The following is a 144,179-nucleotide window of genomic DNA, read 5'->3' on the forward strand; positions in this document are numbered from 1 at the left end:
TATTTTTTTTATTTTAAACTTGTTAATAGTGATAGATGCAAAATGGAAAAAATGCACCTTTATTTCCAAATAAAATATTGTCGCCATACATTGTGATAGGGACATAATTTTAACGGTGTAATAACCAAGACATATGGGCAAATACAATACGTGAGTTTTAATTATGGAGGCATGTATTATTTTAAAACTATAATGGCTGAAAACTGAGAAATAATGAATTTTTCCATTTTTTTCTTCTTCTTCCTGTTAAAATGCATTTACAGTAAAGTGGCTCTTAGCAAAATGTACCCCCCAAAGAAAGCCTAATTGGTGGCGGAAAAAACAAGATATAGATCAGTTCATTGTGATAAGTAGTGATAAAGTTATAGGCTAATGAATGGGAGGTGAACATTTCTCTCGTGAAAACCACGGAACCTGAATGGGTTAAACAGCCAAGAAACTGTGATAAACAGCTTGAGATAAGGTTTTACAGCTGGAAAGTTCAAAGGGTAATTTCTGCTTTGTTACATAGCTTAAAAGACAGTGTGGGCAACTGTGACAGTAAGATGCAATGTTATAAATAAAGCTTTATAAATGAAAATAAAAATGAGACTATCTTCTTTGCTACTAATATTCTATTTGCACTACACATTCAATTCATATCATCATACATGTTTTTCCATTCAGGTTTGCTTAAAGGAGCTCTAAACCAGGCAAAATCCCCCAAAATGTTTTGTCTGTATATAATAGGTTTGTAATGGAGTTCAGGAAATCCAAGTTGAATGTAAGCATAGCATATTGGAGGAGCCAGTGCCTACAGCTGTGCATGATGGGCAGCATAGGTTGCTAACTGGCTAACACATTCTCCTTGTAGCACTAGACTCTTAAGTTTCAATTCTGACCAGGGCATTCACTATCTGTGTGGAGTTTGTATATTCCTCCTTTGCTTGCATGGGTTTGCTCTAGGTACTCCTTGTTCCCACCAGCTCCCATATGCTGATCTGTCTTCTCCCACTTCACAGACTGTGAGAGAACTCCTGAAGATACAGATTTATCTGTTATTGGTGACAATGGGCAACATCTCTCCACTTCTTGTTACCCTACTACCATGCTGCTGGGGTACAAGCACACAGACATGAACTTCAGTATGGAGCAAGCAGGCGTGTGAGCAAAGGTATGCTATTCCGAAATTCTGTTGCTGCAGCCATTAGATTTTAGTATATCCTATCTGATATTCCCAATATTGTAACTGCTCCAAGCTACTGTGCAGGCGCATGCTGCTGCGCTCATTCTTGTACAGAATCGCGGCATCAAGCTTTGAGGGCTGGAACGGGGGGAGGAGCTTCTGGTGGATCCAAAGGCTTTCCTCTACCCAGGTAAGTATCTGATTGTTTTGTGTTTGATTTTTTCCTCATGGATTTTTTCTTTCAATAGGTTTTGCTCTTTCATTGGATGTGTGCACAGCTTTCTGTGTGCTCATATCCCCTTTACTTCCTGTTCCTCCTGCTGAAGAGGAAATGGTTACTCAGTGCTGCTTGTGGGGTTCATGGCATTACCCAGTTAGTAGTTGTGAGCAGTTCTAACTTGTGTATTATGAAATATATTGTGCTTTGTGTGTGTTTGCTGTGTTCAGTTGCTAGCACACATTGCTCAATGCTTTCTCTGTAAAACACTGTGAACCCTGCAAGCAAAACCAGAAACCAGCCAAGTTCCGCTCCTCCAGCAGAAACTCTGAGTGGCATTAAATGAGCACTGTGTACATGCAGTTCCATTAATGCTTCTTTTTGTAAAGGAAGTTCCTTTTTAATAAGAAAGTAGTTGAAAATCTTACTAAATAAGATATGGGTAGAGCTATGTGTCCCCCATCTCCAGTGAGAATAGCATACGTGATCCAACACATATGGGCTTATTAAAGTTGTGGTTAGAATGTAACACCCTTACCTGGGTCATATCGGATCACAGGGTCGCTGAGAGATTTGTGAATTGGCACACTAATAAGTTTAAATTTATGTTCTAAGGTGTGTTCTGAAAATCGGCCACATACAAGCTCAGTAGTCCCAGTAATTGAAAAACTGCCTCAAGATGCTGCACAAAATTAAAGTGAGACCGGGGTGAAAATAAACTGATGAAGTAAACAGTTTTATCTATCCTTCTATACTTTTTTTTTTCTGTCAGACATCCCATAGCTTTATTTCATTTACAAAGTAGATTTAATGTTTTATTGTTTTATTGTCTCTGCTCAATCGCAGTGTCTAAAGAGTCCCAGAGTTAAAATATATGAACAATATATTTTATATATTTTATCAATCCCCTGCTTTCAGAAGCTCTTCTTGGCCAGCAATAGTTTTATGGCTAGAATTCCTTCCTTAAAAGAGAAGCTGTCATTTGCATGCCTTATGGTTAACTCTTTCAGGCAATAAATGAAAAAAGCATGGCCTGGTAAATAAAGGTTGCCACTGTACATCCACATGTTTATCTCATCATGTCACATGCAGGGATGTGCTCACGCGTAATTATGAGTAGCTAACTACTCGAATGAGGCTTAAAGGGAACCAAAGATGAACGTTTCACACAAAATAAACATATCAGTCGATAGCTTGTTAAGAATAAATGCTCTACCTGATAATTTCGCTGCTCTGGTGTGCCTTTTTTAGTGTTTTTTATCCATTATTGCTCCAGGAAAAATCAAATATGGCCGCCGGCTCATATCTCTTCTGCTTCCGGGTTATGAGTGGTTCTGGATGTGCTGTCTAAGCTATATGAGAAAGGCTGCTGCAGCCTTTCATCTGTGTGCTTTCATTTTGGTATGATGTGCAGCTGCCTGTAGGAAGTGTCTCTCATAGGAATGAAACTGCAGTCATCATCATTATCTAGTGCACACAGAGCACACAGGGATCATATTGCAGCCACAGAGCTTCTCTCTCAGCAGGAGCAGCCCTTCCCATGTCATCACAGCTCTCAGTATGCAAAGCAGGAAATCTGAGCCAGGAGGTGGCAGGCTTGAAAAGACTCCACAGAAGAGTGACTCAGCTATAATGATTCCAGGTCAAACCTAGACTGAGCCAGTCGGGGATTCTTATCACAGCTGCTAATAGACTAATTAAACAGATAAGAATGAAACTAAAAGCAGAGTAGGTGTTTACTGTCATGTTCCCACTGATAAATGTAATAAAATACATAAGGGTGCTTCGTCTCTGGTTCTCTTTAATTGCCTCAGGTGAGCGGCTGGGAGAGAGGGGGTTAATTACCCAGCATTACCGCTTCTATGTCTATTAAAGCCCCGCACTCACAGCCTCACACTCCTTCTGGTCGAAGGAGGAAGTACGCAGTACTGAGTCGTGGAACGCGTCCCATTGGACGCGTCTGAGTCTGTAATACGCATAGAAGCGTTGGGCAGCTGGGCAATTAACCCCCTTTCTCCCAGCCGCACACCTGAGGCAATTAAGCCTCATTAGAATCACAAATTCGAGTAGCTAGCTGCTCATAATTACTCGCGAGCACATCCCTGGTCACATGTTGCCCGGGTACACTTTAGATCTCGTCCGCTCTGACAGCTTATAAAGGGAGTTCTACATGTCTACAGGGGGGTACACATAAACTCCACCTCTTATCAGACACCGAATGGGAGTCACAGCCTCTCGCCTATGTCCAACCATGAGGTCTTCCACATGACTGGTTGTCAAGTAGATAAACAGTCATAAAGGTGGCCACACACCATACAGTTCTTTAAATATCTTTTTAATGCAAGAATTGCAATCAATTTTTCTGACTGTAACATTTCAAACATCTGACCAATGTACCAATCACATGTTCAATGTTTCCCCAGTTATGAAAAAAAAGATTGAAATCTGAAAAAATTGCTAAGGGCTGTACATCAAGTAATTGACAATCTACCACACACCATACCATTTTGATAACAATTGATCGAATAAAAACAGGAAATTTGATCAGATTTCTCGATCAAATGAAAGAAAAGAAGCTTTCGATTTTTCGGAACTACCGATCGAAATTATTGAATTGGTGTAAAATTGGATCTTTTAATTGTATGGTGTGTGTGCTACCTTAAGAAGGATTGTTCTGCAAGCTCAGCACAGTATAAACTGCTAGTACCAAACTTAAAGTAAACTTTGAATGAATCCCTTTAGGCTGGATTCAGTGGCCTATTGCATGACACGCATTGTGCATGTGAGCTGCAGCGAAGACTGGACAAAGCGTTTAATACAAAGCCTGCAAGTTAGAATTATGCGATCAGTTACAACACAGTACTGTGAACAGCCCCATAGAATTGTATGGGCAGTGAGTTGACATGCAAAATTCTTCGGCAACTCAATTGATCACTGTGAACTATAGCCTAAGTCTTCTTTCTGAAATATCTTGAACATATGTTGTAGATGTGTGTGTGACTGCATGATACAGTTTTATAATGTAACTGGCATCTCTGTATATTGTACTTACATGTTCATTTTCCTCTATTACAGGTTGCTGTCAAGAATTTGAGGGTCCCATCTTTTGAACACCAACAGTATCTGCAGCTTTAGCGCCAAATTTCATTTGTATTCTTTCCCTGAACTAACTCGCCGTACCCCATCCCATCACAGACTGATTCTGGGATTGCCCTTTACTGTTTATTTTGCTTTACTTTATGTATTTGTTTAACCCATCCTCCGTTTAGGAGAATGCGGAATCATGACTAAAGGCAGGGATTAGTTGTGTGGGGATATGACGCCCACTCTTTCATCAGAGAGAAATCTGTGACCTTGCCACACTCGTAGGTATTGGCGGGAAAAGGAAGAGTGATGTTCTTTAAAAGCGCCGGGGGAGGGTGGGAAGTTTGGCCGCTGAAATAAGAAACACCAGCACGGAATTCTGCATAGACATCTGGCACCTGTTGTGGCAAGAAAGAGACTGCATCCTAACTGCTAAAAGCAGCTGGTTCCTGAGCAAGGACACAGGACAAGTACTGTAGCTCGTAGGTAACCAGTTGGCGAGACTGGTGTCCGAGGGTGGTATGGCAGGATTGGCTGGTGCCTAGGGTGTCGTTTTTAGACTGAAAAAGAGCACCTATTTTACCATTCACACTAGTTTTTGTGCATCCTGTCTCCATGTTTACTGGGTCGATTTATCATTCACTGGGTCAGGAATCTAACTTATCAAACTCAGTTTTTCATTAATTGCACTATTTTATTTTAATCAGTATAGCTGAGAACCTTTTAGTTTTCTGTATCCTTTCTGGGGTGTGAAAAAAAAAAAAAAGCCAAAGAAAAGTAAAACGGCCTATCCTTTCACTGGATAGGATGTATGTGCCATTTTATATCTTTTATTTTTTATATTTTTAAAGCTTTATGTAGACAGTTCTGTATGCAAAGCAGATTCCACTCCACGTTGTAAGATAATTTCATTCCTATTAACCAGAAGATTGAATATTTAATATCAAAGCATATCTAGCTGACTCACATGATATATTTTTTAACAAAACAAAACTATATTGCTTAGGGCATTAAAGCAGAGCTCCAGGCTGAGGTAATATAACATTGTAAAGCAATTCTGTCTTCAACATTAGGAAAAGGACAATGATGAAGCAAGTTTTTGAGCACAATTGCCATTATTAACTACAGGTAGGACAACATATACTCACCTCTTCTTTATAGCTCCCGATGGCCCTTGATGCTCCTCTTCTATAACTGTTATCCCCTGGTGTTAAAGTGAAAGTAAATTAGTGACATAGCCATGCAATGCCTTTTCAGTAAGCCAATTGCACAGTCTCTTCCAGCCATTGGCGATGTGTGTGGAGAGCAGGTCGGCACCAAATGCAATAGTCAGCAGATTCCAGCCTTTGGAATTGTGGGAAATGTACGAGGCTATTACCCCTGTCAAATGAAGCCGATTTCATTATCTACCCATAATTCCTGTTTTCAGAAGTAATGAAATACAATCGTCTTTTATTGCTTGTTGAAAGAGGAACTTTAACTAAAAGGGGGAAAAATACTTTGCAAAGTGAGAAGTTAAAAACATCGAAGAGAGATCAAGAAATGATTGATATTTGCCATGTAATTTTGTTCATATTGTTTGATCCCCATTCAGCCTGCATGTAATCATCTTTACTACTGACAGACATGGGAGAGAAAAAAAATAAAAAAACAAACAGCACCAACTGCCATTATCTATAACCACACCCCCTAACAATGTGATAGGCTAAACGTTTTTTTGTTGTTTTTTTTTATAGCTATACATATGCACAGAGGGAGATACTGGTTGCCTAGCAGTTGGAAGTAGCTGTTATTTCCCACAATGCAACAAGGCTACCACAGTATGATGTAAGGACCTAGGTCCTGACATCACACTGTGGGAGGGGTTTCACCACAAGATCAGTCACTCTGATGATGTATTGGAGACAAGTTAAAGATTTACTTGTAGGAAAGTTGGCATCCACTACTGATTGGGGTGAAGTTCAATCCTTGGTTACAGTTCCTCTTTAAGGCTTCTTTAGTGGACTCACTGTGGCGCTTGGGGAGAAGAGCACTTTAGATGGCAGACGGGGAGCATCAGGGATCATTAGTGGACCTATACTGTACCAAATAGTCTTAGTCACAATTGTTACAGACCCACTTGAAGGGCTTCTTACTACAAAAAGTAACCTTAATGAAGCCAGCACCAAAATAAATGGCTTACTTTTGTGCCAATAACTTGATGGGGCTGCCATATCGGTATTGTTACTAGAGCTTGGGCTAGCCTCATTCTTCTGCCTTATTATGGCCCCATGCATGTGCCTGTGGTCCCGCCCTCTGAATGCATACTTGATATGCTGAAAATGTAGAAAGTTTTCACTGAATGTAACTTGTTACTATCTAGTTTATTACCCCGTGCAACGTCTATATTTCCCAAATATACTTTAGTGCAAATTAGTGTGGGAAATGTAATATTTTCTCCCTACGTATACATTTCAGCATTTTTCCCGTTAATTCTGAATCCTTTTATGATAATCTGTCTTTATGCAAACATCTTCGTAACTGACTGGCTCCATATTTAAACAGAGCTGAGAGTGCAAATGTTATCACTGTGCAGCAGATAATCTACACTGCGTTGTTCAACAGATTTAAATAATCTGGAAAAGTTATTACGTAAGTGGCATAAGGGAAGCCTAGAGGAGAGGGTAGACTGTACCAATGCAGTGATGTTCTTTTGTAGTTCAAAGGCCAACTATCAAAAATAAACCCCAAAACTCTAAACGCTAATTCTCTTTGGGGGTATTGTGTAACTGGTTTTATGCTAGGTACACACCATACAATTTTCTGGCAGATTTACCTGCCTGATCGATTTTTTTCCAACATGTCCGATCTGAATTTCGATCGATGTTCCTACTGATTTCCGTTCACTTCTATGGAAATCGATCGAAATTTTGATCGGACATGTTGGGAAAAAAAATCAATCTGGCAGGTAAATCTGCCAGATTGATTTTTTTTTTCCCACAAACCTTTCCTCTTTATTATCTGTTTCAGTGCAGCCCTTGACAAGATATGAGGGTAGAGTAGACAGGGTGGCTTGCTTAAAGGGTAACAGTAAAAAAGGGCGCAGGAGGCTAGTGGACAAATCGGGCGCCGCCATTCACTCCCATAATAAATATCGTTTAATGGGCGCCCGATAGGAAAAAAGGGCGCCGGAGAAAAATAACGTTTTAAAAGCGGCGCCCGGAGACTTAATGTTTTATTACTGCTTCTCATGATTACACATTATTTAATGATTTATACATTTTTAAATATTATTTTTAAACGAAAAACAGTACAATATTTTTTTCCAAACATTATTTTTAAACGAAAAACAGTACAATTTTTTTTTACATTATTTTTAAACGAAAAAAACAGGGGGGTCTTAGGTTTAGGCACCAACAGGGGGTCTTAGGTTTAGGCACCAACAGAGGGGTCTTAGGTTTAGGCACCAACAGGGGGGTCTTAGGTTTAGGCACCAACAGGGGGGTCTTAGGTTTAGGCACCAACAGGGGGGTCTTAGGTTTAGGCACCAACAGGGGGTCTTAGGTTTAGGCACCAACAGGGGGTCTTAGGTTTAGGCACTAACAGGGGGGTCTAGGGGTTAGGGGTAGGTACAGGGAGGGTTACTTAGGCACCAACAGGGGGGGTCTTAGGTTTAGGCATCAACAGGGGGGTCTAGGGGTTAGGGGTAGGTACAGGGAGGGTTACTTAGTAATTTTTTTTTTTAAACGTTATTATACGTTTCACTATTTAAACGAAAGATTAACGTTTTTACAATTGCCGATTTAATGCACATTATTTAATGATTTATAACTTTATAAAACATTAATTTTAAACGAAATACAGTACAATACATTTTTAAACGTTATCCATGCTTATCGTTTAAAACCCTGCGCCCTTTTTTCCCAGCGCCCCTTTTTAACGTACGCTGCTTAAAGGACCTCTGTCGACAAAATCTTGAAATTTGATATATATGTAAACTCCTACAATTAAGAAGTACGTTTCTTCCAGAGTAAAATGAGCCATACATTATTTTTCTCCTATGTTGCTGTCCCTTACAGTAGGTAATAGAAATCTGACAAAACCGACAGGTTTTGGACTAGCCCATCTCCTCATGGGGGGGTTCACAGAGATTTATTTTCAAAATGCACTTAGTGAATGGCAATTGCTCCATCCAACTGCCAAAAAAGTGTGCAGCGAACAGAGAGGCTGGCCAGCATCTTTGTATAAATCTTTTTCAGGGAGTGTCTTTATAAAGAATATAGGCCATGCTGAAAATCCCCTATGGAAAGATCGACTAGCCCAAAACCTGTCAGTAATGTCAGATTTCTACTATTTACTGTAAATGCCAGCAACATACACTGTCTGCGGGGAGTGGACCGTTTAGTGTCTCCTCTAATGGTTTGCTTGGAGCCCGGGGCTTATGCGCTTCCCCACAGGCTATATAGGGGAAGGTTTCCCCCTGCCCAGGATTATCGAGGACTGCACAGAAGTGCGGTATGCTTACTGCAACAATCCCGCAGATCCATTGCAGAGGGACAATGTGAACTGCTCATATTTATAAAAATAGGAGCCTTTCAGAAGCTTTCTACACATACTGCTCAGCCGAGGCAGCTAATAAGGAACGCCTTGGGCCAGAACCTTGTGTGTGTAGTGTTGTTTCCTAAAGATCTGGCATACCCAACCGATCCCCAAGTGCAATGTTCTCCTACTTGCCCCACCTGCAAGAAGCCACGCTGCCCCACCTGCCTGCGAATTGTAACATATGGTAGCAATGCATTTGTGCAGAACTCTGCCCAGAACTATTGCCTGAAGGATCAAATCCTGACTCTTGCAGGTGACATTCCTTACATGTGTGTACGAGGCTCAAGAGCTGGTAGTATTTTTTACATTGATTTCTGCCAGCCTTATCTGATACACATATATATATACACACACACACGGCAAATATTGTCAGAGTCTATTGTTTGCTAGATCAAGAATATAGCTTGTTTACAGGTGTCCCATGATGATTAGTCATTCATACATTACCTGATCCGGCCGGCACGAGTCCCGCCGGACTCCGCTGTCTTCTTCTCCGCGGTCGGCTCCAGCTTCACTGAACTTCCTGCCGGGACAGGAAGTGAAGCCAGCCGGAACCCGGAGCCCAGCAGAGAAGAAGACAGCTGAGACCAGGGGACTCGCGCGGGCGGATCAGGTAATGTATTGCTGCTAGCATCGGTCGTCGGGCATTTGAACGCCGCTATCGACGCACTCCCAACCCGCCGGTGATCGAGCAAAATCTTCCACACAGATAGCTCGACGGGAACGATTGATTTCGGACGGAAATCAATCGTTCTGTCAGCGTTTACGCAACCATTTCACAGCAGATTCGGTCCCAGTAATCGAATCTGCTGCATTTTGGCGGGAAAATCGTTAGATGTATGGGCCCCTTAACTGTAAATAGAACATTGGCAAAATAGAACAGGGTCTTGAATTTTTTTAATTTAAGGGTTTCATTTTTAACATTTACTTCAAAGCTGTAGCCAAGACAGTCTGATATAAAATCTGCTTCATCAATTTGCAGAAAAAGCTCGTTTGCATAGATAACTGTAGTTTAAAAAAACAAAACACTAAACAGAAAGGGACTTCAGACAATTTCTTAGTAGGGCAAGTACTATATTTTCCTATGCTTATCTCATTGTCACATCCCTTCAGGTACACTTTAAAGAGAACTTGAACTGAAAATAAAAAGTCAAACTAACCATACACAGGTCATAGTTTCCTCCTATGGAGTCTACTTCTCAATCTCTTTCTTCTCTCCTGCCTTCCATTTGTCCACTGTGATCAATGTAATTCTCCGTCCTCCATTTTTAAAATGGCCATTACCCAATAACGGGTTCCTGGTCAGCACACTGTTAAACTGTAATATCACCCACTTGAGCCATAGGGAAACATGAACATTACCTTGCACATTCAGTTATAACTGACAGCAACTGCTATATTTCATTTCTGACAAAATATTGTCAGAACTGGAAGGGATCACTGTAAGAAAAAAATGGTGAGATTCTGAGAGAAAAGTATGAGGTAAGTATGTAATATTAATTCGCAGCTATGTCATGTGTTTATTTTAAATAATTGTACTCACTTCAGGTTCCCTTTAAGGGCAACACAGTTTAAGTATCTGTATGTACTCTTTACTCTAATTTTACAAAACAGAGGCACACAGTGCAGGCATTTCCAGAGTTCATAAATACACCAACCTTGTGTCAGATTGCAATATAGGAGACTTACTGTATATAAAATGCAAACAAACCTAAATTCTATTGGAAAGACCTGGCACTTTAATTGATGTAAGCGGATAGAAGATTTTCAGTTCATCCCCATCACTGTAGAACAGTCCTGATCTTCAGAGTACACATTTAACATTGAAAACTTTAATTTCATTGTGATAAACTAGACAAATATGTAAGAAAAAGGCTTCCATATGACTGGTTACATAATACACCCACAAATAACGTGAATTTAGGTATTTTCTTGATAGTTGTGCGGAAGGTATAATGCACTTGAGCCAAAGAAATTTGTCAGTGCTGTGTCAGGAATATTTTGGCATAGTGTCATTTTCTAATGTTATTTCACTGTTCAGGCTGGAGCTCTGCTTTAATATTGAATACTTGTAGAATGTTACGCAAGTTGGAAACTACACTTGCAGAAATTCTCAGACATAAGCACAATATGGTTAATACATTGGTTGGATTATTATATATTATGACTCGCAGAAGTCAAACGCTGGCAAAACACCATATTGATTCTTGCTTTCAGAGTGAGTTGCACACTAATTTAGTGTAATAACTAGTGTTCTGACATGGCAGTGTCCAGGCCTGTCACTATAATTGTCTTGCTCTGCTTGGAGAATATAGGTTTTAGGCAAGGGTTGTCACCTAGTAGGTGGAGCAGGTGCTTAATCTGAGCGCAAGCGTCTTCAAAGGTGCACAATAGTGACATAGTAGAGAACCTTTGCACCAGTTTAGGAACAATTTGATTCTAAAGCCTGCATATTCTGCTGCCAGTAGGAGCATTTTTAATAATAAATAGTAGGTCTAAATGAACTCCTTAGGAGTTATTAACCCACCAGGCAGTGTGGATCAGGCTGACATACAAATGTTTTTTTCACCCAAAAATCGACCAAAATCTGCCGCAAATCCAGTTTTGGGTGGAGGCATCCAGTCACAACACTAGTAATTACAAACAAAGCTGCTATCTTTGGAGGAAGATCAGTATGTGAAATAGTGCTAAGATTTGCCTTGCAAACTGCCAGCTCCCAGTTATGATAGTCGTACAATTTTGTATATAGGAGTATTGTTCAGAGACAGCCGATGCCATAATTACCTCTGTATATAAATGTATTCATAAACCACGCCCAAGGTGTCAACTCTTCCTGCCCACCCACCCTGAGAGACTCGGCTCTCCCACACAGTGCTTGTGAGGCCCTTGGGAGATTAGGCCTGGTGCAATATGCTACTTATTTTACATACAATTATTTTTATCATTTTTATGTTTTGTCTGTCATTCATCATGATCAGAATTAACCTTTAGAGTGCCAGGAGAATGTCCTCTCAATGTGGCATTACGTGGGTTAATGCGAGATCTTAAAGTGTTCTATGTGGAGTGTGTGTGTGTGGGGACTATGTACATATGTATGTGTATGTAAATATGTCTGTGGATGTGTATATATTGAATGTGAGTTGGCGTATCATAAAGGAAGTTGCTCCTAGAGATTAATCATTGTTACAGGTGGGCACATTAATCACAACAGTTTGTCTCCACCTTTAATTCCTGTAAGGAACACATTAATAAATGAGTGAGCTTTCTGCCCAAGTGGCCTGTTACAAGCTCGCCCAAATCCTGATTTCTCCCTCCTCTGCTGATCTCTGACTATTGGTTATTTGTCTCGTTCTCTACAGCTCACCATTATGAAAGAGTTAAAGAAAGCTGCTTTTTGTATATTTATCTGATTAGGCGTTGTAGTTGAGTTTCCTGCTGGCTTGAGATCCACCACAGCAAAAGTTTGAAAAGCAATTCAGATTTTACTGAATGCAAACAAGACCTTGTCCTGCCCTATAACCTTACACAGTCTATATCTCTGCTTATTTATCACATGCACAAAGGTTCCTCATCCTTGTCTCTGCTGACTTTCGTGTCTGATTAGACCATGGCTCTGATCTGATTGCTAGCACTTTGCACTGCTGAAATCCCCACATATCCTCAGAGCCGTTAATATCAGTTATACATCCCCTTTTCATGTTAGAACCGCTTGCTTAGTCATTCCTTCCTTGCTTTGTCTGCTGTTCTTTAACAGTTAAAGAAAATCTGTAACGAATAAAATCTCACCTAGGGGGTACTCCCCTCGGGTGGGGGAAGCCTCCGGATCCTATTTATTCTTCCCCCATCATCCTCGGTCCCACGGTGGCGGCGAAAATCCTCCCGGAGCGGCGGTGATGTAAATATTTACCTTTTGGCTCCAGTGCAGGCGCAGTATCCTCTCCTTCCCACGAAGATAGGCGGAAATAGCCGATCTCCGTCGGGCCGCTCGACTGCACAGGCGCAAGTCACCTGCTCAGTAGAGCGGACCCGACGGAGATCGGCTATTTCCGCCTATCTCTGTCAGAAGAGCTGCAACAGTGCCCCCGCTGGAGCCTGGAAAGGTAAATATTCAACAGTCTGTCGGGCCGCTGTTCGGAGGGCTGCAGCGAGACCCCTGTGGGACAGAGGACGACGGGGGAAGCCTCATTAGGATCTGGAGGCTTCCCCCTCCCGAGGTGAGTACCCCACAGGGGACGTTTTTTCCTTTTTACAGTGTCTCTTTAAGGCTGGTGCCAACTTCTGTGATTTTCAGCACAGATTCGCACAGCAATGAATTCCCACGTGCCTGTTGCCATTAAATGTGAAATTTGCATCCAGAAAAAAAAAAGTATGGTTACTTTTTTTCAGATACTGCATGCTGTACAGTGTATATGTTTTTGCGTGCATTTTCGCATGTGAAATCAATAAGATTTTCTTCTACAAAAAAAAATAATCAAGGAGAAAATTTTAGGAATTCACATGTAAAAATCGCATGCAATTTTTGCATCCAAAAATTCACATGCGATTTGCATGCATCTAGTGGAAACACAGCCTAACACAAGTGAGTTTTCATTTGTGCCCATTTCAGCCCCATGAAAAACATCTGTCAATAGTTTGGAACTATTGCATAAAGCTTTTTTTGGTGCTGGTTTATAAAAATTGGAGGAAAATAAAATTTTCCTGTTGCCCATGCTGTTTTCCAGAGTTGGCCAAAGATTGAATTAAATTTTGTTGTGTGAATTTTAAAAGTCCTGTTCTTTAGATTTCTCTGTCCCGGCCCCATAGTTGGTCACACGAATGGGAACAAGAGAGAGGTCTGGGAGAAAGATGTGGAGTGGAGCAACTTGTCTTTATAATACGCAAGCGTGTGTGGTGTCCCTATACCCCTCACCAGTTCATTTCAATTGTGGCCCAAAGAGCCTTTCTTTTCTCTTATAAACACAAATATCTAAAGAAAGAAAAAAAACTACAAACCAAGGAAAAAAAAGTGATTATATATATATATATATATATATATATATATATATATATATATATATTTCACACCCCTGCTGGACTGAGCAGGCTCCCACCGTACATCTTTTATTTGACTCAAGAAATGTTCCTTTTTCATAGTTTATTTTTCTTGTTTCCCTAAATGTTGTTATATAATTATTGTTATTGATAATAAAAAAAAAGAAAAAAAACAACTGGTTTGTGTTTTAAGAGGGCAGAATACACAGGTTTGCATGGGGGTCCTCACTCACTTGTGACCATTTCCTTGTTTGTTTCGCATTTGCTGTTTGTTTCAAGTTTATTATTTTTCTGCATAGGAAATCTGTTGCTTGCACACAGCAAAGTTTACCTTATAGGTCAGAGTCAAATCTGTCCATTGAGAGAAGATTGGAGTGAAATGTAACATGAATGTGCAAAGTAACCCATTTTGTTCCTTTTATTTTATTGCAGAGTAAGAATATTTGCATAACCTTATGGTAACCCACCAGATTTGGGTGGAGGGGTGGCTGGGAGACAGTGTTATGGTAGAGCTCTTGTTTCCTTAATGATGACTGTTTCTCCATGTTGAATGTGCTTTGCCTGTTGGAATACTGCATGGCTTACCATTATCTCAATTAGAGCCAAAACATTATCCACTTGCAGAGTGAGCAGCAGTGGGAAGTCATCAGGGTCACAGAGATGTATTCAAATTGTCCAATCACACTTCTCCCAAAGCCAAGCCATTGGTCTTGATTGGTTTCCGACTTAAAACTTATCCCCTAATGGGTGTACACAAGTCTTTGTTTGCCTGACGAGGGAGTTCTAGTCCTGTATACTTTTCCTCGATATGGACTAATACACTGGGCAGCACACTTGTTGCAGTTACAGCTTTTTTTTTTTTTTTTTTAAATTACAGTGGAATCTCGTTATAGTAAACTCTGATATAATAAACTTCTGGATATAGTAAACTCAGTCCTCAGGTTCCAGCAAATGTGTCTTTATGAATAAACAATACATGACAAATTCTGATATAGAAAACTGCTTTTCCTGGTCCCTTGGAGTTCACTATAAATGGATTCTACTGTATTGTTGTTGATGACATACTGTTTCTAGCAATCACAATGCTGATAGAAATGGATTTTATTTTTAAGAGCAACTTATTTTCCCATTTTAGTTATCATATAACCGAACTTCATCCATGAAATATGTATGGTTTTGTGTGCTTCCTTTTGTGACATAAGATCTCATGGCATTCACTGATCTGATCACACTTATACCTGCTGCTCGCAATGCAACTTCCTGTTAGATCAGTGGACAACTGGAATAATTTTTAGATCATTACTGCACAAAACCCATCCCGTTATCGGACATGTCAGAAATTATCTATTCGACCCGTCGATCTGATGGAATGTTGCATCCTGTGTACCAGCCTTAAAGGTGCCCATATGATAAAATATTGATTGTGCAATCTTAACAAATCTATGGATACTTTTTTTTTTACATAGAAGTGGTAAGATTGTACAATCAAGATTGTATCGTTAATTGGCACCTTGTACTCTTGTCTTTGCAGTGTTGCTAGACCTAGCAGTGAAAGATGGGAACAGTGCTTGTAAGGGTTAATGTTTTTTTTTTTGGTGGCATCCAGGACTAAGGTGATTTGAGACTGTTTTGGCCCTGTTTACCTGTCCTGAAAGCCTGATGGCCACATTCCAGCAGCTTCTAAGTTAAATATTGGATAGCTTCTTGTAGTAATGGTTGATGTTCTGTATCTTTTGATTTGCATGCTTTTGGATATGCAATCTCTTGATTTCTCAATATTTTTTTCTCCTTTTCTGTTTCCAGGCTTTTGTTTTGCTTCTTATTTTTTATATTTGTTTCTTTTTTTTTTTATTTTTTTTTTTCTAATGTATTTGATTTGTTTGCTTCTACTCAGATGGCAAGCATGTCTAAGAAATAGATTTTTAAAGAGAAACCTTCTCCTTACAAGAGATGTATATTCTTCTATGAGGACATTTCTGTTCATCACACAGTACATTGACTTGTTCCCCTTTAAAGGACTTACGAGGCCAAAATGGCTAAAAAAGCCAAGTACCTGCAAGATGTTTAAATGCACAGAGGACGCCGTCCGCGCCCTCCGTGCAGTTCCGCCGGGTCCCCTTCCTGAGATCGCCCCCCGTGCCGATCGCGACCCCACAGGCCGGGTCGGGCTCTCGTGCCGCTCCCAATATGCCCGCTTCTTCTGGCCGCGGCTGCGCAGTCCGCCTGGCCGCGAGTGCGGCTGCGCAGCTCTAGGGCCAACCCCACCCTGTGGGGTCGCGATCGGCACGGGAGGCGATCTCAGGAAGGGGACCCGGCGGTACTGCACGGAGGGCGCGGACCGCGTCCTCCGTGCATTTAAACATCTTGCAGGTACTTGGCTTTTTTAGCCATTTTGGCCTCGTAAGTCCTTTAAGACCAACCAGTGTCCCTAATTTGTGACCAAACACACAGAAATCCACATGGTTAATCTGTTGTCAAATATGTGAAGGTGATTGGACGTGCAGGCATGGTCCGACTACCCAGATGGCATTTTGTGGGACGTTTATTCGAGTAGGAGTGCTTACCCTATGAGGTATGGAGGAACACTGAGCAGATTCCTCGTCTCGCATTATCCCCGCAATTTTTGTTGTTTTTGAGCAACTCAAAGGCAATACATCACCACCTAAAAATTACCGCTTCAAGAAACTCCCAGCTCGTATCTGGGGGCCCTTTAAGTTGTTAACCAGATAAATATAATTTGAATCGGTTTCTAAGGTGGGCTGCTTTACTGCAATGACGCTGGAAAGGTTGCGGTTTCAAATTTGTGTGTTTCTCAGGGCTGGTTCACACTTGGAACGCAAAGATTTTGTGTTGCAAAATTACCTTGATTTGCCACAGTTTGCGTTTTTGATTTCTGTTCAATAGAACGAGAATCGCAACGCCATCGCCCCGAAATGCTGCATGCAGCACGTTTCCAACTTGTGCAAATGGCAAACGCTACATTAATAACAGCGTAAAGTGCTGAAAAGTGCCCGAGTGTGTACTAGCCCTCAACGAGCACATGACCCCCCACTGATAAGTAACTTGAAAAGTTTTATGATCACCATGAGGAATCATAACTTTTTTTTTATTGTAAAATGGCTTGTAGCCTGAAACAAAGTTTGCTTTTTTGTTTTTTATAAAAAGTATATTTGGGGGGATAGGGATGGTCAGTGAGATGCAAACATAACTCAGAATTATTTGCATCTGATTGACCTGGTTAGTTACTGACCAATGAAGGGCTAATTTTTTATGTTAGGGCTTAAACACTAGAACGTTCAAAACCAGATTCTATGGTAAGAACTGGGTTAGAACTCCAGTTCTGAAGGGACAAGGTCCTCACATTTTTGGCATAGCTCAAATTAATTGATTGGACTTAACCAGGAAAGATGTGGTTCCTCAAGTAAGAGGACACTGCTCAGTCCATCCTAACCACTGGCATGGATATGGCCCTTGAGGACTGGCTTTTGACACCCATGGGTTAAAATCAAGCAAGATCAGTAGCTCTCAAGGGTTTATCACTCTGAAACAACAACATATCACCAGGAGTAGACAATCTGTTCCTTCTCCACTCCTAAAGGGAAACTCATGGAAAAGCCTGTGGCAATGATTTCATTTGACCAGTTTGGAAGGTGTCTGTCCAGTCCCAATCATGTCACTTTTGTTTCCTGTTCTAGGCTGCAGAAGATACAAATCTTAACAGGTTAATCACAGATGTTTAAATAATGTGATTCTCCATTATTCTACATGAAAAGCTGGTTATCTATACTGTACAGAACAGTTTCCATGTATAACTTTGTTCTACGTTATAAGGTTATTTACATTGAGTTTTTTTATTTTACTTATACAGTAGTGTTTGTGAGAATGCATGCAGCAAGAGGTATGACAGCAGCCCGTTCCACACACTTCTGGTTGGTATCTGTTAACCAGGACTGGGCAAATTATGGCCTGTGGGCCATATCCGGCCCCATGTTGTTTTAAATGAGGGTTGTATTCCTCTCCTCTCTCCCTACAAAGTTGCGTGCTGTGCATAATGTTAAGAGTAACTCACCCAATCGCACTTTCCAGTGTTTATCTCCATGGCCACAGCAGTGTCGTGATCTGTCGCCCGTGTGTGCTATCGAGTCACATGACGCCAGCATGAACATCGCCACTGGAAGATGCAATTGGGTGAGTAAAACTAATCATAACGCACTGCTGGCAACTCTGCAGGGAGGGAGGAGAGGCATATGGACCTCAAGGGGAATGCGGCCCAGAGCGGAAAACAATTTCCCACCTCTGGTCTAAGCCATAGGATATGACAGAAATGGGAAAAAAAAGTCACCAATATCATCGGATTAAAAGCCAGGCACTGACCTAATATGCTTATTCTTTTAACTAGAAGGTAGTGATGTATTTCTTCGGTTAGTATTCCTGTTGTTTTGTAACTTCACTGGGTAACAGTGACCTGGGTTACTTTTTACCCTGGCTAATTCTGTTGGTGCTTTATAAACGGCATTGTTTACTAGCAGATGAGTGAGCATTTAGGGACTATGCGTTGCCTGGCTGATTTCAGCAACGCTAGTACGATCCACTAGGACATCAGACAGTGTATAGACAGTTTCCACTCGTGTTCCGGCAACCCACTGCTGCATGCATATAAGTGCACTGAGCAGTGTAATCATGTGCAATGTAATTGAATGGGCTCAGCAACGCAGTTGCCAGCCAACACCGTGTGGAATGGGCCATCAATCACCAAATCCATTTTTTATAATACACTGGCACTTTTCTTGGAAGAAAGCATGACCTGTACACCATGCAAAGCATTATTGTCACTTTACCATTATTTAATATTACTTATGGGCCTGGGCACACTTTGTAATACATCATAGGTGGCTGTGCGGTTTACATAAACTCATGCAATCTGTTGCTGTGCTCACCCCAGTCAACTATGGGACAGTGCTGCATAACACATAGAACTGCATGCAGTAGTTTGTTGTACAGCACATGAGTGTGTCTATCAGACACTGCTGTCTTTCCACAGCCTGATGTTCTTGACTATTGCAAACTGAGAAGATTTGCCCAGGCCTTAAAGGTGTACCTGAGTGAGAAAAGATAAAGATATTTACCTAAGAGGAAAGTTTCTGGATTCTCCAGAGACTTCATGCATCTTCCTGGCCCCCACTGTTATCACACGCAAGTGCTTGTTATATATGTTATGTGGCCACTGGGTTATGTGGAACTGCGCAGGCGTGGCCGTAGCTTCCATGCATGAAGAGGATAGCAGATGCAATCTTTAAGAAGGACCCGGGTAGTAACAGTGAGGGCCAGGAGGAGCATGTGGGAAGCCTCTGAAGGATCCAGATGCTTCCCTGTTCTTGGGTAAGTACCTCATTTTTTTCCATTTAGGTCTTGGGTTCTCTTTAACATAGCCATATTTATAAAATGGCATTCACAATGACCATGACTATCGATCACCAGATTGGGCTTGCTGCTTTTCTTGTGAGGAACTCCATAGGGCTCAATGAACAACAGTAGTTGTTTGTAGCTTGTTTCATACTCACGGATTGCTGCAGATCTGGACTTTAATAGTAGTACACAACCAAAGCTGGATGTATACATTTTCCTCCCCTAAGCTAACATTCTTGCGGCTCCATGTTGATTTGCAGCCATCATTTTGAATATAGGATATACCTCTTGCATAATCATTTTTATTTTCCATGTGTTACATCCATGAACAGATCCTCCCTTTTATGTTTAGCTAGCTCATGTAGGATTTTTGCTTCTCCTTCACTCCCACCCTATTGTATTTACAGCCTTCTCATGTCTCTAGCCTCAATGAAAATCAGTGGGCTTTCTTCCACTTCTAGCTCTGGTGGGAATTGTTAGGAGTGGTGATCCGTTTCTCCATTTAAGTGGATGGAGCTTCTGATGACCACCTGTGATTATCATACCTTGTCCAGTCAGGGCAAAAAACCTGATCCCATTTTATAAATATTGCATTATAAAGATTGTCTGTTCTTTATAAGTAGGCGCCAAAATTAAATATGTGCTGGGGTGAAAGACCAACAGAATTATACCTGTAGTAGTACAACAGATTTCCAGCTTTTGCTGGTCTAATGAACAGCCTTTCTACCACAGGCCATTAAGATTATATATTTGTAATGCTTTTACATATGAATAGAGAAGTACACACAGTTACTTTGTTTAAAGTTTGAGAGCTCATATGCATATGAACATCTGGCCAGAATAACTCTAATCGATTACCATACTTTACCCTTTAGGGAAAATGTGATGTTGGCATATTTTTTTGTTATGCATAACCTTCTCACACACGTGTAAGATTCTGTGTGAAAACGAAAGAATCGATACAGATTTACTTAATCTGCCCCTTAAAAAACACAATTCAGTAAAGACTTTGTAAAATGGCTCTTTGTAAATAAAAAGATTGTGTTCAAATAAGTATTTTTTTCCTGGTGAGGAGTGGAATGACAATTAGAAAAACAGTTGTGGTTTTTTTTTTGGGGGGGATAGCCTTATTTTATTTATTTTTGTGCATGCTTACAGATTATCTGAGACAAATGTAACACAAGGATTTATATTTCCCTCAGGCCTCCTCCAGCCCCTTGTAGTCCCTGGCCTCATACTGTGTGTGTCAGGTCCCGTATTTTCTCCCGCAGTCAGCTCTGGTAAAATTCTGACCGAGACAGTTGGGGACTACCGTACATGCGTGGCTTTGGCCATAGGTCTCCTTTAATGTGCTCCTTTGGCCAGGAGAAGACACAAACCGAGGGATGAGACAGACTACGTGGGTTTGGAGGAAGCCCTGGTAAGTATAAATACTTGTGTTTCGATTCATCTCAGGTTTACTTTAAAACTGTAATATATCAGTTTTAATTATGTATATATAATGCTTAAAACTGTATTTTTATGGATAAAGAAACAAATCTGCTATATAAATATATATATATATATATATATATATATATATATATATATATATATATATATATATATATATATATATATATATTTACCATTTTAAAAAGGGCTCTACTTGCTGAACATAAATTGGGTAACTTTATTTTAAGCATTTTTTTTTTGATCCTTAAAACTTAGGTACTGTATTTTGGAAATGTTTCCTTTTATTTTTTTTCCCGTAAGGGACCACTATTGTTTTTAATTAAGTACCCCCAGAGAAGTTACTGCATACATACAGAAGAATATATCAGTTTATGTCTTATTAATTGTTAGTGTTTTTTTTTTTTTTTATCCATGTGAGCCCTGTATGCTGGGACACAAGACTCAGTGCAGAGACCACTGACGGGACTCTGTGAGCTCTCTAAATAAAGTCTGTTTTTATTTTCATTGCCCTCCCTAACTGTGGCAATTGCCTACAGGGGGAGAAAAACAAAAAAAACAACAATTAAAGATAAATATACAGTGATTCTTCTGTATGTATGCAGTAACTACTGCAGTGGTACTTAAAAATGAAGTGTTTCACGATAGTGTTCCTTCAAATTTGTCTGTAATAACAAAAGAAAAGTAATTGCAAGTGTCAAGGATTCCCAGAAAGAATGGAAACTCAGTTAAAAGTTAAACTAATGGAGCACTGCCACAAAGATGAAACAAATTCTGTGGTAGTAAGATGGTTAAGCATTGTAACATTTTCTGTACAATTTTAGTATTGTAGCACAGACTTTTTGGTGTTAACCTACATTCAGGAATTGGGACACTTCACCTGTGTAATGTTTTCTGTTGATCTTGTTTGAGTGTGTCTTATAACTACGGTAGTATTTCCTCAATTTCAGGAAGTGCTGATTGATGAAGCAGGGTCCTCTCCCATCAGGATAGGGGTCCTCTTGCCTTCTTCATATCCTGTGATGTCTTTATTAATGTAACCTGACACTTTTTGAGTCTGTTAGACCCTTAAACGGCAGTTATTTTTAACTTTTATGCACGCAGTTACTTTTAATCTTACTGAAATGAGGAGTATATATGTTGCCACTTATTATCACCCTCTAAATGAAGCGCCTGGTTGTCATGCTGATATTTTAAATGATAGGTTGCACCTGCAACAGATTTGCAACCAGTGGACTCAGAACACAAGAAGTCTGATTTAACGTAACATATTGCAAAAACTTATAAGTCAAATATGGAACTTGCTTGTGTATACAGAATCATCCTTCCATGTGCAGGCATTACTGACCAATAAAACGTCCACCTAAGATAAGCTCATGAGATTTAGATCTTTTTTTTTTTTTTTCTGGACGAACGATTACCTCTCATGATTCCATCATAAATGGGTTGAGAACACTTTAAAGCAGGGGTCAGGAACCTTTTATAGCTGAGAGAGCCATAAACGCCAGATATTTTAAAATGTATTTCCGAGAGAGCCATGCAATATATTTCAAACTGGGACTGTCTGCGCAGCAGAGGGCTGATGTCCCTGTTGCCATGGTGGTGTATACAGGTGATTCGCCAGGCAGTGGAAGTGTCAGACATGTCTCCAGCTTCTCTTGGGTTTCAGCAACATCAGCAATTTCCCGAGAGCCAGACATGAGAAATACTGACTAACAGCTTGTACAATCTTGTCCTACAAAGTCATTGGACCTGACAGGGTCCAGAGTGGGACAATTGGAGCAGCTGTTCGTTTTGGGGGGAGCGCAAATATGTTAGTGGTGCATGCTACAGCAGTAGCGTGCCTGCTTTGAAAAGCGCTGCCACACTAAGCTGCGCTGCTTGAGCAGTGTAGCTTAGTGACTCAACCCTTAATGTGAGCCAGATGTAGCCATCAAAAGAGCCACATCTGGCTCCCGAGCCATAGGTTCCCTACCCCTGCTTTAAAGGATACCCGAAGTGACATTTGACATGGTGAGATAGACATGTATGTACAGTGCCTAGCACACAAATAACTATACTGTGTTCCTTTTTTTTTTCTTTCTCTGCATGAAAGAGTTAAATATCAGGTATGTAAGTGGCTGACTCAGTCCAGACTCAGACAGGAAGTGACTACAGTGTGACCCTCACTGATAAGAAATTCCAACTATAAAACAATTTCCTAGCAGAAAAGGGCTTCTGAGAGCAAGAAAGAGGTAAAAGGGGGAATTTCTTATCAGTGAGAGTCACACTGTAGTCACTTCCTGTCTGAGTCAGGACTGAGCCACTTAGAGACACTGAAGCGGAAAAAAATATATGATATAATGAATTGGTTGTGTACTATGAATAATTACTAGAAGATTAGCAGCAAAGAAAATGTTCTCATACTTTTATTTTCAGGTATATAGTGTTTTTTCTAACATTGCATTATTCTATAATATGTGCAGATTACACAACACTCAGCATTCAAAATGATTCTTTCAGAGCAGTCTGTGAAGTAATGACATCTCCTCTGGCAGAGGAAAAGTTAAATAGTCCAGGAACAGTTGAGATAATAAAAGTCAGATAACAGCCCTCTCCACGACTAACTTAGTCGGAGAGCTTAATGGCTTGTTTGCATAGAGATAACAACTGGAGTTTCTCAACTCTTCCTGTACTGGAAACAATTAGACTGATGTATCTGATCTTAATGTTTTATTTCTTAGCTGTACTACACATACAAATCATAATATCATAATTTTTTTTCGCTTCAGTGTCTCTTTAAATACCTGATATTAAACTCTTTCAGGCAAAGAAAGAAAAAAAGGAACACAGCAGGTTTATTTGTGTGCTAGGCACTGTACAGACACAATACTGTCTCATCATGTCATGTCACTTCGGGTATCCTTTAATCTGCTTTCGCCAGGTGCAAAATAATCTAAAACAAACCAGAACTTAAAATATACTTATGAGATGATTGTATGTGTAGTACTAATAGTAAATAAACTGGAAATAAAAATGTCAGGGCTGAATTGTAAACAGCAGCAGTGTGAAAGTGTGATGTCAAATCTGCACAAAGTGTACCTGAGATGGGGAAGAAAAAAAATATACATACCTGGGGCTTCCGCAAGCCCCTTTCAGGACAATCGCTCCCTCGTCATCCTCTCAGGCAGGCATGATCCTCCGCTAGGGGGCCCGGTAAATCATCCAGTCGGGTTCAGTCGGTACATGTGCAGTATGGGGGCGGGGGCTAGCTGCCAGGGTGCACATGGGCAGCTAAGCATGACTACAGAGATGGTACCAAACCGCCCAGCAGGGAATCTGTGCAGCCTGGGGAGATGGTGAGGCAGAGGTTGGCCTGAAGTGGACTTGAGGGGAGCCCCAGGTGTATTTATTTTTTGGGGCCTTAAAATTGACTAAGATATCTCACAGTTTTACTGTGTTATATTAATAAATCTTTTTTTTTAATTTTCTCAGCTCCTGTCTGAATGCTAAAATATATTAACTATTGACCTTTTTATATATATATCTCCCCCCTGCTCTTAGAAGCCCAGTTCTCCGCCAGTAAAATATTTTGATCCATATGCAATTCACTTTTTCACCTGTTTTCTCCTAGGAGATCATTTGTCATCTTCTATTTAAAATAACTTTACAGTACTTTTAAACTAAAAAAGTACCAAAAAGTAAACAAAGTACTATCACAATTATTTTGAGTATTTTCTTGCTTTCTGGTGGCTTAAAAGGCATTTTATTGACAAGTTTAAAAATACCACCTAGGAGAAAACTCACGAGAAAAGTTTAATTGCATATGGGCCTTTATGTCTGTAATTCCTTATCAGCGAAGGACACTCAGGCCCATATGCAATTCACTTTTTCACCTGAGTTTTCTCCTAGGAGATAATTTTTGTATCTTCGATTTAAAATAACTTTCCAGCACTTTTCAACTAAAAAAGTACCAAAAAGTAGGTGAAAAAGTATTATCAAAATTATTTTGAGTATTTTTTTGATTTTTGATGGCTTAAAAAGCATTTTATGGACAATTTTAAAAATATTTCCTTGGAGAAAACTCAGGTGAAAAAGTGAATTGCATATAGCCCTCAGGACCATCTGCAATTCACTTTTTTACCTCTGTTTTCTCCCAGGTGATACATTTTCCTCTTCTATTTAAAGTAACTTTTCAGCAGTTCACAACTGGAAAAAAAAGTACCAAAAGTAGAAGAAAAGTTACTGTAAAAATTGTTATGCATTTTTTTGATTGCTGGGGGTTTAAAGGTCATTTTATTGACAAGGTGTTAAAATAGCAACTTGGAGAAAACTCAGGTGAAAAAGTGAATTGCATATGGGCCTCAGACTGGGTCCTGACTGAAGAAAAACTGTCCGTTGCATAGCTGAATATTAACTCAGGCAGAGAAAGAAGAAATTAAACCCTGCATAGTTATTTGTGTGCTTGGCACTGTACATACACATGCTGCTAATTTGCGCGACTCGCAGTATTTGAGTAGCATGACCTACATGCTACTCAAGACTAATTCACAGTGATTTCAGGTTTTATGTTGTGTTACCCATAATTTAGAAACCGCAACAGAATTAGAGCAGTTTCAGCAGTTTGAAATGTATGCAAGGCTGCCTTTTGGACAGCTGCTTCATAGGCCAAGGGAAAAGTAACATAATCTGGTGATTAAAGTACTAGACCTCCTTTCTGACTAACAGTGAAGAAAATATGTTGAAAAACGCTTCTCTGTGGGTTTCTTAGCACAACATTTTTTCGTCCTTGGCAGTTATCATTTTAAAGCCATTTGCTACTCAACAAAGTGCTAATAAACAATTGGTAAAGGTAGGTACCCATAAACAGGACAGGTTAACATGCAGACACCACCAAATTACCTTTCACCAGAACAGTTTTCAAATTGTTAAATAAACTTGTAAATTATCTAAAATCACTGTATAAGTTTTTAAAAGGAAAATGTGTTCCTCTTCTCATAAGAAAATGGGCTCAATTCAAAGCACATTACTGCGTTCAGTAGTTGTAAGAAACAGATGATTTTATCAAACTGTATGGCCTCAGTTCACTAAGACACATTTGGTAAAAATGCTACGTTCGGAAAAATACTGAATGTAGTATTTCAGATTTAAAGAAAAAATTCAAAAAAGTTTTCTCCGCTTGAAGGAGTCTGTCAGCAAATTGCTAACAATAGTCAAACCGCCAACATCTGTGTAAGCCTGTTGTGAATGAGGAAAAAACACACCCGGGACATAGCAGTAAAGAGTGGAACATACCAGAAGCTGCGCTTCCACAGTTGTCTGTCACCTAGTCAGGCAGATATGCGCAACCCTGTGCTCTGCTCTGTACTCCTGCCTCTACCTACAGTTGTTTATTCCTCGCAGTTCTGCTGCCTATATTGCAAGGAGAGGCAGGCTGTGTTTGCAGCGCAGCTTAACAGGTGTACTGTGATTCGAAACTGGTGTGTAAGTAGTATGGTGAGTGAGTATATACATATACCTCAGACGAGAGATTTATCGCCTTTTACTTTTATAGTATTAGAGCTAAGGGAGTATGTAACTTAACATCAAACATCAAAAATTGAAGAACATAAAACCAACACTCCTGAGTGTTCTATACCTCCAATCAATTAAAAAACCGGAAGTGCTCGCCGGCGGGTCCTGGGACATCGGAGCGGAGCTGCGAGGGCACCGATCGGCTGCAGGGGGCTGAGGGAGGCCCCAGGTGAGTTAATCTCATTTTTTTTTATCGGCTTTAGGTTCACTTTAAGCTATTTGATACAAAGTCATCTTTGCATTCAGGACATTTATATGATATGTGAAATGACTCGCCTATTTATACTTCTACTGTAAGTCTATGTTCCATATCTAAGTTGAGATGGCTTTGAGTATGCAATCAATTGAGGGAGGGGAACTATCTTTCCGATTCATTATGATTGCTTGTCTCGTTGCACACCGAAAGTGAGTGGTAGCGAGTCTGTGGCAGTGTGGAATTTGTTGGAGACCTATATTTAGTAATCCTAATTTGGGTGAGGGAGGGAATGACCATCCTATCAAGAGGGACATTTTTATGAAAATGTGTTCCCACATAGGTTTAATCATTGGACATTGCCACAGTATATGGAATAGAGAACCTATCGCACCACACTGTCTCCAACATTTCCCAGCTTTACCTGTGAAATATTTAGATAATTTTTAATAGCTTTTAATGTTAAACTTCCTAACCCTAATCAAATAATCTCCCCCTACCCTATCTTGTAACACTTAACCCTAATAAACAGCCCTGCCTGATGCTTGCCTTTTGTCTTGTTCACCCCCAAGTCCAAGCACTTTCAGTGGAAATGCTGTAGCCGAATAAAACCTCCCAAATTGACCCATCTGCTGAAAACCCAAGCCCAGGCCCCACTGCAATGCAGTCATCCCTCCTGAGTTCCAAAACCCAAATGAACAACATATTTGCTTTGTTCAACTTAAAAGTGCTAATTTGGTTTTACGTGGCATGACATGTAAGAGGCAGGCAACAATTTATTTTTATTTATTTTTTTAGGTTTTTATTCCTTTTCCTTTAGTGGTTCAACATGAGGTGCTGGTGTTGGGTATCAAAACGCATTGACCAACAAAAGCAGATTGTACAGTAGAATGCCTTTACAGTGAACTCCAAGGGACTGGGCCAAGTAGTTTTATATCAAAAATTGTCATACTCCAGCACCTAAAGCTTGCCGTAGTACTGTATCTTAATTCAGTCAATAATTGGGAGTAGTCTTTTTTTTTTTTTTCTTTTTTTTTGTCAGTACTTCAGCAAGTGAGCACAGACAGTCTAAGATGGCAGAATGCACGCTGCTCAATATGCAGGGATTTGCATGCAACAATCACACAACAGCTTGTACAGAAAGCATTGGTCTCACCAGTTAACCTTCTGGGGACCAGCTGCCTAACCTCCCTTAAGGACCAGATCATTTTAGGTGCGTAGGGGAGGGGGATGCGGGTGCGTTTAGAGTGTCAGGCAGCCGGATCCCCAGTGTAGATAGCTAGCCATCGGTGTCCCCAGTATAGCCCGGTGTCCCCCATATTGCCAGCAGCCTTTACTCACCTCCCAGGCTCCAGCCATGAGCGGCACTAGCCCCCGCTGCTCTGCCCGGCATCCCCGCTCGCACTGCTGCTAAGTTACAGGTGGCAGCCTGATGACGTCATTCTGTTGGAATTTGAAGTCGGCATTTCTAACCATCCCTACAGCTGTAATGCAAATAATCTTTCTTTTCTTATTTCATTGCTCATCGGCCGGCTGGCTAGGAAGAGTTTTTAAAAATGTTATAAAATGCATATACCAGTAAATCTTATTCCAATTAAATCCCCAATCCAATGGTACTACAGAGTTTTCTTTTATGTATTCACCGTGTCTAAAGCCTGGTACACCCCTTACATTTATATAGGCCAATGATTGGACAATTTTACTACCTCCATGTAGTATGAGTGTCAAATTGGTTAGTGTTTGGCCAATGAAAATTAAAGGTCTGTACCAGGATTTACTCTTTCAGGAGAAAATGTAGTGTAATGTATTCAAGATAAGTTTGAGTCACTTACTGGCTTACTTGTATCTCCCTAAGGCACACATTTGCCATCCCAAATCTCCTGCAAAAATTACAGGTCTCAACCTTTTCTCCTGGCCTTGCCAGTATTTTTTTTTAAATGAAGAATCTAGTAATTTTCAAAATGAACCAATGCTTTGTGTTCTTGGTCATGTTTAAGGTTTTAAGGTGTTCTTTCCAGTGGAGTTAGGGTAAGAGAACAGGATGAGACACAACATGCATACGTGGACTGTGCATACAACAGTAGTTTTGGATGGCCTTGATTTTTAGGTTGGTGCTCTGCATGATTCCAGCATGCCTTTGCTTCGTACAACTTCATCTTACCAAAAATACTACCTAACGTTATTCTCACTGGTGTAGTATCTCTTCTCATTTTTGAAAGGCATTAGAAAGGTAATCCGAATTCTACTTGAGGCCATGTAAGCAACGGGCAAACAATGGAATCCTCTTCTTTCATATATTTTTTTTTTCTATTGAATTAAAATGGTCTTGCAGGGAAGGCTTTTCTTTATCTCTGTTCCTCCAGTTATGTCACCTCCACAAAAATGCTTGTAGACCACTGAGAATGATCAGATGTTTCTGTTGGATATGATCATGTGTATCATATCCCATACAAACTTTTACAGTCCACAATTTTCAATCGCTTTTCACTGTATAAATGACTAAACCTTGTTTATCCACCTTAAACAACTTCTGAAGATGTGGGGGTAAAAATTTTGGTGAACTTTTGGTCAAGTTGGTTTTTATTTAACTCAATATTTTACAGAACTTGTAAATTATACTGGACATTTTTGGTCAGTCATTTATCTGCATTCAACACAAGCAGGAATCAGCTGAATGTAACAATAAATGGTCTCTTTATCTACAATTTATCCAGAGTTTTTTTTTTTTAGTTTTGTTTCGTTTGGTATTTTTAATTTCTTTAGGCTGGACTAAGTTAAATAAAGAAAAAAAATATATAAAATATGTATTAAAAATGGCTGTTTAAGTGATTTTTTTGAGAAGTCACAAAATGATTTTTGGAAGTGAATTCCTTGAAATAAACTTGTGATATGCAGATATTTTTGCTGTGACCTGTTCATTTCAATGCGGATGTTTTGTCTGCACACACGGTATCAGAATCACCAAATTTTTCCACGGCTGGAGATCAGTGGAGAACCAATGTCCAGGAGTACATTGCATACATTTCCCACAAATAGTGGCATTGTTTTTTAAATGGTCAAGGCCAGGCATGTCAGATCTCTGGCCAATTGATTGAAAATAAGTTTTGTTTTTTTATTTCTTATACAATCGTTTTCATTGAAAAAAAAAACAGGAAAAACTCTTGATTGCATTGTATCGTGCATGGCCACCACAATGTTGTAAAAAGATCTTTAGGCACATTGGGGTTGATTCACGAATGTAAATAGTAGTAAAAATGTTTCTGTACCGTGTTAGCCAAACAATAAATGTATATATTGTATATATATATATATAGATATAATATATCAGTGTTTTACTACAGCTAACATCTAGAAATATGCCTGAAGAAGGGGACTAGATCCCAGAAAGCTTGCATTATTTAACTTTATCAGTTAGCCATTAAAAGGTATTACTTTTACAAGACTTTGGTTTTTTCTACCTACATACGAATGTAAATAGAGTGACTAACCTCCTGTTACACTATTTAATCAGCGTGCCTTAATTTTAAGTTCCTGCACACTAAGCGTGCTAGTGGCAGCGTATTGTGCGTACGTAAGGAGCACAAGCTCAGCGCATGCTATGTTGCTGTAGTGCAGCATAGCGAGTGCTGGTAATTTGCGCTCGCTCATTCTAACTAAGGGCTGCTCCACTTAACCCGTCCTGAGCTCCTGCGGGTCCAGTGGCTTTCTGGGACATGATCCTGGTGCTTTGATTGGACCAATAGGCTGCCTGTCACTTGACAGGTAACTGATTGTGTCAATCAACGTGTGGGGATCACATCCATTGAAGCCACTAGAACCACTTGGGCTCAGGGCGGGTTCAGTTGAGCAGCCGTTAGGAGCGTGAGTAAGTTACCAGCGCTCGCAAATGATTTTTACAGTACTTTTTCAATAGTCGAGTACTGAAAAGTTATTTTAAAAAGATGAAAAATTATCTCCTAGTAGAAAACTCTGGAGTTTTACTTGCATATGGGCCCTGATGTGAGAGGGGTTTACAGGTTGACATATAGACTTTCACTTAAAAAATACAAATTCCCAGCCTTTAATACCTTTAACCATAGGCCCTGAACAAGCTAGCAGATCAGGTGCTCTGACTGAAGTCTGACTAGATTAGCCACATTGGCTAGCTAGTGCCCACCTTGAACGGGAGCAGCTAACAGGTGAGGAATTCTCCACCTTCATCTGCTCATGGAAGAGAGGTGTGATTGTCTATCAGAATCTGAAGAGATTTATTCACCAAGTACTGGGTATCGTCAAGGAATTGTTTTTGGCACATACAGCACAGCGGATATACATGGGCAGGAAAACTCGGGTACACATAACACAGGCAGATGGCCTATGACTGTACATAGGGCAATTTACATAACACAGAGTGGATTTCGAATCACATATTGCATTTATTGTGGGTGCTGGTGGGGGCAGAGTTTAGGGCAAGGACAGTTTTGGGGGGAATAAAGAGTTCCTGTGCCTGGTGGTCCTGGTGGAGATGGTTTTAAAGCTGCGGCCCAATGGGAGTAAGTTGAGGTAGTGGTTTCCCGGGTTTCTTTTGCAATCTTGGTTGCCCTTTATTGCAGTCTGGAGGAGTATAGGAGGTCTAGAGATGGAAGGGTGGTCCCAGTGATCTTCTCAGCTGCTTTGATAACTCTCTGAAGCTTGTGCTTGTTCCTGGCAGAGGCACCTGCACACCATACAATGAGAGAGGAGTAAAGAAATGGCTTGATGATGGTGGAGTAGAAGCGAGTCAAAAGGGTGTGGAGCGTGCCAAACTTTTTCAGCTGGTGTCCATGTGAGTTAAGTACATCCACAGTAGCATTGCTCAATCCTTCCACTCCACAGGATCTTCTCTGAAGTAATGTCACCTCAAATATAACAACCTCTAATCCAATCACCCCCCCCCCCCAAAAAAAAAACTTCTCCCTGCTCACTGTATACAGCCAGTTTAGAGCAGACTGTGTAATGCTGTGTTTACACGGGTCATTTTTTCCGCTCTATTCTCCGCTCGATCAATTTTGCCTCTCGATTCTCCACTCTATTCTCTTATCTTCCGCTCGTTTTTCTTATCTTTTTGGATTTAAAGGGAAGGTCCAAGCAAAATAAAAAAAATGAGTTTCACTTACCTGGGGCTTCTACCAGCCTCATGCAGCCATCCTGTGCCCTTCTAGTCACTCACTGCTGCTCCAGTCCCCCGCTGGCAGCTTTCCGACCTCAGAGGTCGGCGGCCGTATTGCGTACATTTTTATGCATTCCCGCTAGTGCAGGAACATTAACACATAAATTTTTATGCATTACTGGTTCAATGCGTAAATTTTTATGCATTAAACCAGTAATGCATAAAAATGTATGGTTTAATGTTCCTGCACTAGCGGGAATGCGTAAAAATGTACGCAATACGGCCCGCCGACCTCTGAGGTCAGAAAGCTGCCAGCGGGGGACTGGAGCAGCAGTGAGTGACTAGAAGGGCACAGGATGGCTGCATGAGGCTGGTAGAAGCCCCAGGTAAGTGAAACCCATTTTTTTATTTTGCTTGAACCTTCCCTTTAACTCTATTAGGAATCAAGTGGCAAAATGATCGAACGGGAGATCGGACATGTCAGCAATTATCTAACCATCTATCTGCTGCAAAACCAACCCAAGTATTCCCAGCATAAAACTACAGGTATTCAGCCTCCCAAAGTAAACAATGCTTCCATGGTCTAAAAAGGGAGCCTTATAATCCTACAGTTGTTGACCCCCACAGGCATGCAGCATTACCTTAAATATATAACAAACAACCTCCAATATGTAAAACCTTCTCAATTTATTCTCACAGATAAGTATTGTGCATATATTAAAGACAAAGCACACCAAGTCCCTGATGAGTCACTTTAGTGATCAAACCGGTAGGGTGTAGCTGAGGAACCAGCGTGGAGGATTCTGAACGTGGAAGACGTGAGCCGCAGCCCAGACTTGGGGATCGGTGATATACTTCTGTTTATACTTTGTTTATAATGTATGCGCAATACTTATTGTCTGTGAGAATAAATTGAGAAGGTTTACACATTGGAGGTTGTTAGTTTATATATGAGGTAGAGCTGCATGCCTATATGGGCTCACCAGCTGCAGAATCATATGGCTCTCTGAAAGTCACACAAGGTGCATTGTATTTTCAAACAGCCTGTACTGTTACCCTGTCTCTTTGGTATATCTGAGGTGGTTTTTCTTCAGGGAAGATTCTGTGGGGTGAAAGGATTGGATTTTTAAACTGAGAGCTACTACTGTGGATGTACTTTTACTTGGAGGTCTGGTTCCCTTTTTAGAGCACTCCACCGTCCTATTTGCTAAGTGCTGCAATACTTTGGATTTTATATAGTCCATGTGAATTAGTGTCTCACTCTTTATTTAACAATACTGAAAAGTCCTGGCCATCTGGAACTCCGGTATCTATAAGTCTCAACCAACCTGCATGCCTGAGGGGAAGAAAGGGGCAGAACTTTCCTGTTTTGCAGAGTGGTGTGCAGCGGAAATGACTTGCGTAACCTCCAGAAGATGTCTTCTACACTTCCTGCAGCTCCCAGCTGCTGTGCTGCGTCCATGTATGGCCCCTGGTGGGTCACCTGACATGCATGGGGTCACATGCACACTTCGGGAGCTGTAAATAGAGGACCCAGAAAAGCAGCTGGGAGTTGAGTTGCAAGAAGTGGTTTTGTAAGTAGTTTTTGCTGCGCACCGCTCTGCATGGGTTTGGGGTGTTAGTATTAGCGCCAGTTGCTTGACTTCTCTAGCATCTATCCCCCACACATATCAGGCAATTCCTGCCTGTGCCAGATATGAGGGATTTTTTACCGAACTATAATTTTGCACTGGTTTAACCTTACATTTAGAAGTCAGGAAAAAGTTCAGTTTGTCAGTTCTCCTACTGATGACTTTCCTGGAAAGTGATAAACCATCAGCAAATGATGATAATTTTTCTGACGTAAGACTCAAAAATGTTATTTATTGCACACAAATAAGATGAGGGATATGAGTCACTGATGATCAGTATAATACTTCACTGAGATAACTACCGGTATATGGGATTAGATTGTTGAAGCTGCTTCCCCTGATTACTTTATAAATGCTGAAAGTGAAATGGAAATTTGTATTGCAGTGCATTTTCAAAGGACATGACACTGGTTACCTGATACTTAAAGTGAACCCAAGGTGAGAGGGATTTGGAGGCTGCCATATTTATTTCATTTTAAGCAATACCAGTTGCCTGGCTATCCTGCTGATCCTCTGCCTCTAATGCTAGGTGGACACTATGACATTTTCTGTCAGAATTCCTGTCCGATCGATTATTTCCAACATAGCCAATCTGATTTCCAATCATTTTCTGATCGATTTCCGACTGTTTTTCATTCACTTCTACTGGAAAACGAACGAAAAACTATCGGAAATCGATTGGAAATCATATCGGACATGTTGGAAATAATCGATTGGACAGTAAGTCTGCCAGAAAAATGTCATAGTGTGTACCTCAGTGTGTAGCATAATACTTTCAGCTACAGACCCTGGACAAGCATATGCAGATCAGGTGTTTCTGACAATATTGTCAGAAGTGATAAGATTAGCTGTGTGCTGGTTTCTGGTGTAATTCAGACACTACTGCAGCCAAATAAAATCAGCAGGGCTGCCAGGCAACTAGAATTGTTCAAAAGGAAATGTGGCAGCCTCACTCTATATCACTCTCACCTTGGGTTCACTTTAAGTACACCTGAACTGGGAGGGAAATGGAGGCTGACACTTTTTAAGCCATTGAGCTTGAACAAGCAAAGCCGATAAGGTGTCTCTGACTGGATTTGCCACATGCTTGTTTCAGGTGGGTGATTCTGGCACTACTGATGCATGAAAGATCAGCAGGTTACCAGGCAATTTGTGTTTTATAAGGAAATAACTAGGGCAGCCACCATATCCCTCTCAGTTCAGGTATACTTTAAACCTTGTACCAACATACAAGGCATGTCACCTGGCAGGGATTAGGTCTCGATCCTTCAGCCGACATTGCAGGGCTGAGGCTGTACAGACTGGTCTCTAGCCTGTAGGCTAGTGATGTGTTCTGTTGGACAGCCGTTGTAGTGGTGCAGGAGTGACACCATGCGGCAGGCTGGGTGAGTGGGGAGAATAATGCTCTCTTCCGCCAATTAGCCAAACCTATCCACCAGGCTGTTTACCAGCCAAGGCATCGGGGGGAGCCGTACAGATACTAGATTCTCAGCAGAGGCCATCATTATCGGGCCCCTTGGCCGAGTCATCTAGTGTGTTGCATAATGTATGCGTTGTGTGCGTACTTGCATTATCCATGAACTCACACCATACAGTAAAGTTATAACAACATGATCTGTTACAATGCAATACAATTGTCACTGTTAGCATGCTACGTGCGCTATTGGCCACATAGTGTGGGTAAGTAACCCCAGTGACAGGAGCTATATTGCAGCACAGCGAATGCTAGTAACTTTACGCTCGCTCCACTCCTCCCGGACCAATAGGCTGCCTGTGAAGGGACAGGAGGTTACTCGCACTATTTCTCTTAGTGAATCAACCCCATATTGTGAAAATGCATACACAATTGTATGGATGTAAATGCACCCTTATGCTTTGTTTTGGGAAGGGGGTGTGAAGGATGCAACCAACATTTTACAATGGGGCCCAGTGATGTGTGGTAGTGCACAGGACAGTTGATCTTCAGCAACTGAAAAAGGTCCTTGTAACAAAAAAAAAAAAACAACCTGGTCTTGGGTCAATGCCAGAAGGTAGGCTTCTAAGCAAGGCAAAAGGCCCTTGGCAAATTAGCTTAGGCTGCATTTCCACTGGGCTGCCAGTGCCACATCCGTTTCCAAATGGATACGGTGCCCATTCTGATGCGATTTCACATTCGTATTGCTTTCCCATGCCATACAGGGCTATGGCGACTCAGATGCGTTCTGCATAAAAATGCAACATGCATTTTTTCCCCCACACGCCATTCTGATGCGGTCTATTAATTTTAATAAGCTGCGTTTCTGCATCCAAAATCACATGCAAAAAACTGCCACAATTCTCAGCTAGTGCAAATAGGCCCTAACAGGTACATTAATCCTGGTGGTATCTATTAGGGATGATCAATGGGATGCAAATTGTTCTGAAATTATGCACATTTTTATGCAAATGTATGCAGTTTCAAAATGGACCAATCAATTTAAACCCAGGTTTAAATAATTTGCATATCTGTAATCATCCCTAGGATCTAGATCACCCACCCCTACACATGGTGTAGGCTACAATATTAAAGAAATCATGTTCCCACGTTGCAACTGCTGATTATGGTCAGTGAAGAGGCAAATCGTTCCAAGTTTCTGCAGGTTATATAGCTTGAAAATGGACCAATTGAATTTCACATCAGCTGGATTTGAGTGGTTCATTTTAAAACTTCATAAATTTGCATTCACAAGCTGCATAATCCTGCATCAATTTGGAATTATTTGTATCCCACAGACCATCCTTAGTGGGGATTGGGGCTGATCAATAGGATGCAAATAATTTCTCTATGCATTCAAATTTAATGTAAATAATATGCAGCTTGAAATTGGACCAATCAGAATAACTTCCTGTCAATTTTTATTGGTCCAAGTTCAAGCTGCATAACATTTACATGAAACTTAAATGTAAGGAGAAATGATTTGCATCTTATTGATCGTCCTTAGTGCTGATCAGGGATGAGCAACTGATGAATTCCGACTAGGTTTTATTTGGAATTCATCCAGGTAATTAGCACACCTGAATGGGGAAGGGGGGGTTCAGCAGGGTTAAACTTACCCAGGAGCCTTCTGCTTTAATCTGTCCCACGGCACGTCCCACGCTGCATTCCAATTCACGGTCACGTGACTACCGCACTTCCTCCTTCGACCTGAAATGAGGAGTGCGGTAGTCACGTGACTGTGAATTGGAATGCAGTGTGGGATGCGCCATGGGACAGATTAAAGCAGAAGGCTCCTGGGTAAGTTTAACCATCCCGCGCCCCCCCTCGCCCCGGCTCAGGTGTGCAAATTACCTGGATGAATTTCCAATAAAACCTATTCGGAATTTATCCGTTGCTCATCCCTGGTGCTGATACCATTTCCAACAAATCATGGGTATATCTAAAAACTCACTGTGGTGACCTCTGGAGTTCTAATAAGTGCAGCCATCAAATCCATGCAAATGGGTCCAGCATATCTCTCCCTCACCCATACAAAGCTGTGTGTTAATGAATGTCAGTAAAGGCTGTGAAGAGGAATACAGAGCAGGAGCAGGTAAGCCATATGTTCTCTGGTGCACTGATTTCTATTTTGTGGGTGAACAATGGTTACTGAGGAAGAGAGGCACTGGAGGGAAGTCTTTGGGGTGAGGGGGGATGAAGCCCTTTCCCTTCCCTCATGGCTGCTTGAGCTACTCCAATGATAGTACACCCATTACAGTATATAACAAGTGTAAACATCATGTTCCTCACATGACAAGATTAATATGTTGCACTGGCAGACAAATACAATTTAAAAATATCAACTCATGCGCCTCTGCAATAAATTACATTGCATACATTTGTAAAATACAAAATCAAATAATTAAAATATTTATAGCTTGCATACATACAATAGATCTTATTCTCAAAACTGCTTCTCATCAAATACCTTGTATAGACTCTAATCAGATCCCATCAAAGCCTCTTGTGATCAGACTATTGAGCAGGCTTTAGCATCTAAAATATGAGCACACAAGTTAAAAGGTCCTAGAACAACTGCCCTAAAAGCATTGCATCAATCTGCAGTTAAAAGTCCCAAAAAATCCGGCATGCACCAAAAAACTTTAGACATATGAGCGCTCCTATTCAATGTCTTGATATGACAAATCCATTAAGGATACTGCACCAATCTGCAAATACTCAAATCCAGCGGGCACTGATATACTGGGCAATCCCACACACATTACACCTTAGTTGAAACAATAGATCCGCTTCTGCGGCTGGTAGCCAAGTCACCCACGTTTCCAGGAGGGGGAGGCAAGTGACTACGAGGCTAGTGTCTCCTTCCTCCCCTCCTGGAAACGTGACGTGAGTGGCTACCAGCCACAGAAGCGGATCTATTGTATCAACTAAGGTGTAATGTGTGTGGGATTGCCCAGTATATCAGTGCCCGCTGGCTGGATTTGAGTATTTGCAGATTGGTGCAGTATTCTTAATGGATTTGTCATATCAAGACATTGAACAGGAGCGCTCATATGTCTAAAGTCTTTTGGTGCATGCCGGGTTTTTTTGGGACTTTTAACTGCAGATTGATGCAATGCTTTTAGGGCAGTTCTAGGAACTTTTAACTTGTGTGCTCATATTTTAGATGCTAAAGCCTGCTCAATAGTCTGATTACAAGAGGCTTTGATGGGATCTGATTAGATTCTATACAAGGTATTTGATGAGAAGCAGTTTTGAGAATAAGATCTATTGTACGTATGCAAGCTATAAATATTTTATATTTACAAATTAATGTATGCAATTTAATTTATTGCAGAGGTGCATGAGTTGATATTTTTAAGTTTTTAGTATTGACGGTGGGATATGGTTTAACTCTACATACTCAGTGCAGCCATCTTTTGAAATTGATACAACACGCGCACCGATAATATTACATAGACAAATAAAATCAGATTTATTGCAGTCAAAACTCCTACATTAGAGACAAAATGTAAAAATGGTATTCAATTCACTGTCCAGATTTGTTTGTTTTTTTAAATAAAGAATTATACAAATTTTGATTAGGTGAAGGTTTCATTAATAGGATTAAGTCCCTTTATTACAGCCTTTCTAAGCCTTTTTAGCCTGAAGGTACCCATCAAATAATTTTGGATCTCAAGGAACCCCTGCATTAGTGGGAGAAGTGAGGATTTTTATTTTGCTAGTCTTTAACCACGTCGGTACCAGCAGCCTCTGCCCCCTTAAGGACCAGAGGCTGCTGGTACGCTAAAACGCAGCATTCCAACGAATCGCCGCAATAATCCGCCAGTTACGCCGCTCTGTCCTCGCCGCAGGCTGCTCTCTCTGCCATCTCTATGACAGCAGAGCGCTGTGCGCTGGTCAGGAGCCGCTTTCATTGGCTCCTGACCTTGTCACTCAATGTAAGCCAATGGGATTGGCTTACAGTAATGACAGGGCCCGGAGCCAATGAAAACGTCTCCTGAGCGGTACACAGTGCTCTGCCGTCATAGAGGCGGCAGGGCAGCAGATTGTGGCGGGTAGAAAACCGCGGGGACGTGCGGTGAAAGGGACGTAGAGTTTACGTCCGATCAGAACTGCAGCACCACCCGCCCGACGTAGATTTAAACTGTGTCGGTCTGCAAAAAGTTAAAAATGGTTGTTCATTGTAACATCCTTGCTGTGTAGCCACCATTCCATGTTTCTTCCTTTCATGTTTTCCTATTACAGTACTGTAGGGCATGTAAGTGTTTCTTGCTATAGATCCCAAAATGATAGTGCTCCCCTAGTAGCAGTTCTCTTTATTACTCTACTCCTTATTATGGTGCTGCTTGTTCTACATCCTATTTATTCTATTCGTTTTTTTGTTTTCATATTAATGTGCTACTTATTATTCTGTATTCTGACCTCCACTTTAGTGCTTCTTTATACAGTACCACCCCCCCCCCCCACACACACACACACGCACGCGCGCGCGCCAAAGAGGTACTTCTCAGCCCACCACTGTCATGGGAGGGGAGAATGTCAGGGAACCCCTGCAAAAACCTCAAGGAACCCTGGGGTACCAGGGAATGAGAAAGCCTGCTCTACCCAATGGGCCACATTCCCGTTAGGCCTCCCCAGGTTTTGATGAAAGTTATAAGGCTGGGAAAGAATAAATATGGACCCTCACCCTTTACAACAATGAACAGTGATGCAGATTTCCCTCTAGACCGTGACCCTGCTTTGTTTAGGAAATTTGCTTTGCAGGAGAATTCCAATCTCTTACAATTATTACAACTGATTGTGGAAAGGAATGTCTCCCAAGATCCATTAAAAGATCGTAAGATGATAATGTTGAATTACCATTTGTAAGTTACAATCCATCCAACTTGAAGTTACAACAACCACTTTGCTTCTGGAGAAAGCTAAAACAAATCCACTGATGTCAACTGAAATCTCAAGTGTGATCAACCTGCCAGAGGCTATAACTGAAGCTCACCCATCATCCCAGGAATCTTTATGTCCAAACCAGATGAATACTGAAATAGATCCCCAACCAACCAAACAATTATCCACCTCCATTCCACAGGTAGGTACAAAATTATTTTTCAGTCCCACGCCTAACACCAGCCATGCCCAAAACAACATGGAACCAAACCTGCAAAAATAATACCCCATACTCAAATAATCAAACATTTTCAGAAAACAATATTGAAAAGCACATTATCCCCTTCAGATCTAACAGGAGGGGTAAATTTGAAGGACAACAGTCCTGCACCCAAAAAAAAAAAAAAAATAGTGGAATGAAAGGGTCCCAGTCATCCACAATCTCTAAACGTATGTCAATCTTCAATCTATCTATCTATCCATCTATCTATCTATTAGCCAACCATGAGGAATTAATACGAAGAAAAGTATTATCTTTTGTCCTACTTAACAGACCAATACCTTGATTTGCATGCATACAGTATGTCTGTAAGCTCTCGTTATAGAGACCTATGCTACCATAAGAAACAAAACCATCATAACCATTGTTGGCCATAAGTCCACAGAGATAAATGTTGTGGGCATTGTTCCTCCAGACCAGGAAATAAATTCATTGCTCAACCAGCTAACGAATCAACCTTTCCATACTGACCTCAAAGCCAAAACATCCTTTAATCCTATTCAATATAAAGGTCCACATGTAGAAATTTTTAATAACCTTGACTAATGAAACTTCAAGTAATCCTGGTAGCAAAGAGAAATAAAAACTTGAGTAAAATAGAAATGGAGCCGTCAAGTTCCTTAAAACCATGACGGTATAGAGATGAGGGAGGCTGACAAAAGGGGGAGTCATCATTTAAAACTATGACCACTATCTACACAAAACATATAGGCCCTTTTTAAATTCACTTTTTCTTTTTTTTAACAACATTTTATTTGCTTTTTATATTTTCATAAAAACAAAACATTTTGAGGCATTAAGGCTCAAGGCCAACATGTCAAATGCCTCATGATATTCCGTACATTCACAACACATCTTGCATTGATACGTCTTATGGTTAGAGAGGTTAAAGTTTGTGTCATGTCAATTTAACCAAGTAAACGAAAACAACCTTAAACCCCTCCCTTGCCCCCCTTCCCCCCCCCCTTACCCCTATATATTCTCCCCCCCCCCCCCCCCCTCCCCTCTCTCTGCTGCCACTATTCCTTTCTATGTATTTCTTGGGTTTGTGGTCCATTATATTTTATTAGTATAGATTAGTCTAATATGCTTGGCCTTTGTGATGTTATCTTGAGTGTTCCCAGCTTATTTAGTAAGTCCATAGTTGCATACCATTCTGTGTAGCGAAAAGGTTCCATCATGCTTTGGATCTCCTCTTTATTATACGTATATACTATATATTTTCTCCATTTCTTAAAGAAGGATTTTGTGAATTTTCCCTTCTGTTGTAGAGTGTAGTTTCTGTCCAAATGGAATAAATGTAAAAGTTCCTGTTCTACATCCCATGTTGCTGGGTGTGATGGGTATATCCACTTGTTATATATAGCCTTCTTGGCCGCTGCCAAGACAATGGCCTCAATTCACTAAGCTTTATCAAACTTTTTATCAAACGTTTGATAATTTACCTCATGGGTAAAATCTAATTTTGAATTCACTAAGGTGTTATAGATTTATTGAATGTTTTATCGATAAAACATTCTATAAACATATAACACCTTAGTGAGCTCAAAATTAGATTTTACCCATGAGGTAAATTATCAAAAGTTTGATAAAGTGTTTGATAAAGCTTAGTGAATTGAGGCCAATGTGTCCTAGGGGGGATAGAGAGCTATATGGTCGTGTACCCCCTCTCCTCTCACTGCTTTCCGGTTGTTCTTCGTAGTGGAACCGAAAGGTCTGAGGCGTGATTTGAATATCTTTCCCACACATTTGTTTGATCATTGATTGAATTTTCGTCCAGAACTCAGTTATTATGCTACAGTCCCATACACAATGGAAGAGGCTGGCGTTAGGTAGTTGGCATTTTGGGCAGCATGCTTTGTAGTTTTGTGGTGGAGTCTTGTACTTTATATCGAAGGCATATTTTGCTCTGTGTAGCATTTTAAAGTGGGATTCTCTCCAGCTTTCATTTGATGTACTGTCTATATACTTTATATCCTTCTATTATCTTTTGTGGTAGTTCTATGTCTGTTATATCTTTCAGCCACCTTTTAAAGTGTATTCACGCTAGGGTTCCTTGTTGCTTTTCTTGAAATTGTTGTTGAATCTGCGATAGAGGTAGACCATGTGTCTTTGGCTTTAGAAAGTTATCAAAGTTGTTAGGTTTTGCTACTTGGGAGAGATCTGCTACTGTTGACTGTACATATGACTTAATTTGTGCATAAAACAAGAAATGGGATCGTGGTATGTTAAACTCTTGCCTCAACTCTATGAAAGACTTCCATTTCCCTGTGTCGAGAATAAACAGGTATCCCAATTTATTTATACCCTTATCTTCCCATATCCCGAACCCCTTCGTGTGCCAGACTTGCTGGAAATCCCGGCTGGCCCCAAAGTGGCATATATTTTGAGATTTGTATAGGCATTTTATATAGTTTGCGGAGTTCTTTCCATGCCACCCAAGTATCCCTCATTATCCCACTTTGTCTAATTTTCTGAGGTAGGTGACTGTATTTTGTATGTAGGATGGCTGCTAACGACCACGGCTCAGCAAAGGATTTCTCTAGGGTCAAATTTGAGAACACACTGGAATTGCATATCCAATCTCTAATATGCCGGCATATACAAGCCAAATTATATCGCGGTAAGTTTGGGAGGCCTAGGCCTGCTTTCTCTTTTGGAAACTGTAGCTTGTGAAGGGCAATTCTGGGTTTTTTACCTGACCAGATAAAGTGTGACATCGCCCTCTCCAATTCTTTCACATGTTTATGCTTGAGGAGTAGGGGTATCGTCTGTAGTGGATATAATATGCGGCCAAAGATCACTGATTTAATTAAAGCTACTCTGCCCATAATATTGATTGGTAGCGAATTCCAGGATGTCATCTGCTGTTTTAATTTATGTATCAGGGGAAGATAGTTTAAATCGTACACAGATGCAGGATCCCTTGTAAAGTTAATTCCCAAATATCTAACTTTTTGTACTAATTTTTACCCCCGTTTCCTTAAGTTGCCTATCATACAAAGCCTGCGATGAGAGCATCAGTAGTTCACTTTTATTCTGGTTAACTTTAAAACCACTTAGTTCCCCTATTTCTTTAATTAAGGCAAATACCATTTCGATTTGTTCTTGGGGCTTGGCCATAAATAAGATTATGTCATCGGCAAATAACATTTGTTTTAGTTCCACCTTTCCCACCTTGATACCTTTAATTCTTTTGTGGAGGATTTTTGCCATGGGTTCTATTGCTAGGTTGAAGAGCAGGGGTGACAATGGGCACCCCCTGCCTTGTCCCTTTTTGTAGAGGGAATGTTGGGGGTAAAAATCCGGTTGTGTATATTTGTGAGGTTGGTGACTTCTGTAACGCCTCGATTAGAGTAATCAATGGGCCTGAGAATTTTCATGCTAGATGGGATGTTTTGCAGCCATTGCCATCTTACATTGTCAAACGCCTTTTCGGCGTCTAACAATAGCAGGGCGTAGTCTTTTGACGTTTTTGGGTACAATTTGGTATAATCTATAACTGTCAGTACTTTTCTTACATTCGCTACTGCTGATCTATGTTTAATAAATCCTGCTTGGTGTTTTCCTATTAGTGTGGGGAGGATATTGGACAATCTATCTGCCATTATTTTTGTTAACAATTTGAGGTCTTGGTTCATTAAGGAAATGGGTCTATAGGCCTCTGGCTGTTTTAGATCCTTGCCTTCTTTTGGTAGTACTTTTATGTATGCGTTATTAGCTGTGTCCGAAAGATTGCCTGTTTTTATTATTCTATTGAATAATGTGTGGCGATGTGGGACTACTTCTTCTTTAAAGAGAACCCGAGGTGGGTTTGTAGAATATTATCTGCATACAGAGGCTGGATCTGCCTATACAGCCCAGCCTCTGTTGCTATCCCAAACCCCCCTAAGGCCCCCCTTCACTCTGCAATCCCTCATAAATCACAGCCACGCTGCTGACAATCAGCTTGTCAGAGCTGGCTGTGTTTATCTCTATAGTGTCAGTCTGCTTCTCTCCCCGCCTCCTGCAGAACTCCAGTCCCCGCCTGCATCCTTTCCCTCCCTGCTGATTGGAGGGAAGGGACGGGGGCAGGGACCGGAGCTATGCAGGAGGTGGGGGAGCAGCTGAGAGTGACACTACAGATGTAAACACAGCCTCACAGCACGGCTGTGATTTATGAGGGATTGCAGAGTGCAGGGGGACCTTAGTGGGGTTTGGGATAGCAACAGAGGCTGGGCTGTATAGGCAGATCCAGCCTTTGTATGCAGATAACATTCTTTAAACACACCTCGGGTTCTCTTTAAGAAGTTTGTAGTATTCTGAGCTTAGCCCATCTGGTCCTGGTGATTTCCCATTAGCTAATCCCTTTATGGTCTCTATTATTTCTGATTGGGATATCTCTTTATTTAATTCCCTCATATCATCTTCTTCTATTTGTGGTAGGTCTGCCTCTTTTAATAATTTTTGTACTTTGCTATTGTCTAAAGGGTCCCCTTTGTCTCTATAGAGATCTGTGTAAAATTGCTGGAATATTTAATTTATCGTCTTAGGGTCATTAGTTATTCCCCCCTGTGTTGATTTTAGAGCCTGTATCTGTGTTGTATGTCTAGCTCCTATGACTAAATTACTTAATAACCTCCCCATTTTATTTCCTAGTCTATGGAACCGAAGGGCCTGGTGGGATTGATTTAATTTTTCTTTCTCCGCCATCCACCTGTTTACTTCTGCTTTTGTGCTTAACCAATTTTTCCTAATTATATCTGTGGGGTGTTTTTGGAATTTTTTACTTGTCTCTCTAACCTTTTTTATAGCTTCCATATAGGCTATGTTTGCTTGCCTCTTTTTACCCGCTAAGTGTGAAATGATGTGACCTCTCATCACAGGCTTCGATGCTTCCCAGAACAAATAAGGGTTATCCATGCTGGATTTATTCTCCTCAGAATATTGCATCCCTCAGTTTTTTATCAGGGCTTTGAATTCTTCATTTTCGTACAATTGCGTTGGGAATCTCCATAAAATGTCTGTGCCTCTAGGAATGAGTTCTCGGATCTCTATTGATATTGGAGTGTGGTCTGATATGACCATATCGTGTATTTCGGCTGTCAGTGTCTTCTTAAATGTGCTAGGGGATACTAGTAAATAGTCCAAGCGTGACCACATGTCATGGGGCTGTGAATAAAATGTAATTTGTTTATCACTTGGATGCATTATTCTCCAGGAGTCCAGTAAGTTCAGCTCTTCTACAAAGTTGCTGAAATGTTCAGCTTTCTTTTTATATAACCCCTGGATCTGTTTTTTCGTTGTTCTATCCTCTTGCAGGTCTAATACTGCATTATAATCACCCCCAATTATAAAGGTGCTAGTATTCATTACTGTTATATTATGATTCAGTTCCTGTAAAAAAGAAGCATTGTCATCATTAGGAGCATACACATTATATTGATCAGTACTTTCCGAGCCTTGTTGGATCCGAATCCGTACCCATGTCCCCTTGGCATCTGAGTTTAAATTTATTTTTTTTTGGGCTAGTCTCTTATGGACTAGTGTTATTACACCAGCTTTCCTGTCATCTGCGGCAGCACAATAAACTTCTCCCACCCATCCTTTTTTTTTAAATTTTTGCACTTGAGGTATTTAAGTGTGTCTCCTGTAGGAGTGCGATGTCTGCATGTAATTTCTTTAAGTGCCTCAGTACTTGCGAACGTTTGGCTGGGGTACGCATTCCCTTGGTATTCCATGAAATGATTTTGAGACATTGTGCCAGTAAGAATGAGTATGGATTCGGCTCACAACCCCTGTTCCTATATGTTATCTTTTCTCGTCTAAGTGTGCAGCAGAGAGTTCCCCTTTCCCTTTTAACCCCTCCCCCCTTCCCCCCTCTATAAACAGCTTAAGGTAAGTAAAAATATAATTTTCAAAACAAGATATCCCCAATTTAACCGTGTAAATGACTTCACTTTTTTCCTGGTGAGTGAAGCAACTCTCCATCGTCCCTCTTCTTCACACACTCTTGTGAAGCGAACTTTCTCAAGACATAAGTCTTTTATTTATAGAACAATGCCCCTCCATTTTAAGATAAACCCTTTTTATAAAGTTACTCTCCTTCCTGTATGTTGTCAGCTTCTTCTGGTGTGCCTTGATCTTGGCTGGCTGTTAGGTTTGCTGTGGTTGTCAGAAATTTCTCTGCCTCCTCTGGGCTTTTAAAAACATGCTGTTTCCCGGCACCATCTGTTACTCTCAGGATGGCTGGGTAGAGTAATGCAAATTTCCACTGTCTCTTGATACACTGAGAGCATGCATTTGTGAAACCTTGCCTCTGTTTAGATATCTCAATCAAATAATCGTTAAAGAGACGGAGTGTGGCGCCCTGGTGTGTGAGAGGTTGCTGAAGTTGTCTATAAGTGCGCATGATGAGATCCTTGTCTGCGTAATCAAGATATTTGACCATTATTATCCTCGGTCCCTTGTTTTTGGATCCGTCTCTCGGTGGGCCTACTCGATGAGCTCGCTCCACTTTGTAAGATGTAGGTAGGCCTAGCAATTGAGGTATTGTTTCAGCGCAAAATTGAATTAGCGTGGCTGCTGTATGTGGTTCAGGTAGGCCTTCTACCCGTACATTGCTTCTCCTCGATCTATTTTCCAGATCTTGCAGTTTATCTTTCATGAAGGTGTTTTCTGCCTCAAGCTTTTTAATCTTCGTTTTGTGTATTATGTGTTTATCTTCTAAAGATGAAGTACGCTGCTCCACCTGCTTGATTCTGTTTGCCTGAGCTAGGATGTCTTTATGAACTTTTTGCAGGGACTGGGTCATGGCTGTGTGTATCATGGCCTGCAGGTCTGGAGTGAGTTTCTGCACTACAGCGGTGGCCAGGCTGTGTAGATGTGCTGGGTCTATGTTGCCGTCCAACTCACCCTGCTGGTCTTCCGACTCCGTGTCCCAGTCCCTGTCTCTCGTTTTGGCTTGTTCCCACTCCTGCGATTGCTGTGAATGTTGCGAGCTCCGGGATGTCTCCTCATGCTGTTTGTGCCCCCGGCGGCCATCTTGGGCGTAGGCGAGCGGCCTCCCCGCTTGCCGCGTTTCTCCTCCGCCGGCCGCAGGTAGTGATCCATCGGCCTGTTTATGTTGCCGTGTTTCCTCCGTGAGCCTCCCAGTGTGGCAGGTGAGCACTTTAGGGGCACTTTATCTGGTGCTTCGTCGCTTCTCTGGGTCTCGCTCTCGGAGCTCCGCTCTTAGCGTCCGCTCATCCAGGCGCCGGAACCGGAAGTCTTTAAATTCACTTTTTCTACTAGGAGATCAATTTTTCATTTTCTGTTTAAATCAACTTTTCAGCATTCTGCATTTGGAAAACTGGGTGAAAAGATGCTGTCCAAATTATTCTGAATATTTCTGTGCTTTCTGGTGGCTTGAAATGCATTTCTTGATAAGGTACCAAGAAAATGTATAGAAGAAAACCAGTAAATTAAATAAGGGCCAGACTGTTAAGTGACTACTTATTGAAATAAAAAAACCTTAGCTCCAATCCCACCTATATATGTCTAACTGGTAAACATTCATTCACTGGTAAAGTTTGACTAAAGATTAACTTTTATTCCTTAATATTCAAGCTCCCAGGTCTCCTCTTCACCTGCTGAAGGTCCACAAATTTCAACAGCAGCCCCCAATAGACAACTGACAAGTGAGCAAATTAGTACTATGAATCAGTGGTAAAAGAAACGAGGTCCAGTTTATTTGTAGTGATTTCTTTGCATGCAGTCTTCTGAAAAGCTATTATATGCATACGAGTGAAAAAAGTTAATGCACCAGAGCTGTAATGTGCAGGAAACAGTACAGTATGATATCTCTCAAATCTGTGATTGACGTGTGTGCAGCTTTGGGGGTTTGCATGGAGTGTCAATATAGCAGAAGGGTGTACATACAAAAAAGCCATCCATCTAGCAGAAAAAGACCATCAAGACAAATGTGAAGTGAATAATAATATACAGTGGTTTGCAAAAGTATTCGGCCCCCTTGAAGTTTTCCACATTTTGTCATATTACTGCCACAAACATGAATCAATTTTATTGGAATTCCATGTGAAAGACCAACACAAAGTGGTGTACACGTGAGAAGTGGAATGAAAATCCTACATGATTCCAAACATTTTTTAAAAATAAATAACTGCAAAGTGGGGTGAGTGTAATTATTCAGCCCCCTTTGGTCTGAGTGCAGTCAGTTGCCCATAGACATTGCCTGATGAGTGCTAATGACTAAATAGAGTGCATCTGTGTGTAATCTAATGTCAGTACAAATACAGCTGCTCTGTGAGGGCCTCAGAGGTTGTCGAAGGCCTAGTGCACACCGGAGCGTTTCCGCTGCGGTTTGCGATCTGCTTGCGGGTGCGGATCCGCTAGGGTAATGTATTTCAATGGGCTGGTGCACACCAGAGCGGGAGGCGTTTTGCAGAAACGCATACTCCCGGGCTGCTGCAGATTTTGGATTGCGTATGCGTTTCTGCCTCAATGTTAAGTATAGGAAAACCGCAAACCGCTCTGAAAAACGGCACTTCAGAGCGGTTTGCCAGGCGTTTTTGTTACAGTAGCTGTTCAGTAACAGCTTTACTGTAACAATACATGAAATCTACTATACCAAAACCGCTACACAAAACCGCAAAACGCTAGCTGAAACGCTGCAGAAAAATAAGAAAAAGCGTTTCAAAATCTGCTAGCATTTTGCGGATCTGCTAGCGGTTTTTGGTGTGCACTAGGCCTAAGAGAATATTGGGAGCAACAACACCATGAAGTCCAAAGAACACACCAGACAGGGATAAAGTTATTGACAAATTTAATGCAGGCGTAGGCTACAAAAAGATTTCCAAAGCCTTGAACATCCCACAGAGCACTGTTCAAGTGATCATTCAGAAATGGAAGGAGTATGGCACAACTGTAAACCTACCATGACAAGGCCGTCCACCTAAACTCACAGGCTGAACAAGGAGAGCGCTGATCAGAAATGCAGTTAAAAGGCCCATGGTGACTCTGGACGAGCTGCAGAGATCTACAGCTCAAGTGGGGGAATCTTTCCATAGGACAACTATTAGTCATGCACTGCACAAAGTTGGCCTTTATGGAAGAGTGGCAAGAAGAAAGCCATTGTTAACAGAAAAGCAAGAGAAGTCCCATTTGCAGTTTGCCACAAGCCATGTGGGGGACACAGCGAACATGTGGAAGAAGGTGCTCTGGTCAGATGAGACCAAACTGGAACTTTTTGGCCAAAATGCAAAATGCTATGTGTGGCAGAGACACTAACACTGCACATCCCTCTGAACACACCATCCCCACTGTCAAATGTGGTGGCAGCATCATGCTCTGGGGGTGCTTCTCTTCGGCAGGGACAGGGAAGCTGGTCAGAGTTGATGGGAAGATGGATGGAGCCAAATACAGGGCAATCTTGAAAGAATACCTCTTGGAGTCTGCAAAAGACTTGAGACTGGGGCAGAGGTTCACCTTCCAGCAGGACAACGACCCTAAACATAAAGCCAGGGCAAAAATGGAATGGTTTAAAACAAAACATATCCATGTGTTAGAATGGCTCAGTCAAAGTACAGCTCTAAATCCAATCGAGAATCTGTGGCAAGGTCTGAAAACTGCTGTTCACAAACGCTGTCCATCTAAGTCTAAGTCCATCTAGAACAAAAGTTAATAGACATCAAGCTGCAGATTGACAAAACCAGTCAGGATCTGAGGAGGTTCGACTCCCTGAACCTCTATGATGAACTTAATTGTAAACTCAAGAACAACATTAGTAAACTTGAAACTATCATCATGGAGACCAAACGAGTTAAATTCCTCAGAGACACCAACGATTACAACCGCAATGTAGTTTATGAATGGAGGAGATGGGAGTCTTTCTATAGGTCTCCCAAGTCCATCTTGAAAAAGTTCACTCCTAAGATAAATGTGAGCTTTAGTTCCCTAGACACCTCAGGCTCTCAATCAGACACCTCTGAGGCCCCTGATTCTAATCGTAGGAACTTACAATCCATTTTTCCCAATACTACCCGTCAATCAGGGGACCCTCCTCCTCTTCAAACGTCAGGGGTTCCCATCTCCCAGCCATCTTACTACAGGACACACAGAGGAAACCAAACAGAACCAAGAAACGAAAACAACAAAAAAGAAACGTGTTAGACGAGCAGGGCGCAAACACAGCAAGTCGAGGCACCAGATAGTTTCCAGTAGTGAGCCCTCCACACACAATGTAGTCAACCTTTCCAGTTACACCCTTTCTCCTGATCAGGTCAAACTGCTATCCAGGGGCTTATCATTTGCCTCTTCTAACCATTTCGATCTGTTTCGTACAATTTTGGATCTCAATAAATTTGTAAGAAATCTAGTAGTGAAAAAACATTTTTTTGAAGATCCTTCCGAGACGATCGAACCCTGTTTGCCAATGTCCAGGCCACGGACTGAGATTGAGGATGTTCCCTCCTTCTGTGACGTTAGGAATATTTTAGCTTTACAGGCGTTAGATGACAGTGACACTGTCGGAGTTGACATCAAACAGGTTATACCTATTAGGGTCTCTAACCCCTCATTCTATCCAGTTAATGCTAGGTCTCCTGAGCTTGATACTTTTCAGGATCTCATAGAGAAGGAACTCACCGGTTTGTCGAGGTCGTCCAGGGCACCGTCTGACCTCTCGTCCTCTGAGCGGCAAGCTCTGATTTCTTTACAAAATAATACTGACATTGTCATCCGCTCTGCGGACAAGGGTGGTGCGGTCGTTGTCCTGGATGCTGTAGACTACCGGTCGGAGGCCTTGAGGCAATTGGGGGATGCGGATGTGTATCGGCCCCTACTCCGAAATCCTACCATGGATTTCCTTAGTGATCTTCGGGGGCTTTTGGAATTGGGACAGAATATGGGCGTCATTACTAAAAGTATGTCAGAATTCTTATGCCCATCTCATCCTATTGTCCCTGTTTTTCATCACCTCCCGAAGATACACAAGCCGGGCGCTCCCCCCCGGGGCCGACCTATTGTGGCGGGTATCGGCTCCGTGGGCGAGCGCCTCGGCGAGTGGGTCGATTCACATCTGCAGCCCCTAGTTCTGAGGTTACCAGGCTATTTACAGGATACTCGACATGTTTTGTCCAGTTTTGCAGACTTTGTGTGGGAGGAACATTTTCATTGGGTAACGTTGGATGTTGCCTCTTTATATTCCTCAATCCCACACAGACTCGCGTTAAAGGCTTTGGACTTTCACCTTGATAAGTACTCTACTTTTGACGCTCCCCTGCGATCTTACCTCTTGAGGGCCGTAGAGTACCTCCTCACACATAATTATTTTATGTTCGATTCGGGGTTCTACCTCCAGAGATGCGGAGCTTCTATGGGGGCGAAATTTTCCCCCTCTCTAGCCAACCTATTTATGGGATGGTGGGAGGAGCTCCGCATCTTTGGGGATGAGAACCCCTTTGCCCCCCATATCATTTGGTATGGCAGGTTTATAGATGATTTGCTTTTGGTGTGGGGGGGTCCTCCCGGCCTTCTGGATGACTTCTTGGCTTATGTCAATAGCAATGATCTCAATCTCACATTCATCATGAGCCACCATAACACACACATTGACTACTTGGACCTAACCCTGACTGGGGATCCCTCACTCCATCTAGTTTCCACCAAAACATACCGCAAGCCCACAGCAGGTAACTCCATACTTCTTGCCAGTTCTTGCCACCCAAGACACACTATCAATGCTATTCCCACAGGGGAATTCACTCGGGCAGCTCGCAACTGCTCCAGCCCTGAACAATTGGAGCAGGAGTGTCTTTTGGTAGAAGACAGATTAAAACAAAGAGGTTACACAAAAAAACAGTTAACTAGGGGACGAATTAGAGGTACCAGAAAACCACCAAGTGAACTCTTACATACTAGAGACCGGGATGGGGGCCGAGACGACAGGGTGACATTTGTTACGGAGTACAGCCTCGAGTATAATAAAATCACGCATATTGTGAGCAAATATCTCCCGGTGCTGCACTCCGATCCTAAACTTAAACTTATTTTAAAGAAGGGATGCCGCTTCTCTGCCAAAAGGGCACGCACCCTTGGGTCTATTCTTTCCCCCAGCTCCTTTCAGTCCCCCCTCCCGACTCGTCCGCCTACCTGGCTGGCAACGGTGGGATCTTATCCCTGCGGGTTCACAACCTGCCACTATTGTCACTGCCACAAAAAGGGATCTTCCATCGTTTCTTTTGCCACTGGTACCAATTTCCCCATTAAACAATATGTGAATTGTGATACTAAGTACGTTATTTATGTTATTTCCTGCACTATATGCCACCTACAATATGTGGGGTGCACCACCCGCAACTTGAGAGCCCGCATTGCCGAACATTATTGCGGTACAAATTGGAACACCTTCGAAAAGTCGGTGGTTTCAAAGCACTTTCAAAATGTACACAAAGGCGATCTTTCCTCCTTTGTTTTTCAGGGGGTTGAACGGGTGGTGAGTCCCAAGAGAGGTGGTGACATCTATAAGTTGCTTTTGAGGCGAGAGGCATATTGGATCCATAAGATGGACACTCGCATTCCAAAGGGTCTCAATACACGTTGGGATCTGAGTTTAGTCTATGATCACTAATTTTGCCATTTCCCTCCATCTCGCCCTCTCCTGGGACCCAGGTGCTCTTTCCCCTCCTCTATTTGGAAACCCTTTTTGTGGGCAATTTGAGGCACATTGTTTTTTCCAGAGATGATTTTTTATCCAGATAACCTTTTAATCTGTTTCATAATCTCAGATATTTTGAATATTTTCTTATGTATCTATGTACTATGTATACTTGTATATGTCTCCTTTAAGGTGAAGGCTGGTTGGGGTATGGGGTGGAGTCTGTTCTTCTCCCACCTACATAAAGCCTTCCCCTTGCAGGTTCACTTTTAACTATGACTAAGGGCAGATTGTAAGCCCGACACGCGTCAGTTGAACCTTGTGGTTTTATTGCTATGTCATGTGGAATCTTTTGAATAAAGAACAACAGCATTTTTTCTACCAGCACCTGGTCTGCGGATCCTTCTGTGCATATTTGAGAATTGGCTTGGCTTTCCTGGTCCTGCACCTGCTGGTCTGATTTGAGGGGGTAGAGCGTTTTGAACTTTCCCACTAATCTGACTGAGCTGGAGCTGTTTTGCAAAGAAGAATGGGCACGGATTTCAGTCTGCAAAGCTGGTAGAGACATACCCTAAAAGACTGGCAGCTGTAATTGCAGCAAAAGGTGGTTCTACGAAGCATTACCTCAGGGGGCCGAATAATTACGCACGCCCCACTTTGCAGTCTTTTTTTTTTTTAATGTTTGAAATCCTGTATGATATTCGTTCCACTTCTCACATGTACACCACTTTGTATTGGTCTTTCATGTGGAATTCCAATAAAATTGATTCCTGTTTGTGGTGGTAATATGACAAAATGTGGAAAACTTCAAGGGGACCGAATACTTTTACAAACCACTGCATATTTATTAGGGACATGTCCCACGAAAAAATAAGTAAAAACTATTAAAAACACACACAGCGTGGTAGATCTCCGAAGAAGCAGGTTAGCTGCGGAACGCGTGAGTTTCACACGGCAGTGGTGGTGAGGGTCCTGGGCGCACCTGAACCTGTTGGTAAGCTGCTTTTTCAATTTTCATCTTTTTTCCTTGCAGGTTGGTGTTTTTTCATCCGTTTATTTTCAGTTTGTGATCCAGATTGTTCTCTTGCTGGATCCACTGTACCATTATTCCACATTGTGTGTTTGGCCCCATTTTACATGCACTGTGAGTGACAGATTAGTGTGTGACCTGTATTGCATTTGCACTGGGTCTATTGTGCCATTATCCACATTGTGTTTCTATTATACCTTACCTGCCAATTTGTTTGTGTTACATTTATTATCAAACTTTTTGGCAGCTGCCTACAGGTGCAGGTAGGTGTGTTTGTGATACTTTTGTATTTGGTTGCTGTGACCATTATCATATGGTTTCACACAATTGTGATTATTGACACTCTCTACCACGCTGTGTGTGTTTTTAATTGTTTTTACTTATTTTTTCGTGGGACACGTCCCAATAAATATATATTATTATTCACTTGGCATTTGTCTAGATGGTCATTTTCTGCTAGATGGATGGCTTTTTTGTATGTACATGTTTGCTCCTCATCCATGGCTTCTTTATTATGCTCCATACATTCAATTTGAATATAGCAGAAGGGCCCTCAGCTGAAGCAGGCTGTTTGGCGCTATAGCACTAGTGCTATATTAAGCGCCCCATGCAAGAGTAATTTGGGGTTCCGGCGACCGCCAAACTCGGAATTACTCCTCCAACTCCTTGCAACAACTCGGAGGGGGAATAGTATTTTACGCCGCCGGCGATTTGAGCCGCAGTAGGCTGAGCCAGCATTTGACTCGCTCTGCGCTCAGGTCACTGGCGCTATATATATATATATATATATATATATATACGTAGGCCCCACAGCAGTGCTGGTGCGTGTACAGATTGTAATCATGTGGCTGCCAGGAGAAATTAAAGGGAAGGTCCAAGCAAAATAAAAAAATTAGTTTCTCTTACCTGGGGCTTCTACCAGCCCATGCAGCCATCCTGTGCCCTCGTAGTCACTCACTGCTGCTCCAGTCCCCCACTGGCAGCTTGCCGACCTCGGAGGTCGGTGGGCCGCATTGCATACATTTTTACGCATTCCTGCTAGTGCAGGAACAGTGACACATACATTTTTACGCGTTAGTTGTGCAACGCGTAAAAATTTACGCATTGCACCACTAACACGTAAAAATGTATATGTCACTGTTCCTGCACTAGCGGGAATGCGTAAAAATGTGCGCAATGCGGCCCGCCGACCTCCGAGGTCGGCAAGCTGCCAGCGGGGGACTGGAGCAGCAGTGAGTGACTACAAGGGCACAGGATGGCTGCATTGGGCCGGTAGAAGCCCCAGGTAAGAGAAACTCATTTTTTATTTTGCTTGGACCTTCCCTTTAACAAAATTATGCACTACTGCTCAGGGGACGCTTTGGGGTGTACGTGTAAAAAGGGTGCTGTGAAAATTTGGGTGCTGGAGATGGCCACTAGTAGAATATCAGTAAAAGTACCAGTATTCTACTATTTAGGCAGTGGTTATTCTGGTTTTACTATTGCTAAACCTAACCCTATTCTCACACAAAGGAGGGGACACCGAGAGCCCAATATAGTGTAGTAAGTACTGGTATTTAAATGGATAATGAACAGTAAGCAAAGTAATACTCACAGGGAGTTAGGGAGATCAGAACTATCCCCACTCAGGATTAAGAAGTCGCTCTCCATAGATCAGAATAAAGGGGTAGTATCACCCTTCAACCAAGGGTGGACTCAAATATTGTGTAAAGAAAATAGAGGCGCCAGAAGAATAAAAATAGCTAAAATGGTTAAAAATGCTGAGGAGGCTGCAGAGGACTTACCTCCTTGAAGCAGACGCAAATACTGTCAATTTAAGATCCAAAGGTTCTTATTGACATACTCCACGAGAAGTTTCACAGGTGTTGACCCTGCTTCATCAGGCAATAATATGAGGCATATATAATAGTAGCAGGTCTAGGGAATACCAAGCGCCTCTCACACAAGCCCTCACTCTACCGATACCTAACACTATCCAACACTCCAACCCCCCCCCCCCTCCCCCACAGCCTATGCCAAAGCCTAGCCAACCCCCCCCCCCCCCCCATTTAAAAATAAACATAACCATATTCTGATATGAGCCCTCCCTCTAGTGTTGCCTAACCCTAACGACCCCCCTCATAGCTGGCATCATTTTAAAGTATATTCAGGATAATGCACTCTTCATCCATTTGTGGTTATTAATAGTATTTTTTATATTATAAATATGTGACGTGTCACAGAGATCTGAGCATTTGCCGTGATGTCACAATGTCAAAAAGGTTGGGAACCACTGTCCTAGGAGGTAACTCAAGAGAAAAGGTGAATTGTGCGTGCGTGTGTGTGTGTGTGTGTATATATATATATATATATATATATATATATATATATATATATATATATATATATATATATATATATATATATATATTTATATTTATATATATTTATATATATATATATATATATATATATTTATATTTATATATATATATATATATTTATATATATATATATATATATATATTTATATATATATATATATATATATATTTATATTTATATATATATATATATATATATATATATATATATATATTTATATATATATATATATATATTTATATTTATATATATATATATATATATTTATATTTATATATATATATATATATATATATTTATATATTTATATATATATATATGTGTGCGTGTGTGTGTGTATATGTGTGTGCGTGTGTGTGTATATATGTGTATGTGTGTGTGCGTGTGTGTGTATATATGTGTATGTGTGTGTGTGTGTATATATGTGTATGTGTGTGTGCGAGTGTGTGTATATATATATGTGTGTGTGTGTGCGTGTGTGTGCGTGCGGGCGGGCGTGCGTGTATATATGTGTGTGTGTGCGTGCGCGAAGAGGATGAAGGGAGGCAAAAAAAATCAGGTTTTGCTCAGGGTGCTGTGAAACCTAAAGCCAGCCCTGCCCCCCTCGAAGCCTAACCACCCCCCACCAATGTACACATCACCTTTGCCACTAAATATGCCCTTGCTGATGCTATTTATTGGGTGCTGCCCACAATCCCGGTATTGTTATCGGGATGCCAGCGGTGCCTAATTACCCCCGGGTGCTGCTACAGCCACAATTAACATTGCGATCTATGGGGCGCACATTTTATCATAGCGCCGCAGGTGTCCAAATGACCTGCTTTGCGATTTGGAGGCTAATCTGGCTTATTAAGGGCCCGTTTCCACTATTGCGGAAACCGGGCCGAATCCGCAGAGTTTCCCCGCAGGCAAATTGCACGGGGAAACTCTGCCATAGAAAGTAATAGCGCCGCCAGCCGAATCACTCGCGCTAGCGTTTCGGCTGGCATTTCGATCCGAAGTTGTGCGGGAGGCTGCGAATTAATTCCATAGCTGTGCATGGCACGGCTGATGGGATTCGTCTGCGTACCCGCAGACCCGGGAGGGCTGTCTCGCAGGCGCGTGCAGCACAAGTGGAAATGGGCCCTAATACATACACTTATCCTTCAATCTGGGATGCCATTGCAGAAACTACAGAAAACTGCAACCCACCTAACACAATAAGCAATAACCAGATGGTTAGTGTGAAAGTAAAGATCTGGAATTGAGGTGGTGATAGTCTGTTCTTTTTCCCCAATGATAACAATATTAATTGCGCACACACACTTATCTAGAAGTAACATGTGTTATCAAATGTACAACAAGACACCTGCCTCTATCTGATGATAATATATATGTGACTGGTGTGTCTAGGGTTGGGAATGAGACAGCAGATCCGTGTGTTTGCCTGGCTCATCATCTTGAACTTTACTCCTCAAGTTCCACATGTTAAAATGCAGACAAAGCTTATCTTAGCTGATAAAGCCAGAGCTGTACGTGTGTGCAGCTGTATAAAAATCATGCCTTTGCCCATAGATCCCATTAGCAGCTAACCAGCAGAGAGAGAAGGTAAGAGCTCCTATGGTCATACAGTGTTTCATGCAGGACCTCCTGGATGTTGCTTTATCCTTTGTAAGCTTTATGGGTGGAGCGTCTTGTGTTATAATGGGCAATACCTCCCTATTATTCTTACAAGGTTGGCTGCTTGCCATTATATTATCTGTGCTACCCAAGTTGTGCATGTGTGTGTTTGTGTATTACTATTTCATACTACAGGAGGTCCCCTACTTACAAACAGCTTCCATTCTAGGATATTGTTTGAAAGTTAAATCCTGTGTTAAACATAGTAAAATGTGGATAAATGATTTACTTTTGGACAACTCTGGATTTGGACATATAGTATAAATTATGCTTTATCTGTTGTTTTCAGTGTGGTTTTAAAGTGTTTGCATTACTTACTGGGGCGTAGCAACAGCCATAGCAACTTTTGTGGGGCCCTAGAACATAAGGGGCCCAAGTGGTAATTGGTGTGTTAGCTATTAGTTTTCCTGTGTTTCTCCATCCTCTGACTTTAGCTTTGTGCCCATAAACTGTTTGCAGTGTACATTGCATAGGAGTGTACATTGCTCAGTCAACTCATATCCATAGGGTAGCGGCAGGTGGCATTACTCAAGAGTACCTCCATCTGAGGCCCCATATAAATTATGCTATGGAGCCCCATAATCTCTAGCTATGCCTCTGACTACTTACAATAGTCTAGACAATACTGTAACATTTTACAATAAAAATATGTAATAAAAAAACAGTATTGTATATTTTGTACATGAAGACAACTTTGTATCTCTGAAATCTAGTAAACTGGGATATTTGTAAGTAGGGTGCGATCTGTATTTTATGTTACTTGCATAGCATCATAGAGCAACATATGCCTCTAAATTATTATTATTATTATTAATCATAATAATAATAATAATAATAATAATGTGAAAACAGTGTTTGGGATAATCTGTGTAAATCATTATATTATGACAGGAAAACTACTCATATTGCTGTAAGTGAGTCTGTTGTGAAAGCATAACTTTAAAAAGAGGCACTTTCATCATATTTAAAATCAAAAACGACCGGCTCTCGACCAGGGTTTAAAGAGAGTCTGAAGCGAGAATAAATCTCGCTTCAGACCTCATAGATAGCATGGGCACATGTGCCCCTGCTAAAACGCCGCTATCCGGTGGCTTAACGGGTGTCCCTTCACCCCCAAATCCCCTCGTTTCAGCGGGGGAGCGCTTCCTGGTTGGGGCAGGGCTGTCAGCGCGTATCTCCGCCTCTCCCCCACCCCTCTGAGTCTTCCTTCACTGAGAGGGGCAGGGGAGAGGCGGCGATGCGCCGCTGATAGACGCGACTGGAGGCAGGGCTGCAGCCGCTAGCCCTGCCTCCAGGAGCGACCAAGTCTGCGACCAAGTGTCGCAGTGGGGGGTTTGGGGGTGAAGGGACCCCCTTTTAGCGGCGCTATAGCGGCGGTTTAGCAGGGGCACACGTGCCCCTGCTAACTATGAGCTCTAAAGCGAGATTTATTCTCGCTTCATAGTCTATTTAAAGGCTATAAAAGCTCAAATTTTTACTGTATCACAGTATAAATGCACTATGGGGCATTTATACAGTTATACAATAAAAATGTGAGACCTGGTCATTCTTGATTTCACCTACCTTCCCCTACACCTTCTGAGGCCCAGGGGCTGACTGACTGGTTGACTCCCTGGTGTCTTTGACTTATGCAGCGGTTGAGCAATTGGGCTTCGATTGGACTTTTATCATATCTGTCTGCTTTTTGTGTATGTGGATATATACATGTATTTAGATATTGTGTTTTGCTATAATTGCAGTGTGGAGAGCAGACTGCCAGCCATGAGAGGTTTATTTGTAGCCCTCGCTCTCCTGTTCCTTACAGGTAGGTGCATACATGGAACCCAACCATTATCTGTTACTCAAGAAAAGCATTTAGCACTTATGTATAAGCAGTTTCTCAGCCTTATATTCCGGCTTAAATAAAACAGGAATATTGTACACTGCCACCTTCATATTATTTAAAGGACAACTGTAGTGAGAAGAATATGGAGGCCGCCATATTTATTTCCTTTTAAACAATACCAGTTGCCTGGCAGCCCTGCTGATCTATTTCACTGCATAGTGTCTGAATCACACCAGAAACAAGCATGCAGATAATCTTTTCAGATCTGACAATGATGTCAGGAACACCTGATCTGCTGCATGCTTGTTCAGGATCCATGACGAAAGGTATTAGCGGCAGAGGATCAGCAGGACAGCCAGGCACCTGGTATTGCTTAAAAGTTTTATGTTTAAGTTGTTTTAAATATGGCAGTCTCCATAACCTTCTCGTTACATTTGTCATTTAAAAGAAAAGTGATTTGAATAAGGGCTTATGTCTGTTAATCCCTTAAAGTGGAGCGCCAGCCAAGACTTTGTATTCTCTTTTTCGGTAGTTTTAGAAACCGTGATGAAAAATTATAACCTCTATCTGCATTTTACTCTTGGGAATTCTTTCCCTAATTTCCCCAAATTTGCCTAGAGTTTCACTTTAAGGGGAAATAATCAGAATACATTTTAGTGATTCATATTTTGGTTTTCAAAGTAGTGGAATCACAGAACATGGCCTAGGGTGCAGGAAATGTATTTGATGTGCAAGTCTGCCAACTATGTTGTTTTTACACACAAAAAGGTAGTAGATAACTCCTAGGTGTCTGAATATTTGGAGGAGTGGTTAATTGGTGGAAATGTTTTCTTGGAAAAGACTCCATTTCGCAATAATTATTCCACGTGCTGCCAGAGGCGGGACAAGGTCCTCCAGCACCCAAGGCTGAGACACCAAAGTGCGCCCCTCCATCCCTGCCACCCCAGCCGTCACACACTGATTGCTATTAGACTAAGAGGTGCCACAGGGCCCACAACCTCCCCAACACCTCAATATCTAGTTATCTGGCATGCAGTCACTGTCATGTATCCCCTTTTCTTATTTCTTTCTGCTTAAAACACAATTAGTAATGATAGCTGAATGAATTCTGCGCCCCCTCCTACACTGCGCCCTGAGGCTGGAGCCTCTCCAGCCTATGCCTCGGCCCGGCCCTGCGTGCTGCTATTGTAGTGCCACAATTCTAGTATTCGCCTTACCTCATGTTACTTGACTGCACTACATGTCCATCTCTACAGGGAGGGGAATTGACGGATAGTGGGTGTTATTTATGGTATATTGTTGATGCTTTTGTGCCTGATTATCTGCACTTCATTACTTTGACTGAATACATTAATGGTTTGATTTTGCAGTCTTGGAATTCATTTATTTATTTTGCATATAACACTCTTGTAGAATAACTGCCCATTCATTTCTGTTTTATGGCCTATATGCAATGAACTTTTTCACCTGAGTTTTCTCCTAGGTGATATTTTCACATAAAGTACGGTAGTACCTTTTAAACCACCAGCAAGCAAGAACATATACTAAATAATTTTGATAGTACTATTTTTGAATTGCAACATGCTAAAAGGTTGAAAGTTGAAAAATGATCTCGTAGGAGAGAACCCGGGAGAAAAAGTTAATTGCATATGTTCCTATATGTTACATCTCCAGAATTTAACCATGAGAAAACAGTTTTCCTGTAGAAAATGTTAGTCCTGATTCAATAAACCTCTCTCCTGAATTTGCTAACATGATGGGCTTTGACACCTTAGCAATAAAAAACGTTTTAGCCCCCTTCAAATAAAAAAGTACTCAAAATATGTTGTCTTGAATTTAGTTGTGTTTGATATTACTTTTCTTCTTTTGCTAGAAGAAAAGGATTTTTTTATTTTTTTTACTGAAATTTGTGAAAACTGAGGAGAAAGGTTTAATGATTTAGGGTATCTCTTAAAAAAAAAAAAAAAAAAAAAAAAAACTTTAAAAAACCCAAAGCAAAAACAAGAAAAAATGTAATCTCAATTGATTGTGTAAAGATAAAATATAACAAAATGACCTTTTTTGAACAATAGACTTTTCCTGACTTTACAACCTGAGATGAAATGGTACACAAGACATAGTGGTGGTAGTGTAGAGGGAATGGTAGAAGGCAGTATATGGTAAAAATGGTTTACTATTACAATATAAGCCAACCCGCCTATAAGCCGAGGTACCCACTTTTCCCTCAGTAACCAAGACAAAGTTATTGACTCACGTATAAGCCCCCCCTCCCCAGTATAGCTTTTTCCACAGTAGCCATATGTGCCCCCAGTACAAGTCAGCCCCCCTCCCCATAGCCAGATGGGCCCCAAGGATGGTACAGCTGTGTCTCAAGATGTCACTAGATGGTGTCATAGATAGACATTGATTGCCACACAGAAAGAACACTTGGATCATTGCACCCCTGACACGCTGCTTGCATGCTACCGCTCCACAAGCCAGGGCACACAGATAGTCCAGAGCAGTGCACTCTGCACACCATGTTGCAGGGGATGAGGGGTACAGACACAGCAGGGAGGCAGCTGACAAGAGCAGGTTCACTAGTGCACAATCCTTATGGTCCTCTGCCAGTAACAAAACCTGCTCCACCATCCATTCTTCTCCACTGACTCGCATATAAGACGAAGGGGTAACTTTTCAGCACATTTTTTGTACTGAAAAATTAGGCTTATACGCGAGTATATACAGTACTTTGTGAGTGCGACTGAGTGATCTGTTATGGAAGCAAGTGCATTAGGACCGACTGTCTTATTACCATGTGGAGTCAGAAAGCATTTTTTTTTCTTCTCTGGGAAATTGATCAGGACCTTTCAAGGGGTTTTTCACCTTGCTTTAGAATAATCAGAATTTCTTGAGGGTGCAGGGCAGTTTTATTATAGATATTATGCATGTTGATGTCAATGGTCAACCCAACTCTGTAATGTATAGAACCCGTAGCATACAAAGGTGAGTAGATATAACACAGATCAAGACAGGAAGACAGAGCATTAAGTCACCAATAAATATGTGAAAAAGTTGGAGAGGCAGATGGAACAGTGTGCATTGTATAATATGTGAAGTGACTAAGGCCCCGTTCACACTGCATGCGTTTCCAGCCGCGTTTTGGAAACGCGTGCAGGTGGCTGACACGCACGACATCAGACAGTGCATAGAGTGCACTGTCTGATGTTCACACTGCATGCGTTCCGGACCTGTGCGGTCCGGAAACGCATGCTGCACGCTTTTTTTGCCAAAACGCGTGGCTGTCCCATTCACTTTTCAGTGATGGGATCAGCCACGCAACGCATACAAACGCGGATGACGTGCGTTCGTACGCATTGCGTTCTGCGTGCGTGCCCGTTCGCGTTTGTAATGTGAACGCGGCCTAAGGTTATATATACTAGAGAATATTATATATTGTGCTGAAGAGATAAACACAAAGAGCTGCAATTCTTAGAAGATGGACTGACAGCGGTAGATGCCTAAAGAGGAGGTCTATCATAGTAAAAATGTTTGGATGATTAAATATAACCTTGGTGGCAAAGAAAGGGATTGTTTGGAAACCTGAGAACATGTTTTGGAGCAAGTTAGATGGAGAGCAAACAGGCATTGCATAATTATTCAGAACTTTGTGAGGAGTAACTAGCTGCATCTTGCATTTGAAGGAATATTGACTAGTGCAAAGTCTGTCATGTAATGTGAGTAGAAATGAAGATAAGACTGCCAGGCAGCTGCAGTTACTTCTGCCAAACATGTCTTTTCTACCATCCTAATGTTTCTCATGTCTGCTCTTCTAAACTACAATACTCCCATGTTTACTAGTGAGTTCCAAAGTCTTTGTGGTGTAGCAGCAACGTGTTTAAGGCATTTGACGGTGAAACTCCAGGCAAAATTATTTATTTTAGTTTGAAATGGTGGAAAAACTGAGTCTCTATCCAATTTTTATTTCAATCTTGGCTCTGGTAGTAGGAGATTTCTCCTCACTTCCAGGAAAAGTAAGTGATATGAAGTTAGATTTCTTCACACTTCCTATCTCTATGACAAGGTCACCAGGAAAAGGTAGTGGCATGAAATATCTCCAAAACCTACACAGGTTGTCACAGTTTTTTTGTAGAAATGTAGGAATAATAAGGCTACTCTAAACAGTTTTATAGTTCTTTGTGTTTAAAATATTTCACTCACTTTGGGCATTAAAAGCACAAAAAGTGTAGTGTTTTAAGGTCCTTCCGGTGGTGTAGCAATAGGGGTTGCAGAGGTGGCGACTGCATCGGGGCCCTTGGGTCAGAGGGGCCCCAAGGGGCCCACCCTCCAGAACAATATTAACTCTCTATTGGCCCTGTACTGGTAATAATCACTTCTATAGATGCTTTAAACAGTAGTGATCATTAACAAACTGTTTCCCATCCCCTACTTGCACCTTTCTATGGAAATCTTTGGCTGGTTTTGGTGCGCCGTATCAATTGTTGTGTATAGAGTGCTTGCGGGGGCCCCATGTAAAACTTGCACCTGGGCCCATAGCTCCTTAGCTACGCCACTGGGTCCTTAGTCTCAAGCCAGGCTCACTGTCCTGTAGTTTTACCACTGTATTTTCGTATGGTCTTTATTTGTGTTGCTTTTTTAACTATGGTTGTTACCTCATTAATTGTGACACCCTTCACCTATACCTTTGTTTTTATGCAGAACAAGATACTCTCTTATACACAATGAGTTTTTTTGGTAGATTTATTGGCCGCTCGATTTTCTAGTCGTTTTTCTGATCGATTTCCATTACCTTCTATGAGAAAATCGATCAGAACAACGATCGAAATCAGATCGAACCTGTCGGAAATTATCTATTGAGCCATACATATCTGCCCAAAAAAACTCATAGGGCCATATGCAATTCACTTTTGCACTTGAGTTTTCACCTAAGAGATAATTTTTCAATCTAAAATAACTTTCCAGCACACTTCAAATAAAAAAAGTACCAAAAAGTAAATGAAAAATATACTATCAAAATTATTTTGAGTATTTTATTGCTTTCTGGTAGATTAAAAGTCATTTTATTGACAAGTGTACAAATATCACTTAAGCTGGCCACTAACAGTCCAATTTCTAGCGAAAAATCGTTCGAGCGATCAGAAATTCTGATCGGATGAAAAATCGTTCACTACACCATCAACTAACCAATCATTGCTTCCTATCTATCACGACCACCAAAAACATCCAAATTTTCGTTCGACGAAAATTCATTCGGGCGACATTTTTTTCACTCGTTCATAATTGATTGTGTCCACCAATGGTGATTATTCGCAACCAATCCGATCAGAATTTCTGATCGCTCGAACGATTTTTCGCTAGAAATTGGACCATTAGTGGCCAGCTTTAGGAGAAAACTCCGAAGAAGAAGTCAATGGACCATTGCATATGGGCCATGGTGTATTCCTAGCATTAAAGTGGTACTTGTAGCTTTGATGTATTCACAGAGTGGTTATGTTATCTGAATACACAACTATTTGTCTCTCCTTCTAGGAACACAAGCTCGTTTCCCCTGGCAGCATGAAGAACCCCAGACACCTCTTCACCATGCTCAGGAATTGATTGAGTCTGGCCTACATAAGATAAGGGAGATTGGTAAAGAGGTGGTGGAGCAGGCAGAGTCTTCAGATATTGCAAAAACTCTTGAGTAAGTAATTTAAAGTTTTTGTAAATGTCATTATCAAGGTCAGATTTATGTAAAATGGGGCCCTGGGAAATAATGAACAGAGCCTTCCCATGGAGCAGTATTAGGGTAGGCAACCAACAACCAGGGCCGCCATCAGAAATTTTGGGGCCCTCACACATCATCAGAACTGGGCCACCACTCCATGGGCCCTCCCACTGGTTGCTGTGCCCGCCCACTAGCCACCCCACCCCCGTGTTCGTGCGCAAAGTGCGTGATGCGGCAAAAAGTGGGCATGACCATGGCATGTTGAGGGTGGAGCCAAATACTAGCAAAATATAGGTTAACAAATGAGATAGGGACTTGTAGATCCGTTCTTATCCTTTATCCGTTTTCTTTTGTCCCGCTCTTTTTTCCTGTGCCTCTTTTGTCTGCCTCTGTTCCCCCTGTGCCTCTTTCATCCCCCTGTGTTACCTCTTGTCCCCTTCTGTCTCAGCTCGTCCCCCTGCCCTAGCCAGGTATACGTGCCCCCAGTATAGGTATCCAGGCATAGGTGCCCCCAGTATAAGTAGCCAGGTATACGTTCCCCCAGTTTAAGTAGCCAGTTATAGGTGGTGCCCCAGTATAGGTAGCCTGTAGCCAGATATAGGTGGTGCCCTAGTATAGAAAGTCCACTGTAGCGGGTTCACTCATCTGCCTCCCCCCTTTCAAGCGCTGATGTCACTCTTCTCTCAGTGCTGGAGTGCGGTGTGCTGGGTAGTGAGCCACAGGCCCGTAGCCAGCACATGCGGCCCTTCCAGCACTTAGGAGGGCCAGGGCCCCCAGAAGCCCTGGGCCCCTCACTGCAGTGTCAGTTGTTCCCCCCCCCCCCCCGATGGCTGCCCTGCCAACAACCAAGATATTGATGTCAAGATGTCCTTTGTCCTCCCTCCTCACTAATTCTGAAAGCACAAAGGAGCATAATTTCACATATCTTCTTCTATCCTACAACCTTCTCCTCTGTTCCCTGCACTCATATACTTATGTACGGCTGTAATGTGCCAGTGAGACGCCACTATGGGGAGCCATGTAGATAAAAGAATATGCTGAGGAAGGAATAAGGAGCACACTGGCCTGTTAGGTGTCATCCCTCTGATGATGACAACCAGTGCCCGCCACATCTCCACAATAATAGGAAGCCTACAAGCTCTGGGGCCCTGGGCAATTGCCCCTATGGAAGTGCCTGCAATGCTTAATATTGAAACAAAACACAATTTATGCTTTGAGAGAAATTGATACGTTAAAACTTAACTTTTAATATGTTCACTAAAAAAACAATATAGCCTGTACTGCCTATCAAATCGTCTACATAGGAGGACAACAATGCTAACATGCTTTATGGGTTGGAGAATGCATATTTACACACAAACACACAAACACACACAATATTTACACACAAACACCCTCCACTATTCCGACATGTTTCACCCACATAAAACTCTGGGGGCTTCCTCAGGAGACCTATACAAAGTGCAACTGTGCATAAAGTACATAAACCATCAAATTAAGATATATTCATATTACTTAACAAAGTAGCATAGCCTCACGGCTATATGTCCAAGCTAGGAGGGGAAAACACCCCAACAAGAGCAGGCCTACATGCTATATTGGTTTTTAAGCAACATATTAAAAGTTTTAACATATCAGTTTTTCTCAAAGCATAAATTGTGTTTGGTTTTGCTCTGCATCAGCATAGGTTTGTAATGCTTATTATAACAACTCCAAAGGAAGACTATCATACTGACACTCAAGGGATACAAAGTTATAAAGTCTGACTTTGATTTACCTTTGGTTTAGCTTCAGTTTGACATTTGTTTATGTCCTAGCTATACTAGTGAATGGGGTCAGGATGAGGTCGAACTGAAGACAAACTCATCTACTGGCACTAAAGCTCCAGTTATTCTGCAGCTGAACTACAGTCTGAAATGAAACCATTTTAATTGAAGTCTGAGGTCCATGTACAATTTTTGTTCAAGTATTATTAATGCATTGGCCACACTGCTGTCATGAATAACTGCTCCAAAGCATTTATACTTGTGATTTGACCAGAACTTGATCAATTATTTTACTACGGGCAAAGTAAATAATCCTTTACTTGGCATGTGACAGATATACAGTAATGTAAGCTATGAGCCACTGGATCATTCCATAAATTGTCACCCACAATGACCATTATGATTGTTACAGGCGACAGTAGCAGAGTGTCCAAAAAAGTGTCCTAAAGATCACTCTTTGGGCCAAGTACCCCAATGATCACTATAGGTGACAGTAACTGAGCATCTCTATGAGCCTTAAAGAGACTCTGTAGCGAACAAAAATTGCTATTTTTACCTCGGAGTTCGCTTAAGTAGTCTCAGTAGAGGTAAACCACCGCATCCCGAGCCAAAACGAGGACTTTATACCCCCCAAATCCCGGGGCAAAATCCCACGACTTTCTTGGTCGTGGATTTTGCTGCCCGAAGAGGCAGAGCTTTGAGCTGTAGCTCTGCCTCTACTGACGTCAATCACCGTGCAGATCTCTGGCTCTCCCCGCCCATGTCTGTGAAGGAAGACTGAGAGGGGCAGGGAGAGGTGGAGATCCGTGGCGATTGACATCGGTAGAGGCAGAGCTACAGCAGAAAGCTCTGCCTCTTTTAGAAAGCGCTGGCCGGATTGTCCCCCAGGGATTTGGGGGTCTAAAGCCCTCATTTTGGATGCAGTGGTTTACCTCTACTGAGAGTACTGAAGCACACTACGAGGTGAAAATTGCAATTTTTGTTCGCATCAGTCTCTCTTTAAGAGCAACCTTTGAGCCAAGCACTGAAATTATCTAATTACACTCTCTCCAGTGCAGCTACTGTACTAGATTTATATTGCTCATCTCAGTACAAATCTATGGAGCCTCACTCTCATGTCGTCTCTGCCCCAAATTCCTGTGCTCCACCCAGCTAAGTTTTGAACAGAACAGTCATTTTCATTCAATGTGGGATTTAATATTTTTGATACATTTGTTAGATTCTATTTTACACGGGTCATCTGGAAAGTAAAGACAGTTTCGATTTAGTCAGTTAAGGAAATCTTTTATTTATTTTAAACCCATTGGCTCTTATTCAATTTATGTTTTGTTTTCTCCTAGGAGATAATTTATTATTTCCTGTTTAAAATATCTTTTCAGCACTCTGCAAATGAAAAAGTATAAAGTATTTTCTTACTTGTTGGTGACTTAAAAGGCGTACGTTAAAAAGGGGCGCTGGGAAAAAAGGGCGCGGGGTTTTAAACGATAAACATGGATAACGTTTAAAAATATAATGTACTATATTTCGTTTAAAAAATAATGTTTTATAAAGTTATAAATCATTAAATAATGTGCATGAAATTGGCAATTGTGAAAACGTTAATCTTCCGTTTAAAAAGTGAAACGTATAATAACGTTTAAAAAAAAATTGTAAGTAACCCTCCCTGTACTAACCCCTAGACCCCCGTGTTGGTGCCTAAACCTAAGACCCCCCTGGTGGTGCCTAAACCTAAGACTCCCCTGATGGTGCCTAAACCTAAGACTCCCTGGTGGTGCCTAAACCTAAGACCCCCCTGGTGGTGCCTAAACCTAAGACTCCCCTGATGGTGCCTAAACCTAAGACTCCCCTGATGGTGCCTAAACCTAAGACTCCCCTGATGGTGCCTAAACCTAAGACCCCCCTGTTGGTGCCTAAACCTAAGACCCCCCTGGTGGTGCCTAAACCTAAGACCCCCCTGGTGGTGCCTAAACCTAAGACCCCCCTGGTGGTGCCTAAACCTAAGACCCCCCTGTTGGTGCCTAAACCTAAGACCCCCCTGTTGGTGCCTAAACCTAAGACCCCCCTGTTGGTGCCTAAACCTAAGACCCCCCTGGTGGTGCCTAAACCTAAGACCCCCCTGTGATAAGCATTAATAACGTGTGAAAAAAATATTGTGCTGTTTTTCGTTTAAAAATGTTTTAAAAAAGATTGTACTGTTTTTCGTTTAAAAATAATGTTTTAAAAATTATAAATCATAAAATAATGTGTAATCATGAGAAGCAGTTATAAAACAGTAAAAGTCTCCGGGCGCCGCTTATAAAACGTTATTTTTCTCCGGCGCCCTTTTTTCCTGTCGGGCGCCCATTAAACGATATTTATTATGGGAGTGAATGACGGCGCCCGATTTGTCCACTTGCCGAATTTACTGTTACCGACTTAAAAGGCATTTTATTGACATATCACCTAGGAAAAAACATAATAACTGAATTAGATAAGTGCCACTGGGCCAGATGCAATAAACTTCAGTAAAGTTGCCGTGCACAGGGAGAGCACAGCAATCTTACTATTACTGGCGTGGGGGAGCACTGGTGATTAATACGTTAGCGCCCCATGCATAACCCGGAAATACATGTGTCACCAATGAGTTGACAGCCGGTGTTTCCCCTGCGCTAATAATGGTATAATTGCCATGCGCTCACTGCACCCGACAACTTTACTAGAATTTACTGCATCAGGCCCAGTGTATCTTCTGATTAATTATCCCCTTAATCACTTCCTTTGTTTAATCAAAAAAGTAAACAGGGAATAACTGTCTGAATTAGGTTTGTAAAATATATAACTGAGTACATAAAAATGGTCTTTTCTGTCCATATGTCCCTTGTATTTATTTTTTTTTTTTCATAAAACGTTTATTGAATGAAAAAGGTCATACATTGTGTTCAGACAAAACGATACTTGTTACATACAAAGTCACTTTGGGTTCAAAAGCGCCATAAATAGTCACTCAGTACTCATGAATTTTATGCTGATTAATCTTTTTTACCTGTATATATTCATTTATGCACTCATTGTTGTTTTGTCATTTCTCAGAGCAGCTGGAGGTAATTTTCTCTCCCTACTCCTGGAAAGGACAAACCTGATCCTATTGATCAGCTGGCTCAAGGGAGCCTCAATAGGTTAAGAATTATAACTGAAAAATTACCGTGCATCTTGGAATTCACTAATCAGTTAGTACATGCATTTGGACATTTGCTTTTCCATCATGAAATGACTTAGATCTGTTTAATTGGTCTAAGTGGACATTTAACCGATAATAGCCTTAGCATTGAACTAAAAAAACCTAATAACAATAAAGGAAAAAGAAATCTTAAGTATTGATCCATATTGATTCTATGAATTAGTTGAATTAGTTCCCTATCCAGGACTCTGGGATGTAAAAGTCATATTTTCCCCCCATTGATCTGTCTTTGATTTTTTGTTCCATAAGCAGGTTTCTTTTGACTGTATGTTTTAACTGTTCTATGGAGATTTGGTTTGCTGTTTTCCAATTTGCGGATATAAGTGTGAGCGCTGTCAGTATAACATGGGTTATGTGAGGTCTGATTTGTTTTGGGAGCTTCTCTAATCCCACTAGTAGTAATGCTAATTGTGGTGAGATTGTCAGTTTTAGCTTAAAGGCGTTGTTTATCAAGGCCTCGACCTGTTTCCAGAAGGTAAGTATCACTGGACAATCCCAAAACATGTGTACTAGTGTACCTTGTGCGGATGCACAATGCCAACATAAGGGAGAAACTTCATTTGAGAATGATGCTAACCTTCTTGGGGTATAATACCAACGAAATAGGAGTTTTCGAGTCTGTTCCCAGTGGGAGTTACATTTGGAGATCTTTAAGGTTGTGTTAGTAGCTGGTCCCTTGTATTTATTGAGTTTAACATCTAATCTATTAACCAAAAATGTACAGTATAATATATGCTTTGCTCAACCGGATTTCAAACACCGCGCGCGGTTCCACCACTCTCGCCAATTGCGTTTCCTAGCCGCAGATCACTCGCCCTGCCGTCTCTATGACAGCAGAGCTCTGTGAGCCGGACAGGAGCCATTTTCATTGGCTTCTGGCCCTCTCATCACTGTAAGCCAATCCCATTGGCTTGCATTTATTGACCGGGTCAGGAGCCAATGAAAGCGGCTCCTGACCGGCGCACAGCGCTCTTCAGTCATAGAGACGACAGAGAGAGGGACCTGCGGTGATGAGCGAGCGGTGTGACCGATGGGAGTGGCGGATTATTGCGGTGATTCGTTGATAAGCGACGTTTTACAGTACCAGCAGTCTCTGCTCCTTAAAAAGACTCTGGCGTCTCTTTTTTTTACCTGTTTTTGTCATAAAATCCTCTTAAGCATGAATCTCCCAGTTAACTCGCCACATCCGCGCGGCAGATGAATGATTTATTACAGAGGAATAGCCCTGCAAAGCTCCCGGGCTCGCCGGGCTTTACTTCCTTGAAGAGGCAGAGCGTTGAGCTGTAGCTCTGCCTCCTCCGCAGTCAATCTCTGCTGATCCCTGCCTCTCCTCACCCCTCTGTTTTCTTTCACTGAGAGGGGGGAGGAGGCAGAGATCCGTGGAGATTGATTGCGGAGAGGCAGAGCTACACCTCAAAGCTCTGCCTCTCCAGGGCAGCACAATCTGCGACCTGCAAAGTTATAGAACTTTGCAGGTCTATTCTTCTGTAATAAATCACTCATCTGCCATGGGAATGCGGCGATTTAACTGGGACATTCATGCTTAAGAGGATTTCATGACAAAAACAGGTAAAAAAAAAGAGACTTCAGGGTCTATTTAAGGGGGCAGAAACTGCTGGTATGAAAGTAGTTTATATACTGTAGATAGAATGAAATGCTGAAACTTTCATATCAGGGCTACTAAAAAGGCTCTCATTTATGTGTAAATAAGCAAAAAAAAAGTCCATGCTGATTGACTGTGTTTTTGCACTGTGATATGAAACATGAATAGCACTTAAAAATATTTTCTTTCTTTTAGCCTGAAAATCTCTGACAAGTATGATGCTGTCAGTAGTAATGCCCTGGCCATTAAGAAACAGCTGCATCCTTATCTGCTCAAACTTAAGGAGGAAATCGGTGCAGAGCTGCAGAAAGATATCCCAATTTTCAGAGAAAAGATCCAACCCTATGTTGAAACCTTCCAGATGAACTGGGCTGGTCAGGTGAAGGCTTTTAGGGAGAATGCTGCACCAGTGGTGGACAACCTGAAGAAACAAACCAAGGACAACCTGGAAAGCTTTTACAAAAACCTCCAGCCTCAGATTGAAGAGCTGAAGAAAAGATTGCATTCTGAAGTTGAATCCTTGAGAGCGAATATTGCCCCATACAAAGAAGAGCTGAGGCAAAAGCTGGTAGAGAAATTTGATGAGGTGAAAGCAAATGCTGGCCCTAGAGCAGAGGAATACAAGGCTCAGGTTGCTCAGAATTTGGAAAACCTAAGGCAGAGGCTTGCACCCGTGGTTGAAAACCTCAAAGAACAGCTCCTGCCCAAATTAGAGGAAGGCAAAGCCAAGCTGGCAGAAGCATGGGAGGCTTTGAGAGCCAGGGTTGCTGCTTACCGCGCTCAAGCATAAATTCTATTCCAGCATACATTCAATTTCCTGAGACTGTGTGAAGACATGGTGCTAGAGCGATCCTTCATGCTGCTGCAGTCATGCTTATCCTTTCACCAGATGCAAGCTGATTAACTGAACAGGAACAACTCTTCAAGCTTCTCATAGATCCATGCGTTTGGGTTGACATATATATGGGAGATCTGCTAGGAACTATTGTTTACATATTGTATGCTGATTACACTGAGGCCATGTCTGTCTCATCTTTCATCTCAGTCTGAAAATAAAATGCAATGGTGAAACAATTGGCTTTATTGTACTCTGTGATCTACTGTATATTACCTGAGAGCAGGGAGCAGTAAAAATGGTCAATAGATGGGAGCTAAAAACATTAAAGCCGGTGCCCTCCCCCCCCATCGCCACAATCATTCACCTGAGAACATATAAACTTTATACTTATGTTTATAATTGTTAAGCACAAAATAAAACCATGGGTTGCCAGACTAGTCATATTTAGGAGTAGAGATTCAAGTCATAAGGATCGCACAGCATAGGTAAATGCCACGTCAGGTGCAGAACCCAAAGACAACGGTAATCCAAGTAGGCACAAAGAAGGGTCCCCTTTGTCAAGGCACAGTACAGTATCATATCTGTGCTGTGCCTTAACAAAGGGGACCCTGCAAGGTCCCAAAATGGTCATTGGCATAACTGTCGGATGATGTGGTGATTGGTACGGTTCTTGAATCGTATTGTGTGGACCTTCTTTATGCATATTTAGGAGGAAGACTATAGATACAATTGTTATTTTCATTGGTTTATTTCCAGGTCAGGTTTGTGTTGAAGTTCCACAGTTTCCGAGGCCTGTGTAGGCAAAGTTGCACATCTTGTTTTGTTTATGTAGTAACTCCCTGGTTAGCTGATGTCAATAAATAATATTCAAATGATCTGGTCAGAAGCTCCAGATACTGGTCACTTCCAGTACCAGATTCTCATTGCCATCAGCTGTAATCTAGAGAGTTTCTCCTTGCAGTCTGAACAATGGGATGATGCTATCTGAACAGCAGCAGCCGACCCACAGACACTGAAACTCTCTTTGGTACCGTTTTAATACATACTCTGAGTTGCTTGCTATGTTGAAGATGACTAGCAGGACTTGCTGCTAAATATTCTACATGTGTCCAAATGTTCCTATAGTCCATTTTCCTTGTCTTCTGCCTTCCATGAGTGCATAAAGTACTGTGTCCTCCTTTTCCTGTCCTGAACCAACAGAATCCCTGTAGTCTGTCTGTCGCTTCTGGTTTTGCCATTGAAGAGGAGCTGTCATCCATACTATCTCAGAAAAAAACAACAACACATATATAAGTAGATACATACTTGCTCTACTTACATAACATATGTGTTGCACTGTCCACGTTTTGATTTTAGTGATTTTTCTACAGTAAAAAAAGAGGAAGTCCTTCTTAGCATTTCCCATTTTAACTGTGGCTAATCTGAAGCCAATCCTGATGTCATTTTCTACCTTACTCTCCTCTGCCTTATTGTGTATGCATTGCCCACCCTTTCACTATAGAAAGTGCATTGTCTCGGCATGAGAAATATTGTCCAATCAGAGATACAGAGGTGGGGGAGGGAAAAACAGGAGGGAAAGAGGCTTCAGCCAATCAGGCTGCATTAGTTAAGTCTGAGGGGAAAGTAGAGAAGCAAAAAAGGACAACCCAGCATGCCCTGCAAATTTTGTTTGCACAGAGGGAGACATGGCAGCACTTTCAAACAAAACTTATACCTGAATGATTTATCTGCATTGACGTACAGAGCTCCAGTAACTGGACTATATTACACACCTAGCACTAACTACAGGCAAAGGGGGGTGTTAGCGTCAGTGATAATGTGTGCACAGATTATTACCGAATAGACTTCCCCACGGCGGTGACGGACCCCCTCTTGGGAAGACCTAACACTAGTCTAGCAATAAAAACGTAATATTACTCATGCTGCTAATCATAAATGGTATACACATTTCATCAAACAGACAGACAGTCAAATGACAGCACTCAAGGCTGCACCTGAAATGTAAACCAACAGAGGCAATGAAGAGCCCCTCTGGGGCTAAATACATGCCTTGAATGCAAAACAGATGCAAATTATGTGCTTATTCTAATCTAAAAAAAAATTGAAAGTAGATTTGAAGCAATGCAGGCAGCTAGTGTATACCATTAATGATTAGCAGCATGAGGAATATTATGTTTTTATTACTAGACTAGTGTTAGGCCTTCCCCGAGGGGGTCCGTCACCACCGTGGGGAAGGCTATTAGGTAATAATCTGTGCACACATTATCACTGAAGCTAACACCCCCCCCCCCCCCTTTGCCTGTAGTGAGTGCTAGGTGTGTAATATAGTCCAGTTACTGTAGCTCTGCACGTCAATGCAGATAAATCATTCAGGTATAAGTTTTGTTTGAAAGCGCTGCCATGTCTACCGCTGTGCAAATTTTGTTTGTGCCAAATAAGAGTCAGGTAAACTGGGGATGATCATTTATCAACAAGAAAAGTAATAGTGATTTTAACTTTTTGATTGCCTGGTTAGCATCCTTATTACTTATTTACCAGATGAAAATAAAGAATTGATTTTTTTTATGTTATGCCCGACAGTTACACTTTAAAACGTCAAAAGAGAATTCCAAGACTGCAGAAACCTTATTTAACAAACAACAGCAACTTTTGTACACTTGATTACTGTGGTATTGGGGTTGATTCATTTAACATCAGTAACATTTATGTGTACAGGCAGCACATGGCAGTTTTACCAGTACATACATCAGTTATGTAGCGCAGGTTACGCAAACAGCGCAGATTGCGTAACCTAAGTTATGTGCACATTGCTACAGCAAAGCCTGTTATCTGGAGCTTACGCAGCCAGAAGTCTCAGCTAACTGGCACACCTGAGTGGGATAACTGGGACAGTGGTTTGCATGGCAGAAAATACTGACTGAGTCTCTCTCCAGGCAACGTCTCTTCCGCTTCCTGCAGCTCCCTTCAGCTTTCCAGCATCTAAGCACGGCTCCCAGCATGTCACGTGACCTGATGCGAGTCAGGTGACATGCTGGGAGCTGTACACAGAGGAGGTCGGAAAGCCGTAGAAGACGGCACCTGGAGGCTCGGTAAGTATTTTCAGCTGCACGGGGGAGGAGGTTTGTGCTTTCTTGGTACATGAATCTGGCATCAGCCAATCCACGCCTGTGCCAGATATCTGGGGTCTTGTTGTGAAATATACTTACATAAGTAGCGCAACACTCGTTACACTGACAATGCTTGCATTATCTAGTTAATGCGCCATTTCTACAACTCACGCTAAGTGACTGGTGTACATATTAGTAAAAATGCAGTTTACTGCCTGTGTACAGCAATTTTATCAGCCTAATGCACCTAGATCATCTAACATGTCTCTAACATGTCCAATTCATGCCACAGTTATTTTGTTACAGGTTTTGCCTACTCTATGGAGATACAAGTAAGGTGATTTAGAAGAGTACATAATAAGCCCACTGGGGCATTTCTAGTTAAAACCCACTTCAGGTTCACTTTAATGCACTTAGCAGTAAATCAGAAATAGGAATGTGGTTATAAAATAAAACCAAGTAACAAATTCCTCAAGTTACCGTACCTAACAAATGCATAGTGATGAAGTGGTGCCTATTGCAGTATTTTAGGACTCTGGGATTAGCCTCAAGATTTACAGCCCACTATACGACACACTGATATACATAGGCAGGGTAAACAGTTTATTAAAGAGACACTGAAGTAAAAAAAAAAATTATGATATTATGAATTGTATGTGTAGTACGGATAATTACTAGAACATTAGTTGCAAAGAAAATATTCTCATAATTTTTTTTTTCGTTATATAGTTTTTTTTTATAGCATTGCATCATTCTCTAATATTTGCAGTTTACACACTACTCAGCATTGTAAATGATTTTACAGAGCAGGCTAATGAACTTTTAAACTGTTCTCTGCAGAATAAAAAACAATGCAGTGACTGGCAGTTGAGATAACAAGGTTCAGAAGACAGAGCTCTCTGCCACTTTGAAAGTCGGAGCTCAATGGCTTTTTTTGCATAGATAACAACTGGAGTTTCTTAATTCTTCCTGTACTGGAAACAATATTAGACTTATGTCTCTGCTGTGCTATTTATGTTTTATTTCTTAACTGTACTACACACATACACATCATTATAACATTTTTTTTTCACTTCAGTGGTTCTTTACACATATGAGATCATTGCAGCACTTTCATTGTTTTGGTAGTAATCTAGACATCACATTACAATGTTACTGCACCTTTTGGGCACCTTATGCATATATACAGTATGAACTACGTATATTGCCAGGTGACTGTCTCCCTTTTTAATCCTTTTTTAAGATTGTACCTTTTATTATTATTATTATTATTGATTTATAAAGCACCAACATATTCCGTGGCACTTTTATGGGGTACAACCCATAATAAAGAGTAGCCATAGTCATATAATTGTTGGCATTCTTGTCCTCCTGGTGCAGCCTTTTCTGGGTATAATTAATTTCTTTCTTTATTAGAGTCTAGTAAATTGCAGCAGTTTTGGACAATTATCATTAGGATAGGTATAGGAAAGAGAGAAAGTTTGCAGCACACACTAGGCAAGGTTAAATGATGGGCTTGGTTTAAAGGATACATATCATAGTACCTGAGACAAATCAAAACACTTCATCCACGATGCTGACATGTCACATTTAATGTACACCCACACTATGAGTACATTATGTATCACTGTGGCACACGCCAAAGCGACTGATCCAAATGTGACCCTGATAAAGGGATAAAGGTGGAAAGCAAAGGGGATGGCAGGAGATTTATTAACCACAGGGATATGGCAGAGAGAGAGAGAGAGAGAGAGAGAGAGAAAGCAAAAATAGGGACATGAAAGGAATGAAAGAGAGGGGGAGAGAGAATAAAGTGGCAGAGGGCAAGACAAAGAGCAACAGCAAAGTTGCACGAAGCAAAAGCAAAAAGTGGCGCAAAGAATGTTTATTCCACTCCTTCCACATCTGTCATGTTGTGCCTATCATGTTAATCTTCTCAGTCTTTGCTTCCCCCCACCCTTCTCATACGATCATAGTGCACCCCTTTTCGGTTGATTCCACACCCTCTGCCCCTCTCCCTGCCCATACCATCTCCTTGTGTTCTCATGTTTATATCCCCATTTGTGCTCCTAATTTCCACTCAATTCACGCTCCTTGCATTCCTCGTCTCCACTCACACCGTTCTCAGTGCACTCCCCGTCTCCACTCACTCCACCCTCCCTGCACTCCCGATCTCTACTTACTCCACCCTCCCTGCACTCCCCATCTCCACTCACTCCACCCTCCCTGCACTACTCATCTTCACTCACTCCACCCTCCCAGCACACCCCATCTCCACTCACTCTACCCTCCCTGCACTCCCCATCTCTACTCACTCCACTCTCCCTGCACTCCCCATCTCCACTCACTCCACCCTCCCTGCACTCCCCACCTCTACTCACTCCACCCTCCCTGCACTCCCCATCTTCACTCACTCCACCCTCCCTGCACTCCCCACCTCTACTCACTCCACCCTCCCTGTACTCCCCATCTCCACTCGCTCCACCTTCCCTGCACTCCCTATCTCAACTGACTCCACCCTCCCAGCACTCCCCATCTCCACTCACCCACCCTCCCTGCACTCCGCATCTCCACTCACTCCACCTTCCCTGCACTCTCCACCTCTACTCATTCCACCCTCCCTGCACTCCCCATCTCCACTCACTCCACCCTCCCTGCACTCCCCACCTCTACTCACTCCACCCTCCCTGCACTCCCCATCTCCACTCGCTCCACCTTCCCTTCACTCCCCATCTCAACTGACTCCACCCTCCCAGCACTCCCCATCTCCACTCACCCACCCTCCCTGCACTCCACATCTCCACTCACTCCACCTTCCCTGCACTCCCCACCTCTACTCACTCCACCCTCCCTGCACTCCCCACCTCTACTCACTCCACCCTCCCTGCACTCCCCATCTCCACTCGCTCCACCTTCCCTACACTCCCCATCTCAACTGACTCCACCCTCCCAGCACTCCCCATCTCCACTCACCCACCCTCCCTGCACTCCGCATCTCCACTCACTCCACCTTCCCTGCACTCCCCACCTCTACTCACTCCACCCTCCCTGCACTCCCCACCTCTACTCGCTCCACCCTCCCTGCACTCCCCATCTCCACTCGCTCCAACTTCCCTGCACTCCCCATCTCAACTGACTCCACCCTCCCAGCACTCCCCATCTCCACTCACCCACCCTCCCTCCACTCCGCATCTCCACTCACTCCACCTTCCCTGCACTCCCCATCTTCACTCACTCCACCCTCACTGCACTCCCCATATCCACTCACTCAGTCCGGCCTGCACCCTCTATCCCCACTCCCTCAACCCTCCCTGCACACCCCATCTCCATACTCACTCCACCGTCCCTGCACTCCCCATCTCCACTCACTCCACCCTCCCTGCACTCCCCATCTCCACTCACTCCACCCTACCAGCACACCCCATCTCCACTCACTCCACCCTCCCTGCACTCCCCATCTCCACTCACTCTACCCTCCCTGCACTCCCAATCTCCACTCACTCCACCCTCCCTGCACTCCCCATCTCCACTCACTCCACCCTCCCTGCACTCCCCATCTCCACTCACTCCACCCTCCCTGCACTCCCCATCTCCACTCACTCCACCCTCCCTGCACTCCCCATCTTCACTCACTCCACCCTCCCTGCACTCCCCATATCCACTCACTCCGTCCTCCCTGCACTCCCCATCTCCAATTACTCTGCACTCCCCATCTCCACTTACTTTGCGCTCCCTATCTCCAATCACTCCACCCTCCCTGCACTCCCCATATTCCCATATCCTTGCCTTGCTATGTGCTGCCCACCTCTGCTCAGACGCTATTCCTCAAATCCCACATTAATGTCACCACCCCTCTCTTGCACCCATCGCTGCTCCTCCTCATAGTGCCCACCATCCTTTCTCACCCTTTCCTCATGTCTGCTCACCTTCGATGAGGCCCATCAGTTCTTGCCATACTTATGCACAAATCTCTACTAATTTCCTCCTTGTATCTCCCATATTTGCTAACTTTCCCGTGCCCCACATGTCTGCTCACTATACTGTTAATGGTGTTCTTCTCATGTTATGTTATTTAAGATAAGTGCCTTATTTCCCATGCAGGAGTATTGATAATTGCTTGGACAGGTGAACCTTCTCATAGGCAGCCATACATTTATAATGATTACACATTTCTCTACTGGCCCAAATTTTTGGAAAGGCTAGAAATGGAGAGCAACACATGAAAAAGGAAGCTGATGCTGAAGAGAGCTGTTCATGAAAGAGAGGGGTTGCTGTACAGGGTTGATACACATGGAAGAGGAGGCTGCACATGGAATAGGAGGGGCACTGTGGCACAAAAAAGGGGGTCACAACATACTTGGCCTAGAGGCACAAAAAGTATAAATCCGACCTTGTTTTTCTACAGCATGCATTTTTTTGAAGCGCACATGCTTTTATATTTAATCCTAGCCCCCCCCCCCCCATTTTTTTTTAATACATCACGGTATCCCTCTACTTATGGATTGATATGAATTTGTAATGCTGACCTGCTGCATGACTGCCCGACAGTCATATATGAGTGCTCCATTGCAGGAGCCTTTCTGACTGGATCTCAACATAGGTTCCAGGACCTGGTAACTGGGCACCTCTGCACTACAGGGGAAGACAATATTAAAGTTATAAAGGTATGGGGACCCACTGTACAGAGTTTCAATTAACTATCTCCTAAAATGAAGTGGTTAAAAAAACAAAATGTGAAAAAAAGAAAACCACATCGAATGACTTTATAGGACATGACAAATAGAGAAGGTTGATGACCGTGAACACGAGTAATAGTCCTGCCAATATTGTTGAACCATTCACAGAGTGTGTTTAATTCCAATGTTCTGAGATTCTTTATATTTTACCTCAGACAGAGTGACAGTATAAAGTCCACCATTCAGCAGTTCAGCTGATGTTTTGTGTCTAACCTGGAGATATGCCATCTGGTGTAAATGGCCCAGGGTCCTGTGGATCAGAGCCCATGGAAACCATAGAAAATGACGTGTGTGCATACATGGGCTAAGCTGTAGCTGCTGCATGCAAAAGGCTAATTTCAAAGGTGGAAGGAAGTGAAATCAAAGAAGGTGGAAAAACCTCAATGGCCTCAATTCTGGTAGCTGCGTGCTGTAATTTTTCTTTCAGGAAAATAGCACAATTGGCATATGTGCAACCATTTTTCAGTAGTTTTCCATAAAAACGGTGAAAAGTGTGGAAAATGCTTTAAGGCTACTTGCACACCAAGACGTTGCGTTAGGTGCTACGTTAAGGTCGCATAACGTGCACCTAACACAATGTATGGTGCTGCAAGAGCCGACGGTAGAGTGAGCCGCGTTAGGCGGCTCTATCCCTATAAGGTCTCCCAGAGTGGCGCTGATTGGCCGGCGGGACCATGTGATGCGGAGCGAGACACTCCGCATCACGTGGTCCCGCCGGCCAATCAGCGGCCGCCAGTGCAGTGAATATTAAGTAGCCATGTGCGCGGCTACTGTAGCTGGCTCTCCCCGCCTCCTCTCCGCCCCCCACTGAGCATGTGCAAACAGTCTAACGTGGCTATAGCCGCTCTAACGTCGTAGCATGCTGCACTTTCCGGACAACGTGCAGCGTTACATGTAACGCAACGTGAGCTGTGTGAACAGCCCACTTGTGTTACATTGCTGTGCGTTGGGGGAGCGTTACAGGCGCACTAACGTGCGCCTGTAACGTCTCTGTGTGTAAGCAGCCTTAAAGTGTGGTATTTCAGTGTGTGTGTGTGTGTGTGTGTGTGTGTGTGTGTGTGTGTGTGTGTTTTTAAGAAGGTGAATTTGATTATGTAGCAACCTATAGAAAGTTTATTTATATGCATCCACTGTAAAAAAAACAATCCAGTAGATATTTAGTTTTATTTCTACCATTCTTTTCTATTTCACAGCCTAAATAGAGTGCAGTCAGAACAGCGCAAGAGATTTTGGACACAGCCAGCGCCACCATAGGGCGCAACAGGAATTACGGCTATGGCGGCCAACAGTGAGTAACTTTGGCACTGTCAGAAGATGGAGCTGAAGTTACTTTTAAAACACTGTAACTCAGCGGCCAGCGATAGCTGGAAGCCAATTTATATCACTCTCTACCATCCATGTCAACCTGGAGGGGGAATAGCAATTAACGCCCCCGGGACTTGTGCAGGAACAGGGCAAGCCGTACATCGGCTGTATCCTGCACCCTATTTCATAGGTGCGCTAAATAGGAACTCCGCTAAAATAAGGATAGGAACACCACTAAAAACTGCAATCTGCACACAAATTAACTTTACTGCCAGGTACAGGAAGGTCTTAACCTCATAACGACCGCCTCACGCCAAGTGTAGCTAAGACGGAAACAAATTGTTATAAAATTAGTTTTCACAACTATCATTTTTTTTAATTATAGTTTTAACTTTTCAATATTTTGATATTGTACTCTTTTCTATCTCATTTTTAGTTCGTTTTTAGGATCCTAATTACGTTAATTAAGGTTTTGACATGTCATTTTACTTTTTTTTTAAAATCATTTTTACATTCTTTTTGAGATTTTTAATTTCAGGAGACTTTTTTTTAGAATTATTAATTATCGTTTTGACATGTAATTTAACTTTTTTAAAATACTTTTTACATTTTTTTTGAGATTTTTTTAATTTTGGGGTTTTAGGATTAAGCACCACCAGGGGAGTCTTAGGGTTAGGCACCACCAGGGGGAGGTCTTAGGGATAGGCATCCACAGCGAGGTCTTAAGGTTAGGCACCACTAGGGGAATGGTAGCACTAAAATACCGTTTGATTGGCAGAAAGATGTTATATTGGACTTAAAAGATCAGCCACTAAAATTTTTCAGAAATGATAGTTTCTGCTAAATATCAAACGCAAACATGATTAAGTACTCGTCCCTCCCACTGCGAAGAAGTCAATCCTCCATGGGAGGGGACCTAACACTAACTAAATTCAAACCTATGTATATGCATAGCCTGGGTGCGGCTAATCAAGTAAAATCGAAAATTGAAAACTGCGCAAAAGGTGGATCAGCGCAACACCAGGCCGCCTCCGAATGGCCTCCATCAGAGATGCGCTGAGCCCCCCCAGGAACTACAAACGCACCTTGAACAAAACAGAAGCTCTGCATATACACCAAAAGCATGGCTGTTAAGTGGGAGCAGCTGACCAAAAACGAACTAAACCAGTACACAGCAAGGAAATGAACAGCGCTACTTAAAAACAGGCAAGTGTCCACCTGCAAAAGAGTGCAAGCCCCACCCGTGGGATATAATACACACCGAGCATACACATGACCTGTCCGCCACTGGAGGACGCTGGTCCCCTGCAAACAGCCTGCATGCAACCTATTAAGTACTCGAGTCGTCCCTCCCACTGCGAAGAAGTCAATCCTCCATGGGAGGGGACCTAACACTAACTAAATCCTAACCTATGTATATGCATAGCCTGTGTGCGGCTAATCAAGTAAAATCGATTAGCCGCACCTCCATCAGAGATGCGCTGAGCCCCCCCAGGAACTACAAACGCACCTTGAACCCAGCTGCTCCCACTTAACAGCCATGCTTTTGGTGTATATGCAGAGCTTCTGTTTGGGTTCAAGGTGCGTTTGTAGTTCCTGGGGGGGGGGCTCAGCGCATCTCTGATGGAGGCCATTCGGAGGCGGCCTGGTGTTGCGCTGATCCACCTTTTGCGCAATTTTCAATTTTCGATTTTACTTGATTAGCCGCACCCAGGCTATGCATATACATAGGTTAGGATTTAGTTAGTGTTAGGTCCCCTCCCATGGAGGATTGACTTCTTCGCAGTGGGAGGGACGAGTACTTAATAGGTTGCATGCAGGCTGTTGCAGGGGACCAGCGTCCTCCAGTGGCGGACAGGTCATGTGTATGCTGTGTGTATTATATCCCACGGGTGGGGCTTGCACTCTTTTGCAGGTGGGCACTTGTTTTTAAGTAGCGCTGTTCATTTCCTTGTTGGAAACATGATTAAACATAAACTATGTGTCTGCGGAATAACGACAATCGTTAAAAATTAATTTTAAACAAAGTGATAATTGAAAACAAAATGTATTTATAAACCAATATTTTTGTAATTAGTATTGTACAATAAGAAATTCGTCTGTATCCTGTGCTCTTTTTCATAGTGCCTCTATTTTATGTACACATCTATATATACATAAATAAATCACCTAGTGGAACAACTAACATTAGGTAATTGCCAACAGGTCAATAACATGATTTGGTATAAAAAGAACATTCCCAGAGAAGCTGAGTAAGGTGCAGGGGCGTAGCAATAGGGGTTGCAGAGGTTGCGACCGCATCGGGGCCCTTGGGCCAGAGGGGCCCCAGACGACCCTCCCTTAGCTACAGTATTAGCTCTCTATTGGTCCTGTGCTCATAATAATCACTTCTATAGATACTTTGAATAGTGGTAATCATTAACAAACTGTTCCCCATCCCCTTCTTGCACCTCAGACACTGTAGTTGCCATTGGCAGGTTTTGGTGCGCCATCTCAATTGCTATGTATAGAGTGCTTGGGGCGCCCCATTGTAAAATTTGCATTGAGGCCCACAGCTCCTTAGCTACGCCACTGGTAAGGTGGGTAGAAGAGTGGGAAGCCCTCTGTGAAACATTGCATGAGCAAATAGTACAGTCATCCGAGAAGAATGTTCAACCAATGTACAATTGCAAATTATTTGTGTGTTGTGAGGGGAAACCAGAATACCTAGAGGAAACCCACACAAAAACAACAAGAAGGAGGCAGGCACTCAGTATGAACAGCTGGATGCTGACAAGTGCATTGACAGCTGCTGATGTTCAAACCTCAGCAGTAACTACATGCTCTAGACCAGGCATGGGCAAACTTGGCCCTCCAGCTGTTAAAGAGAACCCGAGGCGGGGTTCTTACAACTCAATCCCCATACAGAGGCTGGGTCTGCCTATAGAGCCCAGCCTCTGTTGCTATTTAGCTTATTCCAAAGCCCCCCCTGCACGCTGTGAGACCCCATAAAACACAGCCGCGCAGCTGACACGCAGCGTGTCGCAGCGGGCTGTGTTTATCTTTCTGTCAGTCTCTGCTCTCCCCCGCCTCCTGAATTGCTCCGGTCCCCGCCCACAACCCTTCCCGCTGATTGGAGGGAAGGGATGCGGGCGGGGACCGGAGCGATTCAGGAGGCGGGGGAGAGCGGAGACTGACATTAGTGAGGTAAACATAGCCCGCACAGCGCGGCTGTGATTAATGGGGTCTCACAGCGTGCAGGGGGTGCATTGGGGGAAGCTAAATAGCAACAGAGGCTGGGCTCTATAGGCAGACCCAGCCTCTGTATGGGGATTGCGTTGTAAGAACCCTGCCTCGGGTTCTCTTTAACCACTTCGCATTCAGTCGTTTTCACTTTATGCATCCGAGCAATGTTCACCTCCCATTGATTAGCCTATAACTTTATCATTACTTATCACAATGAACTGATCTATATCTTGTTTTTTCCACCACCAATTAGGCTTTCTTTGGGGGGTACATTTTGCTAAGAGCCACTTTACTATAAATGCATTTTAACAGGAAGAATAAGAAAAAAACGGAAAAAATTCATTATTTCTCAATTTTCGGCCATTATAGTTTTAAAATAATACATGCCTCCATAAATAAAACCGATGTATTGCATTTACCCATTTGTCACGGCTATTTCACCATGTAAATTATGTCCCTATCACAATGTATGGCGACAATATTTTATTTGGAAATAAAAGTGCATTTTTTCCATTTTGCATCCATCACTATTTACAAGCTTATAATTAAAAATATATATAAATATTTCATCTTTACATTGATATTTAAAAAGTTTAGACCCTTAGGTAAATATTTACTTTTTTTTATTGTAATATTTTTTGTTTTTTTTATTAAATATTTTATGTGGATATTTTTGGGATGGTGGGATGTAAATTGAAATTTTTGAATGTAAATATATGTGTAATTTATTATTTTTTTACATTTAGGTGTAGTTTTACTTTTTGGCCACAAGATGGCAGCCATGAGTTTGTTTACGTGACGTCACTCTAAGCGTAACATGTACGCTTAGAGAGACGCATCGGGAAGCTAGAGCCAGAAAAAGCGAAGCTTCCGAGAGAAGCTGTCGCTTTTTCTGCGGGGGAGAGGAATCCGTGATCGGGCACCATAGCCCGATTCACTGATTGCCTGGCTAACGAACCGCGGCCCGCGAGCGCGCGTGTACACGCGCGATCGGCCGCGGGAGCACACATGGCCTCCTGGACGTAAAACTTACATCCAGGAAGGTTCATTGGTTAAGGAACTACAAGTCCCACAATGCATTGCAGGAGTCTGACAGCCACAGTCATGACTCATAAGGACTTGTAGTTCCGTAACAGCTGGGGGGCTGAGTTTGCCCATGCCTGCTCTAGACCCAGTGGCGGCGCCAGGGGGGTGCTTGGGGGTGCTCCAGCACCCCCTAAAATTGTCCAAGCACCCCCAAGACGCCGTCTAAGAGACGCCGAGTCAGTTCACAGCAGCAGCATGGAGCAGCAGGCAGGGCTACGGTAAGATGGCCGCCCGAAGCCCTGCTCTGCAGACTTGGAGTCTGCAGTGCAGGGCTTCGGGCGGCCATTTTCCCGTAGCCCTGCTCGCCGGATGCAGGCTGCTGCAGGAAGTAAGAGGATCGTGGGAGCTGAGCTGCGCGCCACAAGGAGGTCGGAAGAGGAGGAGGTCGGAACAGGAGGTCTTCTGACTAGGTGAGTAAATTGGTTCTTCTTTTCTTTTTCAGGTGGTGCTGCTGATTGGGGTCAGATCTGATAAGGATTGTGCATATTGGGGTCAGATCTGATAAGGATTGTGCATACTGAGGTCATATCTGATAACGGTTGTGCATATTGGGGTCATCATATCTGATAACGGCATATTGGGGTCATATCTGATAATGGTTGTGCATATTGGGGTCATATCTGATCTGACGAAGGCGCAGAGCGCCGAAACGCGTAATGACGCTGTAGGCACGCCAGAAACCTGACCCCGCCCACCCTCTAGCGATACGAGCATCAGCTCAACGGAGTACGCACTGCTGGCCACAGAAGCGGAAGGACAGATCGCCAAGGGGAGGTAGAGCGGGGTTCTGCCCGCTGAAATGCGCATTATTTCTTCTATCTTGTAAGTAGAACTTGTTTTTGCGAATAAAAACTTTTATACAGTAATGCACTATGGAGCGCTCCTTTTCCACTTAGATTGCTACACACCCCCAAAAATCAGGAGCAGAGCCGTGCATGCAATTCCAGCACTTTGCAAGTTGTGGGAAACAGTTGTATTCAGTGTGCGAGCGCGAAGAAATTTATTGAGATCATATCTGATAACGGTTGTGCATATTGGGGTCATATCTGATAACAATTGTGCATATTGGGGTCATATCTGATAACGATTGTGCATATTGGGGTCATAACTGATAACGGTTGTGCATATTGGGGTCATATCTGATAACAATTGTGCATATTGGGGTCATATCTGATAACGATTGTGCATATTGGGGTCATAACTGATAACGATTGTGCATATTGGGGTCATATCTGATAACGATTGTGCATATTGGGGTCATATCTGATAACGATTGTGCATATTGGGGTCATATCTGATAACGATTGTGCATATTGGGGTCATTGAACGTGTTTTTTGTTCAAATCTGCTCACATTACGTGTATTTTCTTGAGAAAACCTGCACAATTATGTGAATTTTCTGGGGAAAGGGTCACCAAAACGTGGGCCCTCTGTCTTTGCGTTGCACTTTTAAAGGGAACCCGAGGTGAGAATAATATTGAGGCTGCCATATTTATCTCCTTTTAATTAATACCAGCTGCCTGGCTGCCGTGTTGGTCCTCTGCCTCTAATTCTTTCAACCATAGACCCTGAACAAGCATGCAGCAGGTCAGGGGTTTCTGACAATATTGTCAGAACTGACAAGATTAGCTGCATGCTTGTTTCTGGTGTAATTCAGTTCACTACTGCAGCCAATAAATCAGCAGGGCTGCCAGGCAACTAGAATTGTTTAAAAGGAAATAAATATGGCAGCCACCATATCACTCTCACCCTGGGTTCAGTTTAAATTACAGTTAGCCCCGCCCTCATCCGGTCATGACCACACCCATTTTCCCCTTGGTTGTAGCCACACCCATTTTTTTGGCTTTGCGCGCCGCAGGTCGTCTGCTCCCCCGGAAATTGGTCCAGCACCTGCATAGCACCCCCTAAAAAAAATTCCTGGACCCGCCACTGTCTAGACCAGGCTTTCTCAACCAGGGTTTCCTGGAACCCCAGGGTTCCTTGAGGACTCTGCAGGGGTTCCTTGGCATTTTACCCCATCGTGAGGGAAGTATAGTAGAGCACATTATAAAAGGGGGTACTGTAAAAAGAAGCACTAAATTGGGGTCAGAATAATAATGAGCACAGTATAATGAGTGTCAGTGTAATAGGAGGTAGTGAAATTAACAGTCTCACCTACTTTTAGGCTGGTTTCACAGTGGGACGTTACAGGCGCACGTTAGAGCAGCCTGTAACGCAGCCCACCGCACAGTAATGAAAAATCAATGGGGCTGTTCACAGTGCGGACGTTGCGTTACATTGTAACGCTGCGTCACAAGGCAACGTACTGCATGCAGTACTTTAGACGCGGCTGAGCCGCGTTAGACTGCTTGCACATGCTCAGTAATGTTGGGGAGGAGCGGAGAGCGGCCAGGCACATGGCTAATTAATATGCACTGCACGTTATGACGTGCAGTGTTTACTTCCTGGAGCAGCCGCTCTGTGCGGCGATTGGCCGGCGGAACCACGTGATGCCGCATGCGCACAAGAGTGCGCATCACGGCATCACTGACGCCAGAGTGAGCTGCACAACGCGGCTCACTCTGACGTCCAGATCCAGCACCACCAGGCGTTGAGTTAGGGGGACGTTATGCGACCTTAACGCCCCCTCTAACGCAACGTCCTGGTGTGAAATTAGCCTTAAAGACCATACCTCCTGAAAAATAAATGCAGGGGTTCCTCGAGATCGAAAAATTGTTTGCAGGGGTTCCTTGAAATCCAAAAGTTATTTGCAGGGTTCCTCCCGGGTAAAAAGGTTGAGAAAGGCTGGTCTAGACCATGGTGAACCAGTGTTGATGAACAAACCGAATAAAAATTGGTGGTCTGGCACTGTAGCTTTAATTGAACGTAGCAAGTGTACAGGTATGAAGGTGAAATAGTTCAAAATCAAAGAAGTTTAATTGAACAATAAAGGTACTTATGGTGCTGCTGCTGAGGTGAGGGAGATGTCTGTGGGTGCACGGCCTTACGACCATTTCGCAATGGGGTGAGCCTTGCTTCTTCGGAGGCCTGTGTGCAAACCCACACAAACATGGGGAGAACACAAACTCCATGCACATAGTGTCCTGGCCCTGATACGGGGACCAAGCGCTGTATGGCGAGAGTACTTAATATAGTTAAAACATTCAGATAATCTGGAGAAATATGTTTGCAAGGTACAAAGCCAAATGTCAGAACTGGGTGGCCAAGACCTCCAGGCTTTCAGGCAACACTGCATGAAAAACAAACACAACTCAGTAGTGGAAATCACTTTGTGGTCTAAAAATATTGTTTGTTTCTGCTTCTAAGAATGGACATTAAAGTTTACCATAAATGGAGAGTATACATAAACATGATCCAGAAACACCATTGCCTTCTTTGGGCCCACACTTATTTAAAGCCTGCAGTAAAGTGAGAAACTGTCCTGTGCTCTGAGGAATCAAAACTTGCAATGCTGCCGCAATGCTGATTCACAAAATGTATTGCATGAACTATTGCTTCTTAAAGAGGACCTAAACTCTTCCACAGGAGAGAAGAAAACACAGAGAAACACACCCTGTGTGTAACAGCTTGTCTAATTCTCCCTTATGTCATCTCTGTCTGATATGTGCCGTGGGTGTGCCATTCAGACAGGCTATATGTAGACACAGGAGTTTAACCCTTTCTGTAACTATACTGCAACATCTCTGAAGGAGCTCTATAAGCTGAAACAAGTAAATGTTTTTCTATAAAGGTTATTATACAGTTGCTTATCTTTTAGAGCAGAGAGGAAGTCCTGGGCTTAGGTCCACTTTAACTTTTTGTCACCATATCTATACAATAAGTTTCAAGCAAAAGATAGGTTACTCCAGATAAACTTAAACTAAGTATTACTTTTTATGCCTTATTTGTAAAACTTTTTGCTTGTGAGGGGCTTCCAAAATTTTCTGGTGAAAAACAGACAAGGGAGCTGATTCAATAACGGTTAAACTGCCATGTGCAGACAGTGCACAGGTACTGATGCCAATAGAGTAGCATGCTTTGCACAGTTAGCGCAACCTACATAATGCTCGGGCTACTACAATAATGCGCATTACACAATGTTTACACAATGTTGGTAAAAGAAGAGGTGAAGTAACACAGTGGAAAACATGTCCCTGGAACAAGTTCATTGAAATGTGCTGCCGCCATCAAGTTTAAAATGAACGTATGTTTTGAAAAACAATAATATTTTCTTGGTTTCAACATTTGCTATGTCTTCTGCTTGTTCTTTTTAATTAAAGCTACATGATTTGCAAATCATTGCATTCTGTTTGTAGTTGCATTTTTATTGTAAAGCACTGTCAGGAAGATATAAAATAAATATCTTATATCAGATGCTTTGTATGGTGCTGGTCAGGGGCATAAAAACCAACCCACGCCATGAACCCCCAAGTAACATTGTCATACCCCCCCACACACACGTACCCAGCTACACACCCCTTGCACCCCCCAAGAAACCCTCTTTCATGTTGCAGAATAAGCGCAGTGGAGAAATGTAATATTTACCTACTCCAGCGCTGCATCACACCTCCACTATTTCCCACCAGCCACACATGTAGGAGTCATGATTGTATCTTGCAGCTGCTTTATACAAAACTTTTGAACAGAGGTGCTAATGTAGAGTAAAAACATCTAAAAACAGTTTAAAAGGGGGAAGGTGGTGGACTTACCTACCTTGAAGATAAACAGACCAGAATTCGTTATAACAAAATAACATTTATTTGTAGCTCCAACATTTATTGTAGCTTGGTTTTTCTCTCCTTGCAGCTGCTTTGCTGAGTTTGGCATGGGGTGTGCAGGAAATAATTAAAGCATACCAAAAGTGACATGTGACATGATGAGATAGACATGTGTATGTACAGTGCCTAGCACACAAATAACTATGCTGTGTTCCTTTTTTTCCTTCTCTGTCTGGAAGAGTTACATATCAGGTATGTAAGTGGCTGACTCAGTCCTGACTCAGACAGGAAGTGACTACATTGTGACCCTCACTGATAAGAAATTCCCCTTTTTATCTCTTTCTTGCTCTCAGAAGCCATTTTCTGCTAGGAAAGTGTTTTATAGTTGGTATTGTCATAGTTATTTGTGTGCTAGGCACTGTACATACACATGTCTATCTCATCACGTCACATGTCACTTCGGGTATCCTTTAAGTCTCAAGACAATCAAGACAATCTGGAGCACTGCATACTGTCCAGTGTGTCACTGACAGTTCATTGATCCCTCAGTAGGATAATAACCCAAAACACGCCGTTATAGGCACTCAAAATGGCTAAGAACAAAACAGTTGACTATTTTGAGGTGGCCCTCTGAATTACACCTTTGTAAAGAACGGAAGCAGGCAGTCTGGGAAAGAATCCTTCACACCTGACACAGCTGGAAGAGTTTGCATTGGAAAAGTGACTCATACTAGCTATTGGCAGGTGCAGAGGTCTCAATTAGAACTACAGAAGCAGCGTAAGTACAGTGAATGTCTCAGCAATCTATGTCCATGATTTCGGAGTGGTGTGTGTGTGTGCCGAGATCACTCAAACGCCTTGACCTATTTCAATAAAACTTGGTATACAGATGCCTTACTACCTGGGAAGATATGTTCTGGGGGTCTCATGCACCCCCTGCACACCTGGGCAGAACTACAAAGAGCCAATCAGTTTTCACCCATTGACGTCAATGGAAAAAAATGTAAAAGACTGCCTTTCTTACAGTAACAAGGCCAAAGTCCCCAAACTTGTCACAGTTGGTTAGTTAGTTACCAAGGTGAACAATTCAGGGAAAGTGGGTGGAGCATAAAACAGTCAATCAAATTTCAGCTGTTCATTTTTGATTTTCATTAATGCCATTCTTACATTGCTGATGGCTGAGGCCTCAAACCTGCTACAGTCGGTCATTGGGTGACTGGTTTTCAAATTCAGAAAAAAGGGCAGAGCCACAAACAGCCAATCAGATTTGTTTTATTTCATTTTGAAAATTTAAATTATTGATGCCAAGGACCTGAATGCTCATAAACTTGGTAGTTGAGTGCCTTTGTGTCGAGGTTAGAAAAAGTGGGCAAAGCCAACAACTAAATTTTTTACATGGGAAAATGTAAACTGCAGTCATTCTTACATGGTTAATGGCAGGCTTCTCAAACTTGGCAATGTTGGTATTGGAATTTCACGTGATAGACTAATACAAATTGGTGTACACGTGAGAAGTGGAACAAAAATCATACATGATTCCAAACATTTTTACAAATCAATAACTGCAAAGTGGGGTGTGCGTAATTATTCAGCCCTCTTTGGTCTGAGTGCAGTCAGTTTCCCATAGACATTGCCTGCTGAGTGCTAAAGACTAAGTAGAGTGCACCTGTGTGTAATCTAATATCAGTACAAATACAGCTGCTCTGTGATGGCCTCAGAGGTTGTCTAAGAGAATATTGGGAGCAACAACGCCATGAAGTCCAAAGAACACACCAGACAGATCAGGGATCAAGTTATTGAGAAATTTAAAGCTGGCTTAGGCTACAAAAATATTTCCAAAGCCTTGAACATCCCATGGAGCACTGTTCAAGCAATCATTCAGAAATGGAAGGAGTATGGCACAACTGTAAACCTACCAAGACAAGGCCGTCCACCTAAACTCACAGGCCGAACAAGGAGAGCGCTGATCAGAAATGCAGTCAAGAGGCCCATGGTGACTCTGGATGAGCTGCAGAGATCTACAGCTCAGGTGGGGGAATCTGTCCATAGGACAACTATTAGTCGTTCACTGCACAAAGTTGGCCTTTATGGAAGAGTAGCAAGAAGAAAGCTATTGTTAACAGAAAAGCATAAAAAATCCCATTTGCAGTTTGCCACAAGCCATGTGGGGGACACAGTAAACATGTGGAAGAAGGTGCTCTGGTCAAATGAGACCAAAAATTGAACTTTTTGGCCAAAATGCAAAACGCTATGTGTGGTGGAAAACTAACACTGCACATCACTCTGAACACACCATCCCCACTGTCAAATATGGTGGTGGCAGCTTCTCTTCAGCAGGGAAAGGGAAGCTGGTCAGAGTTGATGGGAAGATGGATAGAGCCAAATACAGGGAAATCTTGGAAGAAAACCTCTTGGAGTCTGCAAAAAACTTATATATATTATATCAAACAGAATTCACCGATTGATTTTCAAGGGGAATATTTATATTGCTGCCATTTGTACACTATTAATGCCAGAGGCCTCAAACCTGGTACAGTCAGTCATTGGTTGACTGAGGCCTCAAGCCACAAACAGCCAATCACATTTGTTTCATTTCAATTGGAACATACATTTACATTTTTGATGCCAAGGCCACTACAGCTCACACACTTGGTCATTGACTGAGTGTGTGTCAAGGGAAGAAAAAGTGGTGGAGTCAGTAACCACCAAACACTAAATACATACATGGGCAACACCAGGACATCAGATAGTAAAATACAGGGTGGGCCATTTATATGGATACACCTTAATAAAATGGGAATGGTTGGTGATATTAACTTCCTGTTTGTGGCACATTAGTATATGTGAGGGGGGGGAAACTTTTCAAGATGGGTGGTGACCATGGTGGCCATTTTGAAGTCAGACATTTTGAATCCGACTTTTGTTTTTTCAATAGGAACAGGTTGTGTAAGACATCAAACTTATTGGGAATTTTACAAGAAAAACAATGGTGTGCTTAGTTTTAACGTATCTTTATTCTTTCATGAGTTATTTACAAGTTTCTGACCACTTATAAAATGTGTTCAATGTGCTGCCCATTGTGTTGGATTGTCAATGCAACCCTCTTCTCCCACTCTTCACACACTGATAGCAACACTGCAGGAGAAATGTTAGCACAGGCTTCCAGTATCCGTAGTTTCAGGTGCTGCACATCTAGTATCTTCACAGCATAGACAATTGCCTTCAGATGACAGTGTGGTATATGGGGTACAAAGATAGTGGTCCCATTCTTCATCAATGGAAGCCTCAAGGCCACTGGATATGCAAAATTGCTACATGATGATGTGTTTTCCTCTGTATGCACTGAAGCTGGCACATTCCCTGAGTTTCTCCAGCAAGATGGTGCACCACCACTTTATGGGTGTCAGGTCCTAGCATTTCTAGTGAACAGTTTCCTTGAAAGTGGATTGGTCGTCGTGGGCCAGTTGAATGGCCCCCAAGGTCTCCCGATCTGACCCCCTTAGACTTTTATCTTTGGGGTGGTCTGAAGGCAATTGTCTATGCTGTGAAGATACAAGATGTGCAGCACCTGAAACTACGCATACTGGAAGCCTTTGCTAGCATTTGTCCTGCGGTGTTGTTTACAGTGTATGAAGAGTGGGAGAAGAGGGTTGCATTGACAATCCAACACAATGGGCAGCACATTGAACACATTTTATAAGTGGTCAGAGACTTGTAAATAACTCATGATAGAATAAAGATACGTTGAAAGTAGGCACACCATTGTTTTTCTTGTGAAATTCCCAATAAGTATGATGTGTCACATGACCCTCTTCCTAGAAAAAACTAAAGTTGAATTCAAAATGGCCGACTTCAAAATGGCCGCCACGGTCACCACCCATCTTGAAAAGTTCCCCCCTCACGTAAACTAATGTGCCACAAACAGCAAGTTAATATCACCAACCATTCCCATTTTATTAAGGTGTATCCATATAAATGGCCCACCCTGTATAACATTAGGAGTCCCATTATTTTTGTCAGTTGTTTTATTATTTGAAATAATCTGCTGATTTGAAACTCTAAAGCAAGATTTGACTTCCGTGACATAAAGAATAAATAGCGATGGACAACTATTACCCCTCACAGTTTCACGTTATTCGAGACAGTTTTTTTTTTTTCATGCAGTTGCTTGCAACACCACATTTGTCCCCATATGTATCGTAGCAACATATATACTGCACTGAAACTATATGCATTGTAGCAACATATATACTGCACTGAAACTATATGTATCATAGCAACATATTTACTGCACTAAAACTATATGTATCATAGTAACATATTTACTGCACTGAAACTATATGTTTCATAGCAACATATATACTGTACTGAAACTATATGTATCATAGCAACATATTTACTGCACTGAAACTATATGTATCATAGCAACATATTTACTGCACTGAAACTATATGTTTCATAGCAACATATATACTGCACTGAAACTATATGTATCGTAGCAACATATTTACTGCACTGAAACTATATGTTTCATAGCAACATATATACTGCACTGAAACTATATTTATCATAGCAACATGTATACTGCACTGAAACTAGATGCATTGAAGTAACATATATACTGCACTGAAACTAAATGTATCGTAGCAACATATTTACTGCACTGAAACTATATGTATCATAGCAACACATTTACTGCACTAAAACTATATGTATATCATACCAACATATATATACTGCACTCAAACTATGATTCAACATAACTTTCTGTTTACTTTTCCCTTACTTTAGTATTTGCAGCATTCTCATTAACCTGGGCAGCTGTAAGAGTGCCAAGAGTTGCTCTGCTAGACCATGACCCTGTACTTGTCATCAGTCAAAACACACAAAGAGCTTGGCAAGCAGAATCCCTGAAACTTTGGAAATGTATAATTAATCTAATACAGTGATGTGTTTTAAGATGAGAACGGCATTATTTTTCTCCAGAATTTTTGTGTGTAATAAAACATATGAGAATGGTCATTATTACATTTACTAATCACAGATGGATGGTGCCTCTCCTTTGTGTCTCCTTCTATTTCCCCATATTGCTCAGTTATCTGGTTATTTATCTCGTTGGGCTTGTGTCCATCAAGAGGTGGGTGGTCTGAGCATATAAAAATGTCCAAACAATGAGCACAGGGACACTTCTTCCCTGACAGGTAAGATCTCCACTTTACCTATTTTGAAACAATACCTCGTACTTAGAATGTAAAATCTTTTGGGGTACCATGCATAGATGTCATAGTTGTCATAGAGTGCTTTATGTGTGTAAATGTGACATGAGCCTATCCTCAGTATCCTTGGCACCAGCATTTCCAACATGCAGCACCTTTCAGTTTAATAATTAGTGAGGATCGTAATCTACTAATCATAACCATACGTAATTATTATTTGGACATTCAATTGATTTCAGATATTTATTTGTAATTTTCTGTAATTTTTTCACATTTCCTTGCCTACTTTAGCAGTTAAACTATACATGCTATTGTCTTCTAAATTCATACATATGTTAACCACTTGCGTACCAGCAGTCTCTGGCCCCTTAAAGCGGAATATAACCCTGAATTTCAACTTTGCTCTAAGTCTGAAGTTTAGATAGATACATTTAAAGGAGTCATCAGGGCAACTCTCCAAGTCGCTCTGACGTCATCGCCGGGGACCAGGTCGGAGCTCCGGCAAAACGGCTGCGGGCGGAGCTGTGGCGAGGGAGGTCCTGGGAGCTTGGGGCTGGAGGAAGCCCCCGGTAAGTACCACTCATTTTAAGTAAACACAATGTAACAAGTGAGGAATGTGACTCACTCTCTCTCTGTGTCCGGGATCTCCTGCACAGTCAGAGTGTGTCACATTTCACACTTGTTACATTGTGTTTACTTAAATGTATCTATCTAAACTTCGGATGCATATGCATTTCTCTCCACGGAACTTCTGTGTGTAACCCTTCCAATGCTGGTCTAGTAAAAAAAAATGCTGGTTGCATATAATATGCTGTAAATAATGTTTTAGAGCAAAGTTGAAATGCAGGGTTATATTCCGCTTTAAGGACCAGAGACTGCTGGTACCAAAAACCAGGGCTTACCGACTCTCGTTGGTCACCCCACTCGCCCGCCTCCGTAGGCCCCTTGTTCTGCCTTCGCTATGGCGGCAGAGCTCTGTAAGCTGGCTCATTGGCTCCTGACCCTCTCATCAATGTGAGCCAATGGGAATAAGCAGCCACAAACAGGGCATAGATTTCCATTACCCCAGGGCAGAAGCAGTTAAGGAAAATAGTGGAAACAAGAGAAAAAAAGTCAAAAAGACTTTGTAGTTTTTGAGAAAATTGATTTTAAATATGCAAAGGAAAATTGTTTTTAAACTCAGAAAAATGACAGTTTAAAGTGTACCTACATTGAGAGGGATATAGATGTTTCCTTTTAAAGAATACCAGTTGCCTGGCAGTCCTGGTGATCTCTTTGGCTGCAGTAGTGGCTGAATCACACTCCTGAAACAAGCATGCAGCTAATCCGGTCTGTCTTCAGTCAGAGCACCTGATCTGCATGCTTGTTCAGGGGCTGTGGCTAAAAGTATTTAGAGACCCAGGATCAGCAGGAGAGTCAGGCAACTGGTATGATTTTAAAAGGAAAAATCCATATACTTCTCAGTTTAGGCTTCCTTTAAAAACCATCTTTCCTTTGCATTTTTAAAATCAATTTTCTCAAAAACGACAAGGTCTTTTGGAAAAAATTTTTTGTCTTGTTCCCGCAATTCTCCTTAACATACATGGCAACTTTGGTGACAATAACACGCGTGGGGGCTTTGATATTAACCATTAAATTCAGTATGGAGAATGATGCAAAATTGCGAAATTACGGTTCCTGATTAGGATTACAAACTAAATTAATGAAGATTTTTCTTGAAATTTCACATTATGGTTTCACATCGTAGTTGCAAATTATGATGCAAAATTGCGATTATGCGAAATTTGTACTCATTACTATTAATGCAAAAAATATCAGCAAGCATTCCTTCCTCCTTTCACCTACAGTGGCAACTCATGTAGCCCAATTAGTTGTGCAGCAATATAGAAACATGTTATATCTGTATAGTAAAATGTATCTTTAAATTCATGTTAATCCTACAGTGTCCACAGACTAGGAAATCCTGATTGTACAATTGTGTGCAGTTCTACCAAATCCATGATGTAGAAAGGTAGCCAGACTGAATATTCTTTGTATAGATACTTTGGGTAGTTCCCCATATCACATACATGTGATAAGATTGGACAAGATTGGACAGCCAGAATTGTGTGGTAGTTTTAATTTGAAGCTGGCCATAAACAAATTGATTTTTACTGTCAGATTCGATATGTGATGCAGCAAGCCACATTGATCATAATTTTAATCGATTCCCTGAAAAAATCTATCTAAATTACAACCAGACAAGACGGTAAATTTCAGTGCAGTTCAATAGATTTCATGGTGAAATCTACAGAAAATCTGTGCGCAGTGTATCGGGAGGTTTTGATCCCTCTCTGATCAGATTAAAATCAGAGAAGGATTGATCTGTTTGCCACATTGCTCAACTATTTCATAAATATCAGGATAAAAAGAAATTTGACTTAAGAGCACTTGAAAAAAATGTTTTGATTTAAAGAGGCACTACAGTGAAAATCTGTACAATTTAAAATATGTGCAAACATATACAAATAAGAAGTACATTTTTTTCCAGAGTAAAATGAGCCATAAATTACTTTTCTCTTATGTTGCTGTCACTTACAGTAGGTAGTAGAAATCTGACAGAAGTGACAAGTTTTGGACTAGTCCATCTCTTTATAGGGTATTCTCCGGGATATATTTATTTTCAAAAGCACTTAGTGAATGACAGTTGCACTGTCCAACTGCCAAAAACCTGTGTAGGGAGCAGGGAAGCTGGCCAGCATCATTGTTTAAATCCTATTTAGGGAATATCTTTATAAAGAATAAAAGCCTTGCTGAGAATCCACTATGAAGAGATGGACTATTCCAAAACCTGTCACTTCTGTCAGATTTCTACTACCTACTGAAAGTGACAGCATTATAGGAGAAAAGTAATTTATGGCTCATTTTACTCTGGAAAAAATGTACTTCTTGTTTGTATATGTTTGCACATATTTATAAATTTTTCGCTGTAGTGCCCCTTTAATTATGAAATATTACTTCTGGGTAATAAACAGTGTGCAAGCACACACTACATACATTTATACATTTTGGGGGGCAACGGCCGGGCGGACGTGGTGGGCTCTGCAGATTCCCTGATGATTTCATACTGAAATCGGACGGGAATCGGCCTGTAGTGTATGGGCAGATTCGACCAAGAGACAAATTTATCTCTAATCAGATTGAATTAGAGAGACATTTGTCTCTTGGTAAAATCTGCCCATAATCTGCTGATGTATGGCCACCTTTAGAAACAGAGGATCAGCAGGATAGTCAGGCAACTGGTATTTCTTAACGGACACCTGGGGTGAAAATAAACAAATTAAATAAACAACGGTATCTATCCTCTTTATCCTAAAAATGACTTTTTAACCACTTAAGCCCAACTGGACAAATATATTTGTCCAGTGTTGTTGTGGAGAGTGCACCACCAGTTTGCTACTAAATGAGGCACATGTGGTATCATTTTAACCGTGACGAGTTGTGGAATCCATTTTGGTGTGTCTAAAACCTGTGAACCACGTCACATGAAAAATAGGTAGGGACAAACTCAGTCAAATATAAAAAGTCATTTTCAGAATTATGATCAAACTTGGGAAAGTTTTAGCAACACTGCAAGAGACAAATGTGGTATCATTTTAACCGTGATAAGTAGTAGAATAGAGTTTAAAGAGTTTTAGGGTTGAGGCGCATGTCTCCTGTATTTTTCACAAACTGAATCAAAAGAAATTACATTTTTGCATATTCTGTACCAAAATAAAAGACTTGTAAAATGAAAACAAAGTGACAGAATATGAAAGAAACAACATATATTGTAACGTTAGGAACCTGGCTTTTTAAATATGTATGCCATAAGGGTATATTACTATTATTTTTCAAAATAAGGCCTTGTAATCATTGACAGTGTACAATGAGAAAGCAAAAAACACAAAACAGAAAAAAGACACCTTTATTTCCAAATACAATATTCTCTCCATACATTGTGCTAGGAACATAATCTAAATGTTGCAATAACCAGGATGGATGAGCAAATAAAATTAGTGGGTTTAACTTATAGTCAGCACTGTTTAATTTAAAGCTATAATGGATGTAAATGGAGAAATAGATTGTTTTTTTCATCTTTTTCCCTTATTTTCCCTTTAAAATGCATAGAAAATAAGGTGATTACTAAACAAAATGAACACACACTAAAAGCCGAATTTGTCCTGAAAAAAACAATATATAGATCATTTAGTTGTGATAAGGAGTAATAAAGTTATTGGCAAATGAATGGGAGCAGCGCCTATATGTGAAAATTGCTCTCGGGCTGAAGTGGAGATTCCACAGTTTTATTTTATATTTAAATCTAGTTTTTAAGTTTTTACTGTTGTATTGTTTTTGCTCAATGACACATTCATTGAAGTATGCCAGAGCTAAAATCTATAAACTATTGACCCTTTTGTTGATCTCTTCCCTGCTCTAATGGCTCATACACACGGGTTAAAACTGTCGCCGCAACCACGTGGCACACGCGTGTTGCGGCGACAGGTCCCCCGTGTGTATAACGCGCGCGCCACGAACCGTCGCTAGTCAGAGCTGTCGCCAGGCAATTGGCGTGGCCAATTGCCAGCAACAGCCGTCGCCGCAACTGTCGCTAGTCCGCCACACCTACTGCGTGTGTATGCGGACTAGCGACAGCAAACCATTGACCATGGACAGAGCTTCTGGCGGGGGGAGGAACCTTCGGCGACAGCTTCCGCCGCATCTCTGTCCCTCTGTGTGCTGTGTGTACGGCTGCTGCACAGAGGGACCTGGCGACGAGCTGTCGCCAAGCTGTCGCCGAGCTATCGTGCACACGTCCCAGGTGTGCTAGCGACAAGCTACAGCGGTACCCCGTGTGTACCTAGCTTTAGAAGCCATTTTCTTTTAGGGAAGTGTTTTATAGTTGTAATTTCTTATCAGTGAGGGTCACAGTAGTCTGACCCAGTCCTGACTCAGAAAGGAACTGCCACTTACATACCTGATGTTTAACTCTTTCAGGCAAAGAAATAAAAAAAGGAACACAGCATAGTTATTTGTGTGCTAGGCACTGTACATACACATGTCTATCTCATCATTTCACATGTTACATCGGGTATCCTTTAAAAGGAAATAAATATGGCAGCCTCCATATCCCTCTCGCTACAATTGACCTTTAATGAATGGGAAAGAAGATCAATCACTTACCTCACTCTGATTCATTCACATTTAGCAGCTTTGGATTTGAGGGAATGTAAAAGAAGTTATCTGCAGTATAAAATGCAAGAAAAGCAAATTAGAGACAGGAGGGGATCTACTTCTCAGTAACTGTGTTTAATAAATATCTTCTTGTTACAGGTTACAGAGGTTCTTCTCACCATGAAATCCCTGGCATTGCTGTTGCTCCTATGTATAGGTATGAGATGTTGTCATTCATTGATAGAGCTGATCAGAGCTGGTCTTCCTCCATGTCAGCGGGGAAGGGGGAGAAATGTCACAAACATTCGTTTTCCTGTCACAATGATCCTGTATGAAACCGTTACAGAACCCTCCCATGTCTGCCCTGTTCTAACTTTGCCAAGTCTCTATCATATTCTCCTATGCATAATATGTTTTTGTTTTTTTTGTAAAGCATCTTTATAGCAAAACAATTTTTTTTTAATAGAATTGAACATTAAATAATAATAACATTTGTAATATATGTTTTAATTTCTTTGTGTCATTTGCCCTTATTTAGTCAACTATGTTTTTCCTTAGAGGGGTTCTGTGGGGGGTAGGGGTTTAAAACAAAAACTGACGCTTACCTGGGGCTTCTACAGGCCCCCTGTAGCTGTCATGTACAACTGTGCCTGCGGCCGCGTGCGTACTGCTAGAAAACTTCATACTGCGCCTGCGCAGTAAGCTCTGGGAGACACGAGCGGGAGCTAGGGCACAGGCACAGTTGTAATCGTGTAGTTAGACGAATAATTGAATGGTGATGGTTATGGTGGCGGGGAATGGAGGATCGTAGAGGATTGCGTGGGCACATGACAGCTGCAGGGAGCCAGCAGAAGCCCCAGATAAGTGTCAGTTTTTGTTAAAAAAAAACAGAGAACCCCTTTAACCTTGAATGTGTCAGAATAATTAGAAAAAATAGATACATTTCAAAGGTAACAGAATTTCGAGGATAACAGTCAGAATCACCACTTAAAGGACTTCTGAACCAAGAGGGATTTATTTCCTTATAAACCATTCCAGTACCCCGGCAGTCCGGCTCATCTCTTTTGCTGCAGTAGTATTAGGATCACTCACCTGAAATGCACCTGTAACTTGCAACTGATGTCCAACTAGATTAAGTCGGACTTAAGTCAGAAACATCTAATCTGCATGCTTGTCCAGGGTCTATGGCTAAAAGAATTAGAAGCAGAGGATCAGCAGGACAGCTAGGATACTGATATTGTTTAGAAGGAAAAAAATATGGAAGCCTCCATATCCCTCTCAGTTCAGGTGTCCTTTAAGGTTCCAACACATCATTGCAACCAGAATATTTGTTTTCTATTCAGTTGGATAGCTTCATCAGCTCAACTGAAAACAAACTTTTTATGAAAGCCATACATAGATCAGTAGTTATTTAATTATGGAATTGATCAATACTCCATGATCAAAAAAGCTATTGGTTCAGAAAGGATTAATTCAACACAGCTTCCATAAATCGAATGCAATGCTTGATGCAATAAAAAATGACTGTATGTGCCTATCAATCAACAAAAATGTACTGTTACTCCCAATAATACTTCTGATCAATAAACTGTCTAAAGGCCCGTACATACGTGTGACTGATGTCACCTGTTGGCGACATCCCTGGGCCAATAATATATGGACATGAAGTCAGGTTATGCTACTGTGCGGGGGCTGGGGGCGTTAGAGGGATGTTGAGGTGGCACATGCGTGATGTCATGTGGCAGGTGAGGCTCGGCCCAAAGGTAATGGTTGTCACTTAGCCAAGTTGATCCGCCTTTTGGATCGCTTGCAGAGCAGTGTTTGAGGGCTACTGTGAACATTCTGGATTATCAGCTGAGGTGGTTGTCATCAGCCACCTCAGCCGACTTTAAAGTAAACCTGAGCTGTCAAAGTAAAAAGATTTTATACTTACCCGAGGCTTCCTCCTGCCCCATGAGCATCGATACATCCCTCTCTGTTCTCCCGAGTGCCTCCGTTCTCCTGGTATCAGTCTCGGTAATCTCGTTCAGTCACACCAGTCGGCTCTTTTGTGCATGCGCGGCCCCTGCAGTACATGCCTGCTCCCCCCATTTTTCCTACTTTGTTCGGTTCTGGTAACCTTTAAGCATATACCCCTTTGAATCCTTGATCAGCTCCTGAGACGGTGAACCTTATTTCACAAAGTGTGTTGAGCCTTTTTCTTCAGGTTCTCTTGATGTTGACATTTAAATTATAAATACTGTGTCCTGGGCAACCTTCTGAGTGGTGCTGTGATGGTTATCCTCCACATCAACACTTGGGGACATTATTCCAGCTGTGTTGTACTTTGTATGCAACATTAATGCTGACTATAAAACCATTAGGATTGGTGTTGTTCCGAATTCACCCAGTCAGGGGGACGTTCACTTACTTGCGCTTCACTGTGTGTTTTACGTGACTCTGATACTTCCTGCTTTTGGCTTAGGAAGGAGATACTATGAAGTCATGTGAATTGTGCCAGGAAGTGCAAGTAAGTGAACTCCCTCTGACCCTGTCCACAGGTTCCCAATTACAATACGAACACTAAAAACCACAAGTAACAATAACAAATCACTGCTGTGTATATATAAATGTGATATAAAAATCATTGCTTGTTTTACAGGCATTCATGGCTTTTCTATTGTACAACAAGATGAGCCCGAACACGAACCCGAACATGAAAAACCTGGAACAAAGGAGAGTTTGAAAAGCATTATCCGTGATATTTATGTATTTGGAGCTCTGTCAACAGCAGAGCTGACACATGACAATCCAGAGGAAAGGAAGTAAGATGATCATTTCAAATTACTGCCATCACACATACTCAGGGCTGGATTTAAGACAAAGCCGCATAGGCCATGACCTAGGGCACACAAGGATCAAGGGCGGGTGAACACTAGGCTATACTGTAGGGGGGGGAGGTCACCTGGCTATCTCTACTGGAGGGATGGGGTCATCAGGCTATCTATATGGAAGGGGGGAGTGTGACCTGGCATCTCATGCTAGAGGTAAGGGGGGAGGGGGTCATAAGGCTACCTATACTGGAGGGAAGGGGAGGGGGTCATCAGGCTATCTAAACTGGAGGGAGTCAAGGGTTATCTGGCTACCTATACTAGAGGGATGGGTCAACAAGCTATCTATACCAGAAGGGGGTGGGAGGGGTCATCTCGCTACCTATACTGAAGGGGGGCAGCTGCTGACAGTGGCCTTGGGTAGTGAAGAGTACAAATCCAGCCCTGCACATATTTCATTTCCGTTTCCTATAGCATATTTTGTAGTTTTCTTTAGTTTGTAAATCAGACTCATGATGCAATGGATCTAATCCAGTTCACTTTTTGTCCTAAGTTTTCTCCTAGGGGATATTTTCACATTATAAAGATGGCACGAACCTCTGATTTTCGGTTCGTGAACCGGTTTCGCGAACTTCCACCAAAAGTTCGGTTCGCGAACCGCAATAGACTTCAATGGGGAGGCGAACTTGCTGGCCATAAAAGTGATGGAAAAGATGTTTCAAAGGGTTTAACACCTGGAGGGGGGCATGGCGGAGTGGGATAAATGCCAAAAGTCCCGGGGAAAAATCTGGATTTGACGCAAAGCAGCGTTTTAAGGGCAGAAATCACATTGAATGCTAAATTGCAGGCCTAAAGTGCTTTAACCACTTGCCGACCGCACACTCATACCGTGCGGCGGCAAAGTGGTAGCTGGAGGACCAGCGATGCACATCTGCGTCACCAGGTGCCTCCCTAATTGATCAGGAAAGGCCGCTCGCGCGAGCGGACGGTTCCTGATAGATCACGGAGCGGGTCTCCGTGAATAGCCTGCGAGCCGCTGATCGCGGCTCGCAGACTAAATGTACACGCAGGAGGCGTTTGTCTCCTTTGTTTACATTGAACGGCGCTGCTGCTGCGCAGCGCCGTAAGGCAGATCGGCGATCCCCGGCCAATCAGCGGCCGGGGATCGCCGCCATGTGACCGATGACATCCTGTCACAGGCTGCACAGGACGGATAGCCTGTGCAGCCCAGATCACCAGGGGTGAGAGGGAGGAGAGGGAGGGGGGGAATTTCGCCGTGGAGGGGGGCTTTGAGGTGCCCCCCCGCAACATGCCAGCCAGCAGGAGCGATCAGACCCCCCCTGCACATCATCCCCATAGGGGGGAAAAAAGGGGGGCCATCTGATCGCTCTGCATGCAACCTGATCTGTGCTGGGGGCTGCAGAGCCCACCCAGCACAGATCATAAAAAAACACGCTGGTCCTTAAAGGCCCATACTCACGGGCGAGAAATGTGGCCTGTCGCCAGCACACGTGAGCGTGTGGGCGACAGGCCGGCGACAGCTTCTCGCCAGGTCCCTCCGCGTACACACGCGGAAGAGGGACCAGCGGCAAGGCGGAAGCTGTCGCTGACGTTCCTCCTCCCCCCGCCGGAAGCTCCATGTACCTACATGGAGGTTGCTGTCGCTAGTCCGCGTACTCACGCGGACTAGCGACAGTTGCGGCGGGGGGGCAGCGGCGACTGTCGCCATGCGATTGAAAGTTTCAATCGCCTGGCGACATGAGCGACGGGCGACAGTTCGGGGTGCGCGCGCGTGCGGCGGCCCATACTCACGGGCGACCTGTCGCCGCAACACGCGCGCGCCGCGTGTTGCGGCGACAAATGTCACTCGTGAGTATGGGCCTTAAGGGGGGGTAAAGGCTGAGTCCTCAAGTGGTTAAAACATCTTGCATGTGTATACATCAATCAGGGAGTCTAATTAGAGTACTGCTTCACACTGACACACCAAACTCACTGTGTAACGCACCGCAAACAGCTGTTTGCGTAGTGACGGCCGTGCTGGGCTGGTGCGCACCATGGCAAGATTGCTCTTCCTCACTCAGTGATGTCAGGTAATGTCTGACTGCCTTATCAACTTTCAATGGTTCTTTCTCTACCATTGTTAAAGCTTACATCTATTTTTTTAAATACTTGTTCTGCTTGCTGTTCAGTAACTGCAACTAGAATCTTTTATGGAGGGCAAGTCTGCCATTGTGAGTGACCACTGGTAATGGCCGGGGAATCCTGGTTTGATTCCGGTCCGGAGTGGGAGCCTAAGAAACGGCTACCACCACCACATATCCAAGGAAGGCAGCAGGCATGCTGTGGGCAAAGGAGCAGGAACGGCTATCACACATCCAAGGAAGGCAGCACGCATGGCATGCACGTCCCGAGGTAGTGACCAAAAGGAGGACTTTCGAGGCCCTGCTGTAGATAACACTTATAGAATGTACTACCTGTAACGAGAATCTGTTATGGAGGGCAAGTCTGCCATCCATTCAAGTGAAAGGTATGCACTGACTGCCAGGTATAATACAATGTGCAGTCACACAGGTGCAGTTAACAGGTATGCACGGAGTGGTATATCACACTGCGTGCACTCACGTAGGTATGTGGGTGCACTGAACACAACAGGTAGGTATATGCAGTGATGAGGTGGTTGCACTGAACACTACAGGTAGGTATATGCAGTGATGAGGTGGGTGCACTGAACACAACAGGTAGGTATATGCATTGATGAGGTGGGTGCACTGAACACAACAGGTAGGTATATGCAGTGATGGATATTACAATGTGCACCTGTCACACACAGACAGGTAGCGGACAGGCACAGTGACGCTGCATGCGCTAAGCTCACGTAGGTAGGTGGGTGCACTGTGAACAACAGGTAGGTAGGTATATGCAGTAATGGGTATTACAATGTGCACCTGTCACACACAGACAGGTAGCGGACAGGCACAGTGACACTGCGTGCGCTCAACTCACGTAGGTAGGTGGGTGCACTGTGAACAACAGGTAGGTAGGTATATGCAGTAATGGGTATTACAATGTGCATCTGTCACACACAGACAGGTAGCAGACAGGCACAGTGACACTGCGTGCGCTCAACTCACGTAGGTAGGTGGGTGCACTGTGAACAACAGCTAGGTAGGTATATGCAGTAGTTGGTATTACAATGTGCACCTGTCACACACAGACAAGTAGCGGACAGGCACACTGACACTGCGTGCACTCACGTAGGTGGGTGGGTGCACAGTGAACAACAGGTAGGTATATGCAGTGATGGGTAATGTGGACCTGTCACACACACAGGTAGTCACTGAATGTGCTGGGCCTGGCAGTGGCACACACAGGGTATGAATTATCAAGGCTGTCTATGCAACACAAGTGTCAGTGGGACACACACAAAAAAAATAGATCACAAGAACAAGATTAGCTCTCAAAAGAGCTGTTGTGGGGTGCTATTTTAGCAATAAGAATCAGCAAGGAGCAAGCTAAGAAGCCTACAAGAGCCCAACTAATCTTTCCCTATGAGAGAGTCTGCAGCAGCTGTCCCTTCTCTATTTACTGCAGGTACACGAGTGAGTAAAATGGCCGGCGATGCCTGCCTTTTATAAGGGGGTGGTGGCTCCAGGAGGGAGTGTAGCCTGATTGGCTACAATGTGCCTGCTGACTGTGATGTAGAGGGTCAAAGTTGACCCTAATGGTGCAGTGTGGGGGCGAATCAAACTTCCGGTAAAGTTTGTGGTTCTCAGCGATCGCGAACCCCCGGAAGTTCACCAGGAACCGTTCGCCAGCGAACCGTTCGGGCCATCTCTATTTATAAATACAGTCCCTTTGAAACCACCAGCAAGCAAGAAAATACTCAGAATAATCTCAAGCAGTACTTTTTTACCTAAATGTTGGTACTTCTTCAGTTACAGAAGATGAGAAATTATCTCCTAGGATAAAACAATGGCCCATATGCAAATAACTTTTTCTCCCTGAGTTTTCTCCTAGGAGATAATTTTTCATATTCTTTCTCTTTAAAATAACTTTTAAATACTTTCTCTTTAAAATAACTTTTCAATACTTTGCAATTGAAAAAGTACCAGTACAAGTAAGTAAGAAAGTGCTATCAAAATTATATTGAGTATTTTCTTGTTTGCTGGTTGTTGAAAAGGCAATTTATTGGCAAGGTGTGAACATATCACCTAGGAGAAAACTTAGGAGAAAAAGTTAATGCCATATGGGTCAAAGGCCCCTATTGAATTCACTTTTCACCTCAGGGCCTAGTCACACCAAACAGCATGTTTGAAATCGTTTTTTTTTTTTAAACCGCTTCCATTGACTTACATTAAAATTGCGGCAAAATCGATGTGATCACGATTTTTCACAAAATTGCGATCGTGGCCATTTTGCAGCAATTTTACAGTGATTTTAATGGAAGTCAATGGAGGTGTTTTTTAAAAAAAAGAAACCGACCTCAAAAATGCTATTTAGTGTGACAGGGCCCTTAGTTTTATCATAGGAGATAATTTTTAATCTTCTGTTTAAAATAACTTTTCAGCACTCTGCAATTGAAAAGGCACCAAAAATAAGTAAAAAAAAAGTATTATCACAATAAGATATCACAATAAATATTTATTAATAAGGTGAAAATGTCACCTAGGAGAAAACGTAGGAGAAAACGTGAATTGAATAGGGGCCCCGTGAATTGAATAGGGGCCATAACCCGTTTGAAAATTACTTTTTCTCCTAAGTTTTCTCCAAGGAGATAATTTTCCATGTACTCTTTAAAATAACTTTTCAATAATCTGCAATTACAAAAGTACCAAAAAGTAGGCAAAAAAGTACTACAAAAACTATTTTGAGTATTTTCATGCTTCATGGTGGCTTAAAATGCAGTTATTTCCTAGGAGATCATTTCCATATTGGCCTCAATTCACTAAGCATTACTGCATTTGGTAATGCAAAAAACAGCTGATTTTACCGATCACCTTCCCAAATTCACTGAACCTATTCCCACACTGAAAATGAAAATTACAGACTAGTGAGGTAAATACCTCAATAATCAGGCAAAAGCGTTGGGTATTTTTCTTCAGCTCTGACCAGCCGATAACTCTCACTCCCCATGCAGTAAGATATTTTAGTGAATTTAGAAAAAAAAGTGTAAAATACTGAGGGCCATATGCAATTCACTTTTTCACCTGAGTTTTCTCCCAGGAGATAATTTTTCATCTTCAATTTAAAATAACTTTCCAGCACTTTTCAACTTAAAAACTACCAAAAAGTAGGTGAAAAGTACTTTCAAAATTATTTTAAGTATTTTCTTGCTTTCTGGTAGATTAAAATGCATTTTATTGACAAGTTTAAAAATATGACCTAGGAGAAAACTCAGGAGAAATTGTTAATTGTATAGGGGCCTGAATGTGGTATTTTACAGACCAATCCGATCTGCCCTTAGTGAATTGAGGCCAAATACGTTTTCAGCATTTTTTCAATTGAAACAGTTTAAAAAGTACTAACAAAATTATTTTGAGTACTTTCGTGCTTGCTGGTGGTTAAAAGGCCTTTTATGAGGTATGAAAATATCACCTAAAAGAAAATTCAGTAGAAAAAGTGAATTGCGTATGGGCCAATGAGTTTTAACTGGACTAAAAAGTGGACTTGTGTGTTCCAAACACCAAAACATGAGCCAATGTTTGGTCCTGCAAATTGAATGTTTCAAAGTGGTATATACTGTTTTATGAATAATCTCTTATTGCATATTCACCAAAGAGGAGTTACAATCCTGGCAGGTAAGTAAATAAGGTAATAAGAAATAAGAGGTCAAGATGTCGTACATGGAGGCCACTGCATTCATTTATTGAAGCATTCATTTTTTATTTTTTGCTTCTTAATCATTGTGGTGCTGTTTGATCCAAGTACCTGGGTCTGGGAATAATGTACGGTAGTTCCCTTTTAGACCATTGAGAAGCACAGAGGTGTAGTGGTTAGCTCTCTCAGCTTGCAGCACTGGGTCCTTGGTTCAAATCCCAGCCGGGACACTATCTGCACGGTTTGTATGTACTCCCCATGTCTGCATGGGTTTCCTCCAGGTACAATGGTTTTCTCCCACATCCCAAAAATATACAGATAAGTTAATTGGCTTCCCCCTAAAATTGGCCCTAGACTACGATACATGCACTACACTATACATACATATACTATGGTAGGGATTAGATTGTAAGCTCCTCTGAGGGAAAGTTAGAGACAAGACAATATACTCTGTGCAGCGCTGCAAAAGATGTTGGCGCTATATAAATATAAAAATAATAATTTATGACTCTGTTGATGATGCCATAAATCATTTCTGCTTGAGCAAAAGCAAATTTAAATGACTACTATCATATGAAAATTTAAAAATTTCAATTGCATAAAACATATATTTTTCCCAAAGTAGAATGAACTCTAAATTACTTTTTTTTCCTATGTCAGTATCACTTACAGTCTATTAGTCTGTCATATCTGGGACTAATCCAACTCCTCATGGGGGATTCCTAAGGTTTTATTTTCAAAAACATTTACTGATTGGTGGTTGCTCAGTCCAACTGCCAAACTGGTATGCAAATACCTAGGGAGGATGGCCAGCATCTTTGTATACATTCATTCCAAACAGTGCTCTTGTAAAAAAAATAAAGGAAAGCCAACTTGCAAAAGAGCTTGTCATCAGCTTGTTTAATTCAGTCCTGTTTCCGGAACAGTGAATAGAAGTCAAACCAGATAAGAAACCAAAAGATAAAGATTCTAATGAGGTTTTGCTATAGGAAAGTTAAAAGAGTAATTAGTTCCGCATCCTTTTCAGCTAAACAGAGTGTGGATTCTTAACAACAGCAGTTTCAGTATGATGCAATCTTTAAAAATAATGCTATAAAACTGAAAATAAATATATTAGACTTTTCTTCTATACTATTAATGTTCTAGTTATCATCCACACTATGCATACAATTCACTACCTTGTTTATTTTGTAGGTCCTCTGTATACATTTAGAATTCCTGTTGTGGCTAGGAATCAGAATGTCACAGGAGGAATGTTAGTACCAAACAGGGAATGCAAGGTATCAAGGGGGAGGAGACAGGATGGAGGGGGAGGAGGATGGAGGGGCAAGAATGGAAGTAAAAATTGTCCTAAAGAGTAAACAAAAGCAAATTAGTTTCACCTGTGTGAACGAACACTACAAATCACAAAAGAGAGTTAAAAAGTTTAAAGATAGGTTCACACTAGACTGCAAATCACACCGTTTTCTACAACAGAGACCAATGGATAATGGACATATATACAAGATTCTATGTTATCTAGAGAATCCCATCAGACATGTCTATTTTCCATGTATCCATTGATCCATTGTCTCTGTTGTGATAGCAGTACCCAAAGAACCATCGTGTATAACTTTTATAGACACTGCATAGAAAATATACATGTTCAATCCCCCCCAAACCCATCCCACCAGCACAAAGGTTGCTGGACAGCTCAGATGCAGCGGTATTTTGCCTGGGCATTGTTATCCCCACTTCCACAGTGTCCAGCAGGTGCCTGAGATGAGCGAGGAGCCCCTTGTACTGCAGCCCCTATATAGTATTCCCTTGGAGTTGCAGTGATCCCCCATGAGCTCCACCTGGCTGGGACTTCTATTCACCAATACTTCCCCTTTCCGAGCTCCAGCCTTTAACCCTATCCAGCGATCCCCACCCACCCATGTCCTTTGCTGTCTATTGGAAAGCAGACACCAATGGAAACATAAATGGTAGTGGATGGACACAACAGATCATACATTGGTTGTGCTGTAACTGTCCACATTATCTACCTGATGTAGTGTGGGGACCTACCCTAAATGATAAATAATTATTTTTGCTGGGAGCTGAATAAATCAGATTTTTTCTGAAATTGCTGCAAACTTCAGAGATTAAATGTAACCCCTTAAATTGAAAATGACAATATGAGACTGCAGGAAGGTACTATAAAATAATCTATTCCTTACACGAAATCTAAAAGAATGACAAACTTAATTGTAGTTGACATACAGGGCCTGTTGTAGACTTTTTGCTGCCCGAGGAAAACTTGTGAGGATGCCCCCCCCCCTCCGATTTGGCATGATCACACAGCATCTGAAAATTTTCACCCTCAGTATAGTTTGCGATGTATAGGTGCCCCCTGTATAGGGCAGCCAGGTATAGTTGCCCCAGTATAGGTATCCAGTATAGTTGCCCCAGCATAAGTAGCTAGTATAGTTGTCCCCAGTATAGGTAGCTAGTATGGTTGCCCCAGTATAGGTAGCTAGTATAGTTGCCCTAGTATAGGTAGTATAGTTGCCCCCAGAATAGGTAGCTAGAATAGCTGCCCCCAGTATAGGTAGCTAGTATAGTTGCCCCCAGTATAGGTAGTATAGTTGCCCCAGTATAGGTAGCCAGTATAGTTTCCCCAGTATAGGTAGCTAGTATAGTTGCCCCCAGTATAGGTAGCCAGTATAGTTGCCCCAGTATAGGTAGCTAGTATAGTTGCCCCAAGCATAGGTAGTATAGTTGCCCCAGTATAGGTTGTATAGTTGCTCCTAGTATAGATAGTATAGTTGCCAAAATATAGGTAGTATAGTTGCTTCCAGTGCCTGCTCTAACCCTACCCCCCCCCCCCCCCCTGTGTTACCTTCTGAGCTGGCGGCTCCTCTACAACAGCAAGCTACTGTCCTATCACAGCAGCGCAGCGGGTTGCTCTGGTCTGAGGTCTGTGTAGTGGCGACATGCAAGAGGGATGGGGGCTGTTGTAAAGGAAGTGGCAGCCGAAAAGGTAAGACAAACAGTGGCTGCGGGGTGGGAAGGAGGTGGACGAGATGCCGTTCCAGCGCTCATGCCGCCTGACACAAATGCGTCACTTGGCTTGGTGACGGGGCGGCGCTGTTGACATAGTCTCTAATTCTCAAATCAAGCATTTGTGAACTGTTGCTGTATATTTCATAACTGTTAAATGTTCCAAACAGTGAATCACTACTTGTAAAGAAAGATTTCAGGGAAAAGTGTAATATATGTGACTTAAATGTATGTGTTAGAAAGTTTTCCTTTAAAATGAAGCTCTTCTTGTAACATCATTTTGTTAGATGTGATTCAAAAAGCTTGATGAAATAGCTCTTAGTCACCTGGAAAAACGATGTTTATCGTGTAACTTTACTAATGCACTTTCTATGTTTTCATATTCCAGGAAGTATCCAGAGCTTCTAGATACATTTGTGACACATATTTCTGACCTGTTCAGTGCAATTTGTGATTTCGCAGAGGAAGCCCATGCAGAGGTGGAGAAGGAAATCAGTGTAGCGTACCCAACTTTTTATACAAAGGTGTTGCCCATTTATGAGGAATACTCTATAAAGATAATAGAACATATCTGGACTTTGAAAGATGAAATTGATCCTCACTTCAAGACTGCGTTTGAAGAGATCCAAAAACAACTGCTTACATTTTATGTCCAGCTTTTTTCTACCTATCAAAAACATGAGGAAACCTTTAAATCCTATTTAAAAAATCTAGAAGATGCTGCGAAACCCTTTGCAGACCAAGTCCACCAAGAGGTAGAGGCAGAGAGGCAGAAGGAAGCTGACCGTAAACGACCTGCGAAACCAAGCAGAGACCCTTTAGCAAAGTACAAAGAAATCTTTGGGGGAACAGCAGGCACTAATAAGGCGGAGAGTGCCATCAGGGTTATTGAAAAAATAAAAGAAGTATCTCTGAAGCAGAGGCACGGAGCCAAGGAAGTAAAGCAATAGCATGGTTTTCCTTACCTGTCTCAGTCTGATTAAATAGCACAGTGTCGTCTTGCTGTGTGCATCCTCACTTTGTGTTCTGTGATCTTATTTTATCATTAATGTGTCACTTATTTTGGTATCTGGTGGTGTTTGTAGCTTACAGGGACAACAAAGGATCATTTGCATATTCAGCAGTGATGCATCATGGGAGACATCATAAGCTCTCTCCAATCTGAATAATTGCAAATACCCAGGGGTGCCTGAATCAGCAGGCACTACAAGCGGCCGCTTGAGGCGCTGTGCATGTCACCAGGCGCAGTTTCTTGCGTGATGTATTGTTGTGGCGTTAGCCGAGAGGACAGAAAGTCAGAGACGCTAGCAATAAGGGAGATCACCGCCCCACCTCCATACACTCCCCCCCCCCCAGCCAATAGAGGGAGAAACAGCTCTGCACCACACCTTCACTTCTAAGGCCACCCCTTCTTCACATCAGTGGCCACAGTGTTTAGTGAACTTCATTCCCGCCTCTAATTCCGCCCCCTTGCCAGCAGAGTTAGGATGACATGCTGCTCACTCGCACTGGCTGAACTTTGCCAATATCCCCTGCGTCCCCAAGAGACTCCAGCTGGTAGTCGCACTGCACTGCAGTGAATGGAGGGACCGGACCTGTGTGTGTGTGTGAGGCAGAAGGAAGCCTTCACACATGCACAGCAGCCATGAGGGACAGTGTGACACAGCTGCCTGTGCCAGGAGGAGGGGGAGAGGAGATGACCCGTGACCAGTCTGCCGCTATTACCAGGGAGAATTTGAGTGGATCTGGATGGTGGGACCTCTGCTCCTGTTACTACAATCATCATTATCTGCTTTCTGGACAGTACAAACACTGGCTGCCCAGCATTCATGATTATTCATTCCAAAAACATACGGATAAGTTAATTGGCTCCCTCTAAAATTGGCCCTAGACTGCACTACTTACACTACATAATATAGACATATGGCAATGGTAGGGATTAGATTGTGAGCTCCTTTGAGGGACAGTTAGTGACAAGATATATATATATATATATATATATACAGACCGTACACCGCTGCGTAATATGTCGGCGCTATATAAATAGAGTTGGGCCGAACGGTTCGCCTGCGAACGGTTCCATGCGAACTTCCGTGGTTCGCGCTCGCGTCCCGCAGGCGAACCTTTGCGGAAGTTCAGTTCGCCCCATAATGCATGGAGGGTCAACTTTGAGCCTCTACATCACAGTCAGCAGGCACAGTGTAGCCAATTAGGCTACACTAGCCCCTGGAGCCACTCCCCCCTACTAAAAGGCAGGCAGCGGCGACCATTACGGTCACTCGTGTGCCACTGCCTGCCTGCATTAGTGAGAGTAGGGCGAGCTGCTGCACACTCTCTCTCATAGGGAAAGATTAGTTAGGCTTAGCTTGTTCCTGGCTGCATACCTGTTCTGTGAACCCACCACTGCATACCTGTTCTGTGAACCCACCACTGCATACCTGTTCTGTGAACCCACCACTGCATACCTGTACTGTGAACTCACCACTGCATACCTGTTCTGTGAACCCACCACTGCATACCTGTACTGTGAACCCACCACTGCATACCTGTTCTGTGAACCCACCACTGCATACCTGTTCTGTGAACCCACCACTGCATACCTGTTCTGTGAACCCACCACTGCATACCTGTTCTGTGAACCCACCACTGCATACCTGTACTGTGAACCCACCACTGCATACCTGTTCTGTGAACCCACCACTGCATACCTGTTCTGTGAACCCACCACTGCATACCTGTTCTGGGAACCCACCACTGCATACCTGTTCTGTTCAGTGAACCCGCCACTGTATACCTGTTCAGTGAACCCGCCACTGCATACCTGTTCTGTTCAGTGAACCCGCCACTGTATACCTGTTCTGTTTAGTGAACCCGCCACTGCATACCTGTTCTGGGAACCCACCACTGCATACCTGTTCTGTTCAGTGAACCCGCCACTGCATACCTGTTCTGTTCAGTGAACCCGCCACTGTATACCTGTTCTGTTTAGTGAACCCGCCACTGCATACCTGTTCTGTTCAGTGAACCCGCCACTGTATACCTGTTCTGTTCAGTGAACCTGCCACTGCATACCTGTTCTGTTCAGTGAACCCACCACTGCATACCTGTTCTGTTCAGTGAACAGTTTGGTGTGTCAGTGTGAAGCAGTACCTTAATTACACTACCTGATTGATGTATACACATGCAAGATGTTTTAAAGCCCTTTAGGCCTGTCATTTAGCATTCAATATGATTTCTGCCTTTAAAACGCTGCTTTGCGTCAAATCCAGATTTTTCCCGGGGACTTTTGGCGTGTATCCCACTCCGCCATGCCCCCCTCCAGGTGTTAGACCCCTTGAAACATCTTTTCCATCACTTTTGTAGCCAGCATAAATTTTTTTTTTTCAAAGTTCGCATCCCCATTGAAGTCTATTGCGGTTCGCGAACTTTAACGCGAACCGAACCTTCCGCGGAAGTTCACGAACCCGGTTCGCGAACCTAAAATCGGAGGTTCGGCCCAACTCTGTATATAAATACTAAATAATAATAATAATCATTCTCATTATCAGCATATACTGTATTTTACTGTCACTTACAGTATACACTGATTTTTTTTCCCAGTAGAACAGCCAGTTATGATACTGGCCAGGATAGGATAATAATGGGACCTGCTGTAACAGGAGCAGAGGCAGGGAAACACTGTACAGCACTATTTACATAAGCTGACTTGCTGTAGAAAGTTCTGTGTCTCTGGTTGCCCTCCTGATTTCTATTTCAGTATCTGCTTCCCATGTGCTCCATCCCCCTTCCTTCCTGCTTTTTCCTTTCACTGTGTGCCCCTGCCTAACAGGACCCCCGTGATGAGACATATTTCTCCCATTCATTCTCCCTCCTGTGACTCCTACTTTCCAGTATCTCTACCTCTCATCTCTCTCTACCTATTTTCTCCCCCCCAGGGTCACCTGATCGACCAGACAACGATTATTTTCTGGTGAAATGCTTCAGCATTACGATTATTCTCTGGTGAAACACTGCCGCTTTATGATTATTTTCAGGGGGGGGGGGGGGGGGGGCGCCACAGGTTTTCTCGCCTGGAGTGACAAAATGACTAGAGGCTCCCCTGTTTTCAGAAGGGAAACTCTTGTTTTCTATAGCATTTTAGTAAGAGGGCATTTTGGTCCTTTGTAGCCCCTTACACACTGTTTGGAGTTCTGGTTCACCATGAGCTTGCTGGGTAATCTGTAACTCCAGGTGCATCAAGTCCTACCCCATAGAGCCACATTAATCCATGCCATGCACTGATGAGGAACAACCAATCCAAAACAGTCTGTATGCATGTTGGATTATTGTGAGACATCATATGCTCACTCCAACTTGAATAATTGCAAATTCCTTCTGTTTTAAGAAGGCAAACTTTCGTGTGTAATTTGGAACTATTAATTATATTAAACATCATGATATCCTATTATAAATCACAATACTTTATTTACATAGATAATTGCTTGACATTATTAGAAATACAGTAGAGTCTTGGTTATCCAGCACCGACGGGTGTAGGCTGATGCCGGATAAGTGTGCTTTCTGGTTGCTAGAGGCTTAATGTTACAAATAGGCCTAGCTAATACAGTAAAAACAACAATAACAGTTCTATAGCACTTTTCTCCCATAGGACTCAAAGCGCAGTACTATACCCCACTCTACTGTATATACATGCCATAAACTCCGTATTAAATGTTAAAAAACAGTGATTGAAAGTATATTAACTTTGGGAAGCCAAGGAATCCAGTCTGTAAGTACAGCAGAGGTCACAAACAGCCTAAGTAATTGGCTTTCACCACTGTTAATCTTTTGGCAATTTGTGCTGGTTGGCTGAGACTGCTGGTTAGTTGCGTTCCGGATCAACGGGACTCTACTGTATTTTCATTATCATCTTGCAGCCACTTCTAATGAACATTAACTAAGCCCAATTACGAAACTTAAAACAGATTTAAAATGTCTACAGCTCACCGGTGGCATTATAACACGTACACCTTCCCGAGGCTTATCCATAACTACCCCCCTGCACAAACCCCCCTTCCTGACTCCTACCCCCCAATCATGTGCTCCTGGGTGCCTGAACTCTGCCACAAAAAAACTACACCCCTCCCCCAATAAAAAGAAAACTATCAGGCACTGCCTGGCATCTTAATTTCCCCTTTGGTTCCAGCTTGCTGATATTTACAATGAAAGTAAATGGTGGCGCCTAATAGCAGACAAGTCACTAAGTTCATATGGTGGCAGAGAAGAGTACAGGGGGAGGAGGGTCAAATAGACTTATACAGGGGGGGTGTAAGTCCAAGGGAGGAGATGGAGCTATGAAGACAATGGGCAAACCACAGAGAACAGATTGGTCTTTAAGGCTTGCTTGAATGAGTTGAAGGTGGGGAGAAATTGATGGAGGGAGGGAGTTCCATAGAGTAGGGTATTTCTGGAGAAGTCCTAAAACCTCGCAAGTGAGCTAGTGATGTGAGGGGCGGACATCCGTAGAGTGTTGGAGGAGTGGAGAGTGGGGGTTAGGGAGTATATCTGGACAAATTCCAGGATTTATAAAGGGGAGGTATGGTGGATGGGTTTGTATGTCCGGCAGAACAGTTTAAATTTAATTTGGAGGGGAAAGGGAGCCAGTAAAGGGACTTGCGAAGAGGGACAGCTAAAGAGGAGTGGTGGGAGAAGTGGCAAGTGCATTCATAACAGATTGCACAAGTTGCAGTATGGTCTCAGGAAGTCCAGACAGGATGGCGTTGCATTAGTCCAGACAGGAGATGACAACAGCATGGACCATTGAATTTGACGGTGTCAGGGGTTAGATATGGGTGAATTTTGGCGATGTGGGGATGGAAGTGGCGGGACCTGGAAACATTTTGGATGTGGGGGGCTGAAGGAAAATGACAAGTTGAGAGTGACACCCAGGCAGCGAGGTTTTAGTGACAGGGCAGATGGACGTGTTGATAACAATAGAGCTTGGGGAGAGGGCTCAATGAACAGGGTGGAAAGACCATGATATCTGTCTTTTCCAGGTTGACTTTTAAAAATCTGCCAGACATCCAGGTGGAGATGGCAGACAGACAAGTGAAGAATTATTTTCTCCAATTTACTGGGGGAGAGATCAGGGGTGTGGAGGTAGATTTGGGTGTCATCTGTGTACAGATGATAGTTGAAGTCAAATGAGGAGATGAGTTTACCAAAGGAGGTGGAGTAGAGAGAGAAGATTAAAGGGAAGGTCCAAGCAAAATAAAAAAATGAGTTTCACTTACCTGGGGCTTCTACCAGCCCCATGCAGCCATCCTGTGCCCTCGTAGTCACTCACTGCTGCTCCAGTCCCCCGCTGGCAGCTTGCCGACCTCGGAGGTCGGCGGGACGCATTGCGTACATTTTTACGCATTCCCGCTAATGCAGGAACATTAACACATACATTTTTACGCATTACTGGTTTAATGCGTAAAATTGTACGCATTAAACCAGTAATGCGTAAAAATGTAGGTAATGCGTAAAATTGTACGCATTAAACCAGTAATGCGTAAAAATGTAGGTGTTAATGTTCCTGCAGGGAAGGCAAAAGGTCGGTCCAGGTAGCAAACATGGAAGGTCAAATAACAGGCAGAAGATCAGTCCAGGCAGGAACAAGGGTAATCCAGGTACAAGCAAAAGGTCATATCCAAACAATCAATCCACAGGAATAAATGGAACTGACGAGCACCCAGCAACTAGCCAAAGCTAACACTGTCACGGTCAATGAACAAGTGCACAAACCAGACCTAAATATGATGAGCATCCAATCAGTGGCTGGTCACAAAATCACCTTTCAAACACATCAACCTGTCTGAGTGTCAGCTTACTAATTTGACAGCTGACACCAACAATAGCTAAACCTACCTGCGTGTCATCTGACAAGGAATGTCAGCTGACATCAACTCAGTAAGCCTGCCTAAGTGTCTGCTGACTAGAAATGTCAGCTGACACTACCTCAATCGCCGTCTGAGAGACTACTGCGAGCGAGAGGAGGAATACGCCCACGCCGGGAACCAGAGAGGGTATCACCAGGAGAGGAAGCCTGCTGCCATCCGGAAGTTCTGGGAAGATCGCGGGTGTGGACGAAAGGCGAGTTCACCACACTGCTAAATCTAAAAGTTTCTACACTATTTTTTATCCTTCTTGAGCTTTCCTCTTTTGACACAGGGGACCATCCTCTGCTTTTTCAAATCATCTTCTCCCAAGGTATCCTTATTCTCCTGACCCTCAGAGTTGTACACTTCATTAACACCTCCTCTACAGGTCCTCTCTCTGCTGTGATACCCCAAGGCTCCATCCTTAGATCCATTAGACCCCTTCTCTTCTCTATCTATACTTATGGTCTTGTGCATAAGTATAGATAGCAAGATCAAACAAATCCACCAGCAGCTGTGCATTGCATAGTCCCCAGCCCTGTACCTCCAATGCTCTTTTTCATATCTACTTGCTTAGACTACTCTCTGATTTGTCAAAATAAGGAAACAGCAAAAATGTCCGTGCACCTTCCGTCTTGATAAACAGTGTGTATTTATGAAAAAGATGGCAAATCACATTGACAGTACAAACTTTCTTGGTATGACATTAGGTCAAACAATCATGACGTGGAGTCAGCACAGGGTTTAGCTTACGTGTTTCCCCCCGGCGTGGAGCAGGATGAGCGGTGTGGAGGTGGGTGTCAGGCACTAGGTGGGAGAGTGACGGCCGTTTCGTGTCTGAATGATGCTTGATCACGCTGCGTACCACTTCAGTGCGGGGACGCCATGACGCGAAACGGCCGTCGCTCTCCCACCTAGTGCCTGACACCCACCTCCACACCACTCATCCTGCTCCACGCCGGGGGACACGTAAGCTAAACCCTGTGCTGACTCCACAACATGATTGTTTGACCTAATGTCATACCAAGAAAGTTTGTACTGTCAATGTGATTTGCCATCTTTTTCATAAATACACACTGTTTATCAAGACGGAAGGTGCACGGACATTTTTGCTGTTTCCTTATTTTGAAAGATTTTGTCTGTTCTTTACATATTTTTGTGCGGAGCACACGTCTGAAGGCATATCCTGTTACAAACCGTGGATGTTGCAGGAGAGCAGAAGGATATTTACCTGTGTGAACCATAGCTCATGTAGCAATATTGTGGGAAGTGCCACACCATATTTCTCTTTTTTCTTGACAAACGGTTACTCTCTGATTTGGCCATCTCTGTCTTAGCTAGAATTTCCTCCTTTCACTGACGGACGGTATACACTCTACCCAGAAATGGCATTATTTCTCTGAGCTTTACATGTTTTCTGTCTATGAATGTACACTTGATAGAGATGGCTCAAATCTCTGATTTTGGGTTCGCGAACCTCGAACACAAACTTACGCAAAAGTTTGCATTCGCACGAACCATGTGAACCGCAATGGACTTCAATGGGCAGGCAAACTTGGAAAAATACAAACACTGTCTCTGGCCACAAAATTGATGGAAATGATGTTTCAAGGGGGTCTAACACCTGGAGGGGGGCATGGTGGAGTGGGATACGCGCCAAAAGTCCCAGGGAAAATTATGGATTTGACGCACAGCAGGGTTATAATCTCTAAAGGGCAGAAATCACATTGCATCCCTAAATTGGAGGCATAAAGTGCTTGAAAACATCTTACGTGTGTAGACATGGATCAGCAGGTAGTGTATGTAGTGTACTGCTTAACACTGACAGACCAAACTCACTGTGTAACGCTCCGCAAACAGCTGTTTGTGTAGTGATGGCCGTTCTGGACTGGTGCACACGATGGCGAGAGTGCAGGCGATGTCGGTTTTCAAGCCCATATGGGCGGGCAGGTAGCTCAATGACGGAGCAACAGTGACTGTCCAGCTGATCGAATTTGGTCTGTCCACAATGAAGCAACGACCTTATTATCTTGGGTCAGATGTGCCCCCCAACACATTCATATAGGTAATTGCTTCATTGTGAAATGCAAGCCCCTTCACCGCTAGCCTTAAAAATTCAGGAATCCACCTGGAGTCCTGGACCCTGTTGGTGGTGGCAGAGAAGGCAGTCAAACGGCCTGCAGGCAGAGATGCTGTGTAGGGACCGACTTAGTCTTGGGGCAGGCAGTCACACGACGTGCAGGCAGAGATGCTGTGTGTGGGACTTAGTATTCGAGCAAACTAACAGACCTCCTAACTAATGCTTTCCCTAACTCTCCAATGTCTCTCCCTTCTCTCACTAACTGCAGCAGCAGACGGAGTGAGAAAATGGCCGACGCTGCTGCTTTTTGCCTTTTATAGGGGGGGGCAGGAGAGAGTGCAGCCTGATTGGCTGCCCTGTGTCGAACTCGCGAAATGTTCACGCTTCAACGCGAATGCGAATCCAGGTTGTTCGTGCAAAAAGTTCGCGTTCGAACTGTTCAGGCCATCTCTAACACTTTATAGGGATGCTCATAAGGGCCGCGCTTTGACTTTGAGTGGTTTAGATAACGTCCTCATGCACTTTCGATTCAACCGTAATGTGAATTACGAGTGGGATCACCTGAATTCAAAGTTCGCTTTCGAACTGTTCGGGCCATCTCTAACGCTTTATAGGGGTCTACATGAAAAGGGCGCCGGTAAAAAAGGGCGCCTGGTGGAGCCCATATATACCAACTTCGGCTACAAAAAAGGCGCCGGGTGTAGCCCATATAAAAACTTCGGCTACAAAAAAAGGCGCCTGGTGTAGCCCATATAACAACTTCGGCTACAAAAAAAAAAGGCGCCTGGTGTAGCCCATATAAAAACTTCGGCTACAAAACAACTCCGGGATGTGTAAATTACTATTCCCCCTCCAGGCCGCCATGGATAGTGGGGGAATGAAATAATTTGGCTTCCAGCACTTGTAGCCCATATAAAAACATAGGCTACCAAAAAAAAGGCAATAATATGGGCTACAAAGGGGCACCTTGCTGTAGCCGAAAACCTTGTAGCCGAAAAAAAATATGGGCTACAAAGGGGCGCCCTACTGTAGCCGAAAAAATATGGGCTACAAAGGGGAGCCCGCTTGTAGCCTATATCAAAACTCGGGCGCCCTTTTCTACACCTTGTAGCCCATATTTCCAGAAATAACATTGATGTCTATGGCGGCGCCCTTTTCATACAGGCAGCTCGGGCGCCCTTTTCAACCGATCCCCTTTATAGGGATGCTCATAAGGGCCGCGCTTTGACTTTGAGTGGTTTAGATCAGTGTTTCTCAACATTTTATTGCTATGCACCCCTTTTAAAACCCTGTACTCACCAAGTATCCCCTAGCATAGTAAACATTATCACAAGAACCCCTTGACAAATATATATTTAATCATAATACATGATAGTTGGTTCTAAACTATTTCCAAGCATTTACTACACTAATTTGGTGTTGTTTAAATAAGATTTATCATTTTCTAAAACTCTAAATTTGTTGTTATTGGTTAAGTATATCAATCCCAGGTACCCCCTGGAACCATCAGAAGTACCCCCTGGGGTACGCGTACCACACGTTGAGAACCTAGGGTTTAGATAACGTCCTCATGCACTTTCGATTCGACTGTAATGTGAATTACGAGTGGGATCACTGTTTCCATTTTAATTAGATTATATATATTTAATGACAATCGCAATTGCAACTGTCATTAATTACATACAGTATCATTAGTGGTTATTACCAAAGCCCTGGTACGTGCTAGAAACAGCAAATTTGCAGGGTATGTTAAGGAGGACAGTGGGAACAAGGAAAACAATTTTCAAAATGACCTTTTTTGAAAAAATTTGACGTTTTTGAAAAAATTTATGCTAAAGGTAGAGGAAACACGTCACTATTTAAATGCAGTAAAATGACAGATAATGTATCAATATGCATAAAAAATGTATTTATTTATTCATTTTTTATATGTTCAGGGTGTGTGAAATGAGAAAAAATGACGTGGGGTCACCCCTCCCAAGCCTCTTTAATCCCTTGTCCCCCATTCAGGCTGGGATAGCCAGAATGCGGAGCCCCGCCACATGGCGCTTCGCACCCTGAGCTATACCAACCTGCATGGTCCATGGTATGGAAAGGGCTCTGGGGGAGAGGGGTGGCCATGCCTCCTCCTCTCCCCCAGAGCCCTTGCCCAATCCATGGACAAAGAGCTCTTTCCCAACTCTGGTGGCCCAGGAGGAGATGGGGATTCCGACACCCGGAGGGAGGTTCATGGTGGCATCTGGGAGTCCCCTGTAAGAAGGTGACCACCAGATTAGAGATGGCCCGAACGGTTCGAATGCAAACTTGTTTACGAGAACAACGCGGATTCACGCTCGCATCGAAACACGAACTTTATAAGAGTTTTACCCGCCCCCTATACTACATCATTGGGCTAAACTTTGACCCTCTACATCACAGTCAGCAGACACATGGCAGCAGGGGCGTAGCAATAGGGGTTGCAGAGGTTGCGGCCGCATCGGGGCCCTTGGGCCAGAGGGGCCCTGAAGGGCCCTCCCTCAACTGCAGTATTAGCTCTCTATTGGTCCTGTGCTCATAATAATCACTTCTATGGATACTTTGAATAATGGGAACCATTAACAAACTGTTCCCCATCCCCTTCATGCACCTCTGACACTGTAATTGCCATTGGCAGGTTTTGGTGCGCCGTATCAATTGTTATGTATAGAGTGTTTGGGGGGCCCGAATGTAAGACTTGCATTGGGGCCCACAGCTCCTTAGCTACGCCACTGCATGGCAGCCAATCAGGCTGCACTCCCTCCTGGACCTTCCCCCCCTTATAAAAGGCAGCAGCGCCGGCCATTTTCTCACTCTGTCTGCTGCTGATATTAGTGAGAGAAGGGAGAGACATTGGAGAGATAGGGAAAGCGTTAGTTAGGAGGTCTGTTAGCTTGCTCCTTGCTGACAATTGTTGCTGAAAAGCACCCCCAAAAAGTTTTTTTGAGAGCTAATGTTCTTGTGATGTGTATTTTCTGTTTTTTTGTGTGGCCCACTGACACTGCATGTACAACCCTGTCTGTCGCAGCTGGCCTTTGCTAATTGCTATACTGTGTCAGGCCCAGCACATGCAGTGCATACCTTTTCACTGCACCTGTGTGACTACTGCACATTGTATTATAATACCAATCACTGCATACCTTTCACTGCATCTGTGTGACTGCACGCTGTTTTATATACCAGTCACTGCATACCTTTTCACTGCACCTGTGTGACTGCACATTGTTATACCAGCAGTCACTACATATCTTTCACTGCATCTGTGTGACTGCACGCTGTTTTATATACCAGCGGTCAATGCATCCACTTTCACTGCACCTGTGTGACTGCACATTGTTATATCAGCAGTCACTGTATACCTTTTCACTGCACCTGTGTAACTGTACATTGTTATACCAGCAGTCACTGCATACTTTTCACTGCACCTATGTGACTGCACATTGTTATACCAGCATTCACTGCATACCTTTCACTGCATCTGTGTGACCGCACGCTGCTTTATAAACCAGCAGTCAGTGCATCCATTTTCACTGCACCTGTGTGACTTCACATTGTTATACCAGCAGTCACTGCATACCTTTTCACGGCACCTGTGTGACTGCACATTGTTATACCAGCAGTCACTGCATACCTTTCACTGCATCTGTGTGACCGCACATTGTTTTATATACCAGCAGTCAGTGCATCCATTTTCACTGCACCTGTGTGACTGCACATTGTTATACCAGCAGTCACTGCATACCTTTCACTGCACCTGTGTGACTGCACATTGTATTAGTCAAGTCAGTGCATACCTTTGACTTTATCTCCCCCAATATGGAAAAAACAACAGGCAGAGCCAGAGGCAGGCCACCCAGCAGGTCTGTTCGTGGTCATGCTGTCATGATTTTGTGCGGCCCTGGACCAAAGTACAGTGTTCAAAAGGCACGTGCCATCAACCCCCAAGATTGTCAGGACGTAGTTAACTATTTAACACAGAACACCTCATCTTCCTCAGCTTCCGCACGGATCCGTGACATATCTTCCTCCTCCTACTCTGACAACCCACTAAACACTCAGTCGGCAGCCACTAAAGTGCCATTATCCCAGGGCTCAGTGATGTGGAAATTTTTTTGTGTGTCTGCCTCAGATGAGAGCAATGTTATCTGCACTCTCTGCCACCAAACATTGAGCCGTGGAAATACCAAGACTCGCGTATGGACAACTGCCTTACGAAGGCACATGATGAAAAACCACAAACTGCAATGGGATAACCACCTGAGGAAAAGCAGCACACACCGCAGTGGAAGATACCAGGCCGCAATTATTTCTCAAAAAAGGCGATACCCAAACTGTACAGTGATGTTGAAAAGCAAGTGGTGTCATCTCTGGCACACAGCGTTGGGTCAAGGGTCCATCTGACCACAGATGTCTGGACTGCAAAGCATGGTCAGGCCTGCCCGAAGACTAAGTCAGTCCCCACAAACAACATCTCTGCCTGTACACCGTGTGACTGCCTGCCCCAAGATTAAGTCGGTCCCCACACAGCATCTCTGCCTGCAGGCTGCTTGACTGCCTTCTCCGCCACCACCAACAAGGTCCAGGACTCCAGGTGGATTCCTGAATTTTCAAGGCCGCTGCTAGTGCGTGTACATGCCTGCCTAATTTTTCTGGCTGCACTGCGGCTGCAACAACAAAACAAAAGGCATGTACTTGTGTAAATTCCCCTTCGTGATCGTTACTTTGAAGGGACTTGCTTATCACAATGAAGCAATGGCCGGCTATATGAGTGTGTTGGGGGCACACCTGACCCAAGATAATAAGGTCGTTGCTTCATTGTGGACAGACCAAATTCGATCAGCTGGACAGTCACTGTTGTTCTGTCATTGCCATCGCCTGCACTGTCGCCATCGTGCGCACTGCGCACCAGTCCAGCATGGCCTTCACTACACAAACAGCTGTTTGCGGTGTGTTACACAGTGAGTTTGGTGTGTCAGTGTGAAGCAGTACACTAATTACACTACCTGATTGATGTATACACATGCAAGATGTTTTAAAGCACTTTATGCCTCCAATTTAGCAATGCAATTTGATTTCTGCCCTTATAACCCTGCTCTGCGTCAAATCCATAATTTTCCCCGGGACTTTTGGCGCGTATCCCACTCCGCCATGCCCCCCTCCAGGTGTTAGATCCCTTGAAACATGTTTTCCATCACTTTTGTGGGCAGAAACAGTGTTTGTATTTTTCAAAGTTCGCCTGCCTATTGAAATCTATTGCGGTTCGCATGGTTTTCACGAATGCGAACTTTTGCGGAAGTTCGTGTTCAAGGTTCGCGAACCTAAAATCGGAGGTGCGAGCCATCTCTACACCAGATACCAGCCCCCTTATCAGGAGAAATGAGTATGGGGTACATAGAACCCCTTACCCATTTCCACAAAGCGTTAAATGAAATAAAACGCAACCATGAAAAAGTCCTTTATTGATCTTAATTAACCATAAATACTCACCTTTAAAAAAATGTTCCCATGCAAATATCATTAGAAATGGTCCCACACTATTATCTTCTAGATACCTTAATTGCAGATCTCCACCACACTCCCGCTGCGACACACGCCGCTTGCCGCAGCTCTAACTATACCATTCTATAATAAACTCATGTTTATTACAGATGATAAAATGTGACAAACTGGAAATCCCTACACACTCAATATTATCAGACCAGCTCCCCACCTTTCCTGGTACATTTCTGTGTGAGGTGACAGTGGTAAGTCTTGACTTTTAATCAAGATTTAAAGTGGGATTATACTCCCAAAATTAAAATTTCAGTAACTACTCTTAGGGCTGGTGCACACCAGAGCAGTTCTGAAGCATTTTTTTTTAAAATGCTTGCAGGGGGAAAACTGCTCATGATACAATAACTGGGCTTTTAGTCATCTCATTTTTTTCTTAAAGCAGAAGGGAAAAGGCAGAGAGTTAAGGTCCTACAAGATGCCTATTACAATGTCTCTTTCCCTTGTGAGAACTACAAATAGGCTTATAACAGTGGAGGAGTTTATGTTACTGAGGTGGAGAGCCTATTTTTGTCTTTGGTACCCAAATGTGTCTCCTCTGCAAGGAGAGACACACTGAGCTGGACAAATCATGGCAGGATTGTAACGATTGCGGAATCGTCTCCGTGGTCAGCGCACCAGACAAGCGCTGACACGACGGATTTCCTCCACAAACGTATACATTTGCAGGAACCCAGCAGTAGGTGCAATGCACCTGCAGAGGGAAATTCCTATCGGCAGGTGGAGCTGTGGAGTGCAGAGGAACAGCTCCTCTGCCCCACCACACACGCCAGACAGGAATTGCACGAAGGGAAGAAACGCAATCGCAAGAGAAGCGATTGAGAGTGAGCACAGAGACAGATTGTGTGTGTGTGCATAAAATTAAGAAAGTAGAAAGGGTGCGGAGCGGCACACTTGTCCTAGTAGTTTTCGGGTGCTTGACCTGGGACGCTAAGCATCATCCCAAAAGACATCCAAGAAGTAGAAAGGTTGGTCAGCACACCAGCTTCTCAATAAGCAAAATTTAATGTATCATATGTCAACACTACGGTTAACAATTGTTTCGGGGCCACAGAGGGTCCCCTTCATCAGAACAGTGCAGACAAACAATATTACAAAAAGTTGCACCAAACATATATACCTTGTGACATAATAAAAACCACCCCTCATGATAAAGGACACTCCCCCTCCCTTCACAATGTAAACATCACCTTCATCCCCGTACACTAATGATCAAAGACCAAAACTTATGTGTACAACATTAATCACAATATGGGCACAAAATTGCACATCAAGTACTAGTGCTAAATAGAACGTAACTCATGCACATACCCAAATTGATAACAGGATGTCTCCTGTCAATCATGTATCCTGTTCAAATCCATTGGCTCCCTCAACTCGCGCCAAGCCGCCGTCTCCCGCTGTTCAGCCGTTATTGCCACCGGCTCTGCCTCCGTAAGTAGTTGCCATGGCAACCCCCTACCCAGAAGGCCATACTCACACCACCAACCTATCAGTGCAGCGCACGCTAGGTGCATCACGCCTCCAGCGCGCGTCACTGACTGCGTGGAGCCACACATGCGCAGAGAGAGCCGCGTCAACGTAACCATAGGGACAATGATGTCCGCATAGCTATTCGCCGGCGGTCGCGCATGCGTCAAAACCGGCATTAATGCATCCATGGAAACGGCGCTGCCATTTCCGAACACATCCGCATGGCCCCATCCACACGTCACTGACTACGTGGAGCCACACATGCGCAGAGAAAGCCGCGTCAGCGTAACCATAGGGACAATGATGTCCACATAGCTATTCGCCAGCGGTCGCGCATGCGTCAAAAACGGCATTAATGCATCCATGGAAACGGCACTGTCACTTCTGAAAACATCCGCGTGGCCTTATCCACGCGTAGAAACACCCGCAAACCGCATAGAAACGACGCAAAAACGCATAAGTTAGCAAAATCACAGCATCCATGCGCATCAAAGCGCGCATGGATGTTGCCACACAGATTCGTTGGTGAAAAAAGTTTTTTATATATAAACTAGCATGCAGGAATGAGCCATAAAAATGGCCCATCCTGCATTAAAAGTTAGCTGCATATGGTCCACATGGACTCTCCCAAGGAAGGCTAAAAATAGCCAATCCAGAGCAGCAATATTCAGAGGGGGCCAAAGGATTGGATAAGAGCCTAGGGAGGAAAGAATTGATTAGTAGACACCAGGGAGGGAAAATGGAAGGGACAAGGGGGATGGGAGGGAGAGGGAAATGGAAAAAGGGAAGGGAAAGGGGGACATGGGCTGTGGTAAATAAACAAAACGTGCAGATGCTAGAGAACATATAACGTTACATGCCTATACCATATTGATAAAAAACAGTCTTAATCAGCAGGTCACATTTCAGTCACTCTCAATCATCTATCATCTAGATAACAAGAGAAGGAATTATATTGATTCAATCCCCTAGGAGCAACAGTGTCCAGAGTATATATCCAGAATGTTTCCTTCTGAAGCAACAATTTGTCACGATTTCCACCTCTCCTGGGTTTTTTGACGTGGTCAATGACCAAACCCCTCAGTTCACTTACCCGGTGACCCATTTCCACAAAGTGTATCGCTACTGGTTTGGATAGATCAGGTGATTTGCCTTCTCGTTCAGCTTCAATTGCTATTCTCACATCACTTCTGTGTTTCTGGAATCTTGCTTTGAATGCTCCAGTAGTTTTTTCCTACATAGCCCCATCCACACGGGCATTTCAGTAGATAGATACAATATTCTGAATTGCAATTGTAGTAATCTTTAATAAGAAAGTTCTTGCCAGTACTCGGATGGGTAAAGTGGGTACCTGAAATCAGAGAGTTACATACATTACAATTGTAACACCTATAGCAGCCCTTCTTGTTGGAAAAAACAAAGGGTTGTTTAATATATTTGTCATATGGGTCAGCTTGCACCAGAGTGTCTCTAAGGCTCCTACTTGATCTGTAGGAAAAAAGGGGTTTGTCCTTAATCATCATATTCAAATTTCTATCAGATTGTAGTATAGATATGTTCTTATCCACTGACTTTTTAATGATTGGAGACATGGAGCTAAAGTCTTGTACAAAAGGTATTATGTGATTACTCCTTTTGGATGTCTTCCCCTCAAAAATAGTGTGTGCTCTCACAATTGCTTCCTGTACTATCTTATCCGGGTAGCCTCTCTCTTTAAACCTCTCGGTCATCATCTTAATCTCCATTTCGGCATCTTCAGGATTAGTACATATCCTTAGTACTCTCAGAAACTGAGATACAGGTAATCCGTTCATCAGATGGTTCGGATGGGCACTATTATACAGAAGTAGGGTATTCCTGTCTGTGGGTTTCCTGTAAAGTGTAGTACTTAGTCCTGTATCAATTTTCCGTACCATCACATCCAAAAATGGCACCGCAGAACTAGAGATCTCAGCATTAAAGACAATACCCTCAAAGAGTGTATTGAGATACTCAACAAAACTTGTCAATGTGTCTCTGTCGCCCCTCCATATCAAGAACACGTCATCAATGAACCTTGTCCACATCTGGACATGACCAAGGAACATTGACGATTTAAAAATAAACTGCTCCTCCAGATATCCGACAAACAGATTTGCATATGCAGGGGCAGCCGAACTGCCCATAGCTGTTCCCCTACACTGTCTATACCATTTCTGTTCAAACCTGAAACAGTTACATGTCAATATAAGTTCCATACCTGCTATGATAAACTCTGATGGTAACAATTCGTTATGCTGTTGTAACAAAAAGTGTCTTACCGCTTTTAGACCTTCATTATTCAATGTGGTCTTGAATTACTCGGACTACAGTAAGGGAATGGAAATGATGCTTGAAGATCAGACCAGTTATGTTAAAATCTATAGTGATCCTACGTTATCGATCCTAGGAAAGCTGAAGGAATTGTTGCAACTTGCCCTGTCAAATAATTGGATTACAGAGAAGGAGTTTGACTTTTTACTACCGGATTACCCTCAGAGACCAGTCATATATGGACTACCAAAGATCCACAAGGGGACCACACCACTGAAGTACCGCCCGATTATCTCAGGCACTGACTCAGTGACCCAACCTATCGCTCAGTTCATTGATTTCCACCTCCAACCAATAGTTCAATCATTACCCGCATATCTAAAGGATACACAACACTTTCTGATGAAATTAAATGGATTTGCTATGGAAGAGGGAGAAATGTTACTGTGTACCATGGATATAGGATCGTTATACACTTCCATTCCGAATAATGAAGGTCTAAAAGCGGTAAGACACTTTTTGTTACAACAGCATAACGAATTGTTACCATCAGAGTTTATCATAGCAGGTATGGAACTTATATTGACATGTAACTGTTTCAGGTTTGAACAGAAATGGTATAGACAGTGTAGGGGAACAGCTATGGGCAGTTCGGCTGCCCCTGCATATGCAAATCTGTTTGTCGGATATCTGGAGGAGGAGTTTATTTTTAAATCGTCAATGTTCCTTGGTCATGTCCAGATGTGGACAAGGTTCATTGATGACGTGTTCTTGATATGGAGGGGCGACAGAGACACATTGACAAGTTTTGTTGAGTATCTCAATACACTCTTTGAGGGTATTGTCTTTAATGCTGAGATCTCTAGTTCTACGGTGCCATTTTTGGATGTGATGGTACGGAAAATTGATACAGGACTAAGTACTACACTTTACAGGAAACCCACAGACAGGAATACCCTACTTCTGTATAATAGTGCCCATCCGAACCATCTAATGAACGGATTACCTGTATCTCAGTTTCTGAGAGTACTAAGGATATGTACTAATCCTGAAGATGCCGAAATGGAGATTAAGATGATGACCGAGAGGTTTAAAGAGAGAGGCTACCCGGATAAGATAGTACAGGAAGCAATTGTGAGAGCACACACTATTTTTGAGGGGAAGACATCCAAAAGGAGTAATCACATAATACCTTTTGTACAAGACTTTAGCTCCATGTCTCCAATCATTAAAAAGTCAGTGGATAAGAACATATCTATACTACAATCTGATAGAAATTTGAATATGATGATTAAGGACAAACCCCTTTTTTCCTACAGATCAAGTAGGAGCCTTAGAGACACTCTGGTGCAAGCTGACCCATATGACAAATATATTAAACAACCCTTTGTTTTTTCCAACAAGAAGGGCTGCTATAGGTGTTACAATTGTAATGTATGTAACTCTCTGATTTCAGGTACCCACTTTACCCATCCGAGTACTGGCAAGAACTTTCTTATTAAAGATTACTACAATTGCAATACAGAATATTGTATCTATCTACTGAAATGCCCGTGTGGATGGGGCTATGTAGGAAAAACTACTGGAGCATTTAAGGCAAGATTCCAGAAACACAGAAGTGATGTGAGAATAGCAATTGAAGCTGAACGAGAAGGCAAATCACCTGATCTATCCAAACCAGTAGCGATACACTTTGTGGAAATGGGTCACCGGGTAAGTGAACTGAGGGGTTTGGTCATTGACCACGTCAAAAAACCCAGGAGAGGTGGAAATCGTGACAAATTGTTGCTTCAGAAGGAAACATTCTGGATATATACTCTGGACACTGTTGCTCCTAGGGGATTGAATCAATATAATTCCTTCTCTTGTTATCTAGATGATAGATGATTGAGAGTGATTGAAATGTGACCTGCTGATTAAGACTGTTTTTTATCAATATGGTATAGGCATGTAACGTTATATGTTCTCTAGCATCTGCACGTTTTGTTTATTTACCACAGCCCATGTCCCCCTTTCCCTTCCCTTTTTCCATTTCCATCTCCCTCCCATCCCCCTTGTCCCTTCCATTTTCCCTCCCTGGTGTCTACTAATCAATTCTTTCCTCCCTAGGCTCTTATCCAATCCTTTGGCCCCCTCTGAATATTGCTGCTCTGGATTGGCTATTTTTAGCCTTCCTTGGGAGAGTCCATGTGGACCATATGCAGCTAACTTTTAATGCAGGATGGGCCATTTTTATGGCTCATTTCTGCATGCTAGTTTATATATAAAAAACTTTTTTCACCAACGAATCTGTGTGGCAACATCCATGCGCGCTTTGATGCGCATGGATGCTGTGATTTTGCTAACTTATGCGTTTTTGCGTCGTTTCTATGCGGTTTGCGGGTGTTTCTACGCGTGGATAAGGCCACGCGGATGTTTTCAGAAGTGACAGTGCCGTTTCCATGGATGCATTAATGCCGTTTTTGACACATGCGCGACCGCCGGACGAATAGCTATGCGGACATCATTGTCCCTATGGTTACGTTGACGCGGCTCTCTCTGCGCATGTGTGGCTCCACGCAGTCAGTGACGTGCGGATGGGGCCATGCGGATGTGTTCGGAAATGGCAGCGCCGTTTCCATGGATGCATTAATGCCGGTTTTGACACATGCGCGACCGCCGGACGAATAGCTATGCGGACATCATTGTCCCTATGGTTACGTTGACGCGGCTCTCTCTGCGCATGTGTGGCTCCACGCAGTCAGTGACGCGCGCTGGAGGCGTGATGCACCTAGTGTGCGCTGCACTGATAGGTTGGTGGTGTGAGTATGGCCTTCTGGGTAGGGGGTTGCCATGGCAACTACTTACGGAGGCAGAGCCGGTGGCAATAACGGCTGAACAGCGGGAGACGGCGGCTTGGCGCGAGTTGAGGGAGCCAATGGATTTGAACAGGATACATGATTGACAGGAGACATCCTGTTATCAATTTGGGTATGTGCATGAGTTACGTTCTATTTAGCACTAGTACTTGATGTGCAATTTTGTGCCCATATTGTGATTAATGTTGTACACATAAGTTTTGGTCTTTGATCATTAGTGTACGGGGATGAAGGTGATGTTTACATTGTGAAGGGAGGGGGAGTGTCCTTTATCATGAGGGGTGGTTTTTATTATGTCACAAGGTATATATGTTTGGTGCAACTTTTTGTAATATTGTTTGTCTGCACTGTTCTGATGAAGGGGACCCTCTGTGGCCCCGAAACAATTGTTAACCGTAGTGTTGACATATGATACATTAAATTTTGCTTATTGAGAAGCTGGTGTGCTGACCAACCTTTCTACTTCTTGTGCATAAAATTAGTCGCCAACCCGCGACTGTGCACACACCACAGCAGACAAGAAGCAGGAACGCGATCGTGAGAGGTGCGATCGCCAGACGTGACACAAGGTTACAGCAAGGCGGAGCACTAGAGTAGCAAAGGCACAGCAAATAATACAATAAGGAAATACGGAAAATAACAAACGCTAGCTAACCGCGAACACCGCACTCATTCGCAACAGTGCACGCAGTTATGCGCGGTCTCCACGTGATAAGCACAATAGAGACAAGCACGCCTAACTAACCATTAACAGACAAACATGAATCAGAGGACGCGAGCGCTTGCTTAACGGTTACCTCACAGAGCCTCCAGCAAGCGCAGCAGACAAGACAGACACACGAAAACAGGGACAAGCGACAGAAGGATCCCCAGCGCTAGCGAAAAGTGGCTAGCGCGATCCCAGAAGACAGAACAGAAGGATCCCCAGCGCTAGGGAAAAGTAGCTAGCGCGATCCCAGGAGACAGAGTAACAGAACAGAAGGATCCCCAGCGCTAGCGAAAAGTGGCTAGCGCGATCCCAGGAGACAGAACAGAAGGATCCCCAGCACTAGCGCTAGGGCGAGTGCGATCCAAACACACGGCAGACAGAACAGATGAGGTAGGCAGAAACAACCGCTGTTCCAACCTACACTCCAGACTCAATCAGAAGGATCCACAGCCGCTAACGCTAGGGCTAGTGCGATCCAAACACAAGACAGACGGAACAGGCAAAACAGATAATACAACCTGACTGGGCTAGAAGGGGAGCCTAAAGCAACCCCCAGGAATTAACTATACTAGATAGCAATGGCTGACACTCCAGCAGTGTCCATCAGGAACAGACCATGGAAGGGAAATGTCCAGCAAAGCATTCTGGGAGCAGCATGCTTTTATAGTGCCAGTCATCAAAAGAAGGCAGGTAACGGATTTGCATGACTAATGTATGCAAATCCCTCAGCAACACAAGCTGCAAAACTGACAGAAAGTCTCTCTTAAAGAGACCTGCAGAATGCAGACGTGAACAGTGGTCAAAACGCTGCCTGTCTGCACAGGCAGCTGAGCAGATTCTCACAGTACCCCCCCTTCTAGGGTCGAATTCCAGACGACCCTCAAAACTGATACCTCCAAACCATTCTAACAGAAGACTCATGAAGGTCGGGGCAGCCCGACAAGGTCCAATTCCAGAGTCAGTCCACCCGAAACAGACCTCATCGGAAACAGAAGCCACCGAAACATGCCCATCAGTACTACCAGTCTCAGTATAATACCCATCAGGACTGTGAACGCCAGAGAAGAAGCCATCGACACCCTCCAGACAATACCCACCACCTTCCAAGGAGCGTCCGAAAATACCAAACCTGCCACAATACCTGTTCGAAGTGTCCCTTACAACACAAAAGCCACCGTTGATCTTATCCAGGGTACCAAGCAAAATCTCTCCCGGAATCTCCCAGAACCTTTTGAAGCTCCACAGAGATCCCAAGAGGGTAGAACAATCACCAGGCTCACATGGATAATTACCAAGAACCCCCATGGAACCAATGACAATTCCGGATTCAGAATTACGAGGACACCCATCAAGATCAAGACTTTCAGGGACCACTTCTGGGCATGCAAGCAGGCAGGCCATATCAGAGCATGTCTCCACCGAGGAAGCATCTGAGTACGCTGGTAACCGAGGCACACTTGGGCTTTCTGGGTCACAGAGTACATTGGGGTACACCAGCACAGGAGAAACCTCAGGACATGTCAGGGAACTGCCAACCTCAGAGTCCGGCACGTCAAGACCAAAACTAGTACCGGGCAGAGAATCATCATGGGTGAAGGTCACAGGCACTGGACTTTCAAAAGAAGACTCGGATACAAATTCAGAAATTTCTGTGACAATAATATCATCATTGACTACACAGGCGTGAAGCTCCATCAGAGCTGAAAAGGTAGCCAGCAAGGCAGCAATGCCTACTGAAGAGGGCAACACCTCAGAAGGACTTGGGGGGCAGGAGACGTCTCCTACAATTTCTGCACCCCTTGGGCGGAACTCGGAGATCTCCAGGAGGTCAGACAGGACCTCAGGAACATCCTTTTTCAAGTTTCCTAAGAAGGATTCTGAACTATCCGTGTTACAGGGCAAAGCTTGAACTTTATTTTCTGAACCGGGCAGATGTCCTAGGGAAGGTTCCACCATAAACTGAGACTGAATTTCATCATCAGGACAGGAATACACAGAAATATCTAGTGAAACTAACTCTGGCCTTCTGAGTTTCGTTTCATTGCAGGGAAATTCCTCCATAGCAGTCAAACCAGACTGCAATTCCAAAATAGCAGAGAAACAGGTAACAATGGTTGCAATACCTAGACGAGCCTCTAGGGACACTGCAGGAGATTTTAAACAAGGTAATATATTGACTCATCCAGATTACTGGGTGGAGAGTCAGTACTTACTTCAGAATCAGACTCGCAAATGTCAATGCGAGTGGACAGAATGTCTTTATTCATGATACAGGGCAGGCTCAGAGACATCTTTTCTGGACAGAGCAAAGGTGCTTCAGTATCAGGTTCACAAAACCAAAGTGCTGTCTCACTCTTAGACTCGGCTAACGATGTTGAATCCGAGGAGACAGAACGCAAAATTTGAGAGTCCACAATCGCTTTAGGTTGCGAAACCGAACACTCCAAAGACAAGGATTCTGAGGTCTCCAGGCTGGATTGCTGGATCTCAGAAACGCCAGCTGACAATGTACCTTTACAAACGTCACCTGAATGACGTACACTTAATTCATTCAGAATCATTTTCCACATACAAATCAGCGGACTCACAAAGTCAAATTCACACCCCTTTTTTTCTCTTAAGGCGGATGCATAACTTATACATGCTCTCAAGACAGATTCACTTCTGGCAATGTAGTATTCACAAAACGACTCTGAATCGTTCTCCAATTCATACGACAACGCTTCGAGCTGTTTTTTCTGGAACGGGGGCTCCCATTCACACCTGACTAGGTCTGAGCATTCATACTGAACAATGTTAGGGGAAGTTGTGACAACAACATGAGGAATCATATTAATTTTACTCTTGAAACTGCATAGTTTGGGAATTTTCCACATAGCAAGATCATAGATGGAGGATCTTAAAGTAGTACTGAGAGAAGAAGATCTGTTTTTACATGACAAGGGATCCCACAAATCATTGACAAAACTGACACACTCACGCCGATCACAATCGACAGGAACATCTGAGAAACAGGCATCAGATCGCACAGATTTAACCTCTAAACAAACGGGAAAAACTCCATCAGAATTCATGCAGGTGTCCACAGTCGAGGCACACCCATTCATTTCAGGTCGCACAGTGTCCAAACTCACTTGCTTTACCCCAGAAAGACAGGAATAATCATGTGACAATGGTGTCTCTTTATTGGAAATAATTGGTTGGTGTGTGTGCAATTCGTCCAAAATAGTCTGCCACACATAAATCACCAGATCCACATCACACTCATCACATTCATCAGAATCGATCAAAAGGTACATGGAGTCGAGACAATCATTCAGGTCATCCGCGCTCTTTGCGATATAAAAATCGCAAAAGGCTTTCCAATCGAAATCAAACTCTTCCAACAAGGCCCCAATCTCCCATGAGGCAAATGGCAGTTCAAACAACCCAGTATCTAGGTAATCTCCATATGGGTTGGGGTAAGGAACGAGGACAGACTTTTTAACTGCTTTAATGTAGTGTGCGATCCTACCTATTTGTACAGGCAGAAGACAAAAGACTTGGCACTAGACGCGGCAGGTGGGCTGGAGCCGCTGGTGCTATAGGGTACGTGCTGCTCAGGTGCAGTAACAGTTTTCCGGAAGAGAAGAAAGAGAGGCACCGTACCTAGATTACACCTTTATTGGGCTCCAATGGACATCACATAGGCGGTATGCAGTGGGGGTTAGGTGAGGCCTGACAGCCGTTTCGCGTACTAACGCGTCATCAGAGGCACTAACAACAGGATCACCCTTATGTCACAGTTTAAATAGATCGCTCACACTTACCGGTGTCCTGCCCGGAAGCTTCAACCCGCCCTCTCGCCTCGGCGTTCCGCGTGCAGTCCCTCCTCCATTGCCTGACGTCAGGATCGCTCTAGCCATTAGGCGAGCCGCGGGTCTCCCCGCCCAGTTCCTCTACGTCGTATGGCGTCATTGGAGGGGATGCGCATGCGTCCTGCTTCTGGCTCCGGCGTCGGGTTGTTGCTAAGTGATCATTGATCTGTATTACAGAAAAACAAAACAATGGAATTATTAAAATGTGCCATTAAGTGGGTGTTTATCACACTTATACTATATATGACAGTGCAAGGCAACTCAAAAAGAGGTAAAACAGGAGAGGGAGTATGGATGGTAACCTACCAAAAACGTGCCCGAACTCACCTCTCCTGTTACAGATTAGGATTAAACAAGCAGAAAAAGCAAAAAAGAGAAAAAAAAAAAAAAAAAAAAAAAAAAAAAAGTTAATGTTTCATTAGAAAGCAATGCAGTTCATTTCTTTCATTAAGTCCCAAGGGGCCACAAGCATTAGTTATAGAGATAATTCTTGCTTCCTGTTGGAGCAGCAATTGCTCTCGATTGCCACCTCTATGTGGCACAGGTACAGTCAAAACTCCACAGAATTTGAGGCTATTGCTGTTGCAGTTATGCATCTCACGTATGTGCTTGATTAAGCGACCAGCTCCCACCCCAGTCTCAATGGAATGGACATGTTCCTGAAAGCGTGTGCAAAGCATCCTAGTTGTCTGGCCTATATAGAACCGTCCACATGGACACATTACTGAATATACCACATGGTTTGATCTACAGTGTATAAATTCTTTAATTGGTAAGATCCTGCCACCCAAAGCGACACTCTTTCCCGGTAGGAACTGGCTGCAATGTGTGCAATTCCCACATCGGTGGTTACCAATCGGTATAAATCTCTGCAGCCAGTTACCCCCGCTGTCATTGAGAAACTCGCTTGTGGTGACATGGTCCCCCACTGTACGTGCCCTCCTAAAAGAGATCATTGGGCGTGTATGGCCTATTTGATTCAGCTTAGGATCATTCTTTAAAATCTGCCAATGTCTATAGATGATTGATTTAATCTTTTCAGCCATAGGCGAGTAATCAAAGACACATGTAAACCTGCTGGACTTGCTGGTGTTGTACCTCCTTTTCTCCTTGGAACTTCTATTTAGACCCGACTGGATTAAGCTATCACGATTAGCCCTGTCTGCCCGTCTGAATGCCATATTCAATTCATCCATATTGTAGCCCCTATTATACATTCTCACTGCCAACTCTCTGCTTTGAGATATGAAATCCACTCTATCCGAGTTATTTCTTTTAAGGCGAATGAACTGGCCATATGGGATAGCTTTTTTAGTGTGTGTGGGATGGTAGCTATCACTTTGAAGTATGGCATTTGTGGCCGTGTCCTTTCTGTGACCCCTGCTTTTGATTGCACCATCTTCCACATACAGCTCAAGGTCTAAAAATGGGAGGGTGCTCCCCCCCAGGTGTCCAGTGAACTGCATGTTGAAGTCGTTGGTGTTCAAAAAGTTCAAGAAGTCATTGAACTCGCCATCTGTGCCAGTCCAGACCAGGAGTATGTCATCCACATACCTATGCCAATGGCAGATGTATGCCTTGTAGGGATTGTCGTCACTTAGGATGACTTTTTTCTCCCATCCCCACAGGAATAGGTTAGAAAATGTAGGTGCCACCGGGGTTCCCATGGCAACTCCTGATCTCTGCTGGTACCAGGCACCATTGAACAAAAAAGCGTTATGTGAGATCACAAAAAGGAGACACTGGCATATGAAATTGACCCAAAACTCATCCTTACCACACTCCAAAAGGATCTCTCCTATCACTCTTGTGCCTAGATCTTGTGGTATGCGGGTATACAGGTTAACTACGTCAATGGAAGCTAGTCTGGCATTCCTACCGACTGCCCATGACCCGGTTTTCCCCAGGACGTCCAAGGTGTCAGCCAGGTGTGTGGAGACAACTTTAAGAAAAGGTCTCAGAATGTAATCCAAGTACCTCGACAGAGGTTCTGTGAGTGACCCCCTGGCTGACACAATTGGGCGCCCCGGGGGATTAACCGGGTCTTTATGGATCTTCGGCAGGAAATACCAGACCGGCTTACGAGGGAACTCAGGAAGCAGGCCCTCACCCATTCGAGTGGAAAGGAAACCCTCCTCCACCCCCCTCCTCAATAAGGAACGTAGGAGGGCCTTGAACTGTTCAGTGGGGTCCTTTTTCAATCTGATGTAAAAATTATCTGGACCTTCAAGCTGCCTATGAGATTCTTTGATGTAATATTGTACTGGCATAATAACAAGGTTCCCTCCTTTGTCTGCCTTCTTCAGGATAATGGACTTATTAGATCTTAACCAGTCCATTGCTGTTCTTTCTTGTTCTGAGATGTTGGGTGATGTGGTGGGGTAGATGAGGGCCTGCATGTCCATTAACACTCTTTGGTTGAGGTGGTCAACCACCGAGCCAGAGGTGGTTGCAAATTCCCGTATGGATTTGCATGGTCGAAATTCCGCTGGAATGTCCTCCTCAGGTTCATTGTTGGTACCCTCTGTGTTCCCCTCATTCCACAGTTCCTGTAAATCTAGGAGGGCTTGGGTATCATTTCTATTGGATGTAGAAGGCATGTATCCAAGGTTGCTAATGGTGGTGTGGCTATTCAGTCGGATGTTTTCTTCCTGTGAACTGGATCGCTCTTCCAGCCATGCGGCTATGTTTAACTTGCGGACAATCTTGTACCAATCCACCTCAAACTTGAATCTATCAAACGTGCAGGTGAGAGAAAAGTTCAAGCCCTTTTTGAGCAACGTGTCACATCCTTCAGGCAGGGGGACATCGGAGAGGTTAATGATCTGCAGGTTGTCATCCCTGTCTGTTTCCAGATACACTTTTACTTCCTCTTCCGATAGCCCTTCCCAGAGGTCACCCTGCCCCAAGTAACCCTCCTGTAGGGGCTCTTTTTGGAGGGCGGTTCTTCCTCTACGTCCTCGTCGGATCCGTCTTCTAAAGGGGCTTCTACACATTGTTTCGGATTGTTCCCTTGCTTAAGCGAAGACTTTGGTTTAGGTTTTTTAGGGATCTGATCCTTTTTTTCTTTTTCCTCCTCCGGACTGGAGTTGGAACCCGAGTCAGTAGTCCAGTAATCTTTGTTATTTGGACGCTGTTTCCTTTTTCTACCTCTCGTACGTTTCAATGGCTGGCCCCACTCAAAAACCTTTTTCTCTTTGAAATCCTGTCTATCACGTCTGAATTTCTTCAGTTTGCGTTCTTTAATTTCGTCCTGTATAGGTACTAGTTTGTTTTCAATCTTATCCTCAATTTTAGACAAATGGCTTGCTGGTGCTAGCTTCAAGAATTCCTCTTTGCACTTTTTGATCTCAGAAACGGTTTTATTGTATTCCAGTTCCGTCCTCTTCAGGACTATTGACTGTAACCGTAGAGCATGGTCAAGATGTTCTTGGTCCCACTCTGAAATGAACTTAGGATCGTCACGATATTCACTTGCTTCCCGATAATTACGGAATCCCCTTGATGCAATCTGCTTGTCCTCGTACCTCTTGAGGGTTGCCACCGTCCAAAAGAGTTTGACCTCTTTCTCTGATAGATGGTGAAGATCTTGTTCGAGAACCTTAACCCCCACTGCTTTGCTGGATGCAGTACCGCTTGCTGTATCTGTGAAAAAGGTGATCCAATCAGACCTTCCTGCCAAGATGCGCTGATTCACAGGGTTAGCAGTAGTTCCTGTTTCCCCGGACGTTCCCGGGGCCTCTGTGTTGGCTTCTTGCATCTGTGCTCAAGAGAAATGCAGTCCAAATTGTACAGGCAGAAGACAAAAGACTTGGCACTAGACGCGGCAGGTGGGCTGGAGCCGCTGGTGCTATAGGGTACGTGCTGCTCAGGTGCAGTAACAGTTTTCCGGAAGAGAAGAAAGAGAGGCACCGTACCTAGATTACACCTTTATTGGGCTCCAATGGACATCACATAGGCGGTATGCAGTGGGGGTTAGGTGAGGCCTGACAGCCGTTTCGCGTACTAACGCGTCATCAGAGGCACTAACAACAGGATCACCCTTATGTCACAGTTTAAATAGATCGCTCACACTTACCGGTGTCCTGCCCGGAAGCTTCAACCCGCCCTCTCGCCTCGGCGTTCCGCGTGCAGTCCCTCCTCCATTGCCTGACGTCAGGATCGCTCTAGCCATTAGGTGAGCCGCGGGTCTCCCCGCCCAGTTCCTCTACGTCGTATGGCGTCATTGGAGGGGATGCGCATGCGTCCTGCTTCTGGCTCCGGCGTCGGGTTGTTGCTAAGTGATCATTGATCTGTATTACAGAAAAACAAAACAATGGAATTATTAAAATGTGCCATTAAGTGGGTGTTTATCACACTTATACTATATATGACAGTGCAAGGCAACTCAAAAAGAGGTAAAACAGGAGAGGGAGTATGGATGGTAACCTACCAAAAACGTGCCCGAACTCACCTCTCCTGTTACAGATTAGGATTAAACAAGCAGAAAAAGCAAAAAAGAGAAAAAAAAAAAAAAAAAAAAAAAAAAAAGTTAATGTTTCATTAGAAAGCAATGCAGTTCATTTCTTTCATTAAGTCCCAAGGGGCCACAAGCATTAGTTATAGAGATAATTCTTGCTTCCTGTTGGAGCAGCAATTGCTCTCGATTGCCACCTCTATGTGGCACAGGTACAGTCAAAACTCCACAGAATTTGAGGCTATTGCTGTTGCAGTTATGCATCTCACGTATGTGCTTGATTAAGCGACCAGCTCCCACCCCAGTCTCAATGGAATGGACATGTTCCTGAAAGCGTGTGCAAAGCATCCTAGTTGTCTGGCCTATATAGAACCGTCCACATGGACACATTACTGAATATACCACATGGTTTGATCTACAGTGTATAAATTCTTTAATTGGTAAGATCCTGCCACCCAAAGCGACACTCTTTCCCGGTAGGAACTGGCTGCAATGTGTGCAATTCCCACATCGGTGGTTACCAATCGGTATAAATCTCTGCAGCCAGTTACCCCCGCTGTCATTGAGAAACTCGCTTGTGGTGACATGGTCCCCCACTGTACGTGCCCTCCTAAAAGAGATCATTGGGCGTGTATGGCCTATTTGATTCAGCTTAGGATCATTCTTTAAAATCTGCCAATGTCTATAGATGATTGATTTAATCTTTTCAGCCATAGGCGAGTAATCAAAGACACATGTAAACCTGCTGGACTTGCTGGTGTTGTACCTCCTTTTCTCCTTGGAACTTCTATTTAGACCCGACTGGATTAAGCTATCACGATTAGCCCTGTCTGCCCGTCTGAATGCCATATTCAATTCATCCATATTGTAGCCCCTATTATACATTCTCACTGCCAACTCTCTGCTTTGAGATATGAAATCCACTCTATCCGAGTTATTTCTTTTAAGGCGAATGAACTGGCCATATGGGATAGCTTTTTTAGTGTGTGTGGGATGGTAGCTATCACTTTGAAGTATGGCATTTGTGGCCGTGTCCTTTCTGTGACCCCTGCTTTTGATTGCAC

At 42.9% G+C, this 144,179-nt stretch overlaps 3 protein-coding genes and 2 long non-coding RNA genes across 8 annotated transcripts in view; 3 read left to right on the forward strand and 2 right to left on the reverse strand.

Moving 5' to 3' along the window:
• SIK3 (SIK family kinase 3) overlaps nt 1–5,060 on the forward strand; it is a 251,466-nt gene extending 246,406 nt beyond the window's left edge. For both annotated transcript variants that reach the window (XM_068240911.1, XM_068240912.1), the window contains exons 24-25: nt 1,002–1,153; nt 4,458–5,060. In XM_068240911.1, coding sequence (XP_068097012.1) covers nt 1,002–1,147 — 146 coding nt within the window. In that variant the 3' untranslated portion in view covers nt 1,148–1,153; nt 4,458–5,060. The remainder of the gene's footprint in view (nt 1–1,001; nt 1,154–4,457) is intronic.
• Nucleotides 5,061–30,915: 25,855 nt separating this feature from the next.
• Nucleotides 30,916–101,439, reverse strand: LOC137521535 (uncharacterized). The gene is made up of 2 exons (XR_011022145.1): nt 101,282–101,439; nt 30,916–31,378 (listed from the first exon to the last, which is right to left on the reverse strand). It is a non-coding gene; the product is annotated as an uncharacterized lncRNA (long non-coding RNA).
• On the forward strand, nt 32,583–72,943 carry LOC137521533 (apolipoprotein A-I-like). Of its 3 annotated transcripts, none has more exons than XM_068240913.1 (4): nt 32,583–32,689; nt 59,491–59,555; nt 65,106–65,259; nt 72,065–72,943. In XM_068240913.1, exons 2-4 carry the CDS (start codon nt 59,513–59,515, stop codon nt 72,657–72,659), a joined length of 792 nt encoding a protein of 263 aa, XP_068097014.1. In that variant the 5' UTR covers nt 32,583–32,689; nt 59,491–59,512; the 3' UTR covers nt 72,660–72,943. The 3 variants fall into 3 exon arrangements, with proteins under 3 accessions (XP_068097014.1, XP_068097017.1, XP_068097015.1); XM_068240916.1 differs by lacking the exon at nt 32,583–32,689 and adding an exon at nt 32,810–32,832; XM_068240914.1 differs by lacking the exon at nt 32,583–32,689 and adding an exon at nt 57,657–57,679.
• LOC137521536 (uncharacterized) lies at nt 73,437–98,745 on the reverse strand. The gene is made up of 3 exons (XR_011022146.1): nt 98,658–98,745; nt 80,341–80,446; nt 73,437–73,967 (listed from the first exon to the last, which is right to left on the reverse strand). It is a non-coding gene; the product is annotated as an uncharacterized lncRNA (long non-coding RNA).
• Nucleotides 101,387–113,940, forward strand: LOC137521534 (uncharacterized). Its single transcript, XM_068240917.1, has 3 exons — nt 101,387–101,489; nt 103,914–104,076; nt 113,312–113,940. The coding sequence occupies exons 1-3, from the start codon at nt 101,453–101,455 to the stop codon at nt 113,871–113,873; spliced, it is 762 nt and encodes a 253-aa protein (XP_068097018.1). The 5' UTR covers nt 101,387–101,452; the 3' UTR covers nt 113,874–113,940.
• The last annotated feature ends 30,239 nt before the right edge of the window (nt 113,941–144,179 follow it).

This window comes from Hyperolius riggenbachi, chromosome 6, assembly GCF_040937935.1.
Source record: "Hyperolius riggenbachi isolate aHypRig1 chromosome 6, aHypRig1.pri, whole genome shotgun sequence".
Classification (NCBI taxonomy): domain Eukaryota; kingdom Metazoa; phylum Chordata; class Amphibia; order Anura; family Hyperoliidae; genus Hyperolius; species Hyperolius riggenbachi.

Bases quoted from the DNA above. Each gene is read 5' to 3' on its own strand.
- LOC137521533 (XM_068240913.1), top strand. From the start codon at position 59,513: ATGAGAGGTTTATTTGTAGCCCTCGCTCTCCTGTTCCTTACAG. The intron at 59,556-65,105 runs GTAGGTGCATAC...CTCTCCTTCTAG, and splicing joins CGCTCTCCTGTTCCTTACAG to GAACACAAGCTCGTTTCCCC. The intron at 65,260-72,064 runs GTAAGTAATTTA...TCTTTCTTTTAG, and splicing joins GATATTGCAAAAACTCTTGA to CCTGAAAATCTCTGACAAGT.
- LOC137521534 (XM_068240917.1), top strand. From the start codon at position 101,453: ATGAAATCCCTGGCATTGCTGTTGCTCCTATGTATAG. The intron at 101,490-103,913 runs GTATGAGATGTT...CTTGTTTTACAG, and splicing joins GCTGTTGCTCCTATGTATAG to GCATTCATGGCTTTTCTATT. The intron at 104,077-113,311 runs GTAAGATGATCA...TTCATATTCCAG, and splicing joins GACAATCCAGAGGAAAGGAA to GAAGTATCCAGAGCTTCTAG.